This window comes from Diplotaxodon limnothrissa, linkage group LG13 (genome assembly GCF_057381915.1).
Source record: "Diplotaxodon limnothrissa isolate DT_005_m linkage group LG13, D_limnothrissa_male_GT1.1, whole genome shotgun sequence".
Taxonomy (NCBI): domain Eukaryota; kingdom Metazoa; phylum Chordata; class Actinopteri; order Cichliformes; family Cichlidae; genus Diplotaxodon; species Diplotaxodon limnothrissa.
Window position 1 is genome coordinate 19,926,331 of NC_140608.1, and position 121,896 is coordinate 20,048,226.

The 121,896-nt window shown below is 43.2% G+C and overlaps 4 protein-coding genes and 1 non-coding gene across 7 annotated transcripts; 1 reads left to right on the top strand and 4 right to left on the bottom strand.

Moving 5' to 3' along the window:
• Window positions 1-28,846: 28,846 nt before the first annotated feature.
• On the bottom strand, window positions 28,847-31,957 carry irf2bp2a (interferon regulatory factor 2 binding protein 2a). The gene is made up of 2 exons (XM_085369455.1): window positions 30,862-31,957; window positions 28,847-30,552 (listed from the first exon to the last, which is right to left on the bottom strand). The coding sequence occupies exons 1-2, from the start codon at window positions 31,691-31,693 to the stop codon at window positions 29,828-29,830; spliced, it is 1,557 nt and encodes a 518-aa protein (XP_085225581.1). The 5' UTR covers window positions 31,694-31,957; the 3' UTR covers window positions 28,847-29,827.
• Window positions 31,958-33,269: 1,312 nt separating this feature from the next.
• On the top strand, window positions 33,270-120,710 carry ggps1 (geranylgeranyl diphosphate synthase 1). Of its 3 annotated transcripts, XM_085369458.1 has the most exons (5): window positions 33,270-33,522; window positions 46,115-46,270; window positions 106,358-106,453; window positions 110,908-110,978; window positions 119,634-120,710. In XM_085369458.1, the coding sequence occupies exons 3-5, from the start codon at window positions 106,381-106,383 to the stop codon at window positions 120,435-120,437; spliced, it is 948 nt and encodes a 315-aa protein (XP_085225584.1). In that variant the 5' UTR covers window positions 33,270-33,522; window positions 46,115-46,270; window positions 106,358-106,380; the 3' UTR covers window positions 120,438-120,710. The 3 variants fall into 3 exon arrangements, with proteins under 3 accessions (XP_085225584.1, XP_085225583.1, XP_085225585.1); XM_085369457.1 differs by lacking the exons at window positions 33,270-33,522; window positions 46,115-46,270 and adding an exon at window positions 103,497-103,768; XM_085369459.1 differs by lacking the exons at window positions 33,270-33,522; window positions 46,115-46,270; window positions 110,908-110,978 and adding an exon at window positions 103,497-103,768.
• On the bottom strand, window positions 60,397-62,465 carry tomm20a (translocase of outer mitochondrial membrane 20). The gene is made up of 5 exons (XM_085369456.1): window positions 62,281-62,465; window positions 61,930-61,976; window positions 61,759-61,840; window positions 61,431-61,573; window positions 60,397-61,181 (listed from the first exon to the last, which is right to left on the bottom strand). Exons 1-5 carry the CDS (start codon window positions 62,402-62,404, stop codon window positions 61,137-61,139), a joined length of 441 nt encoding a protein of 146 aa, XP_085225582.1. The 5' UTR covers window positions 62,405-62,465; the 3' UTR covers window positions 60,397-61,136.
• LOC146620204 (small nucleolar RNA SNORA14) lies at window positions 61,258-61,394 on the bottom strand. The gene has a single exon (XR_014906730.1). It is a non-coding gene; the product is annotated as a small nucleolar RNA SNORA14 (small nucleolar RNA).
• Window positions 64,093-103,018, bottom strand: arid4b (AT-rich interaction domain 4B). The gene is made up of 24 exons (XM_085368828.1): window positions 102,842-103,018; window positions 100,484-100,532; window positions 88,313-88,423; window positions 84,859-84,924; window positions 84,414-84,504; window positions 80,820-80,899; window positions 80,584-80,675; window positions 78,460-78,601; window positions 77,187-77,266; window positions 74,812-74,888; window positions 74,002-74,150; window positions 73,828-73,900; window positions 73,547-73,641; window positions 73,354-73,451; window positions 72,973-73,171; window positions 72,631-72,836; window positions 70,243-70,425; window positions 69,093-69,177; window positions 68,799-68,994; window positions 67,455-68,672; window positions 67,190-67,300; window positions 66,774-66,998; window positions 66,543-66,689; window positions 64,093-66,390 (listed from the first exon to the last, which is right to left on the bottom strand). The coding sequence occupies exons 2-24, from the start codon at window positions 100,487-100,489 to the stop codon at window positions 66,239-66,241; spliced, it is 3,882 nt and encodes a 1,293-aa protein (XP_085224954.1). The 5' UTR covers window positions 100,490-100,532; window positions 102,842-103,018; the 3' UTR covers window positions 64,093-66,238.
• Window positions 120,711-121,896: the final 1,186 nt, after the last annotated feature.

Genomic DNA, 121,896 nt, shown 5'->3' on the forward strand with positions numbered 1-121,896 from the left:
TCATTACTCTCATTACTCTGCAGCTTGTGGGTTATCTAATGCTCTCCCCATGGCTTACGGTTTGGCTGGGGATTAGACTCATTTTTCCAAGGGCATTTTATAAACAACCCTGTGTGCCTCCCTTTCTCATGGCCTGAGCTGATGTAGCAGCAGAATTTATGACCTCGGAGGCCTTGTGGCCTCACTCCCGTTGCAATACATTATTCAAATTCATTCTCTCTAACACACAGCGCAGAGGGCAATTATTTGAATATCCACAGGAGTGCAGCTGGAGTGCCGCAGCTCATCTTCAGCAGCAAAGATGGTGAAATTGCCTCACTCCGGCAGATCAAGGTTGGAGGCAATGAAACACTATAATTTATGACACAGTTTGATATTTCGGTGAAGTCATTGATTCCCTTGTGTCAGACCTTGGCAAGGGCGGCTCCAGAATTCACAGAGTGTAATTCCAGTTCTGCCTCGATGAGGTTTTCCCCCCCTTCTTTTTAACAGCACTAATTGGACACTTGGCTGGGTGCATATGTTGTAAAACGGATTTTCCCCTGAATCAACAGAAACATCGTGCCACTGCCCCGCAAATTACTCGCGAGGCTTCTTGCACCGAGCTCGCCGAAGAGGAGGTTAGCTCAAAAACAAAATTTGTGTTCGCGGACCGACACCACATATGCATTAAGTTACTGAAACTGTCCCACTTTCAGCAGTGAACAGATGCAGTGTCCTCATTTCTAAGTGTAGCCAGGCTCCTCTCTGTCACACACCTACGTCATGATGCAAGTGTTGTTCACGCCACAACAACACATGCGTTTGTGTCATTCACAGATTCCTTTACAGTGTCTCACCAAGACAGACTAGATGTCACACTGGATTACGCACACCCCTCTCCTGAATGACTGTACTGTACTCTGAATGCAAGAAAAGTGAAAGGAAGTGCTGCAGCACTTTTCTGTGGAAAAACAGGGCTGGCCTTCCCAAACCTAGTTTCCTCCCAGAGGTTCTGTTGAGAGGCCATACTATAACCCTTTGCCCCCCACAATATTTATTCATCCTTATTCAGCATTTTCTCTTTATATCCATGTGTGAAGGGCGCAAAAAAAGAAAGCTGCAACAATACATGCTGTTGCAGAGATATGTCAAAAAGTCTCTAGTTGTGACATTAAAAGCGGCATCCACATTAATTATGGTCCAATCATTTCATGCATATGATCCCAAAAAGGTCTGTTTTGCTCTTACTTAAATAGAATTGTGAGTTTTTACATAAAAACTTGTTTCGCCACATTGCAAAAAAACAAAAACAAACAGTTTAGTGCCAGTCTTGACATAAATTCAGGGTTGCATCAGCATGGAAAGTTGTTATCAGCTGTTTGTTTATGCCTCTAGTATCCATGGAAAGGTCCAATGTATAGTTCTGCTTTAGCATCCAGTATCTTCTAATGGGGAAATTATTTGGCTCTGTATATTTGCTGATACCAACCTACCAGAAGTGAAGTGAAGCCAGGGAGGAGCTGCCATGAACCAGCTTTCTTTTGCAAAAACAGCTGTGGTTGCAAAAACACTTCCAGTGCTGTAGGATTCTATGGAAAAACAGCCTTTGGCCCTGACCTAAGAAAATACTTTCCTGATGAGCTTATGGACACAGTCACTCCTTTTGGGTTGTACTAAATAAAACTTTAAGTTCATTGTGTAAATTCTGGTCAATCCTATTGTCAACACAGAGAATTATTCTCTTTGGTTTCATCACTACAAGCAGCTGCTTTTAGCTGAAGTAAATAACACCTATTATCTCTTCACCTGTGGGGGGGATATATTAGGGAGCAAGTAAACATTTTGTCTGTAAGGATTTTAGCTAGTTTGACAAAGGCCAAATTGTAATGGCCAAGCCTCATAGATGCACGTGTGATTGAATCCAACAGCCCTGTATATCAATTTATCGAAAAATCTAATGCTGGTTCTGATGTCAAAAAGATGTCAGAATACACAGTGCAGTTTTATGCAATACACATTGCATAAAATTAGGCAGGCGGTCTTAATGTTATGCCTGATCCATGTATATATTTGAGCTATTATTTTTGCAAATACACCAGTAAAGCTCAGTAGTTTCCTGAAGTAAAGGAAGGACCTTCTGATCCCATAAAAGTCCAGAAAAGGAATTAATGTTGATAGAAATAAAATTGAGGTGACTCTTGCTTCTTATCTTACCAGTGCAAAGAAATGGTTTCATGAGAAATCTTTTATAACCTCAAGCGCTTACGCAGTATCTAATCTGCATTTGGCCTTTTTCCTTCCTCACCTGTCAGCGGTATCAAAACACATTAGGTTCAAAGGTCAAGTTTAACACAGGAAGTGATATACTGTCTCGCAGTTGAGTCTTTGTTCATTGAGCTCTGACATTCCTTTTCTTTGTTAGCCATGTGTGTGTGTGTGTGTGTGTGTGTGTGCGTCTTTGTATGTGTTAGGGAAGAGGGATAACGTTTCCAGTAGCACATCTGCCTCAGAAAAGCTCCTGTCGCTGTATCCATTTCCTGTCACTGATACCATGAAAGCAATCGCAGAGATAACAAAAACCTCATTCAAACACTAAAAGAGGGACAAGGACAGGTAAGGACCTGTTCGCTGTCTTTCCCACAAGTGCAGGTTTTTATAGCCCTTTGGGTGTGTCTTTGGTGTTAACTGATGAAAAACCACTGTGATGCAACTGGGGCTTTATCCATGACAGTACACACAGTGGGAGGGTTTAGCTGTGAGCGCCTCCGGCTTCGTAAATAAATCATCCAAAGTCACTGAAGAGAAAAAGCTCCAACAATAAAAGATTTTTCTTCCCCGACGGGTGAGTCACCGTTTAAAGGGAAAGAGGCCCAGATTCTCGGCTGTCGAGCATTCAGGCATCAATTTCACTAGTGTGAAAAGCCAGCTGACAATGGAGCTAATTGATGAGGATTATCCAGCAGAAAAGGAGGAAGCCTTGTGACGTGACTCATCGTGGCCATCTGTGCGAGTATACTGTATTTTCACAACCCATGCTTTGAGAGCAGAATAACTTCCTCTTTGGCACAAAGCCCCAGCAAACATCATCCTACCCTGACTGGTTCTGCTACTGCCTGGATAATACTTTCACTTGCACCTGTGTTTTAAACCGCCCTCACTGTCTGACTAGCTGTTGCTGAGGGAAGGCAAGTACACCCACTGAGCGCAATATACTGAGGGAAATGTGAGTCATACTGAGCATCAAAACACTTACCACAAAATGCTGAGACCTGAAATCACACATTCACACACACACAGACGCACACATACACACTCTGTGAAATTCCCAGTGAGTCGACTGGCTAATGACATTTCTCCATTACCAGCTAATCCAGACACAAAGGCATAAAAGAGGGCTCACAGGAAGCTTCCTTTTTTTTTTAATCATTAGAAAGTGTCTCAGCCTCACTATTAAAACTTCACAACTTTATAATCATTTCAGCGCCGGAGAAGCCAGACATCTTAAATATCAGTGACATATCAGTGGAGAGGGCAGAGCCGTGTGCAGCCTTCCACCAGACGCCCTTAATGAAAGCCGGACTGAATAACGAGTGTGCGGTCAAGATCCGCAGCTGAGCTTTAATCACATCTTTTGCCTCAGCGGCTCGATGTCCTCGTTCTTACATCGTCGGCTTTGTTTTCGTGCATTTTCCCTTTCTTTTTTTTTTTTGCCTTCATTCTCTCTCCGGGCTGTACACACGATCCTCATCATGACACGTCACCACAAACTGGTAGTGTCTGTGTCACTGCGGTTAAATCATTTGCCTTGTGAGAGTGATGCATCTCAGTTTCACAAACATAAGGCCACTGGCGCTATTAGATATGCGTCTGAAGGGTGTATGTAGTTGCTGAATGTGCCACAGCTGGCTTTCCTCACAAGGGGAAATTACAGTCTTCAGTAGGTTATTTTCTGAGACAGTCAAAATGAAACTACCCTTTAACATCAAAGTCACCTTACAGGAAGCTCAAATTGAAACACTGGAGGCGGACCTTGTGCGTTTGAGCACATAGACGCGATGGGTATATGAGTGTTTGTGTTTATCTGTGTGAATAAGGGAGAGTGATGAAATAAAATGCAGAAAAAGCTGCCCTGGCCTTCCCCGTGCACACGCATATACACCGCCCTTCCCCCCTCAGCTGCTTCCCTTCTGACTCATGGGGGATTACTCGTCTGATCACTTTGATCTGCTTGTCGTTGCCAAAGTTATTTTCTCCATCCAGCCCACAGACAGGCGAGGCACATTCAGGTTAAATGTGCCTACCGACACCCAGACTGCACCTACTAAAACCCATGCTGCACAGCTAACAGGAGGCAGAGCCAATTTCAGTTAGGACTGGCAAGAACGGTATCTGGTTATTGGAGGATGTTGCACAACGCAGATGAATAACAGTTGCTTCTAACCACAAGACAGTTTGCTCCTGACGCAACAGGATCTTACACATGATACGGGCTCCGATATGAAAGGAGGGTCAAGAAGCTGACACACACGGGGCTTAAACTAAAACTAAAACTACAGGTCATGTCGCTGGCGCCACATGATTGCAGTGCATGAGTCCTGAATGCAAAGCAAAGGAGGGAAGTGTTCAGACTCTTTGACACTTATCTGTTTGAAGAAGTAGATAAAAGAGTGCAGCAGATAGGGGTGCATGAAGCTCTCTCTCACTTTAAAATTTCTCTCAGGCTACTTGTGCAGTCAAGGCACACAAAAAAATTCGATGACACTTTTTTCATGACACATGAATCAACGCGAGAGATGCGAAGCATGCCAGCCAGACCGATGTGGCTGTGAGCCGTTTCTGCTACGCCTCATCTGGTTCACGATGTTCCTGTCACTGCCTGCTTTTGGCGCCAGGTAAACCACTCCAGCCGGGAAAAAAGATGCAGTTACATGATTCAGTTTCTGTGGGAAATGGCTGTCTTTCTCTTTGTCCGTAATATTTTTCTCTGCAACCTCCACCACCACCCGTCCACCCACCCACCCACCCATCCATCCTCCATCTCGGAGACTCGGAGGAGCCGGCGCTATCAGCGGGTGTCATTTCATGAGAGCCATCATCAAAGGCGGCTGCCTGGTTTCCATGGAAACAGCCCACTTCAGGGGAGAAGATCGGAGGAGGCATGTGTTATAATGCTGCGGGTTACCATGGAGACTGGAGCGACAGCTTACATAAGTATTCATTGTGCGTCTGTTGCGCCGAGCCACATTCCTCCATATAATTAATGCTCAGAGTGTTTGCTCGCTGCTGTCAAAAATTACAACAATGTCATTTCAAGTGGCAGGCAGCGGCAGCTCATCGGCCGCCGCCGCCACAGTCAAGGTCAGGCTAATTTCCCCACCAATTAAGCCCAGCTTGTGCATGGAACAGCTGTCAACTGCCATCTCCAAGGTGACACATCAAATTGTATTTTTTCCCTTCCAAAAAGCCTTTCAACGCTTTGCTCACAGTCCCAAATGCTCACTTTAAAGACCAAAAGCCTCACAGAAGACACCCGCGCTCGTGCGGAAATAGGAAGTGTTCCCCGAAATGTAATGGGGTGGTGGAGGCAAGAAAGCATGGTGTAAAGGTGGACGTCAGTGTGTTTTATCAGTCCTCAGCTATTCTGCCAATAACTAATGGAGCTCTTTTGAAGAGAAAAAACACTGCAGTCAAATTGCCTCGAGTGCTCGGACTCCAAATGAAAGCAGACAAATGACGTCCATTTTATCTGAACTATGCATAATGCATTTTCTCTATCTCTGATTTATGCACTCATCACATCATATATTCCGCCATCTCCTCCGAGCTGCAGCCTTTTAAGTCCTGATTGCAATTAGGTGCTGTATATATGCTTCACTTTCATCTCAGCTGTATGGAGCTAACCAATATTCTGCTGCAGCAGTTGTAACACACCCAACAAAAAAAATTTATTTGCACGGTGAGGGATTGCACCATAAATAAAAATAACTCCATGCCTTTACAAGTGAAACGAAGTGAAGCCTACACTGGCCTCATGCAAACTGCAGTGCAGTTCCTTGGTAGTCTGCATGGCATAAAATGAACACTTGTCTATATCGGTTTCATTTTCATTTATCTATTATCATCAGAGCATGCTATATTCAGAAAATAATGATAGTGTGGTAATTGAATCTCACCTTTACCCACTTCCTGTGAGTCACATAACAGCAATCACATGAGCTTGCAAGCATCTGAAGATGCACGAGAACCACATTTGTGTGACCGCATTTTAAAACCCAGCGTAAAAATTTGCAGGATTTTCGTACTTTTCACCCTGTTTGTGCTCGTGATTTGGCCTTGAAGGCACTGTGCAAACAGGCTCGGGGGTGGGGGAACTAGGATACAGCCTGTTGTAACCAAAACCATGTGCTGTGTGCAGCATACCATGTGGTGCCTTCTCGACATCTTCAGACTGTTGGAAGGCAGGAGGGTGGGGGTTGGGGAGGGGAGCTGGTTAGGAAACCACAACATGACAAATGTACTAATAACGCTGTCACACCGACCAGTGCCAGTTTGGGGAAGACTGTTGGGTAGTCGTTTGACACATAAACGACTATATAAGGAGTTCCTCTTTGTGCATTCTAGTACTTTAACTTGGGCAAGGAGGGCTGCAGCTTGTTACTGTCGCCTCAGTGTCAACAAGACCCATTAACCGTTTGAGAGTTGCAGAAGTGAACTCATGTGACCTGTGATGCGTTTTAAATGCGGAAGATTCCAGGTTACTTGCATTTTCCTGCGCAAATATTTAGTGCAGTAATGAAGCATGTTTTGGCCACACGAATTTGCCCTTAATTAGTCCCATACATCCAGCATTCAGACTTCAGCGTGACATAGTTAAGCACATAGCAGCACGTCTTATAAAAGCAAGGCAATCTGAATAACTACTGCATGCTACTATAATACCAGAGACAGATGGCAGGAGAGGAATGCCGTCTGACTACCGCAACCCGGAGTGTGACAGGGACATGCTCTACTAAGTGAGAAGAATGCGTTGTGACACTCCTCCGGGGCACCTTGTGAACAGCGTGACAGTGGCATGAAAGCGTCAACATGCCAGTTTTCACAGCACACCCCTCTCTCTTTGCAGGACTGCCAAGACTAGCGACACTTCAGTTCAACTTCCACACCAAAGGAGAGACTTGCAGCCGACTGATCCCGCTGCTCTACCGTTTTGCCATCAGGAAGTTGATCCGTTTCGCCCAGCTTTGGAACAAAAAAATAAAAAAATATGACTCTGTGCGCAGCAGGATGGTAGATGAGCTCAACCGTTGCCCGAGGCTGCTATTGTCACTGATGGCTGCAAATAGATTTTATATAACTCAATCAACACCACCTTGGCTGCACAGTGAGCTCACTCTCCGCCTTTCATAAACAGCTGTTGCACCGGATCATATTCTGGCGTTACACAAAGACCTCGGCAACGCTGTGACTACCGTACAATGGTATTTTTATGTTGCGCACCAACAAAACAAAGATGACTCTGTTGGGTTTGCCCAAAAGCACAGATACACAGTAACTGGTGTCTTTCCAAGCCCAGCCCTCGGGAGTTTTGTGCTGCTTGTTTTGGCAGACAGAGAGTATTTTGGCAGACAATGACAAACCTCCTCAACTGTAATCAAACCAAAAGAACGCCAACACCCTCTTTCAAGTATCAGTATCTGTGTCCCTTTTTGTCTATCACTGTATGTTTGTCTGTTCTTTACAGTAAGTGCACAAACCAGATCCAGCTTCACCCAGTAATCAGTCCAGCACCGTCTAATTTAAGTAGGGAAACAAAATTACCATTAATGTCTTTACCAAATAGGGAGACTAGTAATTTCCTTGTCTTTACGTCAAGGGAAATGGCTCAAAAAATAGGTTGCATTCTCTCAGGATGAATTATTACCATTCATTCTGATGCCCTGCGGGCAGCTAACGCATCATACGGACCCATATTTCTTGGCAGCAAACATATTAGAGTTTGAACCCCTGTCATGACTACTCTGCAACCTTGCTGATACCCTGTAACCACCTCCAGTCGTAATCAGAATGTCAGACTGGAGGAGGGAGGGTGAATAATTGATGCTGTGTCTTTTGGGTTTGCTCATTTCACCAAGCAAAAAAAAAAGAAGTTTCTTGCCTTCATGGCCTGCAGCAAAACACTTAGCTTGCCTGGCACAGCGTTCAGCTTCTAAAGGGATGATGCATTGCTCAGAGAGCGCTTTTTGTGCCAAACCATCACATAAGATTCGACACAGGAAAAACAAACTTGTAGAGGAATAAAACTCCGGATGAACTCCTATAGCGCTGAAAACGAGAGGGAGACATCAAAGCAATTTTTACGACACGCACAAACGCTCATATCCACGAGGCTAAATCATGTCATTAGTGCATGAGATGACATCTTCCTGTAAGTAGAACACATAGTTTAGTAGGTGGAGGTGGCTGTGAGGCTGAAGGGTGTTGGCAGAGTCTTCCACTTCTGCCGTGACAGCCAGACATCAGACAAACAGAGAGCCGACAGAGACTTAGAGCTGAGAATAGCAGAGGTGCCCTTTTGTTTCCGTGCAGCCAGGAAACATTGAACTGTCCTGCAGTCTATCACATCCCACTTTGGGGGGAAAAAAAGCAGGATTTGCACACAAACTAACTCTAACAACATTAAAACAGGACCTGAGTCAAGACCATGTCGTCCCTGATAATGGCTGTCTTTCAACTGGTCATTTGCTAAATCCTGGATTCTGTTGTTTGGTGTGCTTTCTGTTCACACGTGGTACCAATACAGTTTCAATTACTGCTACCTATTACACAATTACAGCATGATAAAAAAAAAAAACACTGCTGGGTTTGAAAGATAAAACATAACACATTACAGTGAGGTGTAGAAGTCCACCCATAAAAATCAAAGATTTAAACTTCAGGGTAGTCTCCTTGGGCGGCGCTGCATTTCTTTTAGTGCACTTTTTGGAAGTCCTGTTTAGATTCAAGCTGGACTTTCACCGTGGACCCCAAACCTGAACAGAAAGCAAGCATCAGCCTCTGAAGACTTCTGAAACAGTCTAACTAACATTTGGTGATATGAACTGGGTCTCTGGCCATATCCTGGTGACTTACAAGCACTGTAGTAATCTCTAGTATCCAAGGCCAAAGGACACACAAGATGTGAGGATCAGTTTTGCACTGGAGAATTTGGGGTTTGTTTCAGAAGAAACAACCTGCTCTGGAGTGCTTGTGATTTTGCCATTGTGCCGCGCACAGTGAAAACGGAGAAACAGAGTTTCTGGTGATCCCAAGAAAGTCTTTGCTAACAACCCACCCAAAGATTTGGCTCCTAACAACTTCGCCCTCTTCATTAAAATGAATATTATCTGCAGGTAATAAAATTCCATAATGAAACATGTATGTCACTTGCATTGCACGTGTTCTTCAAATAAATGCACAGTTAAAATCGGGTTTTAGAAAGGTATCAACTACCTAACAAAAAATACCATGCATACAACTTCAACAAGTACAGTAATCCAAAGCTCAGCAGACCACCTGACCCTAGTTACTAAGCCAGGATAAGCTATTACAATTGCTGTTTGGGGGAGGACTTGAGCAAATTGCCAAATATAAGTGTTTTTCCAACATTTTACCTCCAGTCTAAAGCTGACATATATCCAGAAAGGATTTGTTTTAGAAATCACTCCCATCTCCACGGCCAATGTGCCAAAGCCACCTGCAATCACAGCTTTTCTCATCTCATGTCAGATGCTAAAGTTAGCTTCTATGGCCTTATCTACAAACAGCACTAAACCCAACTGTCTTTAGCTAGTGTTATCTCCCCGTCTAAGTGATATACAGCACCTGCTGCCTGTCACAGATAGACTTAGCCCACACTAAATCCAGCCAGGATGTCCACATTAACGCAAACACGCCACAAAGTTCACCTGCATTACATGTTTTGGCAGAGAAATCAATGATAAATCTCAGTCTTCATAATGAAAAATGTTCAGGGAAGTACTTATTGCCAAGCAATAATCCCAAGGATGGGTTATTGTATTTTCTCTATTGATCCTTCAGATTTATGCACCCACACTTGGATTTGTTGCCTGTTGCTGTAAAGAAATAAAATGTATCTAGCATAGTGAGAGACACATTTCCACACAAAAAAACCCTCTTTAGTTCATGGCAGGCTCGATATTAGCTCTTAAAATCAACCATTAATCCAGAGACATCTTGTCACTGTCAATCAGACAGGCGGATCCATGTGTTTGTCTGTGTTTGTCTCACAGTCGCTAGTCAACATAAAAACACAACCTTGGCATCAATTTGTCAGCTTGTCGTGATGGGTCTTAAAATCAGGTCATTATCGCAGCAGGCACAAATCCGCTCTTAGATTGCTTGAGGTAGCGATTCTTACATAAGGCCACCCAACAACTTCCAAAACCATAAACTTATGAGAAACATCCAACAGGTTCAGACTGCATATCGTTCAGGGTGAGCTCTTGTTTGTACTGACCAGTAATCTGAACCTTTTCCATGTCGAGGTTAACAAGTTGCTTCTAAATTGGCAGATGAAGCTCATGTGCAGATGCACCCACTGGGTTTCTGATGCAACATGTTAAATAATGAGAATCGGAGTGGTACTGCTTTCTGCAGCCAACAAATAACTGAAGGGAAGTCGGGTTTGAACCCCAGTGGGATTTTTAAAGCTGCAACTTAGCACAGACGGGAAAAAAATTACAAAAGTGATATGTTTTATGGGCTTTCTCTTGATTGGCTGTCACCGAGCTAAGAAAATACTGCTCGGCTGTATCCTCCAGAGTGTCACTGCTCCAGTAGCAACAGGAAATTTATGGCAGTCCAAGCTCTCATAAGGTCTCTGGAAAAAAAAAAGAAATAAGATGGAGTCACTGGAAACAGCACACACTGTACTTTATTCTGTAATTCCTCCTTTTACACAACTAATTACGATTCAGTCAGCTTGGTGTCACAGGACTTGTCATCTGTTTGGAGATGACGCCAGCTGCAAGTTGTTCAAAACACAAACTGAGTCATGAGCCCAAAGCATCCAAAATCAGAGTTTGGTTTTGATCCTCGACAGAGAGTTTCCTTTAAAAAATGTTCTGGCAAAATCAAACATTTTATTTACAGTCAACAAAGGATTTTCACTCTCATTTTCAAAGTGAAAGTTCACCTTTCTGAACCGCTCACCACAACGTATACCATTCATTAAGTATATTTTTGACTCATCCTCACCAGAGCGCGCCTGCTTTTCTGGAGGGCACTGCATGGTTCAAGACCAGGGTAGGGCGTGTACCTTCGAGTTTATGTGTGTGTGGGTGGCTGGTTTAGTGTCTGAATGAAACAGCATGGGAGAAGAGGGAGAGGAAGAGGGGGGGAATGAATAACGTGTCAGGCTTTTTAGTTGAGAAACTTCTTGTGTTGATGAATAATTGAGCTGTAGTCAGGCAGAGAGCTATTTCATGAGCTCCTCTGTCTCCTAGATAAAATTAGACCCTTCTCTCTGTGTAGACAGTCTCTTTGAACTGCTACTGTCTCAGAGCATCACTCGGCTCTCTCTACAGCCCGCTTGTGCCTTTTTGAGCAATAAGTCTCAGTAGATATGAGGAGTGAGACAAACATGCTCGGTGGACGAGGGGAAATCTGTGTTATACAAGCCAGGAAGCAGAAAAATTGTACTTTACCGGGCTCTGTTGTAGGTGAATTTCGTGTGTGTGTGTGTTAAACGTATTAGAATAAAAGCACTAGTATTATTCTTGTGTTGATTTGGGGCCCTAATTTGATATTCAGAGCTCCCCTCTGCAGAAGCTGTAATGAAGTTCTGTCTCTCCTCCGTCTACCTGTCATACCAAGATCCCCCAGGCTTTCCTGTCTTTGCCCGGCCTCTGAATACCCACAGCCCATCTCAATCTGTCACTCCTGTCAGACCCACAACGCCACCAAAGAACCCAGAAAGTAGGACACTGAGAACTCATAGCACACACACACACACACACACACACACACACTGAGAGAAATGTTTCATAAATTGTAGTGAAAAATACACATTTTGCGACAGAGGCCTCAGAGTCCGTCAACGTAATATCTGGTGTTATCTGTGGACAGCCAGCTCTAAATGGGGCATTCAGTGACTCTTCAAAGCCCCCGTTTCTGCGGGGCAACTCGGGCTGCATTGTTACTGTTTTAATTAGAACTGCTTCTCGCCTGCTCCCTGAGATCCACCCAGCCTCAACATCAAAGCGCTGCTCTGAATAATGATGTACCCCTCCATGCCTCAGGTACAGCCTGAATCCCCACCACCCCAACCCACCTCTTCTCCTTATATCCCTACACCCCTCCCTCCACACCTCTTTGTACCTCTCTGCTTCCCAATTTACTGCTATTTCTCTGCGTGCTGACATAACACTATTTTGTCATGTTCAGGGCAGCGAGTTGACGGCGGGCTTTCCGTGCGTTCGTGTTCAATGAGGCTATGGTAGTCTGGCGCTTACAGTCTCGAGAGTCAATTTCTTTCCATCTGTCCTCTACGTACTGGGTTTAAATCTAACTTCGGTTCTTTCTATGTGGAATTTGCATGTTTTCTACAGGTACTCTAACCCCTTCCCAGAATCCTCAGCCTATGCAAGTGATCTTAACAGGAGATTCTAAATTGGCCGAAGCAGTAAATGTGAGTTTGCTTATCTGTCTCCATGTGTAACCCGTAGAGTGACTGATGACCTGATAAAGGTGTAAACCTCCCATCGCTCTAGATCCACCACCCAACCCCTGACCGTGCACTGGATAATCCAAAGAAAATTGATATAGATTTAATTTAGTCACATATCTAATTTTTCTGAACAAAAATCATTACAGTCCTTTATCAAAAGTCCAGAAAGCACAACATACAGTAAATGTATGACCTAATTTTACAGATCACATTTACAGAGAGAGATGAAGTCGATTTCATGGCGGCGGTCCCTTTATATCACAACAGAAGAAGAGAAAAAGGAAGTTTGATGTGTTACTTTCGCTCAGCAAACTAAAAGCCTCACAGTTCAGTCTTTGCAATGGAAATGCCAGCTGAACTCAAGGTCAAGCTTTTTGTTTTTTTCCAGCAGCTTTCGACTGTTCGAAATGATCTTCACCTGCATCAGTTACGAGCTGCCTCATCGAACACAGATTAAATTAATGTTGCGTAGCTCAAGATTAGCATTATAAGGGACAAACTCATTTATGGCTGCGTAATGAAATTCATCAGACTGCTAGTGAGGGCATTAACAGGCTCTTTAAATGCTTATTTGTACAAAAGCAATTATTTGTCACTGATTTACAATACATAAGAAGTAGACACACTTAAATGTTGCAAATAAAGAAAGCTACCCTCTTAACAATCAAACAAAGCTATAATAACAAGAGAAAGTAATCCATTGAGAATCTTTCTGCCCATGCTGGGCTCAAGCTTAGCTCTTTCCTTTAAAAACATCACCTCATATAATCCATCCTCTGTCTCATATTGGCTTTCACTGGCGTTCCTCTGTGCTGACTCAGAGCTGCATTCCTCATACACTCCTGTAAACACACACAAGAATGAGGCAACACCAACAAAGTCTCATGAAATATAAAGGTTATGCAATCTCTTGAATCACTGTGCACTCAGCTGATTATTCACTAGGCATGACACCCATTAAGGCAGATCATATTTTAATGAGTTTAAAACATAGTAGCATCTAGGAACCTAGGAAGCAATGCACAATTATGTAACTCTTAACCTTCTCTTGAATTGCATTGTGTATTGTATTCAAAGCAGGTCACGGATCATCCTCCAGTCAGATGGCGGCTCATTGTGGGGGCATAATTTAATAATCTGATTTACATAAAACTGGAAGGGGTGTTTAAAATTGCAAGGAAATCTTCACCATGTGTGACTTTTCAAAGTCGTACAATGTTTCGGCTGAAGTATCAAAACTTTGCTAAAGTAAAGGTTATTTTAGCTCATCTATTCCCCTTTCCTGTAAACGGAAACAAAACATTTTCATTATAAATATAAAATCACCAGAACTTCTTTCAGGAGTTTGTCATATAATATTTCAATATTTAGCAATAATGTAACACAACAAATATATACACTCTAGTGTTCTCTAGTACAAAGTTCATGTAATATAACCTTGTGAGAATAGTGCAACTAATTATTTCCTAAATTCACAGCTAGTTGGTGTCATTTTTAAACCAAACATATTTCCAGTATTTCCACTAGTGCTACATGCTAGGCTAATTATAGCTAAACATAATTCTTACAAGTAAAACTGCCTTAATATAGCAAATTTGTCTTAAGAGGCATAAATGAAAGAATAGTTTTGACATTTTTAGAAAAGACATTTGAAAAAATAGTTATTCAATAATGAAATAAACAGAACTACTGGTAAACATGGCGCAGTAGCCAGGAGACAGCTAACTCAGCTTAGCATAGCAAATGAAAACAGAAGGTATGGTTAGCTTTCTATGTCCAAAATAGAGATATACTTACAAAAGTCACAAGAAGGTCCCTCAAAAGACATGCAGATAGCCCCCACTACAACTTTTTTCATTCCCTATTTGTGAAATGTTGTCAGTGACTAAGGATTTTTCTGAATAACTGTTGCTATTCTTAGTCTTTAAGCTAATCTAAACACTTCCTGACCTGCCTCTTTCAATGTATTCTTCAATGCATTAGCCAAATGTTTAACTAATCCTTTAAGAGCAGCAGTGCTAGTTTCAGGCTGTACATGTGATGTACAAACCATGTTTCAGCCCAGAAATGATGTAAATTAAGACTCCCTGCTACAGTAATAAGGTCAACTGAAGAAAAACACATGTTCTTGTATAAATCACATTAGCAAGCATTGCAGAAGGGATTGAAAATACATAATTTTTCCAACCTTTATATTCCACCCCTTCTTTTGTTACAGCAAGCTTAGCACAGTAATCCTACTTTGAGCGTGCTGCATTTGAATTTTTAATCTTAGGTAAAGGCGGTGTGCCGCTTTGCTTGTTAGGACGAGAATAGCAGTGCTACAGCAAAATTACCATGTGGCCTCCGACATCTTCATCAGGCAACAAAGTGCCTATTTTTGTTTGTTGTCTGGATAAAGGCCTGTCAGCTGGCTACAAGGCCGGGATTAATTGCCGTGGTTGAGGTGATGTAGTGTTTTCTTTGGTCATGTATTGATGGGGGTTGCTTTGGCCCGTTTAACCTGTGAGGCCTTTAGGGAGTAGAACATTGAGAGCAACCTAAGGCCAAAGTCTGACGCATCTATCATGAGGATTACATCACTTACACCATCAAAGGTCAGTCACATTAGGTGTTCACAGTTTCCTCTGTGAAAGAGTTGCAGCAGTTTAAAGTGTTGCAGTGAGTTAGCTGTAAAATGTCAACATGTTTCTTTGCAATTTAATCATTTTGTGTGGCGTCGGCTTCTCTTCTGCCTCAGTTAATGATGGTACTCAGACAAATAGATGGAGTTTTCTAGAGTAAGTCTTTCTACTGCAGCTTCCCGCTGGGAAAACGACCGTACTGAGAGAACAGTGAACTCACTGTACTCTATTTTTGTGTTATTGGATGAATACATGCATGTTTGTGTTTGTGCGATGGGGCGGGGTGGGAGCAGGGGGGTTGTGTTAGCGTGGGCGAGCCAGTGAAACAAAAATCAATGCTGTAATTGGCGCGCACCTCCTGATGAAGCTATTTGAGAATCGCAGCCCCAGAGGTCACGGAGAGGATGACCCATGACGATGACATCAGAGCCCAGAGCACAACAACAAACGCGGTCTTGTTGCAGCAAAAACAAAGGATGTTTGTTTGCCGGGTCCTTTTTTCTCTTTCAAGATCCATCCTGTGAGTTGAGAATGTGACGACGCAGTACACTGACCTTTGTTTCTCTGGTAACAGACTCTCTCTGTCGGTCTTCAAAGTACTGAAGGGGGCGAGGGGGTGGGGCTCAGAGTAGCCTTTGGTGTTGAGTGCTGATCACATGAGAAGCTGAAATAACAAAGCAGCCTGATCTACACACAGTCATGTGAGTCAGATCTCTAAATACCTGGACTAACACTGATTCCTGATCAAGTAAATAAGCATAAAGGAGAAAATGAGCCTAAGAAATGCATATTAAAATGGATCTATAAATCCTATACAGCCCTACTGTGGAAGTACATTGAAATAGTATCATGACTTTCATTTCCCAGCCTCCTCAATGTCCCAGACACTGAAGATAACAACACCAGTGCAATGAGTCAGCACAGTCATCCATCCTTCTAAGGTTATTGGCAAGCCCCTCTGAGGATAACATGACATGACAGTGGAGCTGCTAAAGTCTTCTGTCTCCTGCCTCTTCACAGAGGTGTACGCAGTTATGAGGGGAACAAGATGCAAATTGCAAATGTTAGACCAAGCATGAAAATGCGAGGGAAAGTGATTTATGGTGCAATCTGTGAGTATCCCTCTTAATTAATATCGTGTCATATTGTCCATGGACGAGGTTTCTCTGATGAAGCACGGGAACGAGAAGACACTGGAAATCCTGGACGGCTTTCAGTAAAGGGGCACCGAGATAAATCAAAGATAGTTTTTGAAGTACGAGCCATAAGGGACGTGTGATTAAGTAAATGACACGGCGTCTTTCTCGCACACGGCAGGCCAAACGTGGCTGTAATATTACTGCCACGTGTGAGATGAATGGAAATGGGAACGTTGTGTCATTTACAGCCAGCAGAGAGTGTTAATGGCAGTGTGATGGCTGACATTAACATTTCAGGCATGTAACAAGCTGCCGGCATGGAGCAGCTACCTGCGATTCGTGCACATTATCACCAACGTGATAAGCCAAAGTCTGTGTTACAGATTGCTGCACAATTGTGTTATGTGTTTATATACCACCTTGCATTTAATCGTGAAATATTATTACGCTTTATTAATCCTCAGGTTTCTTCCTGTTAAAAGGGGGTTTTTCTTTCCCGCTGTCACCAAGTGCTTGCTCAAAGAGGGTCATCTGATTGTTGGGCATTTCTCTCTATTTATGTAGGGTCTTTACTTTATTATATAAAGTGCCTTGAGGTAACTGCTGTTGTGATTTGGCGCTATATAAATAAAACTGACTTGAAATTGGTTCTCACATATTTGTATACCACTGAAAAATGCAAAGCACGGGATAATAATGAGAACTACTGTAAGGATGTTTTTAATTAAATGAAAGGAGTCTGCACAAGTGTAATAAAATAGCAGCTTCAATACTTACCCGATGAAAGAAATACAAATCACTTTTTTTCTTCAATTAAATTGTAGTTAAACTTAGCAGTTGTGGTTATTGAGTGAATGATAAATGATGCGTCTGGTATTTCTATATCATTTATGTTATGCAACAGGAATGCAATGTTTTTATGTGAGATGACAATAAAGCTCTTACAAAACTCTTGAATATGATAATCGTAATGATTGTGAAAGTAAAATCAGATATCATAGTATAAAATTAAGCAAGGTTACATCAGGGTTTCTCTGATTCTGTTGCTCTTTCTATTCTGATGCCATATAGGGAAATATATAACAGATATACTGAATTGTTGGATTTGTCATTACAAATGACATTACTTACGTGGGACAAGTTGAATCATTTCATATAAGTCTCACAGGTAAAAAGTGCTTGATAAAATAATTTAACCTTAATTTCCATTTGGTAGCTGTTTAGAAGCGACCTGGATTTTTGGAGTTCAAACTCCATCTGCTGATGACAATTGTGTTGCTAATGGACAACCAAATGGGCTTTTACATTTGTTGTGGATGTCAGGAGTGAGCTCTGAAACTCTAGATGAAATGTAGTTTGGATCAAACGCTGCATAAAACTTTGATTGTGACAGGCTATCAGCAGCCCCTCCCTTCATGTATGAAAGGCAGCCAGAAATACTGCCAATCATCGGAGATAGAGAGCGCATCCAGTCTTTGTGCTCACGTCTGTGCCCGTCGCTCAGCCTGGTACTGTCAGCAGTTCCGCACCCCCTCAGGATTCCCGCAGCGCCATGTGGCAACGAGGGTCACATTGCATTCTGGGAGAAACTCTCCTATGATCCCCCTCTGGGCACAAACCCCCACCTCTCCGCTAACAATCTTGCCCGGTCTCCTCCAAAAATTCCTCTGCCCCCCAGGGCACTGCACAGCCCAAAATAACAGGACACATCAGCACTTTCATCTGCACCCCTGAGCAAGCTCAGACACTGCAGCAGCAGCTGTTAGACCACTCGCAGGCACGGATAGTTCTGAAAAGTACTAAGGCACTATAGTTGGCACACCCCTTTCCCCCTCTAGTGATACGAGCACAGACTGAGCCAGACTTGGATAAGAGTGCCAAGCTAGGTGGGGCTGACAGAGTTGTCCTTTAGCCGTCCTTCAGAGAAAGACACTGTAAGATGAACACACTGCATAAACACCAGTTTGCCGCTATGGTATCCTATTAAGGCTAAGTCGGGGTATTAGATGGTAAGGTAATCAGTGACATGTAAGGGCTTATTGTCAAAATTTATACCACGTATGGCCACAAGATACATTCTTAAACTCCTCTGGCCTTCCTAAATTTCCCTGGCTATTTGATGAAAGCCACAATACAGACAGAGCAGAGAGAGTACTGAGATAAAGGAGGATTTCTTCCTGGGATACAAACTATACACTTCAAACAAAGCACAATACAGGCTGTTCCACAGATAAATATATTTATCGCTGTAAAATAAAAAAAATAATGGTATCAGCAGAGTAGCAGAAAAAGTTACTTAGATAAAGGTCACAGAGGCCGGTTAGGTTACTGTGTCACTTTGTAGATCAACACAATAAAACACATGACCTCTGTTGAAAGTTGCGACTTTGCAACAGAGAAGCCTGATGTATCTGAAGAGATTGTTTCGCAACACCTGATGGAGGAGTATAGACCTGCCGGTAATAACTCACAGTCAAGCTGTTTGCTGCAGGGTACAAACATCAACCTTATGTGCAAAGGAGGAAACAGAAATATGTACTGTAGTGTAGGAAGGATACAAAAACCTCAGTACTTTGAAGATAAAATGATTTAGATATTAAAATATTTTTTTCAAAAGCATTATATTTTGTTGTAAAGGATTTCTTTACTTTTAAAGGAATGTGACACTCTAATTATCCATGAACATTAAGATTAACGTTGAGCTAACCAAGCTGCAAAACATGAAGACATGAAGCTGGCTCTCATAGACGGTATAAAACATTTTTCCAGGTTGGAAAAATAAAGACAGCATTGATCTGCATTGATCTGCATTCCGGCGGCTACCAGATGGCAATACCTGTGGTTGCTAAAAGACTTCCAATCCCATAGATGTCTGTTGGCTTCTGTCTCTACCTCTGTTAACGCATTCCTGCTGGACTTATAGCCTCATTCACTCATTTTGGGTCATATTAAATTAAAAAAGGTTGTGTTTTGTAAAGCTTGTTCATACCATGTTTCAAAATGAAGAATCTGTGATATCAAACCTCAAAAGACAGTCAGCTGTCAATAACAGGAAATTACCCAGTGAGCATGTAGTCTAATATTAAAACCCGCCCTTCTACTTTTGTGACATCAAGATGACAGAAAGGCTCAGCTCAACACTTCAAAACAAGATTTCACAAACCAACAAATTACGTAAAAGTAGGTCACAGTCATTATAGCTAAGTTGTCTTTTTTAATGTGTTATGGCTCCAAGAGGGACTCAGTCCTTATACACTTTTCATAAAGTTAAATAATAGATAGAAATACTTTTTTATACAACCTGCTAATTTTGCTAATTTAGCACTGACTGGAAAATGTTAATATCTAAACATTTCTTTACCAAGACTATTGCAACTTTGTGTGACTGGCTGCTTTCAATACATGTAGCGTTAGCTGCTAGCTTTTAACTTCACTTTAGCTCTGCTAATTGGCATCAGAGAGCTCGACTCAAATTGACTGTGGTTAACATACAAACCATCGAAGAAGGCTATACTCCAGCGCTGGTGAGTGATGCTCTCTTATTTTATAGGTATGCTACTTAATTAGCAGCTAGCTGTACGTTAGCCAAGCTAGCTAGTCGCTTTTATCATGTAATGCTAAAATCCAGGTGAAGGTAGCTTCACTTCTCATGTTTTATTCCCAGATGCCACATTTTATAAAAAAATATAAAAAAAAACTTTCTTTTTTTGAGTTTTTCTAATTTAAGTTAAATTTAATTACAAATCCCATGAACTGTTTCTTCAAGGCACTTTATAAACGTTTAATGGTGTGTTGCTAAATAAGTCACAAGCCTGCATTTCCAAGTTCCTAGTTGGAATTTGATTCTGGAACTCCCCCTCAACTCACATTTACCACTCGGAAAGTTGAAGCAAAGTCGAACCAACCCAAACGTAACATTGCAAGATGGCAACACATAACGTAAACAGCAGTAAAACTGTAAACTTTTAATCCCTTGCACTGATCAGGCTCTACCCATGAATGTGTTTTTAAGGGCACAAACTAGTATTATGCTGTACTACTAGTGAAACCAACCAAAACGAATCCTGTTTTTCCTCAAATTTTCTGGGACATGCTAACTCAGAAGTGACATCACTCCCAAGTTACAACATCCGAGTTCTGAGGTATCTGGAGCGAAGCAAAAGATTAACCATGAGAAAACCCCAACAGCCATTTGCTGAGACTGGTTGGGGGTAAAGGTTGAATGACCCAAATGAAGTGCTGACACTTTTTAAACCAGACCAGCAAATTTTACTGCAGCAAAGATATTTGGTCCCTGATCACATTTACTTAATAAACACAACTGACCATGTTCGAGGGTGAGAAGCCAGTTAGGGATGATGCCCTTCCAGCAGCTCTTGGTGGTTGGCTAAGTCCATGGGGGTTCATCATAACCCCCCTTTAGTAATGCTCTTCCCTAGCCTGGAGAGTAATACAGCTTCATTGAGCATTTTTGAGCTGGAGTTTAAAAAGAGGAAGAAGAGTGTAAAGTGTAGCAATAAGGTTTTCTATGGACTGTGTGTGCTCTCGCTGTTTCCCTGGCAACGGACATATTGACATGCTGCAGTGCTGCTGCTGGAAGTTGGCGGGCAGCCAGGAAGTACCCTGCCTGCACACAATCTCACATTCAGTTCTTTGCCAGCACTATCACTCCAGCTTCACGCAATTCCCATCTCACTTTTGTTCCCCATGTTGGTGGGTTTCTGAGACCAGCTGAACGCCAGTCTGAAGACTAATGACTTGGGTGGATTGTGCAGCGTGTGTTTGTTGGGTGTTGTTAGGCAGAGAGAGGAAAAAGAAAGACAGCACGATGGGGGGAGGGAGAGCGAGTAAGAGCCAGAGAAAAACATGGAGGTAGGAGGGAGGGGTGAAGTCTGTGCCATGCGGTGCTTGCATGATATAAGATGAATAGAGGGAAAGGAGAGGCTCGTGTTATGTTACAGGAACATAGTAGAGGCTCGGGGGGTTGGGCTCTACATCAACAGATGGATAAACCCGAGAGAAGAATGCGTGCCAAGCGCCAAATGTATCAGCGGCTTGCTGGGGCATGAAAATGTCAGGTGTCAGCGGCGAGCCACGCGGTCGCTGCTATTTATACAATCCACCATGTGCTGAATGTACACATAAGGCCTTGTGAACGAGGATGACGGGGGCTAAGGGTAGGAGTATTGCCATGCAGAGGAGGAGGAGAACTGGATAGATGAGTGGCTGACTCACCTCTTTATCTGCCATGGATACAGACAGCCTGAGAGGAGCCTCTGTGGCCCTATGTGTTCACTTGGGTTGGGCACGGAAATGTCAACACTACAGAGGGTTGCACATATCTAACAACCTCATAGAGGGATAAGGGCTAGCATTATCTCATCACTGCTGGGAAAGCTGTACTTAGATCTGGGGCAAGTGTTGACTGGTCATGTTAGGAACACACAAAACACACACTAGCTACCACATTTCATGCTTTCTTTTTCTGCCGCCGTCTTCGAGGGGCAACAAAATGACACATGCAGCTCGGAAAGGAAATTCGCCACAGCTCCATGCTGACTGAAAGCAATTTAGTGGGTTCTTACTCTCCAATTAGTGACCGGCTGGTGAACGAGTAACCCCATCAAAACACATCAGTTGGCATTTTGTTGCACGGCCTTTTTGCAAAGCCCTCGGGCTCTATGTCAACTGCGTCCTTGTCCAGACAAAGCCTCCTAAACCCGGGATTTCATTTCCACATTGTGCCCCGGTGTCCCCTTCATTGTTGATTTTTCCACTATGTGCAAGGCCAGGGCATTTGTACCAGTCTGTTAGGCCCACGTCAAAAGGAAAAGTATCTGCTGTTGATGGCTGGGCCATTCTTGTTATTCATGTCATGCCTGGTGGTTTAGTAGGGCAGGGTGCAGAATTTTCCAGAAGCAGCTGTGTGCTAGTGAAACTGACAGCGTGCCAGCCCGAAAGGGTTTCTATCTCTCTCCTCCCTCTCTCTCTCCAAAAGCCTCCCGCCCCTCCCTTCCCCTCCATCGGCATGCTTGGCTCGACGCCCGGACTTACTCAAACTCACACTCAACCAGAAATATCCGCTCTCTCCCCCCTCCTCCCTCCCTTGAACATATCCCTCTGGCTGAACAGAGAAGCTTCCATCACTGCGGATGACATTGGATCATTTTTCTCCCCCTGCACATTCCAGCCAAAGAGGAGGACAAGGGAGGGGAGCGGCTGCTGTTCCTGCTCTGTGATTATATCATTACAGAGCAGCAGACATGTATACAGTATATCAAGCGCAACCTGTCATTAGCATACTTTATTTCGTGATGGCTAAATACAAGTGCGCTTTTGTTGGATTCAAATAGATGGATGGATCGCCTTTGTGCCCGCACGGCAGAGTTAAATCTGCAAATGCTTTCCTCCGAGCACTCTGAATTTCACTCCATCAACCTTGAGCTATAAAAACCCTTCTGTTATTTACTGTACCATTATCCGCCACCCCCAACCCCAGACACCTGTTGTGACATAGCTCTGCCCGAGCTATCAGATACTCCAAAACGGCTCTGCTTGCGATCTAAATAAACCTGCCCGAGCGACGCAGGTTGTGTAACGCACTCGAAGTCACCGGCTCTAATAATAGACCACACCTGTCAAGCACAGGCCCTGCTTGTTCTCTGTGCTGACCTGACCTCCTCTCGCTCCTTAACGCCAACTCAAACGTTCCGCTGCTGGGAAGATAACCTAAACAGTTCCCGAGAAAATTAGTTCAAACAAACACAGAAAACAATAGGAGCAGAGGGGGAACGAGAGGTGGAGGTGAAATCAAGAGAATAGAGCACTTGATTGGCAAGGGAGACCAAACAAAGGCGATAAAAGCTTTATTCTGCCTCTGTAGAGATTGTGCTATGGCTGCCACTATAAGCCTTGATTGACAACAACATTAGCACTCGGTGAAGAAATGGCTCCCACTCACTGTTATGTAACATAAAAAAAATACAGCGAATTTGTGGACGGGTGTTCGTACGTGTGTGTGTTTGTGTGTGTGGGCATGTACGCATGACGTATTCCCAGATAAAAACAAAAGTGACAGGATATCTAAGAGTGTTGTTCTTATCTTCTGACAACTGTATGCCTTTAAGGAGATGAAAGGCGATGTACAACACACTGAAGATCTCTCAGGAATCCTGGATTTATGCAGCACATAAAAGTTGTCTCAGACATTTTGTGTGTGTGTGTGTGTGTGTGTGTGGTGCTTTGTTGTTTGGCAACACGACAGTGAAAGTTTAATTGCGTGTTTGCGGCGGAGGCAGCTGATCTCGTTGCACGCAGACACGGAGTGCTGTGTCCCGGCTTGAACTGGCCATAATTGCCCCCCTCCCTCTCTCGTCCCCTGGCCATAACCCTAGAGAGGAGCAGGCAAGGAGCAGAAAGGGACGGCAGGAAATGAGCAACCCGTAATACATCACCACAGATCTGCTGACACACCCCAGGGACCAAGCGATTCATCAGACCACCAGCCCGCCCTCTCATCAGGACATTCAGATACAGACCAGCAGTGCAAAGAAGGCTGCAATCAGAAGGACGGCTAAAACATTTTTTTTGCTGCATCATATCACTGCAGTGTTTCCTTTTTTTTGTCTCAACATGAATCATGATTATTAGAAATGATCTGTTTAACCTCTGTACTGTGACCGGGGCACACTCGACTCTCCGTACATAGGCTTGGCATCATTATTCAAGCTTTAAAGGCAGATGGCCCTCAGAAGCCATCGCATCCATGAAATCCAGGCTCTCAGCTGACTAAACAAGCATCTTGGGGGTGCAGAGAGACAGACAGTCACCTGAACACCCCCCCCCCCACACACCCACACACACACACACACAGACACGCAAACACAAGCTTGCACACTGTAACCACCACAAGCTGACAGCTCAACCAAAGCTTCATTCACCAAACACACAGGGGAAAAGACAGCACTTTTTTGAGCAACACTCCACCAGACAGTCAATCACTATGATTGCATCTGAGTTTCTGAAAAGGTCTGGCTCCCAGTCCTTCTGTATATATAGTGCATTTTCATGAACTCTAGTTCATTTTGGATCTTTCCCAAAAAAACCTCAAAGCACTGAAAATCCACAGCAGGGCGGCAGGCTGAGGATCCTTCTAGATCAAAGTGTTGCTCGCTGCTCCCGTATTTACTTTTAGCATGGCTCTTATTGCCAGCTAAATCTAACTTTAGTTTGGCATGTCAAAGGCAGCAGCAAGCATCTTACTACCCTGACTGGCACGCACCTCCCAAAGGCCCAAAATACTGTGTCCGGAAGGTAAAGAAGTCGTGGCTTCTATTAAACACGACTGCATTTCTGTCATTATTAAAACTCTGCAGGGGTGTGTTTATGTTACAAATGTCTCCAGTGGAGCAAATTTAGACCTCCTTGTGGCCTATTTTCTCCAGCCATGTTGTTATGTACCAAAAATTCTCGATTGCACGCGATAACAGTCCCCTCACACGCCTCCTGTTTTTCATTTGGCATAGTAGCACCACGCCATCTTATCAGCTGATCCTGAGCCAGAAGCTAGGAGTAGTTGCTCAGCAGAAAGAGGAGGGATTGTGCTGGGCTCGGCTATAATATGAGAGAAAGCCCAAATGCTCTTGGATCAGTCCCATGCTTTGTCCTCATCCCTCATGTTGCCTCTCTCCCTCGTTCATTTTTCATCCTCTCTCCTTTCATCTTTTTCTCCTACGCTTCTCTCCTTCCTCTGCATCCTGCTCACTCTCTTCTTCCACCTCTCTCTCTCTGCTCCACTTATAAGATTTGGCAGCACTCCAAGATCTGAGAAAAACATTGGAGGCATAGCCTCGTTCTGATGTCTGGAAAGAGGGGGAGACTGAGAGAGTGAGAGAGCGCCAGAGTCCTCATTTCCATTTCACAGACTCCATTCACTGCAACACCAGAGCAAAAAGGGAGAATACAGGAATACGGAGAGATTGAGTCAGAGAGAAATGGATGGATGGAAAGATAAGGCAGGAAGCGATCGCAAGGAAGAAAAATGAAAAATTAGGTTCCCAAACCGCAGCGATAAAGCTAATAAAGAAATCCAGAGACAAACATGAAGCATGAAGTGAGGGAAAGGTGTCCCCATACTATCTTTTAAACAAAAAAACAAACAAAAAAGCTGTGTGTGCCCTCTTAAAGACACTGTTTTTGTGTATGTTCAGTTCCACTGCCATCCAAAACTACATTTAAACACATGTAATTACAGCAGAGAAAACACTGAACAATTCATGGTGCTCTTGCAGTAAACAAGCCTCATACCAGTTTGAGGGGAAAAACACACATACACACACATTTGGCACTCAGCATTGTAATCATCTTAACTTTGCTGGCCTTCATGGTAAACAGGCCAGTCAGATGTAACACCCCCCCGGCCCCTCTCCCCACTCTGCGGACCAAGCCAAGAATCAGAAGGGAAATTTTACACATCCTGCGGATCCTCCTAATTGCTGGTTGAAGCCCCAGCTTCTCCCCCGGTGCTGAGAAGAGAAACCGTCATTACCAGTCTCGCAGGAGCCCGAGCCCAGCACCAAAGGGAAACTTTGATTGATGAAGAGAAAAAGAAGCAGATCTGAGCGTGTCCTCGATACAACATTTGCTGTGACCTTGTTTTCCCTGACAGGTCTAAAATTAACCAAGCGGCTCAGTTATACTGGGAGTGGAGAAATGTAGACCAGATTCTCCTTTTGGCGCGTCCCCGTCTCTGCTTCGCTTTCAGGGGATTACAGCAGCACGAGCACGCCTTTTGATTTATTGTGCTAAACATGGATTCATTAGTGAAACAGCTGGCTACATTGAGTGCTTTAGTGTCTCCCACACAGGCCTTCGCTCCCTCCACCCACCCACTGGACCATATTCAACATTTTTTGATGTAAAATAAATGCCTAAGGATTAGAATTTGTAGTTGTGTTTTTCAATGAACACGCTGTCAGCATTGGCGTCACGCTTGGCTGATGTTTCGAACAAAACGAACGTCAACAAATACGATTATCTTTTTTAAAAACGGTGTCATTTTTTGAGTATTTTTCCATACGTGAAGGAGAAACGCTTATCTGTGCGGTCAAGTGCTAGAATAAACTCATCTAGTGCTGTAAAGACAACAAATATGAACTCTGAGTTTTACTATCGCGCCGACATCTTTGCGTAATGCCCGAGTTAATCATTACCAGGAGAGGCAGCCAAGCAGCACACACTGGCTGCGTCACCTGTCTGTTATTGCCTTTCACTTAGCTTGATTAACTGGATTGTGTCGAGTCAATATCGATCAAACAGTCAGTGAAGGATTTTATGACCATTGATTGGACCCGCGGCCGCCTGATGAAAGATCGCCGGATTTCAGGGATATTTCAAACACTTGACTGTAGCCCAGCAAAAGCCCCAAGTTGCTATCCGGAAGCAGTGGGAAGAGAAGGAATCGAATTAAACTTTACCCAAGGTTGGACTTGGATTTCACCCGGTCAGGTTTTCTATAAATCATTTGAGGGTAAAAACACATCAAAGTCAGGAGCGTTCGCCTCACAAGCAGGGCTTAGATATTAAAAATCCCTGAAGGTTCGTGTAAGTAAACATAATAAAAACGTGAGTCGTTAACCACAAATGGTTCCTGCGTGATCGTACCGAAAGCAGGAGAGATGATTCACTTTTTTTTTTTTCTAAAAAAGAAAAGATGTATAATCAGAAAAATTAAATCCGAACTTCATGCTATCAGCTCTGTGCGGCCCTGATCCTCACATGCAGGCTGTTTACAGAAAAGCTCCCTCCCTGCATATTAACCAACAGCCTGCACTAGAGCATCTGCCGTGCACCGATTTCACCGGTAACCACGCAACACCAGAGTGCTGTGTTATGACAGAGCCACTTCCAGGGACACAGTATCACTGTATTAGATATGGCGCAAGCTATTTCAGTCACCACTGGACAAACAGGTACTGCGTCTGCTGTCATATATCTTTACGAGCACAGAGGAAAGCGAGAGAAGGAGACGTGTTCATTTACGTCTCATTGCATCAACGAGTCAACTGATTAACAAAAAAAATTTAATAAAATCTCTGAGAACACCACGTAAGGTGGAATAAGGGCGTGTTGTTGATGAGCACAGTAAAGTGCTGTCCTTTATCAATGTGGGCTGCATTTCTCGTTTTAAAGTCCAACTGATAAGATAGCTTTCCAAAGAACGGAAAAAGGGTGTATAAACAAACAGCTGCCTGGAAAACGCGCACTCATGAAAAACACGTTTCAAGCTTTAAATCATACTGTAAAAGCGTACGCGTGCTCTGAAGTTACCTTTAGAGTTTCCTTTATCCTTTGCAGCCCTTCCAGTCTTCTCGGTTAGGGGACAATAATTATACCTGCTATTCTTAGTCGGCTAAATGGGCGAGTGCAAAGGCTGTGTTTTCATTCAACATCATGAATCAATCAGTTAATCGGGGACACCATGCAGCCTGTTAAAGAAGCGGGTAATCACAGTTTTCAGGTGCCTTCCAAAAATACCATCTTAAACATGTCTGCCAGAGCAAGAAGGTCAGTAAATCCCCGGCTGAATAGCAGATTCATGGGCACCACGGTGAACAGTAAAGCAACAATGTCAGAGCAGTTTGTGGGCCTTTAATGAAGAAGAAGAAAAAAAACAATCTGCTTTTGGATTGTGTGCTCTGTTTGAAAAATCAGGGAGCTAGCAAGAAGCAGATTACGTCTGAAAATAATTACGCAACTGCCTGCTAACACCAAGCCCTCCTTTCTGCTAGATATCATCCTCCATGTCTGGGTCTGTGTGGTCAGCTACTCGGGAGCTCTTTGTCTGAGAGAGAGCAAAAATAGTCTCAGGATTGCTTTTCATCTAGACATACAGTAGCTGCAGTTTGTCACTTAATGGCCCACTGTAAGCTCCTCAATGCTTGTAGAGACCAGTAAGGGCTGCCATTAGCGATACAAGAGTTTGTAGGGGGTTTTGTGCACGTTTGTGTGTGACTCCACTGTCAAAGAAATTGCAGCAGCAGTTGCATTTACATTTGAAGGCATACAGAGCGAGGCTGGCATGTAAGGCAGCGTGGATGTTTACTCCGTTCTCAGCGTGGGGAAGGGTGCTGCATTATGAGTGCATGTTCAGTGTGACACAAAAGGCTAAAACCGAAAGCAAACAGTGTGTTGCTGCAGTGCTAATTGTACCTAACGTATGCTTGGAGTTGGTTTGTGAAGCTGATTTTATTCATTATCTGGAGTTTGTCATCTGCAGACTAAACCAAAAGTATGTTTTTTAATAAAAAAATTCTCTCTCCTTACATATATATATATATAGGGAGAGAGAGAGAGATAAGTTATATGTGTAATAAAACAAAAAAGCCAAACACCTTTGTGACGTCAGACACAATCTGCATACAAGCTTGGAAAATACACGTCACCAGAAAAAAACCCCAAGGGTGGTTATTTTCAGGAAAAGTCCAAATTTGCGGTCACACGGCGTGGTTTGTACTATTGTATCATGTTGACATTCATGCACGTTTTCATTACTGACTCGACAGATTCCAGCTGACTGAACATGACTTGGCACCTAGTTCTGCAATCAGTTACAGCGATGCACAAAAGTCGAGGACAGTGTGTCTTGTATTTTTTTTCTTTTTTCTTGTTTTTTTCCCAGCCAAGCTTCTCCATGAATCACATAAGACATGTGTGCATAAAGAGAGACAGAAAAAAAAAGGCTCTTCCGTCCTGCAGCTTGAAACAGTAGCCTGCTCATGTTGTGCTGTGTTGTGTTGTGTGCAGCGTAAATCAAGTCTCCTGAGCCGTCACAACAACAAGCCTGCATGTCAGAGCCGAGAGCGCTATCTCGTCATCTGTCCACAGCCCCTTGTGTCACTTATTCACTCAAAATGAAGCAAGCTCAGACAATATGTTCATACAAGATCAGAAATTGTATTTGGCAATTTTTAAACAAGTGCATACAAGTACAGCTAAAAGCATTTTTAGTTTTGCCAAGTGCTCGTAGAGTAGCATTAGTCACATTCTACGTTAAACAGGAACTGCCACCAGACCTAGAAGTACATCAAGAATTTTTTGTTAAACATCAACAAAGAGGAACGTAGTTCATTATAATGAGTACATACCTTTATCTTCAAAAATATAGAAACACAATGTATTCAAAAATCAAAAATTATACAACCATGTTTTACGAAGTATACTCTTCCCTTGGGTCCAATATGTACAAGTCCGTTAGTTTGTTTGAATGGTATGTATGTGATATTTATATATTTATACTCATATTTTTTTGCTTCCCCTCCCCAAAGAAGTGTTCAGACAAAAAAAAAAGAAAAAAATCAAGGGTCCCTCTCCTTTTTTACTTTGACATCTCCTGCAAGGATGGTGGCGATTTCTCCTTGCATGAAAGCCCATGGTACGTTCGAGCCAACCAGGGGGCATTTCTCTCCACTTGGACAGTACACTTCACCCGTGGCGCCTTGCTGCTTTATGCTTTCCCTTGAGCATGGGAAGCAGAACTTGTGAGAGGGCACAGACGGGCACTGAACAAAGTGTGTGTCCTCCAAACGCTCGTGGCACAGCGTGCAGCACAGAGGTATGCTGCTGGGTACAGAGGAGTCCGGAATGCTTTGTGGGGGGTGCACTTGGTCCATGCCTGGCACATGGGGGGTGCCTGCACTCGGCGCCTCTCTCTGCGCCAGCCTCCTCTGATTAATGGAGGACGGCGACAGGGGACTGCTGCTGTTCCTCCGGGTGGTGGAGTGGACTTGGTTGGCGTCCTTGGGAGAGCTGTTCCCACCTGCGTTGTCTGCAGCCATGATGAGCGCCGCCATGGGGGACTGACCATTCTGAGCTGCCTCCGGTGGGGTGGTGCGGGAGTGAGGGGATATTGTGGAAGGGGGAGAGGCGAAGCTTGGCGGGGGAACTGGAGGCATTTTCAGTCCGTCAGTAGGTGGTGGTAACCACTGCTGTCCCTCTCCGTTGAGCTTGGCAGCTGTCGCCTCTCCCTCCGGTTCAGGTGATGCTTTTCTCTTGTTGCTCCCCCGGGGATGTTTTCCTCTGTCTGGAGGTAGGAAAGGGTTAAACAGAGCAGTTGAGTTGCACAGCTCATACAAGGATCAACAATTAGCCTGAAAGGGAGTTGTGAATTTTGCCAATTCGTGCTGCACCACAGGCTACAAAACAATAACAAACACAGCAAAGGATTCAAAAAATTTATTTATAGCCCTTATAATATTAGGGCATGGCTTTATAAATACCATTTTTACCATCTTGACACATTCCTGGGTGGAAAATTAATAAATCGGTAATAAAAATTACAATTTTAAAAATGCACAGTATAGATAAAATATTCCTGCCTTTTAATGCTCACCTGACTTGGAAAGAGTGGGGCCGGGCTCATAGACCATAGCTCTTTGTGGCATGGGCACATGGTCCTTCTTGTACCTGGTCTCGAACGTGGTGTGCAGAGCCATCAGGTCCCTCACCGTTTTGCCTTTGCCCATCCAGTCCGGGTCTGCCCTGTTTTTGTGGCTCTCCGAGATCTCCGGCGTGAGACTGTCGGGTCTGTGCTTCTCCTTCAGCTCTCTGTCGTGCTCGGTGCTGGAGACCGAGGCGGGTCTCTTGCCCATGTCGGCGGGACTACCGCCCGCCAGAGTGGAGGAAAGCCCGATCGGGTTCCTGCCGTTGACGGCATGCCCCGGGGTCAAGCCCCCGTTAGGCAAAGGCACTAAATTCGGGGGCACCGTGTTATTCCTGCGCGGGTTGGGGCTCTGGCGGTTCAGCTCTGGTGGCTCGTCAGGCTTAGGAAATCCATTAGGGAGCTGGATGCCGTTTGTCTGCCCTCTAGGCTGATACTCTGGACCCAGCCTGGGCGGGCGGTCGGACAGAGGGTAGCGGTCCAGAGGCTGCGGCGGCCGGGAGCCCGGATCTCCCCCCGCAGCGTGGTTGATCGCCTGGATCTCCTTCCCGGAGAGCTGCGACTTCCCCGGCCCGGGAGACCTGCCCTCCTGAAAACCGTGAGCCCTTTTAAGCTGTCGGGCCGTCTCGATGACAAACTCAATGCGGTCTGCTCCTTCGTAGTTGACACATCCCCTGCAGACGGGCTCGGTAAAATCCCAGATCATGGCCCAAGGCATGCGGGGCAAGTCGCATAAATAACACGACTGCCTCCTGGAAGAAGCAGCGACCGCCGCGGACGACATAGCGCTCGTCGTCGACCCCCCGAAAAGAAACCCAAAATGTTGCCTTCTTCCCCCGCTCTCTCTTGTTTTTTTTCCTTCCTCCCGAACTCCCCCGCAAAAAGAAAGCGAATAAAGAGCAATTTCCGTTAGTCGAACAACAACAAAAAAATGTAATCTCGTCCTCTCTCCGACTTCTAGAGCAACAAGGTTGAAGTTTTAGAGGGAGAAGTTCATGACGGTGTGTACTTTACTACGGCGCTCCTCTATCTATCTCCACTGACTCTCCTCTACTACTGGCTCAATGTAGAAAGTGACGTCACAGCACTAAGCGCCTACATCCACTTCAGTTTCTATTGACTTGATTTCTTCGACAGACCCCTCCACCCCCCCTCCACCACCATCACTACCACCACCACCACCTCTCCCCCCACTTTACTGCAGCCTCTTGTCACTCACCACTTTTCTCTCTCTCTCCCTTTTTTAATATTTTAACTTAATCACCTGAGCTTCTGCCAACAAAAAAGGCACCCAGTTCAGCTTCAGACTCCGGAATAACCCACGCTACTGTTATTATTATCATCAAACCTGCAAAAAAAATAGGTCCACCGGTACCAGCCTGCACGCTGCTAAAAGAAATATGGCTGTAGGTTAGCAACAGACCGCCAGGGGATAATAAAAAAAAAGCGACTTTCAAGCTCCTCCGGTTGCTGCTTTGTCCTAAATTCAGAGCATTATCCGGTTCAGGCTGCAGCTTGTTTTTCTCAATGCACCGCGCCTCGACGCAGTGAGCTGCTGCTACTACTACTGTGCACTGAATGAGGTGGGTCGACCCTGAGAAAAACAGCAATTGTAATCCAATGGCAGATCTTATATTTATACAGAGGGTCTCAAAAATGTGTTATTGTAGCACATGGGCACAATTTACAGGCTTATTGGAGGGACTTTACAGCCCGCATTTTCTCTCTTTTATTTGTGCCAGCTCACCAGGGTGAATTCAGGATGTACACTGTTAGCCTTTTAGTTATGATTAGATAATATTTTCCTGGCTTGTTAATGTTTAAAGAAAAGAATGAGAGAGGGAGAGGAGAAGAAGAAGAAAAAAAGGCGCCTCCACCAGCCAGTAACCAGGAAGCTCAGTCATGAGGTGGGGATTTCCAGCCAGTGTGTTGTGAACTTGAATGGATTGGGGTTACAGCATGAATATAGCCTGCTGTAGCTGTGCCCACATATATATATATATATATTTTTTTTTTTAATATTCTTGTGCACGGAGCAGTCCAAATCTGCCACTGCTGAAATGAAATGAAATGGCACTGGAGTGAATTAGCGATTCAGACTCATTTCAAGCGACTTTAGCAGTCAAAGCAGTTCAACAGATATTAGTATGAAAGATTTAACAAGATTAATGACTCCACTCTAGTGTGGCATGTTTTACAGAAAGGCAAAAAGAAAGAAATGTTATTAGAAACAGGTCATGTGGCATAACCTCAGCCAAAATCCCCTGAAGTAAAAGTGGAGAGGCTTTTTGAAGTGGAGGAGTTGTCCCAGTAGTTCATTCCTCCCTCTCATCTGGTCTCATTCCAACTCATTGCAGCTTAGCCTCAGGCTTTGGGTGAGGCAATGCGTCTGAAACCTGCAGACACAAAGCAGGATATGTTTGTGCAAGTCCATGTGACGTTGGAAAAGAGGAAGCAAGATGTTTAGTCACGTACCCTCATCCGCCTCACCCTTCGACAGAACATCAGGCTATTCTGGCTCCCTGCCTGCCACCGTGATCCTGCGCTGTGGCGTTTTCTTCAAAGGATTACCAGAAACAAAACAAGACACGTATGCTCATGTGTTACCGCCAAGTACGTTGCCATATTGTTTTGTTATTCCCGTAAAGCTGCCGCTATGTGAATGGGGACATTTTGCAGTGAAAGAGGATATTTAAAGAAAGTTTAACCCCCCCCCCCCCCCCCCCCCCCCCCCACCCCACCTTCTCTGTTAACACTGCATTGTCCCACTGCTTCCCATCGCCGCTTTCTCTCAAAACTCAGTCCCGTTTTGGATGGACAACACTAGGAAGTGTTGTTCGGCTTTATGACATAGTTAGGAAACGGCTGTTGTGAGGGACAAACTAAACAAATTCTTTCCTTTCTTCAGATTGGTGGGAAAATTGTTGCCTAATGCTTTGATCCTTTGGTTTCCACTCAGTCGATGTTTGTGCAAGCAAATAGCTGCACGGCCAAATAGCTATTATGCAAGACAGAGGCATGCTGTGATTCAATTAAATCCTAAATGACCTGATTCTATAATACGTAGATCTACTGATTTGAAAAATAAAATGCTGCAGTGTGCTATGAAGCAAAGCCAGAGCTGTACTGAACAGAGGCAGCAAAGGTCTGAGAGGAAGCCAGACATGCACAGATTGTTCTGACTGGCCAATATGAATCGTGTACATACAGTGAAAATCACCACAGTGTCACCTGGGCAGTGGCAGGGTGTATAAAGCTGTATAAAGCAGTTTTGAACTTTTTTTTTTTTCACGAGTATGTAAATTGAGACGTGAGGAGGCTAAATAAAGAGTGCGAGGTAGGTGACGGCCAGGGGAATACCCAGCATGTGACAGCATCGCGGGGCTGGTGAGATGATGATATTTGCGTCTCATCGCTCTCCGAGACTGTCAAATTTTATATTGGAGATCTTTTATTTATGCCAGCGAAACATTACAGATTCTCTGTGAAGTCTTCTGCCTAAGCAGAGCGCAAGCACTGGATTTTTTTTTCCTCTTGTGTCGTCCTCACTGCCAACATTTTATGTTATATAACCTTTTTAGAAGAACTGCTGAGGCGAGCATCAAACAAAACTGTAACATGTTGCACCGACACAAAGGGAGGTTACAACAGGATAGTGCGAGTTAAGCAGCTGTGGTCGTGACCCTGTCTTGAAGATTTAACTGGCAAAAGCTGCTAAGGGTAAAGAGTCAATGTAAGGACTTTAACGTGCATGCTCTGCAGAGCTCCTGGAGCTTGGAAGAGGAAGAGGTAACCATAGAGATTATCACAGTAGGCTACCCCCAGCTACCATATATATCCTGTTTACGGTGCTATTTTTAGCCACACTTTTGCACAGCAAGGATTAAAGGGCTGATTATTAAAAAAAAAAGGAAAAAGATCTGCAGAGCTCTGAAAGCTAATGAGCATCCATCTGCCGCCTCACCTCCCTTATTAGCGTTAGTTTGAGTATGTTTTGATTTTTTTTTTTCCGTGCAGATTCGTTCCTCATCGTGTTCGCTTGTGTTTAGAGCGGAGAAGCCGTGTGTGCGGCACATGGCAATTACAAACAAACAAATTATGGGATTTTTAAAGTCAGGTATAAAATGGTGGAATTCAAATAAAATGGAGGGTCGAAAGGGGGAAAAAATGTGCTGGGCGGCTGGAATCTGGGGGCTGGAGGCTGCAGAGGTGATGTCATTGGGCCGGAGCAAGAAGCGAGTGAAAAACAAGTCTCTCTCTTTATTCTGATCCTCTTTGCAGTCCTAGCAAGGGGAGGGGAGGAGAGGGGAGGGGGGGCTGGCAGTCAGCCAAGGCAAGGGCTGCTGGGAAATGGCAGAGGATGCCAAGCAGGCCCCACCGCCAACATTAGAAGCTCACATCTTTGTTCTCAGAAACCTGGTGTGCTGCCAAAGGCCTCATTTCAGCTCCATGGCATGATTACACTGGATGTAGGCCAACTACTGAGAGCTACTCTCCCTCTCTCGCTCTATCTCTAGCTCTCCCTTTATGCTCCCTCTCTCTCTTTTTCCACTGCCTTCAAAAGCTTTCTGCCAAACATGCAGCAGTTGCCATGGCTGCAGAGAATGGGACATAAAAAAAAGTGAGTAATGAGTCAGGCTTGGACCCAGATGTGCCACATGTGTATCCATTTAGAAAAAAAACTCAAGATGGTAACATATCCTCTTAATCTGCCGGGCTTTTTGGGACTCAGACAGCTTGGTTAAAACAAAAAACAAAAAAAAAAACCCCACTGTGCTGAGATGGGAAAGTGGAAGAATTAAAAAAAACAACAAAACAAGAAAAAATCCCCACAGAAAAATGTAAATGAACAGCATTGTTTTCACATCCATTTTTTTCAACAGAAGGTAGTTTCAGTGGCCTGCAGTACAGATTCGGTTTGGGCAACCAGGAACAGAAAGAGCTGAACTTTGCTTCTGTAATGCCGCGCTTAAGCGAGCTTGCATGCATGGCTGGCTGACGACATCATTTCCTGTCCAGTGGAAACCCCCGTGTATTTTCAGTCATAACCAGACGTTAATGTAAACAACCTTTCTCTTATTTTTTGTTTTGTTTTGTTTTGTTTTTGTAGCTAAATCAGCACATGGCGTGACCTCAATGAATCACAATGCAGCTTCAGCCTCTTTTCATTATCTGAGGTTCAATTCAAAAGCCACTATTAGCCGCATTCCTTGCACAAGTCAATGCTGTCTTATTTATTGGCCTTAAAAGGCAGTTTCAAACCTGACTCACGGTTGTTATGTTTAGCATACTGAAGTGATCTGCGGAGTCATTTCAGCTCTCTGTGGCTTACTCAGACAAAATGTTAAAAATGTCAACACAGACACATTTATAATTTCCAGAAGGACAACATCGCCCACGGCCACTCCTACAGCAGCAATGCAGTGGTTTCTGTGCACCTGGTTTGTTCTTGACAGATCACCCTGCAAACTCCAAAGACATCACTCTGTAGAGCTCTGTAGTGTGTCTGAGCACATGTGCCTGTGTTAGATGGAAGTATAAATTTGGACACATAGCTTCTTTTTTTTAAAATAGAGAAGCATGAAGAGTATTTCATGTGTTATGTAACCTCTTTCTCTGAGCATGAGTCAAAATATAACTTTTCCAAAGTAGGCTTATTTATTACTGCAGCTCCTGTCCATTTATTTGCTAGAAATGGACTCTGATGTTCCCGGAGAAAGCAGTTGGCACGGCACAGCTCAGGCTCGCAGATTCTTGCTGTCCTTTCCAGTTATTAGTTCGAAAACACAACTGATTTGTTTCATTCTTTCAACTGAAGTTGTGTGTAAATCCTTGGCAAATAATCCCTAAAAGAACGTATGCACATGCATATTTATAACTCCTTTATTTAGAAGCTGTTTCAGCGTGTCTATTGGAAGAAGATCAAAGCTGCTCCTTTTCTAGTAACGTTTGCATTGAGAGCAAATGGATGTATTATCCCTCTGATGTACAGAATACAAATAACACGACTGTGAGCGTCACCAAGAATAGCAATCTGACCTAATTGGAAAACCTCAAGTCTTCTCATTTTGGAGGAAGTTCTTCATAAATAGCATGTGGCTTGTTCAGCTCAGGAAAGCAAGGAAGATCATGGATAATGCGACTGTGGTTTATCATTTACAGATGCCGTGGTTGCATTGGGAAAGTTGTATTTCTTCTTTGGTTACCTCTAAACACGTTCACTTGGAAACAAACCTTTTCCAGTAGTGCCCATAAATCAGCGGAGGTTCCCGTCACAGATTCCACAGATGCTTATCTGCCCTCGCTTTGATTGTCTGGTTTATGGGGGACGTCCCATCATACGCTGTGAGCACAAGTGTCCTTCCTCCCCTTTCCATAAAAGTGCAAGTTGTCACGATGGTGTGGCATTCATTATCCGCCTGTGGTTTCGCAGGCCTGGCCCCTGCGCAGCTGGGGAGCGCTGGTTGTCAAAATCACTCTTCTGCCGCGGTGAAAGATAGAAGGGCAAGAGCTGAGTGCTGTCCCCCTTGTCTGCGTGATAAAGACCCCTTAACCACAGCGGCTGGGCAGCTGGGCGCACGGTGTCTCACCTCCCTCATCCACTTCAAAGCCTTGTCTCAGGAAACGGCTCACTGTGAAGAGCTGAAATAGAAAATAGAGTCCTGATGACAAGGACAAGCGTGTGAATGTGTACTGAAGGACAGTTTTTATAGTGTGGAACATTGTAGTCACAAATGTAATTGCATGTTATGATAATACCATAGATAGATAGATAGATAAGGTATCTATAGATAGATAGATAGATAGATAGATAGATAGATAGATAGATAGATAGATAGATAGATAGATAGATAGATAGATAGATAGATAGATAGATAGATAGATACCTTATTGATCCCAAAAGATAAATTGTTGTGTTACAGGAGCATGATAAAGACTGAAAAGTAGTACAAATGAAAAACAGACAGTGCCACAGATGCCTGGTAAGGGCCGTATACTATGAGCGGAAATCTGTAAACACAACAGTGATTTAAAAAGAGAAAGAAAGAAGAGTAAAAATGAGGTTAGGTAGAAAAAACCAGTATGTGCATATATATGCTCCCAGGAGGCACCTTTTAAGGCTTCCTGCAATTGTTTCACCAACTGCAAGCCGCTTTGTAACCCACCTCCACCAAAATCCTCCTCTTTTTTCTGTAAGCTAACATAATTAATGTAACAGTTGTTGTCACTGACTTTCCTGCTACACACTGTGGAGTCTTTGCTGCTCCCCCTGCCTTAGATGGAGACAATTTATTATTACACAGGAAAACCCAGATAAATAGATGTTGTCCAGACTTGGCTGTCTGACCTGCTTTGTGCCCTTTTGCCCTAAAAAATAAAGAAGGCTGTTGTTGGCTTTTCTGAGGCAAAATGGGGAAAACTAGTAAGCGTCGCAAAATCTGTAATTCTGAAGACAAACCATCTGAGCAAAAGTGTAATGAATGAGCTTATTTTCAACACCATAGATTTTCTGACTGTTTAAATAAAACTACTTGCACAGCTAATTATATTACTTATATACTCAAAACTAAATTAGTTCTTGCTGTTATTTTTCCCCAGAAAAGTGAAAACTCCAGTGAATAAATTGCTAAAGATACTGGTAGGAATTAAGCCCAACAGTGAAAATGTATTTGAGGCTTTATTGTTATTATTTAAACTGAAACAAAAGTGCTGATGGTCTTGGGAACTTATGATCACATTTCCCAGCATTGTAATTGTCTATGACAAACTAGTTTTGCAACACAGCCACTGGCAGACGCTGGCTTACATACAGTCAGTCCTTACTAAGACATAGTGGATGGTTTAGTCACCACAACGAGCTCAGCTGAAGAGGTACAGTAAGAGTGTGGGAAGCACATGGAATGACTGTTAAACTCTTATAGCAACAGTTGAGGTCCCAGAGGAACGCAGGCGGGACAGAGCAGAGCACTGTGGGAAAGTTTGGTGCCCTTGAAGGAGCCTGATAAGGCAAAGGTGATATTAACCCGCATGTTTGTGTTGTGCAAATTCGTAACGACTACAAGCACGCCGCTGATACTGAGCCGTCTTACGCCATGTGTTTGCAAAAACCTGCCTGCCTGTCCAAAGGGCATGTGGAGCTGGGTGTGGTGCAACCTTTGTAACCTTTGTGACACACACGACTGCACTCCTCGCCACCACAGCAACATCTTTGTGAAATTTGCAGATGACACCACAGTGGTGGGGCTCATTTCCAAGGGAGACGAGTCTACGTACAGAGACGAGGTGGAGCAGCTGACGTCATGGTGTAAGGCCAATAACCTCCTCCTCAACACTTCAAAAACCAAAGAACTCATAATAGACTTCAGAAGGAAAAAGGCAGAGATCCAACCACTATTCATAAATGGGGACTGTGTAGAAAGGGTGGCAAGCTTCCGCTTCCTGGGAGTCAATATAGAGGAGAACCTTTCCTGGAGTGTGAACACCTCCGAGCTGCTGAAAAAGGCCCAACAGAGACTGTACTTCCTGAGAATTCTCAGGAGGAATAACATCACACAGAGACTGCTGGTGTCCTTCTACAGAGCCACCATTGAGAGTGTTCTAACTTACTGCATATGCATCTGGTACACTAGCTGCACAGGGGCTCAGAGGAAAGCACTCCAAGGGATCATTAACACCGCCCAAAAGATCACTGGCTGCCCTCTCCCCACACTGGAAGTTCTACACAACGCCCACTGTTTTAAAAAGGCCCAAAACATCATAAAAGACACCTCACATCCTGGCCACTCCCTGTTCGAACTGTTGCCCTCAGGCAGACGGTACAGGGCAATCAGAGCAAGGACTAATAGACTCAAACACAGCTGTTATCCAACTGCAATAACACATCTGAATACTACAAAAAAATGTCCATCACGCCACTCTTGTGTTAATCTATGCACGGTCTGAAGCATGTGTGTGGGAATGTATGTGAATGTTTTACTGTTATATCTTATTAGTATTTTAAGTATTCTATCTATTTTATTTATTGAATTTTATTGTTTTATTTATATTTTGATATTGCTAGGGATGATGCAATGATCGGGGACCATTCTTAATTTCGTTGTTCTCATGACAATGACAATAAAGTTTCTGATTCTGATTCTGATATCAGTGTGTGTGATGTAGGCTAACCCTTGTTTTGAGTGTGTGCGTGGAGGGCGGGCTTGGAGTCGTCCTACAGGTTTGGGCAGAGGCTGTTTTCCGTATAAAAGGTTGTGATTACATCTCCCTGTTTTTCTGTTAAGTGCTGGGATTCTCATTGTGCAGTAGGTGCACAGTGTGCAACCTGATCCTGCTCCATGCAAATGACTTGAAAGCTGTGTCTCTCACCAAACAGGGATAAAGTTCACCCACCCTGCATTGCCACACAATAGGGAGGGGGGAGGAGGAGCCAGACAGCCTTGAAGAGGAAACGCTCTCACACCGACTGTCAAGTCTAGCTGCACCCAGGGTTGCCCTGAAGGACAACGCACCAACCACCTCCTCCCCCTCCCTCCTTTCTCCACTTTTATTTTCACATGCGCGTATCTGCTTTGTTCATCGAGAAAACATCTTTGCAGACAGCTCAATTCTGTCTTCCTTCCTGAGGCAGTGTGACGTGCTCCGCTCTCTCGCTTTCTCCTCACGATAAAATCGCTCTGATCAGAAATGTCATTGCCTAACAGCAAGGCGAGTAAAGTTCAACCCCCCACCCCTCCCCCATGCAATAAAAAAAAAAAAGCTTACTAGCGCTCACATGATTCTTGCCAAGTTAACCATTTACAGCCAGGAGGAAGTGAGAGAAAGAGGCTTTTGCTGGGTAAACAGAGTGCTGTTTGCTGTCTTGAACTAGTTAACCCAGCTATTCACAGCCTCACCTCTGCGCTCATTAACGCCCAACGTGCAGGAACACGAAACTCGTCATGCCACACGAGTCACTCTGCACCGGCACACAAAGCTTCTTCCAAAAGCCGCAAAACAATGAATGCGGGCGATCAGAGCACAGCTCCTGTTATGAAACCGCTCTGTCACAAGACAAGCGCCTCACAGGAATGCTGTTGTGACACATGTGTGGTGTTGACACAAGGGTTAAATATTTACCCGCTTGCTCACTCACTCACACACTCACACACACGCACACTTTGACTGCCAAAAAAGGGCGGGAGGTTTAACCGCTGCACCACCAGTTTGTATTTATCTTTCCCCTTTGGCTGGCTGCGTCCTCCGCCACCTCCCAACAGACGTCAAGTTTATCAAAATCCTCTCTGCTCTCTAAATGCAGCCAGGTGCAGCACAGCGTAATGATTCACCCAGCAGACGCAGCACTCCACAGCAGACTGCCTCGTATGTTTGGAGCTCTGCAGAGGTCACAGGGTGCGCATGTGTGTGTTGGATGTCATGTGGTGCAGCTCTCTGGCTTGGTGCTGGTGCAGAGAGTTCAGCAGGAGTTCAGCACTGATTCATAATTCGTGTGTTTCTGTGCACCAAACGATGGCACGGCGAAGAGGTTTCTCTCTGACAACGCTCAAATGCTGTTCCCCCTGTTTTCACTCAGTTAGTTGTTGTTTTTTTCTTTTTTTCCCTTTTGTGTCAGCTTTCTCGTGTTTAGACGTGACCACGTGCCAAGCGCGGGGAGCCAGTCGATGCCCTCGGTTTAATGTGTATTGGCTTTTCTTTGAAAAATCCCTGCTTAACAATTCGAGGAAAGCCGAGCCACCTGGAAATCTCATGACTTCCTGAATCTAATTCCAGGCTGAGCGATCAGACTGTCTGACTAGCAGCTTTCATTGAGGGGTGTAAACACTGAATGTCAGGCATGTTTCCCAGAGCCAGAGTTGAATCAGGCATTAGTGCTCATGTACTGCCTGTAGTGAACTCAAATGCCCCAGCAAAGCCCTGATTATATTTTCTCCCTGCCTAACAGATTTATTGTACACTGTGAACTCCCAAGAGAAAGCTGCGACTGGCTGGACTCGTGAACAGGTCCTTGCACACTCTTGCAAAAGTCTATTCTTGCTGTCTTCAAATGCAGTCTGCACTTTACTCCAACCATATAATAACAGAGGAGGCTGGCAGTTTTGATAACCAGCAATTGCAGTCTGAAACTGCAGCACTGAGGAAAAACAAGGCAGTAGAAGAAGACAAAGGGCAAAGGTATGACACCACCGAGGGAGAATCCAGGATAAAATCCCCTCTCATATCACGCCGTCCTGTGTTGGCGGACTGTGACCTCATGCGCAGTTAGCATGCAGCCGCCTCGGGCTGCTTTGTTATCTACAAACCAGCACATTCCAGCCCTCAACGGCAACAAAGAAAAAAAAATGTCATCACGTCGCTGTTCCTGCTGCTCTGTGACAAACTCAAGCAAATGTAGTGGAGCACATTTGATAAGGTAAAACTGTGCCGGCCCACGCATGCACAGTTTAAAGCAGAGGGGTTTACATGTATGTAGGTCAGCTGTGGAGTGATTTGAAGCTTTGCATGTGTGCTTACTCAGCAGCCTGCACCCAAGCTCAGCTCGCTTTCAGTCTTTCTCTTTTTTTTTTTACGCAGACCACAGGGTAGTAAATAGCTACGAGGAGGATCAGAGCCTTCACAGCTGATTGGCTTGATGCTCGCCTGACATAAACAGGAACCCGGTCGTGCAACTCAGAGAGAGGAACGAGCAAAGATGGAAGGACAAGAGACAAGCAGAATGTGGTGGCAAAACAAAGAGGGAATGTGTGGAAGCCTGAGGGATTTAGTTTTGAGTGAGAGCGAGAGAGTGGAAAAAAAAGTAACACGCTATGTGACTCATGGAGGAATTCAAGCCTGAGATTCTCTGCATTGTCAGCAGGCGGTTTGCAGCAATAATGATGATGTGTAAAGTATGGTTTGATTGTGTTGGCAACAGCAGAGCAGGAAACCAAAAAAAAGATGATACTGTCGCTCTATAAGTGCACCATGTGATTCATGAGGTCATTCTGGGCCTGCAGTATATTTAAATATAGAAGTGTGAATGAGATATGCGAGCAGTGCTGCAAATATGAGACTGCGTGCATTTACACCTTTTTTTTTTCTTTCGAAAGGAATTACACCTCCAGCACTGCACTTTGCATTTTGGAGCACATGTGTGAGTCTTCACCAAAAGTGATTTCAATTAATACCAGCTTGTATTTTTGTCAGGTTGCACAACTTGTGGGTTACGTAAGCGAGCCACACAGTGACTAAAATGATTTCACTTCCTTGTTATTAACCCTTCTGAGCAAGTTCCCTTTCGACATCAGCTCACAATCAAGGAAACTGACATTTGAGGGAATCATCATCAGCTGTTAGTTTCTTGTACTGATAAGAAACAGGAGGTAATAGTAGCTAATGTTGGTGACAGATCACGTTAAGATAGGTTATCTCTGTTGTTCAGCTATTGTGTTCCAGCCTCTGCTGGCTCTGCGTGCAAGGCGCCGGTTTGTTCCACGTCCCTCCGAGGGCTATGACGGAGCAAAAGCACTGAGTGGAAATAATGAGTGACATATCAGCCCTGCTACCCAGAGAGCTTTTAGAAAAACAGCCCTCCTCCCTTCCCTGTCAACCTACTGTCCTCGTGCATGGCTTTTGAAGGTCAGATGAGAAACAGGAGAAAGGACTGCCACCGCCACCTCCAACTGATTGGTTCAAACAGGCCCCGAGAGCAGAAGGAGGAGGAGGAGGAGGGTGTGTGGTGGTGTTGCGTGAGACGTGAGGCGTGGCCCCTCTGAGCATGCCCAGTGGAGGAGGAATGCTGTGTGATGGCAACACAGCGGGCTCTCCCATCTGCTGATGCACTGTGCACTTCTCGCCCCGGGCCCTTTTCCATCCAGTCTACTGAGCAGCCAGATCAATTTACTGTGGAATGAACACAAAGTCAGCGGCTGATGCACGCACACACATATTCACACATTCTTAATGTGCGACGCAGAGATCTGCACTGCGCCGCGCTGCACTGCAGCAGGCCATGAACAGATAAGCACGCACAGGAATTTACTCATGCATACAAAAAGAAGAAAAAAATGGTAGGGATCGAGCCGAACGGCTGATATATTATTCAAGAAAAGTCCTCCTGCTTCATTTTCTAACCTTGCTGCACACAACCCCCGGATAACAAGATGTTCTACTACTTTCCTCCTCTCCGAACTCAGGCAGATAGTGCTGACTCATCATCATGGCTGTCATGAGCGTTTTTAAGGATTCGGTGGCACTGACTGACATTGCCATCACCCTGTTTGGCTAAAAATACCAGAACAAGAAGAAGAATTTCTGCAAAGTGCTATCATTGTTCTCCAGACACACACAAACACATGCAAAGTGAGCCCATATGTGTGTGCGCGTTCTTTTCTGTGAATAATTGAGGAGCCCTGCCTAGCGCAGCTGAGCAGCTGCTGACTAAGGCATCCAGGGTGATACGCTTAACTACTGTGACAAAAATGACGTGGCTTGAAAAGTGACGTTTAAGGCGGACTGATGCTGAGGCGTATTGTCAGCCTACTTTACCTGCCCGTGTGCTGCAGAGCAGGCAAACACCAGCGACTCAAGTGCTTCCAAAGTGGAAGCCCGGACGAGAGCTCGATAAATGTTAATTACCTTGGCTGAATGCAAATAGGGCTGTGACTCGGTTCTCTCCACTCACCCTCGTATTGTATGAATAATTGAAACATATTGCGGGGGGGATCTAATGTGTTCTTTTATTTGCAGAGTCACGCCTGTGCTTTCAGATATGCTAATGAGTGTATCCTTAAGTAATTGAGCTGTGCTTTAGAAAATCAGCCCGGGCCTAATGGGGTATTGTCTGGAGGATGATCAAAGGAGCAGCAGAGATGGGGAAGAGATGTTCTGCAATGATCCACAGATGACACTGGTAATGAGCCACTTGTGGAGGTGTGACGGACACTGCGGCCATTTGAGTCACGAGCACGCCAAAAAAGGCAATCGAAATTCATTTTCAGAGTCGCCTCAAAAGGCGAGACGTCCTTCGGAGCTTCATCCTTCGTCTCCCTCCCCCTCCCCCGTCTCTTTGACCCTCAACCCCAAACCATTAAAGCCCACTCCAGACTGAGCACCGCAGCCTCTTTTCGCCACCCCACCTCTCTCCTCATCTCTGCTTCTTGCTTGAGGGTTTCTAAATTGGGAACATCTGACATGGCCGCCACCTACTCATGTGTCTCTCTGCAGCTCTATCTGACCTTGATCCACCCTCTCCACATGCGAATACTGTACGCACTAATCTTCCTATGATGTTTTATATCTGCCTCACATTCAAAACACAACCAGCGACCACATTTCCACACAAATAATGCCAAGAGCAGACAGACAGCTGCAGTTCAAAGCTTAGCAGCAGCTGTGTTCCATTGTCTAACCGGGAATTCGGTGACATTTGAAGCCAGCGATGGCTGCCTTTAAATGCATCTATTCTTTCCCTCTCCTCTCTGATTGGCTCCCTCCATCCGTCTCTGCCAGAAACAATTCTCATTCCTGTGATGTTTTGGGGATCGCTGTGGTCTGCCTAGATACCGCAGCAACTCGGATTGTCACATAGTAACCGGGGGAAGAACAGAATATGCTTCTCATTTGCTTCCTGCAGAAGGCAGACAGTCAATCCAACCTCTTCACTGTCAAAAAGGCGACGCAGATATACTTGGCGAGCGGTGTTCTGCACCCCTCCCTCGGTTTTTGCTTTCCCAGTTTGTGTGTAAATGTATGTATGTATCTTTTGAGCCCTTCATTTCCCAGAAAGGAGCCCGGGATTTGTGAGTGCATGAGCTGCCGCGAGCGACATCTCCAGAGAAGGGATGAGTGTTTCCTGCAAACAGTTGGGAGGGGAGGCGAGGGAGGTACTGCTGTGTGTGTGTGTGTGTGTGGGGGGGGGTGGACAGCTCCCATAGAAACACTATCCAGTAACACTTGAAGAAAGTCATTAAGAGGAGGTGTGTGCGTGTGTGTTTGTAGGCAAGTAGGCGTCTTTCTGAGAAAAAGCCCATGAGGTTGGGGGATCTGTGATTGACAGTTAACTCTGCTGATTACTGCCCCTTGAGGACAGACTCCTGACAACAGCTGCTGCCGCTGCTTCGAACCTGAACCCTGAACTATTGCTTCAGGTTCAACTTCAAGTTCACCAAATATGTCCAAACCTGAGGTGTCAGCTTAAACGTAGTATCTAAATCCATCTCTTTGTTTCCAGGAACGCTCTGCAGAAACCCGAGACGAGAGGATTGCACATTGCCCAACAATCCCGCTGAAGTGGCATGTATTTGCAAAGTAACCGAGCCCGTCATCATCACTCTCTCTTTATCCTCCGCCATTGGGTGCGGACGTGAGGAGTAACAGTGACTTCATGGTGAGTTGTGTAAGAGCGTGGGGCGAGGCTTGAAAGCCGAGCCATGTGAGACAAATGAAAGTGCTGATGTGCTGAAAAGAGAGCCAGTGTTTCTGGAGGCATGCAGATACAGAAACCCCCGGCAGAAGTCAGATGTCAGAGAGGACAGATCGAGGGGGGAGGGTCATCTATTCCAATGGAAAGAGAAAGGTCGCAGTGTAAACTGATAAAGGTAGGAGGCAGAGCTTGGGGCTGCTTCCAGGCCAGCTAGTCAGCTGACGCTTGCAGCTGTGTTTGGAACATCAATATGAGCCTTGTTCAGCCTCCCCCCTCCGCAACACCTCCCCTCCTTTCCTCTAAAACTCTTTTCCCTCCCTCCCCTCGCTAGCTCACTCGGCATCCCCTCTCACCACTCGCCCCTCCTCCTCCTCCACTCCCCATCACGCTGTTTCCTTTTTTTCCAGCTCTGATTTATGAAAGTAGGGCATGTGCCCATAACTGCTGCATCAAGGCACATGGCTGAGCCTCCAGAGGCACTGAGGCTCTGTTTACATCAGCCCAGACAACTGCACCGCATTGCACAATCGCCACAGGCGAGCTCTGTTATATAAAGTGCTGGACCATGTTGGCTCCATTGTTTTTGTTGTTCTGGCTTACCCTTTTTTCCACCTGCAATTTCTCCACCGCACAAATCTGCCTTCTGATCTCTAAGCGGCGAACTTAATGAACCCCTCAGCCAAGGACTAAATGTGTCAGTCAACCACACTTCAGCGTCAAATGTGGAAAATTAGTCAAGCATATTTGGATCAGTTGGCCAGGGAGCAGCTCCGGGAACCTGAATAGCTGCTTTGCTTTGCAGAGTTTGTTGTTTTTAGCTGTTTAACTCGCTCTTCCACAGGATTTTGCAGGGCTTGTTTCAGAGGTTTATTGTTGAGAAGTACTGGAGCACAAGGATATTACAACAAAGAGAGCGAGAAATGCTGTGATTTCAGTTGCTAATGTGAGTCTGAGAGCGTGCATGTTTGTTTGGGGAGGACAATTAGTCTCAAATGAAGCACAGAGGCATTTCAGGATCAGTTTCCATGACAACAAATCAGACTGCTCAGCCAGTTTCTTCTTAATGACCATGAAGGGAAGCATTTGAGCCAGAAGCCTGCAACAAATACTGATATGACAGGGGAACTGCATAATCATGCCCTGAGCATGAGGACAGACTCTGAGTCTTTGAGGTCGGATGATTCATGTGTGTGAACGAGCAGGTCAGAGGAGTGGATGGAGAGTAAAAACATACCGTCATCCTTTGCTATTAATCATCTGACACACAGATGGAGTTTAATGGGTGTAACCCGTCTTTGAAACAATTTAATGGAAGCTGAAAAACTCGACCGGCTGTTGCTATCACAAACCATTACACATTCATGTAATTTGCTGAAGTGCAGACCACATTTTTGTTGTTGTTGGTGTTCACTAAACCAGTGCTGACCACACTGTATATTGAAAATGGACTTAGCCACAATGATGTCAGCCATTGGTTTGTGAAGTCCCATTTTTAAGCTTTAGTTTGAGTAATCAGCTAAAGCAAACTACTGAATCCATAGATAGTGTTGAGGCTTTGCAGTTATGTGACAGCTAACCACGTGAGGTTAACCTGTCTGTCATTTTGGAAGTGTGACAATGTAAAGACTGGTTCGCAAACATCTGGCAACAACCAGTCGCTAATGAAAAATGTGTTTTCCCCCAACCAGTTGGTGAAAACCTCCACGCAACTGCTTTGGATGCTAGGAGATGCCATGATTTGCCCGTAATTTTTTGGAACGTGCTGAAGTGTCTGCAGACACTTGCTAACTACTAGCCAAGCGGTACTGAAAGTGATAAAATTGCAACACAAACCAGAAACAGAGACCAAATGTCTTCAAGGTTGTGCCTTTTGAAACTTGATGATTTCAGCGGTGAGGCACAACTCTTACTTTGAAGAAGATGGATCTTTGTTTCCATTTTTAGCCAAGTTTTAGTACTACTTGGCTACTAGTTAGCGAGTGTTTACAGAAAGGTCGGCATCTTCTATTCAAACTGCAATCTGCTAGCAACAAAAGCAATCATGGCGAGGTTTTTGCTGCACCTAGCAACAACCAGCAACCACTTGTGAACTAGTCAGGGAATAGACATTTTTTCCTAGCAACAGCTGTCAAGGGGTGTAGATGCTAATAAGTGCTACATAATAGACACATAAAATGCTAAGATTTACTAGCCTAAATTGAGCACAGCCCTTCTGGACAGTTAGTTAGAGCAGCTAAATACACAGGAAGCTATGTTGTTTGTTAGGTAATTATATAAAAAAAGGTCTGGACAGCACCAACACTACAAACACAATGAAATAGTCCAGTTTAGTGACTAAAACTAGCAGCAACGTTCCTAATAATAAAAATCTTTAAGACTTCATTTTAAGTTGTAAGATGCTAAAAAAGTTTTTTAAAAAGGTTGTGTATAGCAGCGGTCCCCAACCTTTTTTTGCGCCACGGACCAGTTTATGTCCGACACTATTTTCATGGACCAGCCTTTAAGGTTTTGCGGATAAATACAAGAAAATAAAACCAGTACCGGTACCAAAATAAGAAGATTTATTCATAACACAGGAAAAGACCCAAGGAAGCAGAGTTAACGATAAAAAAAATAATGCTAAAAACCAATAAAAACCCTGAATACCATAAATTTCACACCCAAGCCTCAACTCTCGTGACCAGTGTTGGTCAAGTTACTTGAAAAAAGTAACTTGACCAACACTTTAAAAACACGATTTACAACTTGAATAGGTAATAAAGTGATAGATCTTTCAGCCCAATTCTACTTTTTCTGCATAATCCATCATACAAAATGTAATCAAATGGAAAAGTCTCTTTTTTTTTAACTTGTTTTATCAGTTTTAATCTTTTAACTTTATGCATCAAGTAAAAATTTAATTATATGCACCATTCTCTGACTTGAAGAAATTAGTTTAATATTTAAACCTATTTTCTGCACATTCCAGCACATAAAATATTTTTTGTGTTTACACTCAGTCTTTCAAATAGATGCATGTAAAACACAGCAAAAAATAAATAACATCAAAGACTAGCGGTCCTGTTGCTCTATTTTCACCTGTAAAGCAGGACTGGGGGTAGGCGGATGTTTACCCTGGTGCAGGTGTGCCGCGGTCAGTTGAAGAATCCGCGAGTGTCTCTGTGAATTTCCCATTACGTCGTTGCGCACTCGGTGCTTGATTAGGGGGTTTTTTTTTCGCTGTAAAAAGAAGTTTTCTTCCCACGCACAACGGACACTAATGTTTTTGTCACTTTTTATGGAATCAAACTCAAAGTAAGGTCAGTACTTCCACGCTTTAAACGCTGCACGCTCATACTCTCTCCTGCACTCGATATATGATCCATTGTTGATCTGCACACAGCTGTTGTCACGAACGTCGCACTCGCTTACATTACTGTCATGAGACATTCTCGCAAAAAAATCACGGTTTTAGTAACGCAGTAACGCAGCGTTCCTACAGGAAAGTAACGGTAATCTAATTACCGTTTTTGCGATAGTAATCCCTTACTTTACTCGTTACTTTAAAAAGTAATCAGATTACAGTAACGCGTTACAAGTAATGCGTTACTGCCCATCTCTGCTCGTGACCCAGTACCAAACGACTCACAGACCGGTACCATTAGTTAGCCAGCTTTGAATGGCCACTGGAGAAACTGCAGTTTTGGCTCTTGAGTGGGTTCATTTTCCTAAAAGCTGCCATTCAGTGCTGACTCAACAACAGGCCTTGTACTGCAGCTCCGCACCTGAGCCTCCTGGACTACAAGGATGCACAGTCATCACCATTTGTAGCTAAAGGCTTGTGTCGGCCTACCTGGAAGTCATTGGAGGCTGGAGGCCATTTGTATTGTCATATTAGAGGCAGGGTCGCACACAGGATTATACTAATTACTTCAACTTTACATACATCAAAGAAATTCTAAAAGTTGCTTTGCTGCTATTTAGCATGGGGCACAACACTTTATGTTGCCAGCGATGAGATGTGTCAAGTATTAATATTCTCTGGCAGAAAGCCGCAGCGAGAGAGAGCGAGCGAGAGATGAAAACCATGTTATTTTTCAATCCATAGCACTACACTAAATAAATGCAAAAAGTTTTTTTTAACCCTCAGAGATATTTTTTCCCTTCATGCTTCCAGTCTTTGTTACTCGCTGCTGTCTTTACAGAAGTCCTCGTATCCTCTGCTCTACCTCCACCCTCTTCCCCCACCACCCCTCCCAACGCCCACGCTCCTCTCCTCTGCTCTCATAACTCAGCTGTTACTTGGCAACGTGGTCCCAGCTGGACCCGGCATCAGCCGCGTTGCCACAGCAACACAACGCACACACGCAGACACGGTAAACATGTTGGTTTTTCAAGAAGCCAGAGCTACACGCACAATAAAACCCACATGTGTATTCAGCTCTGGGTGCTACAGCATCCATCAAAGAGGAACGACGCCTCGATTAATCAAAGCGGAGGTGACCGCCAGTGTAATCCCTTATGCACCTGCAACATCTTTACATCTGTTTTTCACGGTAGAAATCGAGGAAAAAAAGGAAAGATCTGGAGTGATGTGATGGATTGCTGATTCTGTGCGGTAATTCCTCTTCAGAGAATCTGGCCGCATTAATTTACTGCTTAATATTTTCTGCTTTCGTCTTCTTTATGAATCGCATCCAGCGTCACCATACATTTAAAGCCACACACTCGCAGCCTGGAGTTTATGGTTCTGGGAAACCAGCTTCTCTCCTCCACGCTCTGGGTAACACTGCATCTGTCGTCATAGCAACCTGATCCATCATCTGCAGGAGGATCAATTGATTCATTATTGAGTGAGGCGCAGCCCCCTTCTCTGCTTCCAGTTCACGTCTACTCACTCTGCCTCCGAGCATCCATTATTGACGTGTAAGCCTGCCCACTCGCTGGGCTGAAGAACAGAGAGCTGTCAAGTCTCCCTCGTAGAAATATAATTCAGAGTCCACATTTTCAACAGCGTGACTGTTGACCGATGTGAAACGGCGCAGGGTCGCGACGTGAGGCAGGTAGCAAAATGCGGTCTGTACAAAATGTTCTCCTGGTTCTGTCACGCAAAACAAAACCAGGTCAGATCACACTTTCCAAAACAGGATAAACTCGGGTAGCTAACCTAAAATCATGCAGAGGTCATTTCCACAGGAGGGCGGGAATTAACAAGTAGTAAAAAAAAAGAGGTGGAGGTGAGAGAATTGTAGGGCGTGTGGTGTCTTTGTTGTGCAGACAAGATGAATTAGCATCTGCTGAAGCTTGGAAAAAGAAAAAAAAAGAAGAAGAGCTAAATGTAACGTGACACACATACCCTGTTCAAAAATACTGCTTTCTGGAGCAGGGCATTTATAGCTGCAGGGGAATACATGCTTTGATTCCAGCCTGTCCTCCACTGTGTGGCTGCACACCTAAGTGGAGCCTGGAGGTACTGGGATGGGTGGAGAGCTCTGTTCCTAGGAAGAAAAAGCTGAGGGATGGGAGGGTGGAAATGGAAGACAAATGTATGCTATAGGAAAATCTGTGCTAAATGGATGATGTCAGCTGCAGCACTTTGACATTTTAATGTCATCTCTCAGGGAATTACATCATTAGCTCTCTTTCCTGGCCTGGCTCGGTGCTGGGAAACCTCCTAATGGATGTCAACAAGCCATCCCTCTGGAAGAATGGAGCGGCAGGGGTCGGGAGGGGAGATGGGGGTATGGATGGTGAGGTGGCGGTGCCGGTGGGAGGGGGCTTTCACTAAGCTTTTCACTAGAGCTACATCCACACTAACATGTTTTCAGGACAGAGGCCTCTCACTGAGCGTCATCTGGACTAAAAGCCTTCCGTGCATTTCTCGCTACAAGATTAACTCAATCCGCGTTACCATCCTTATCAGACAAAGTGCAATCATCGGCGAGCTCCACTTTCCACCAACCCTTCCAGCTGACCCCGAATGACCCGGCGTGTAAGTGGAGTTGTTTGTTAATTATTTCATGCATTTATAATTATAGGAGCGCATTGAGCTGGCAGCTGGGAAGACTCCACAACGACTTTGCTCCTTTCAATTTGAAAAGCTGTCAGCTTTGCCTCTGCAGCCACCCAGAGATCAGATGATGTATCCGGTAATTGATTCATTAATCATCTACAAGTCCATTAAATTCAAATCAAGTCCAGGAATGTGGGCTTTCTGCGTGAAACAAAATAGTAAAGAGCTTATCTGGCTGATGGGCAGCCTCGTTTGTGGAATAATTTATGGGGAGAAGCACCTCAAATGAGATAAGGATATTTCCCCCCCAAAAACAAGCCTTTTATATGTTAATGAAACCAGGTTTGGAAACTAACAAGTTGCTAGGCAGCAATATCAAATCCTCACAGTAGCTGCCAAACAAACAAGAGGGGAAAACGAGGTTTTAGCTAAAATGGGTCAAATGGGGATATTCATGTGCTCTACGTGACATCATGCAAAAATAAATGAACCTTGTTTGCTGGAGAGGAACTAAATCTGAGAATCAGTCAAAAGGTCAAAAGTGAACCGTCCAGTCATTTACGTGCCATGTGATGATTTGCAGGGTTGAAAGATGGGAAACAGCGGTGTGGCTCTGCGGCTCGGGTTCACCGAATAATTCTGAGGCTGACCGGGAAATAAGTCTTATTTCCAGATGGGTGAGAGAGCGAGCTTCGGTGGCACCGTGGGAATGAAATGTTACGTGTCTGTATTCTCCACAGCATCCTCTTGAGGACTTTCATTTGAGAGTCAAAGCCGTCATTATCTCACCGACTATGAGCCCGTAATCTCCCTCCCCAGTCCATTGAGAAAAGAAGATTCGATGTGACAAATCCGAGGCCCCAGATGACAAATAAGTCAGGAATTTGCTGTGATAAGTACCACTCACTTTACGGTGCGGCTCCGTTGACTGGAATTGGGCGGAAATCTGTTTTACTTTGCTTCCCTTTCCCTTGGGTTTAAATGTGAGTTGACTTCAAAGTGTGCCCTAAAAGTACCCACGACTGCGTCCTCTGTGACAGATTTCACGCTAAACTAAGTGACATCCTTTTGGGCTAAAATCAAACTGCAGTTCCCCAAATGGCCACTGGAGCCTTCTTAAAAAAGTGAGTCAATGCCCATAAACTCCCATGTAAACAGCCAACCTGATAACATAACATGGTTTTTCATAATTCATATGTTAATTATTCCTTTCCTAGCTTGGTAGCATTAGCTGATAACGCCAACCTCTCATCTGAAGGTGGTTATTTCTGGTGCTGGAAAACAATATGACCGCCGCTAAGATGCTAACACCGAGACCTCAAAACAAGGCTTTACAAACCAACGTGTCAGCTTGTGTCGACTCTTTTGCATAAACTCTGTGAGCAAAACATTAGGAATTACACCTTTAATGTATGAAGTGCTCCTTTGTTTGATGCATTCAACAAAATGAAACCAGTTGTTTCCCTCATGCAAAGTTAATAAGTTGCCGTACCGCCACGTCTAAGCATTGGCCCTTCCACACACACGATGCTTACATAAATGTCGAAAAAATGTAAATTAGTTCTGCATGCACAGCATGTCATAAATATAGTGCGCATGAATGAATAATATTAAATGAGTGGGGCAGATAAGCTACCCCCTTATGCGCTTGCCTCAGATTCAGATTTAGCTTTGCGTAGGGAATTGATAAGACACAGAGCTCAAAGCCAAAGTCTTCAAAGACCGCGGTTACACAAGATGCAAGGCGTCAAACCCACTTTGTAGTTCTCGGGTGAACGAGTGGGTTGTATCTGCCGAGCTGCACAGGGTGATACAGCAACAGAGCTGTGTGAGCCCAAGAAAAGATAATAAAATACAAAAGTTACACCAAGGTTACATCGTGTGTAAAGGAGAGCAGAAGTGACTTGTAGTTTTTTTCTTCTTCTTTTGTTATTGTACTCGGAGTTGCTCTATCATCTTTCAAGGTTGAGGTGCCTTTTATTGTTGCCACCGAACATGGCAGGTGTGAGAGAGATACAGGGGAGAGGGAACGCCGAGGGAGAGTGAGGGAAGAATGAGAAGGAGAGAAATAAAGAGGCGCTGGTAGTGGAACAGAGGGGTTTTTTGTAAAATACATTCAATTGTGTTCATGCAAAGACCAACACTGCTCTCATAGCCTCCGGCTATTTAAGCTGCTATAGCCTCCGGCTTATGCCAAAGTCCAACTAGGGTAAACAGTGGTTTGAGACTGCGGCACGACCAAAAGTAATGCCACTGTGTGCAATGAACTTGCAATCTCTTTGTCTTTGAAATGATAGCTTTGAAGAGAGTTTGCGGCTGCGCAGTCGGCTGTCATCTTCAAAGTAACGCTGCCGCATCAAGATGGCGACAAAATGGCAATGAATGGCATCAGTCTGCAATCCATTTGTGACTGAATGGGGTCAAGTTGGCAATTACATGCAACGATTTAGTTATGGTTGCCTGCTAACACGGAAAGATAGAGATAGATCTGAAAAAAAAAAGCTGAAATTTCTCCACAAATAGGAATGCGGGCAATTGAAGTGCGAAATAACACAGGCCCTCAGCAGCGTTTTTATATATAAATATAACCGGAAAACTGGAAAGACACACATCGCAATGCAGTCACCGTGCAACCTGTGATTTTTCGTAATCACAGGTAGCTTAGCTTAGCTTAGCTTAGCACACGTTAGACCAAGGTGGAAAACACACAATACTAGAGACAGTCCAGCACACATCCCCCATAATAATGGTTATTCGTCATTTTTACACTTCTTTAAATAAGGTATGATGAGGCTAGCTAGCATGCAGGCTTTAAAAAATAAAAATGTATGTATGTAAACAATCACTCAGTGCCTGCATGAGTAGTTTAAAGCTAATGCCTGTGAAGTTGGTGTTATTTGGACGTAAACATGAATGATAAAAGGTTAGGGGAAAAAAAACAGCAACTGCCTTTAAGTCACTTTGCAGGTTTAGCTTATTTTTGGCTGTTGACGTGTTTGTGTATCTATTTTTGAAAAATGACACCACAGCTCAGTGCTCTGCAAAAATGTGTCAGACGTGGCTTGTGCCATTTAATGCAGTTTCTTGGAAGTGTAAAAGAAAACCTGCAAACTTGTCTGTTTTAACAGTTTAGAGATACTTGTGCATGCTTTGTACAGTTAGGCTGCATGATTCTGTGTTTTCTGTCTTTGTGGCGAGCTTGTAAGCATGAAATGCAAAATGTGTCCCTTGCCTCACCTTTCAAATCTTTTTTTAAATTTGAATTTTAGCATGCGTGCTTTGTAGAAGGTCGGCCGGTGTCATTTTGCAATCGTTGCTCTTAGTGAGAAAGTCCTACCAGCTGTAAGATTACGCCTACATTATTCTTAACTTTGCATCATTAGCGGCAGTCTGCAGCAGCAAACTGTTTGTCTTGCTAAAAGTGAGAAAGCAGAGCGGAAGTAGAGGATTGCCACATTCTTGCGGAGGCCCCATATTCCCCAGAGCACCACCACAGCAACATTGTTGTTGTAGCTCGTACAGTTCCTCCTCTGCTCCCCCCTCCACCTCCACCTCCCCTTCTTCCAACCCCCTTGCTTCCTGTGCAGCAGAATGGCCGCTCAATAGTGATGGGTCGTTCGCGAACGAAAAGGCTCTTAGAGCCGGCTCTTTGACGTGAACGACGCGAGCCGGCTCCTTATCGCGAGCCGTCACGTGGGTTTTTTTTTTTTCTTTTTCTCAGCCTCTCTCTCGCACTTTTTTTCCGCTTCACTCTGCACGCGAGCCTTGTGCTTTACGCTGGGCAGAGGGGGGGAGGGGCGGTAGTTACACTCAGTAGCACAGGAACAGAGCCAGAGAGAGAGAAAGAGAGGCAGGGACAACAACATAAGAAAGGTATAGTAATCATCCACAACTATTTTCGGTTGCAGATGATAAAGGATTGAGAAAGTTTATTCATGCAGGTCCATATGACAGAGAATGTGCATCTTCTGTTTGTTTTCATATTATAATTTATATTTAATTGTGTTGTGGTTTGCAGTGTTTTGTGTTCTTTTCACTTTAAATTTGTAAAAGGAAAAAGCTGAAAATTTAAATAGTTAAAACTTGAAATGTGAATAGTTGATTTTTGTATTATATGATTTATTTATTACATTTTATGTGGAGTGAATAAATAAAAGTATATTTACGGTGGCCCCTAGAGACAAAGCACATACAAACTTCAAATCACGTACGAACTCTGAAGCATGTACAAACTCCAAAACACGTAAAAACACGTACAAACTCCAAAACACGTACAAACTCCGAAGCACGTAAAAACTCAGAAGCATATAAAAACTCAAAACACGTACAAAAGACAACAGAAGTGCTCCAGGATGCTGGGCACAGTGTTGAGCCTTTGTTATCTTGTGGCTACACAAGCCAGCAAGTACCAACGACCGGATTTGGTGTGTGGTAATAACAGGTAAATGAACTTTTTTTTAAATTATTTGAATATATATGAGTGCCTGTGTATAAATACACAAACAATACACACATGCTTTCAATTGTGTAATTTAAGTGATCTAGTAGCTCTGCTTTGGAAGTTCAGTTCATGCTAGAAATGTGTTTTGGAGTTTGTACGTGTTTTGTCTCTAGGGGCCACCGCATATATTTATATATAAACATATATAAATAAAACCACTTTTTTTACGTTAGTAATTCCTTTTGTGCATAATTTTATATTATTGTTAATAATAAATTAATTAAAGCAACAAAACAACCTGAAGAGCCGGTTCGGAGCCGAAAGAGCCGGCTCTTTCTAGTGAGCCGAACCGAAAGAGCCGGATCTCTAAAAAGAGCCGGAAATCCCATCACTACCGCTCAACCCTTCCTTCCCTCCCCCTCCACCCGCTCTAAGCTCGGTCAAGCTCCATCTCCCTCTACCCCGCCGCTCCAAATACATTATTTACACTGTCCTCCCCTCCCTACAGCTCAGCTCCAAAAATCAGGGCAGAGGGAAATAACACCACTGTATAACCCCCTCCCCCCTCCTTCTCACACACACAAGCTGCACACACCCCACCACCACCACCTCCCCACCTGCTCACTCTTTTCTCACTCTGCGGGATGAAAATACAGTGCGGGCACAGCCACGACAATGGGAAACTCTGTGAGGCCCCGGCCCTCCCATTAATCCCCTCTGACGTGCCTCCCAAGGGCAAGGATTTGCTACAAGTCAATGCAGGAGACTTACAGTATGCAAAACAAGCCTGTCTGACTCTCATGATGTTCAAAGCCTCTGCATTGCACTGCTTGTGAGACAGGAAGGCAGATCACAGGGAGGAGGGGGAGGAGAGAAAAAACTGTGCACACAGTCTGCTTAGTTAACCCTTTCTTCACCCTCCAGTTCAGCTTGTGTGTGTGTATGTGCGTCTTTCCCCCCCTTGCAGCTTAACTGCATGCCTAGATTGTGCAGATAACGCCAATGACAGGGTGAGAACTGATGCTGAGTGACACGTTCTTTTGATATTCTCCCCTTTTGTTCCACTTCATCACAAAATTTCAGCCCTCGCGTTATCAGACCAGAAATATGAAAACCGCTCAGTGTAAACAGGAATTCACAGGTCATGTGACGCACTCACTTCTCTCAGGCAACAGCCGCGCTATTGAATTTCAGCCTTATCAGAGATTTAGTGATCGGGAGATAGGTTGGAGGCTGGAGGCAGGGTGGGGGCTGACATTAGCAAAGAGAGAGAGAGGGAGAGAGGCAGTCAGTATGGTTGAGTGGTTGGTAGTGGGGGAGAGAAAAGGGGGGCACCCACACCCTTTGGCTCCCACTCACGGGGAATGTAAACAACAGAGCTCAATAGGCAGGCCTACACATGGAGGACAAAACCTGCCTGGCAGCAGCTAGCAGCAACAGCAGCAGCACAAGTTCAGTTACTAGCAGCAGAGTAATGGAAAAACAGATGACAGCAAGGCATTACCCCACAGAGAAAGAGAAATCTGCCAGGATTTGTAGCCTCCTTTAGATTCACGTGATTGGCTCCACTCTTGCCTCCCCATCCCACCCTCCTTTTTTTCCTTTCCAACCATCCTCAGACCCTTTGAGATGGAAAAATGGGTCATCTGTGTGGAAGTTAATACTCTGAGCACAGACAGTGCTGCTTTATTTTTAGGACGTGCCTTGGAAATTTTTTTCTCCGTCTTCTTTTCCCCTCGCTGGTGACTGACAAAGAGAAGAAAAAAAGGTGGCGGGTATTTAATATACCGTGTTGGTGCTGCGCGCACAAAGTGAGGGCACTGGGCTTTGTAATAGCTGGGACATTTCTTATCCCCCCAGCACCACAGCCATGGCTTCAGCAGCAGCAGGACACAGACACCGATCAGCAAGCTACAGGCAGCAAATACCCCCCTCGCTGCTCAGAAGCCAACACTCAGAGGGTCTCAAATGCAGACCGGTTCAACCGAGAGTCTACGTGAAGCTGCCATAGCAACCACACACAACCGAGTTATTTCTGGCTGCCTTAAAATCCCAAACACAGCTGCTCCTACATAACCAGACATCTCCACCGGTCAGATAGCACTTGGTACACAGAAGCAGTAATCAGGCTTTGACATTCAAACTCACACACTCCAATAACACACAGCAAAGGTCATTAGCGATGCGGATAATTTGTTGACAGGATTTCCACTAATGAGTTGCAGAGTTCAGATTATTGTACTGATTATAATATTCCCAGTTCAACACTTCCAGCAAATTACAATGGCAGTCAGGCTGCTTTGAGCATTCCCTGTGCCATGATCGTGGGGTTATTTTCTCTACCTGTGGTGGAGCGATGTTTATGTGTCACCGTGCACACATTAGTAAAGCAAAACAACAACAACAACAAAAGGATTTTTAAAAATCACAGGGTATCTGTGCTGCAGGCACAGACATTGTTATTGCTGTCAACTGGAACTGTTGTGCTCTCAGCTTCTGTCCATTCAGTCGTCCTCAAACTGTGAATCTGTCTGCGGCTCAGTGTAACGCCACAGAGGTGTCCAAATACAGCCTGGAGCAACAGTGCCCCCTACTGCAAAACAACAGGGAGTTTCTTCATTTTTCTTCTTCCCGCTGCCAGCTTCATCAGATACAAAGAGCTGACTCATAACCCATTCATACAGACTGAAAATAGAGCAGCAAGGCAATTAAAAGAATGATGTTATATTAAAAGTATTACAGTGAGCACTCCATTCATTAGATTATTATCCCACTCTTCACTCGGGTGTGGTTTCTGCCCTGAAACTGGATTTGCTGTGTCATCCTTAAATCAAACAGCGTCTGTCCTCGTGTCAGGGCCTGTTTCAATGGGTTTATTTTGTGCTGGCACGCTTTCAGAGAAGGAGGGGCCTATCTGGCATCCTTCAGTGACCCCTGAGCTCCTTCCAGTCTGCAGGGGACAGAGCACGAGGCCAGCAGCAGTGTTTATTTACAGGAGAGGCAGGCCAGTGTTACGCTCCGTGGAGAAGTCTGAACCTGCTTCTAGCCTCGATCTGCCAGCAGCAGACCACAGATTTCAGCTTGACCTCCAACACAGTCTGTTATTTTTCTTCTCCGCCTCCCCGAAGGATAGATTAACAACGAGTCACTTCTTCTGCACGCACACACCTAGCGCCAGTGGACTCTGCAGGCCCCTGACAGGCTTCTCCATTTCCACCAAGTGGCTAAACACCAGGAGTGGTGGAGAAAAGACTGAAGAGTGATCACATGAGTTCATGGAAAATGGAACACTGTCTACCATTTAGTCTGCACTCGACATTTCTGGGCCGCTGTTCATTTTTTCATTCCTAATGTTGAAAAACTATTTTCCCCCCTACTCTTGTTTCCTGGCAAAACTTGAGGCCTGGGCTGCTCTGGCCAGAGCCCTTAAAAAAGAAAGAAAAAAACAGCTGCAGAGAGGGATAAAAATAATTACAGCTCTATTTGTCTTCCAAGAGACACACATCCAAGCAGACCCACTCCCTTCCCCTACAAGCTGCTCCAGTTTTATATTCCTGCACACACAATAAAGACATTGTGGTTCATTGGACTCGTACAAGATGAGGTTTCAGCATTCTGGCTGGAAACAAATACTCTCACGATAGCAATTTAACCCCATTTCAGCAGCATGTTTTATTACTAATGTCAGCAATTCACAGATCTTTTGTTTTGCACCTACATGGATGGGATAAGTACAATAGGTTGGCTCACTCCCCTCCATGTTCATTAATATTTATTGATACAAACATACTTGTCCCCAATTCCTGCACACCCTTTATTTGAGGGGAAAGTGAAAGTGCCCTTGCTCCATATTTCAGAACTAAATGCTTCAGGTTTTCCTGTGCATTGCTACTGCCATCTACTGGCAAGTGGACAATCAAAAAAGTCAACACATGTTATCATGTTTTATTGTAGTATTACACAGACACAAAAAACAAAAACCCAGGTGAAAGACTGGAATGCCTTTGTTTTTTGTTTTTTAAAAAGTACATATTAATTAACCTGCAAAATCATTTATATAAACATTACACCACAAGCAAGTGTTCTGTAGACAGACTCACTTCAGTCCAAGTCACAAACAGAACAAACCGTCTACATTCCTGTTTACATACTTAGGTAGCACTTTAAATACAAACAAATGGCTATATAATAACCGATAGGTTGGAAAGGAGGAATGCATTTCGATAAATGTAACCTGGCAGACGTTCATCCACCTCAAAGTGCTGTGATGGAGGGAAATTCATCTCAACCGATGGCCAGTGAAGCTCAGAATTCGCAAGCAACTGAACCGTGCAGCAGTGATAGTGTCTAAAACCCCCCTTCCCTCATAGATTTCCATCTCATTCACACACATACGTTCATTCGACGTCATCTTCTGCTAAAGACTGAGTGCCGATGAGTCGCTGAAAGAGAGGAAGAAAATATCTTTCAGAGATTACCCATTACAGAAAGGCAAATCAGTTACACGGGCCGTTAAGTATTTTTGTCTTAGAGGTGAAATAACCGAGAGCTACTGACACACAGCTCTCAGCTTTGGATGATTCTAAGGTTTATTCTTGCACCCTTTCTTGTCCCAGAAATCACAAATAGCAACTGGGGGGTTTTCAAGGATGCTAAACAAAAAAAAACAAGGAGATGCAGGTAACTCTCACCTGGCTGATGCTGGGTAGTCTGGTGAGCAACATTTGGAAGACTGGAGCAGGCAGCGTCTGCTGAAGCACCTGAAGTAGCTGCTGAGGTTGACCACATACTGCAATGGCATTGGTCAGGTGGTCTACACCTTTGTCAAATTCACCTGGGTTAGGGAAGAAACAGGTTTACAGACCACATAAAAAACAAGCATTAAAAATGTATCAGGGCTTAAAACTTTGTAGAGAGTCACTACACCAGTGTAGCCACAGTTACAGTGATATGAGTGGTGTGCGTCTTGCGCATGCTGCAAGCTTCCATGTGTTTTCTGTGAATGAACATGTGGCTGACCTTGTGCTAGGAGCTCCTCTGCCAGCTGGATTTCCTCCAAGAAGAATTTCTGGACAGCTTCTTCGTCCTTCAAGTTCGGCAGCTTCAAAGTCAAGTTAATAAACAAAAAACAAATTTAAGCTCCAACTAAACAAAATGAGAGAAGAATCGATTATTTTCTACATGTCCTACCTTTGTAAGCCCAGTCTTCTCACTGGAAACCTTTTGCTTTCGTCGACCTGTGAGAGAGAAGTGGGTTTTTAAGACCATGCTGCATGTTTAGTTTGCTGTTGTACAACACGGAAAACACGAGGGAATAAGTTTGCTAGCTGTTGCTTGTAGCATGCTTTTTCTTCTTCTGCAGCTGAGGGACATAATATTAGAGCAAATGTTACCATAGTCGGAGCTTACAAGGCTACAGAAAATACGCAGTCTTGATTAGTTTCCAGAAGCTTTAAGTGTTTTTTTTTTTAACGTCCTCGCGGTCACATGGAGGCTAACGTGCTACGATGCTAAGTTTACGCCGTTGACATGCACACTTACGCTCACGTAACTTTTCCTTGAAACGGGGGTCACTCCGCCGCTTCCTGTCAAAGTAAACACAGTATGCGATGAAAAGAGCACCACACACCCCGGCGACCAGCGCGCTCGTCCTGCCGCTTAACATTTCTCAAACTACTTATGAACAGCCACGCTCGCCGCTGACTAGCAGCTAGCACGCTGCTGAGGAAGTGTGCCAGGAAGTACGTAAGTGATGACGTAGACGAAGGCGGGAAATGTGACCCAAATTACCCCAAAACATCTGAGTTAGCAACAAACAAGCTCAAACTAAGGAAATAAAACATCCACTAATAACCATAGACTGTATAGTATTTTATATACTGCCTGTGCTAATTAGCAAAGGCAAATATAAATAACGCACAAAGATTAGTTGCTTTTAACCATCATTAATCTGGTTAATAATCTGTACTTTACCAAAATTAATGTATAATGTAGTTAAATTACCAATAATAATCTGTCGAATAATTTGTTTGGCCACATTTCGCCCCTTAGCACTTTTACCCAGCCATGCTTTAAATTAAAATCAAAATGATGAAGAATAATATTTAAGATATAAATATTATAAATACATAATATAATAATAATATTAATATAAATTGATAAAAAGTTAAAATGCTGCATTTAAAAAAAATAATTATGTACAAACTAACAAAAACAAGTATTTAAATTTATGGTTTAAAATGTAGTCTTTCAGTTCTAAGGTTTTACGTCTTAGATAATAAAAAAAAAGTTTTTATTTCTTATTTATTTAACAAAAATTAGACCAAGAGGAAAAACTAAGCACACCCCTATAACAGAACCACCTCGCTGTGACCTTATCAGTTTCTCACATCTTTGTGGAGGAATTTCCACTTACTCTTTTTTATAAAGTTGCTTCAGATGGTTGAGGTTTGCCGGCATTGATTTATGCACAAATCTCTTATCTCACCGCAGCATTCCACTGCAGCACCTTCATCATTTTGTTTTTGTTTTTTTAAGCTATTCTGTTGTAGATTTGCTTCTGTGTTTGGGATCATTGTCCTGTTGCATGAACAAATTTTGGCCAAGCTTTAGCTGTCGGACAGATGGCCTCACATTTGGCTCTAGAATACTTTGGTATACAGAGGTCTTTGTGGTCGACTAACTGCAACATGCCCACGTCCTGTAGCTGCAAAACAAGCCCTAATCATCACCCCTCCACCAGCCACCATGCTTGACAATTAGTATGAGGGGGTTTGTGCTGATGTGTAGTTTGGTTTATAACAAACATGGTGCTGGGTATTATGGTCTGATGTATCTACTTTGGTCTTGTCTGCTCTGAGGGTATTGTTCCAGAAGTCTTGTGGTTTGTTCAGATGCACATTTTTAAACCAACACTGCTGCCATGTTCTTTTTGGGGAGGAAAGACTTTCTCTGGAGACAAAACACATGATACTTGTCCAGTCTTTTTCTAATTGTGCTGTCATAAACCTGGGGTGAATTTCCTGGGATGCCCACTCTAGTAGTTTTTATCTTTCTCGCTGTAGAGCGATTGGCTTCATATTGTTTGGACGCTGCATTAAAAGCCTTTCCAAATTGACGGGCAGGTTCCCCAAGATGATTGCTGGTGTCTTTCCTCGTTGCCGTTATGCTAACACACCGCTGAATGCTGCAGACTGGCAAACTGCCAAAACCTCTGCTTTGATAGAAGTGATTACAGTTGCTGGTCATCACTGAATTATATAATAACAGAGACGTGTCTGAGTAAAGTGCTTCAAAGACTTGACTAAAGTTACTTTCCACCACTGATGCAAGAGACACACCGAGTACTTCACAAACTATGGCATTTATTTCAAACAGAGGCTTCTGCTTTGCTTACATTTTTACAATAAATTACACAATGACCATCCTCAGATGAGCCTAATAAATACTATTGAGCATTTTTCAATAAGCTCCGTTACTTTCTGTTGATCTATGACACAGACTTTTTCCTGTATACAAGTTCATACAGCTTTAGCTTTAGGCCATGTACAGGTTGGAAAATAGTTCAGCCACATCCAAAAACCACCATTCTTCTCTCACAAGCACAAGCTATAGAAAAACAAAAGACACAAAGAAAAACTGGATAAAAACTAAAGCAAACATGAAATTAGATAAAGACTCAAAACTGATGAGAAAGGGAGAACAGAACAACATTAAATGAGCTCAAATAAACAGAACAAGAAAGAGGACAAAAAAACAAAAACGGAACATGCTGCAACCCTCAGTTATTTACACTCAAACTACAGTTAAAACCATAAAACTGTCTGTACAGAAAAGTACATGTTATTAACAGTGCAAGATATTAAATAGCTCGACTCAAAACACTTCTCAATATACAAATTTATAACAAAAGCATACAGTTACATACAAGTGCCGAACAAAATGTAACTTCCGGATATCATACAGTAGGGGGGTCTATACAAAGGAAACACTGGAGATGTCTTCAGAAATGTATACATGTACGTCACCTTATCATATAAATGCACATTTACAATATCTCTACCTTTATTCTGGTCATAGTACAAGAAACAGAGTCAAACTTTTTTTTTTTCTTTTCTTTTGGTAGGGATGAGTGTGAGAAGCAGGCATGTCATGCCAATAAAGTGTGCATCATTTCGATGAAGTGAAAATGTACTTAATTAAATAAATTCATGTAGGTGGAAACACTGAAAACGTGGAGTTCGGCTTTGATTGTGTGTGTTCTGACTTTTGACTCGATCCGGTTGCAGATATGCAACATTAACATCAGTGAAGCTGATGCAACTGAAGTGGGGGGATTGAAAAAAAATGGAGGATGGAAACATAATGAAAAAAAGCAGATGGGCTTTTAAAAAGGCTGATGAACTGATTTAATGCATCCATTGCATTCGCCAACCTCCATCATTGCACATTTTAGACTGTTATCTCAACAGTAATCTGTGGATGAGTATTCAGTAGTAGATTTGCAGGTGATCCAACACAGGAGCTCTGCTTTTACAATTACCGTAATAATCCTAATACACTGATAACATCCCGTCGTTACCTGCCAAGACTTAGCCCTTCACTGCCCGCTCACTCGCTCACTCACAGCGTTCTGCAGTCTTTTATATGGGACACGTTGTTCCAGCTAACGCTCTGATCTGAGAGGAGGATCAGGAAAAGAAAGTACTGTCCTTTTCTCAAAGTGCCCCCGCGGAGAACAACAACAACAACAAGAAAAAAGAAAAAAAAGGCACTACAGTATCATTCCTTATGATCCACTGAGGCCATCAGCGGACATACGATGGTGCTGAAACCTTATCCATCACCACCTACTTGATTCAGACCATGTACAGGAGCGATTGCCTGTACATGGGGAGGGCAACCCCATCCACATGAAGGTCCTTTTTATTTTTCTTTGTGTTTTTTTTAATGAAACAGAGAGAAACATAGCAAAGTTACCTTTCCTATGCCCTTAATGCCAATGTGGCAACGTCTCTCCTCCAGATTTCCAGAAATAACATGGCGAGCGCCATGTTGGGCTACGAGGACAGATGACAGATGGTCTTCACTGGAAATCATCCCTTTGCAATACAACTTTATCAAATGGAAACAATTATTGCTTGCAAAAACAATTCTTTTAAATGTTCAATTAAGTAAAGCACAAAAGTCAAATCTGTATATATGTTGGGTTTGGTTTTTTTGGACAAATTTCACCCGCCCCACCCCTACACAATCGTCATAAAAGTGCACTTAAGTGCCATTAGCTTGCCGAGAAAACAGTTGTCAGTAAAAAATAGTGCTTGTTTCTTCTCTTTTGTTTTGTTTTTTCGTGGTTTTTTTGTCTCTGGTCTGGTTTTTGTGCCCCGTAGTTACAGTATGTGGGTCGACTTTTTCATCCTGTTGAAAGGGAATCGGGGCGCTGACCCCAGGGTGCTGGTTAAGTGCTTCGTGCGGTGTGGCTCCTTGCTGGGTCGTCCTGTCACCTGCACTCCACTGAAACCCCGGAGTTCTGAGATGAGGACGATGAGGATGATACCGGAGGGTCTGCCAGCGTCAGCATGACTGCCGCTGTGAGCGAGCTGGAGGACGGTGAGGAGGAGGAGGATGATGAGGAGGAAGCGGCCACTGTGCCTGCAGAGCAGAAGCAGTGATTGGTTAAGCTGATTAAAAAAAGAAGAAGATTCGACAGTGACTTCCTGTTTTACTCCTCTTGCTTTAATGGTGAACCAAATTTAGTAAATAACATGCTAGTTATTATTCCAGGCAATAAAGAGCTGACTCACTTTCTCGTTCCTTCTTCTTCATGCGTTTTCGTCGTCTGTCGATAGAGGCGACCTCAGACTTGAGGGAGAGGTAGTGATTCCTGATGTCCTGAAGTTTCTCCTGAAGAAACGAGATCCTCTCCAGGCTGGTCATCTTCTCCAGATCAGCTGAGAGGACCCAAAATGAAAGGATAGGTTCACAAGAAGCACTAAAGAGCTGACAAGCATAAACCAAATGGGTTGGATACGCACACATCTGGAAACTCCACTTGTACACCCGCGGCGATCTTCCGTGGTTATCCCGGTGCTGTGCGTGGTCTGCATCACCCTGCTTGTGGTATTTATGGCTCGAAGGGGGAGATCGCCCGTGACATTTGGGCGAAGTGGCAGCCTTCAGTTCCGATGGGTTGTTTTTAGAGGCAGTTGATTTGGCAGTGCCCTCAACAACAGACTGGTCCTCGCTGTCACTGCTGTTGGCTGAAGAAAAAGAGGAAAAAGAAAGAAAATGCAGTGAACAGGAAACGCCTCAAATCCTCTCCTACCTGGCATCTGTTACATGATGCCTGCAAACGGGTTAATAAATGAAACGGAGACACATGAAAGCAGTGCTGGCGCTGAAAATGAGAACGTTAGCGGGTGTCATCATTTCTACCCACAGCTCTTCTTACCTGTTTTCCTATTCTTTTTGGGAGGCACACCGAGGCTCTTGCGGTTTGGCTTGTGTTTCTTTGTTGCGCCGCCAGTCTGTGATTCTTTCTGCCGCTTCTGACTCGCAGACGCTACAAAAGAAAAGAGTGAGAAGACGGTGAGGGAATAGGCGGACTGTGAAATGAGTAGTCAGCCTCTGTTTCTTTAGTATTCCATCCTGAAGAAAAATGAGTTGTGTCACTGAAAAATAAACCTGTTAAAATAGATTTTTGCTGCCACTCGTACCTTTGGACTTCTGTTCGCTCTCCTGCTGGCTGCTGTTGCTCAGCTCGAGGCTGCAGCTGCTGCTGCTGTTGCACGAGAGGCTGACGTCGAACACCTTCGAGGGGGAACTCGCCCCTTCGTCCTGCAGCTCTCCTCCTAGACTCTCCACCTCCACTGTGCTGCTATCTGTCTCGCTGCGCCCGCCCGTCACCTCCTCCTGTACTGGCCCTGTGGGAAGAGCGTCCGAAACCGGCTCTGAGGGCAAGGCAGCGGGTATGGATGGGGCCGGGGAGGAAGGCTGCGCTTGACCAGACTCTTCCACGGCGCTGCCTCCTCCTCCCGATGGGGACTCCGGCGTCGTCGGTGGCGTGTTGAGTACAGAGTTGCTCCCGCTGCTCGGGAACTCCCGGAGCTTCTCGGTCTCCATCTGCTCCTGCGAGGTGTCGTCCTCGCCTCTCGCGTCCTGCTCGACGCTCGGCTCTTCCATACACGAGGACACCGGTGGGGGAGGAGAGTTTGCGGCCTCCGTGTCCGAGTCAGAGAATAACTCCTTGAGAGTCTTCTTTGGCCACTGGGCCTGGATGCTGGACCACACGTCTTTTTGTCCTTTTGGGCGAACGGCGGGCCTTTCCTCTACATTCCCAGAAACTTTGGCTCTCTTTTCGGGAATCTCCCAGAAACCTCCTTGTCGGCTGGTTTTGCTTTTCTCCTTCATTCCGTTGTACTTCTTGGTCGGTGACCCCTTGGTTTTGGGGCGGGTTCGCTCACTTTCCTCAGGCTGAGCCTCGGCCACAGCTGCACCCTCATCATCTGAACTGCTGCTAGATGAGGCCCCCCTCTCCTCTCCAGGAGCGGCTGCTCTCTCCTCCCCTCTCATCGGAGAACCCGCAGGTAGCCAGTCAGCACTCCTGGTGTTCCTGGTCTTAGCTTTGGATTGACCTTTTGGAGTCCTCTCTGCTGCGCTGTCAGCTTTCCTCTTCCTCGTACTTGCCTCTCCCTCCGACTCTGGTTGGCTTCTGCGCTTTCCGGCATCTGGGCTCTCCACACTGACGGTGTCCTGGGCCTTTCCCGTGACAGGACAGGGTTTGGACCCTTCGGACGGGGCTCCGCCCTCCCAGCGCTCTGGAATTTGCGGTGGCTCTGGTTGGCCTTTTCTGAGACGGCTCCCTGGCTGATCCTCTTCGTTATGCTCTCCCTCCTCAGCTTCATGCTCGCTTTCATCCGTGGACACCTCGGAGGCTGAAGCAAACAGAACAAAGCTTTATTAGGTTGTTAAAAAAACAAAACAACAACACACATCAGAGTGACGCGGTCCTAATCTGCTGCAAGTGTGCATGACCACTACAGGCTAATGAGTGTTGCTACCTTGCAGGCCATTGAGGATAGAAGTAATTTCTATAGCCTTGACTGGAGACTGCTGAGGCCCTTTGTCCTCACCCTCGTCCATCTTGGAAAAGACGTCCTGGCTCAGGCCACACTTGGAGCGCGGGACACGGTTAGCGTTGGACGAAGGGCCGAGGACCTCCCTGTCATCGAGCCTCTCCAAATTGTCTTGCATTTTCTGCCAGAAGTCAACATAAGTCAGTCAGCCTTTCACTTCACGACACCAAACCGGGATTTTAAGACTTAATAAAAGTCACCGGCTCTCCAAAGTCATACCTTAATTTTTTTACGGTGCTTTATTTTTGGTACATTCTTATTGGCGGGTCGCACAATCTTGTCTGCTTTGATCCACTCATCATATCTATATAAAAAAAAAAGAAAAGAAAAAGAAAGAAAGAAAGAAGAAAAAAAAAGGAAAAAAAATCAAGTACAAAGACGAGAAAGAGTTTCATCATTTAGGACTTTGAAGAAGGAGCTGTGAAATATTCTCTCACACCACCCACCACCACACAGACGCTTCTACTGTCTGACCCCGACATATTGCTGTGACACAGTAAGCCTCAACAGCAAGAGAAGAAATCCCATGGTGTTATGTGGAAAAAAAGACACAACCTTTTTACGATGAAGAAAGAAACAAGATAGAACACCGACCACCACACAAATCATATTCAGTAGAATTCACACAATACCGAGGAAGTGGGTCGTATGAGGAGGAGGGGAGGGGGGGATGGAAGAAAAAAGTTTCACAACATCACACACAACAGACACAATGCAGAGAACATCCCACTGTCTTTTATAGAGTGCTAGAGGACCACACAACAACATTGAGACGATGAAATGCCGATTGCACTAGTTAACCTCTGTGTCATGGTACCCTAACACTCTACTCAACACTGCGTTTAACCCTGACCCGCTGGGGAGGGGGGAGAGGGTTGAGAGGTAGAGGTGAGTGTAGCAGCACTTAGGTTGGCCATTCAGTGTTAGCTCACATTCAAATATCACATTGTAGGATTGGAAGTTTTGTTTGATTGTTAAAAGACTTCAAATTGGTTAAAAAAAAGAAATAAATAAAAAAATCAGGCTGTCTGTAGATTGAGAGACAGACAGCTGGGGGACAGACAGACAGGGGATTTTGGTCAAAACTGAGAGAGAGGAAGCTGAGGAGTGAATCCGCATCAACCCGATACTCAGTTGTGTTTCTGCCACTAGATGGCCCAGTGCTCTCCATAATCAGAGTGCTGACCATGGCACTGGTTCACACGAAGCAGAATTGCGAGGAAGGGTTACTGCTGCGGGGACACCCACGTAGGCGGTGATCCCATGAGTTAAGAGATGGATTTTTAAAAATTTGTTTTTTTGGTCTGTTTTCTTTTGAATTAGGGTGAAAATAGACGTTTAGGTGATTTCTCCCCAGGTCCTGTCTTACCTGACGTTCCAGCCACAGTAGTGCACCAGGTAGAGCACCTCTCCCCCCTCCACGTCTGCCTCTTTCACAGTGGCCTCGTACGTCTTCAGATTGCGGCCTCGCCCATACCTCACCTGCACCTTCATCCCCGGGGGGTAACACTCAAACTCCTCCCCTTCCTCCCCCTCCTGACTGCTGTCATCCCTGCAAGAAAAACAGTTCAGCACTTCCTGGCCCTAGGCTATAACACCACAAAAACCACCACCCTCACCCATCCACCCCCAACTCGCTGCCTGCTGCTATAACAAGCCTGTTTTCTAGTCTATTTGCTCCACCCTTGCCTTTCCCTGTCTCATTACAACACTACACCTTCACCTGCACAGAAACATAAGCTGCCTTAGCTCTAGTCCAGCTGCATCATTAATAGAAAAGCCAGTCAAAGAACAGTACATGAAGTGTTTCAGCAAAAAAACAAACAAAACACATCATTCTTTATTCTTTCATAGTAAAAATTAATGATAAGAAATCACACTACTGTTATGCTGTCTAACCCCACACACACACACACAGGGGATTCTCATTCACCCTCGTACGCACGCTGTAAAGAAACAAAGCAGCCACAAGAAGGAGCTAGAGGGAAACAATCAGGAGATATAGGGGTGGTGCAGGGGTGTCAGTAAGTGTTTTAGGCGCCAGGGGGCCTCGTGGGGTGGGTTAAGCATGGCAAAGCGCAACGGGACAGGCAACGCAGCAACTTAAAGCGAGGCTACAGCACTGAGAGGAAGCACGGCTGCGAGGTCCTAGTCGGCCCGCTGCGACGAACAACATCTACAGCACAACACGCCTCACAGTCCCTCCCAAACTTAGCTCCTCAGAACGTGCAGACGGGCTTATTTCCAGGAGCCGACTGATTTTTAAAAACATTTCCACCCCTGATTGAAAAATAAATAAAACACACAAATATCACGTAGATTAAGACTCAGCTTGCTCAAAATGAGCACAATTCAACTGCAGTGCTCATCATTATGAGTAAAAGCCAAAAGGTCAACAGTCCAAGTGAACTTTCCAGCAAAGCCGTTGAGAAGGCTTCATCGTAAAAATAAGCACCTGTCCAGCAAGAACTCAACAATAACTCATCGATGTCTCCTACTAATGCATCGCCTTCTCGTTTAAGCTCACAGTAAGCTAGTTTCAGTGGCTACACGCCGTCTGTGCTGATGCTGGAATGAAAACATGACCCTGACACAACACCCGTCTGTTCCAGTTTACAGCCTGTAAACATCAAACAGGTTTGATATGATCAGAAAAGCTCAGATCAGATCAGCCTGCGGCTTGTCCACTGAATGCATCCGTAAACTCGTAATCTGCAAGGACGTTGATCCCGACAAAGCCGAAGGATCAAGGAGACTTCTGACTGTCATAGAGGTCACAAGTGGTCTTCTATCAGCAGGTATCTGTGGCCACGGTTGGTGTAAACTACAGATAACCTCCTCATAACGTGCAGGAATTTTGCAGTCCTTCAGTCAGACACAGAGACTCAGTAAACCAAGAACCTGTTTTCTAGCTTTCAGCAGTCCAAACAACACAACTGTACACCTGTCACTGTGGACGTTGAACAAACAGGTCTGAGCTGGACAGACGGCGCTAATCACAGGAGGCAACAGGGAAAATGCAACTGCGGAGGCCAAACTGTACAACAATCCATTTACCAACACTCAGAGTTTTCCTCTAAAAGCATCTCAAGCACTGTATATATAAATATATATACATATCTCACAACTGGAGGGTTAATGCATCTATGACAACATTCACACACATGGAACATTTAAATAAAGCTGAACACTGAAAGCCAAAAAGATGAGAGAAAAGACAGGAAGAGGGTGGCAGAGAGAGAGATCAGGAAAGGGCAGGAATCAAGAAGAGCACAGCCATGTTGTGCACTGAGTGAGAGAGGCTCGGCATGGTCAAACAATCCCAGCGAGCGAGAGACAGCGAGAAAGCACAGCATGACATGCCAGGTGAAAGGTAGCAGTCAGGCTTTGGTGCTCTAAGATGTCTCTGCCAGCCGATGTCGACTAAGCAACAAGGAATAATAATAGCACAAAGGGCAGTGGATAAGAGCTTAGTTAGAGGAGAGAGAGGAGAGCGTGCCTCTCTCTGGTTAGCAGGTAAGAGTATACGGCGTATTAGTACTTTTAAGGTCAGAAGGATCACTGCTCCTCATCTGCTAATGGTGTTCTAGCATCGTGCTGCCACCAAGGAAAGCAAATACCTCGAGTCCTTTTGCATTCTTATTTTGCTTTCACATGGAATAGTTTTACCATGCAGGAGCTCATGTTTGTGCCCTGACCATACGTTTTGTTTTTTAAGCAACTGTGGAGGAGGGAGCATCCCCTTCAGTGAACCTACCCAGAGTTGTCCTTGCTCTCCTGCTCCTCATCGTGCTCCTCCTTCATGTCGTCGGCTCCGAGGCGAGCCGTCGACGAGCCCTCGTCGGCGTCGGCTTTGTGCGGACCGTCCTCTTCTTCGTCATCGCCATCGTTTCCGCCCTCTTTCCCCTCGCTTTTCGATGTTTCGGATTCCGTTTTACTCGGGGTCGAATCAGGTTTCTCGTCCTGTGAGAGAAGGACGCTTTATTATTGTGAAGGTTATAGACTGAGAACCTTCACAGACATGACGCTTTATTATGAGAAACATGGGAGGTGTGCAGAAATTCATCTAAAATAACAGACAGCACTCGGGATAATGCACCTTGCAGATAACGGGCTGTGTGCTACAAGGTTCTCCGTCCACTTGGGCTTTCGGCTCTTCGGCAACTGATGACGTAGGAGCCGTTTTCCCTGCCTCCCCCTCAGGTTTCCCCTCCCCCTTGGTCCCCTGCTTCAAAGGGAGGTCCATTTTGAATGTGATGGCAGTGGAGGTGCAGTATTCCTCAAATCCGTATAAGTACCTGCGTGATGAGACATTCAACACATCCAATAAGATTTTCCAAAGTTTAATCTTACTACTCCAAAGCGTGCGCACGCCGACACACCTGCGTCGCTCAGAGTTAATCACACAAAGATGAAAAGCAAGTCGACTGGAGGATTTTGCATTTTGAAAGCTTTCGAGCTGTGGAGTGTCTGTACGTACTTGCGGTAAGCACATTTGACGTTGTAGCCAGCAGCTGAGTTGAGCACGGGGATTCCCAAATCCTGATAGACTTGCTTCCAAACAGAACCGCTCTCAATCTGCTCAACGAGGGAGACAAAATTCAGAGAGAGTCGACACCAAACGAAACGAGAGCGACATCAAACTGCTCTCAGGGGCGGGCAGTAGCACTCACATTGTCAAAACCTCCCAGTTTGTGCACCAGCCTGTAGAGCTTGAACAGGTTGAGGTTCCTGTAGCCCAGAACCGGCCGCTTGTTAATGGGAGTCCCTGAAGAGGAGAAGCAGAAGGCATAGGTGGATGTGGTAAGAAAAGCAGCACAACATGTTTGTCTGCTGGAGAAAATTATGATTTTTCTTTTTAATAGGAAAAAAAAAAAAGAAGACAAAATTCACAACCTGTCTCACAAATGAAAATAAACCTCAAACATCACACTGGTCCCTGCCCTGCTCTCACCTCTGTCTTCCATGAACTTGTAGAGTTGCTGCAGAAAGTTCTCCCTCTCCTCGGGGAACGGCTCCACCTCCTCCTGCAGACAGGAAACAAGACAGTTTGGCATCTCTCTTTTTTTCTTTTTTTAAATCTGGGAGGTTGTAGGATAAGAGGATAAGTGCGCTCTGCTGTCTCTACCTCCTCCTCTTCACCACTCGCATCCTCCTCCTGCTCCTCCTCTTCGTCGTCATCATCCTCTTCGCTGCTGGAACTTTCCTCCTTCACTTCTGTCTTCCAGATGCTGGGCACGACCAGCTGCCTCTGGAACTCCAGGGCTGCGTCCAGCGCTGAAAGAGCGGATTAATCGAACCTCGTAAACACTTCTTGGAGCTGTGCGTGCATCACTGCATGCTCAAATGACACACTTATACCTTTAAAAATGTGTTCTACACTATATACAACAATAACAATAATACGCCCACATAAAAGCTACAGTATAAAAAAGACCAGGAACTCTGGAAGCATGAAAACCTGCCAGTGTTTGCACAGTGACGCACAGCAGCTGAAGCATCCAGCCACAGTGTCACAGGTGGGTTTTAGCAGTATCTAACCACCTCGGCAGATGCTTGTTTTACGCTTTTGTAACGCGGAAAATATCACAGTTGTGAGTCAACCACCTGTGAATATCAAGACGGGGACAATACAAAGCTGTTTGCTAAGTGCAATTACGAGAGTACGAGCTCAGCGGTGGAAAAAAATTTGAATAAAATGAAAAATAATGTAGCACTTTTATAAAAAAAAGTTTAGTGAGGACTTTAAAAATAGACTGCAGAGTGACAGGAGCTCTCCACCGCTGCATTCTCTCCAGAACATAAACAAAACTTCTCTGGTCTTCCACTCTGCGAGTGTTTTCTGCCAAGTGTGTCAGCGTACAGAGCTGCCCGCAGACGGCTGATAAAAGGTATGCTCTGCTGCGCACCACTTCTGTAGCACCGACTTCAAACTCACCGGGTTTGAGGCTCGCGTCAGCTTTTGGAGGGCAGCTGCTGTCGAACTCACGGACGTCCTTCTGTAGCACCATGTAACTGCAAAAAATAAATAAAAATATAGCAACTCTGATTAGAAAGTGTGGAGTAGAAAAAAAAAAGTTTTCTTAAAACAACAAAGTCTAAACAGCTCAGAGCTCTACCGTATAGTCTTATTCATTAAAACAACCTTACAGCTGTGCGCCAATCAAAGCCTCCAAAAACCTGAGCGGTCACAGACTACTTTCTTACAGCACCCCTAAAGCGGCTGGGCACAGTCAGCTGCTGGCGATTTGGCAGACACACGGATCAGTGAAGCTTGTAAGCTGAAAGCAGTCAGAGGTTTGGCTGGTGAGCAATGTGAGGCGATTTGCTGTGGTATCTGTAGGCAGCTGAGCAGATCCAATGACTAGATTTGTCATGGAGTGAAATTTTAAAGAAACAAGTGTATAAAAGCTAAACGACCTCACACTGAGAGAACGGCTCGGTTTCCTGGCATTTCCTTAGATAATCACTACAAACACGGCACTGACAAGGACACCTGTCTGTAACTCGGAGAAACCACGTGCAGGTTTGTTTAGCTGAGGTTTAAAACACACTCACGCTCATTACACTGTCTTTTTCCGTTGCAGGTTAAAAAACACAGACAAGTTTGCAAGCTGGCTAAATGGGGGAAAAAAAGTGGAAACAGGAAAGACTTGTCAGATCTGGTTACTGTAGTAACAGTGGAAACAGTAAGACCACTTCCTGACAACTCCTGCCTCACCCCTGGATCTGACCTTCCTTTCCCTCAAAATGTTTTCCAAGCCATTGTTTTTTTTTTTGAAAGACATATTCAATGGTTATTAGTAACAATATACAACTCTCCTGAGGAAAGCGAACACACTGACCCCGGGTGCTGTGCGGGAGAGGTCACGTGGCCTATGGATGTAAACCCCTTGTTCAAAAAACAAACCACACCAGCCTGATAATAGCTGAGAAGAGGTTGTCAGAAAAGATAAAAAGTGGAATAATAAACAGTGACAAGTGTGTGCAGAAGAATGGAAAGGCACTTGAAAGCAGTAAAAGGGCTAAAGGAAATCACACAGCACTGCAGCGACAGAGAGGATGCACACTCAGCAATCAAATGTGCTTAAAATGTGTTTTCTTATGTCTCGCTACTACACTCTAAAAATGCTATGCGTAACAATAATGATACACATGTTGGAAATTTTGCTTAATGCATATGAGAGCAAACCGATTGGAGACGGAAACAAACTGAAAACAATCATATAGATTTTCCTCCTCCTTTCATTTGCTGTTTTTTGCAATCTCACCTGGATGCACAGTAGCGCTTTCAGCGACTTAAATCAAATAGCTGCAGAGCAGAAAGAAAAAGTACTCCAATGCGATTCCACTTGCAAACAAGACAAAAAAAAACACCACACAGGTTTTTCACAGGGTGCCCTCGGTCAGAGAGGAAATACTTCACAGCCGTACAACTTCCAGCTGGTCTCCGATTTATCATTCTTTATCTTATCCCTTTCATCAGCTCTACCTTTAACCGAGTGATAAGACTTCCTGTGCTGCATATTTGTCTTCAGCCGCAGATTAAGGAGGTCACGCCGGCGACTCGCTCAAGATTCCTTTTAAAGCAAGTGTATTTAGTCATTGCGGGAATTCAAACAGACAGGAAAGTAGTCTTTGGAGCGGGCGAACAAGCGCCAGATTAATTTATGCCGAGTGTGGGCTATGTTTCTACCCACATGAAGAAAGGCTGCAGTAACACAACCGCCAGCTGAGCTCTTGACAGGACTTATTTCTTTCTTTACCACAGACAAAACAATCTGGCTGTGTGGTTCTATGCCGAGGACAGGCTGCAGGGAAGCTACACTACCTCTCCACACCAGTAACTCACAGCCTCAGGACAAATAAAATAACAATAGGCGATGCTGCAGAGGAAGGCTGTGTGCTTGAGGCCTATATGAGCCTATATTCCTCTAATCAATGGAGATTTGAATTCATTCACCAAACACACGCACAATTACTTAGTCAAGAAATACAAATGTTATCTGACAGAGCCACAATGGCCGTACTTTACATTAGTATTAAATGGTTAGTGTGCAAATTGACTTACAAACAAAAATGAATCAAGAACAACTTATATAAATGATCAAGGGCCAGCGCAAAGCATCTGCACGCCACAGCTTTACTACCTCTTAGTTTTGTGGCCGACAAGCGGCCCAAGTTCCCTCTGTCTCACTTTTCATTGATTGCATCATAAATTATGCTGGATAAGCTACTAATAATGATTAGTGCAGAAGCAGCTTAACACAACAGAATGTAAATGTCGCTTTGGGCGAATTATTAATGACTCACAATTTTCCATCCTTGAACGAGCGCACAAAGACGTTGTCCTTCTTCACGGTCATGTCTTCGTGGCAGTCGGGGGAGATGACCTTGTTGCACAGAAACAAGAGAAAGTCAGAAAAAGGTCACGTGAGGTGGTGCTGAGGCAATAAAAAGAAGAAGAATAGGGGAGGGGTGGGGGTGTATCAGAGAATGACTTAATGACTAAAGCGGTTTCAGCAAAAGGGCACACTGATTGATTACAAAATGTGCTGCCTATGATACAAAATCAAACTAGCAGGAGAGATGAAGAGCGAGAGATGACGAGGGGTGGGCACCCGCCAGCATCATTAGCAGCTGGAGCTGAGGAGGAGAACTAACGTGAGGGCTGCTACTCCTGCCGGGGTCTAACCCAAAGGAAGCAGCGCATTTCCAGCAGACCTGCGTACACTCGGGCTCACGGGATTGGATGCTTTCACTTCAGGTCCATGACTCACGCCTGCTGTGTGATTTCGAGCTCTGTCACATACGCTCACACGTGCACGCTCGTGTCTTAGAACTTTTACATAACAAGGCCACCCAAAAGAGCCCCTGTCTATCACAGCCGCGCATCATCTGTTGCACGAGACAGCTGCCAGTGTACCTACTCCACCCCTCTGCCATATGGTTGCAGTGTAAACAATGACAGGCTACTGTGCAGTGCACTTCTCTCAACTGTCACAAGGAGGCAGCATGGAGCTCAGTCAGTAGCAAGCCAAGAACAACAAATCCTGGAGGCGGGGCCCCTGCTGACTACACAGTAAAAGGGACAGCTTTCCCCACCCTCTCCTATTCTCCCAGTTCTACTTGTAACACTTACACAAACAAACAAGGCCTGTCACTATTTCATTGTGCGCTAACGGTGACTGAGAGTTACAGCTGGGTGGATGGAAATGGATAGGCAAAGACTGAAGACATCAAACTGATGTCTGTCTGACATTTCGCACACATCATGGAAAACAAGACGGGGGTTTTTTCTTCTGCAAAATAAGACTCGAGCTCTTTTTCGTCCTTCAAGTCGGAACATGAAGTCTGTCTGGATATGAAATGTTATTACATGCATATTACAGCATTTGATGGAAGGCAAATTCTAGCACAATAACATAATCCTGCTGGGTGCTAAGGTTACATAAGCAGGCATTTTGATGAAACTGCATAATGCCGTGACTTCACTGGAAGCCCGGCAGCGGCAGCAGCAGCAGCCCCCGTTCCTCCACAGCGATGCTGCAGAGAGCAGCAAAGGAAGGAAAGCTTATCAGCTCACCAGAGCAGGATACCACGTAGTCTTCTTTTTGTCCCCGGTGGGAACCCCTTCCACGCAGACCACCTTGCCGAACAGGTCTTCATTCTGCCGCTGATCGCTCTCCTCCTCTTCACTGGAGGATGAGGACAACTCCTCCTCTTGACTGTGGGAGGAAGGGAGACTTTGCTCAATGGACAGAACGGCACAGCGAGCATTCATATATTACACCATTTTCACCATTTTACCTTCATTACACGAATTCAAGTATACCACGTGAGAGCTGCTGTTGATTTTAAAAGCCACTTAGCAAAAATGCCAAACATTCCTAAGTAATGAATCTGATTCTGAGTATTTGCTGCTTTTCTCTGTGTTATGCAATATAATATAATAAAGAGGCGCCGTGAATGGTCGTATTCCATTTATATTTCAGTTACAGAAAACTGCGTGTCTCAATTTAAAAAAGGGAAAAAAGGGGGAGGCAGATGATTTCTGATAACCAAGTCATCATTTAACTGCTCCTCAGATTAAAAACAACACCTCCACCAGTCTCCACCTAACAATCCATCATTGTCTTATCATGTAGCACAGTGAGACATAAGGTTGCCTCTACTGATGAGCTCACTCATTAGGATCGGTGGGTAAAAAGGAGCCGGCTCGCTGTGTGCCGTCTGACAGTCTTCCTGATGCTCGGGCAGAGCCCTGACAGATAGCCTCGTCTCTGAGTGATCATGCAGGAAGCACCGAGAGGCAAACAGACCCTGCTTTTCTCTTTTTATGGCTCACGGGGCTCTGAGCACAGCTCTATGTACATATAAACACACGCAGCATTTGGCACCACTCAAGAGCTGTAAATCAGCCAGGCTGCTACTATTACAACAACAACAACAACTAAGCTGTGAATCAAAGTCACAAAGAAAACACTAACTCTTCAATGAGGCACAGACTATTATTCATTTAGGGGAAAAAAAAGAAACGTTTTCTCCACTTGTAAAGACTGATGTTGCAGGGATTGCTTTACAGTTGTCGTTGCTTTTAAAGGCAGCAATTTAAATAAACACATTCTGAGATACACTCGCTTTTTCTTGTTGGAGGAGACGATTGATGGCACTCTTACCACCAAACAACACGGGTAACAGCTCTCCTTATGCTCCTTAAAAAACAAAGTAAAATAAGCCTTAAAGCAACCTAAAAATATCATTAATTAACAGCTCGTCTATTTCTTGGCATGGTCAGTGACTCCTTCTCTGTCGTCTGGCAAACTCACAGCTACATAAACTTATTTCCTCTGTTTCCTGTGTTTATGTTAATGCATATTTCTCCTCTCATTTAACTCAGGAGGGCAAATTAGCATGTTTTCCAACAAGTCAAACTATACACCCCCCACCCCCCTTTTTTTAAACAACAACTTAAAAGCAGGCCTTGTGGCTGCTATCTTTACAGAGCAGCCAATCCCTGCAGTTCAAAAGCTGAAACACTATTAGTGCACGCTAAAGAAACAAAAGGTCCGAGGTGCTAATGTGCAGCTGGGACCGCTCCGAGTCAATATTGCATCAATGCTTAGAGTAATATTGACTTCTCTGGGCCCCATTAGCAAGAGAATAAGATTATCTAGCCAAGTGTCCTCTTTATACCAGAGAGGAGCTACGAATATACCCAGCACCAAAAAAAAAAAAAGAAGAAGACCCTCAGCAGTTCTTATTCCCTCGATGAAAACTGTGCCGTCTCCCAGGAGCAGGGACATCAGAGCATAAAACACTCACTGCAACATTAGACTCAAAGCAGGGAAAATTAAATAAATAATTAAAAAAAGAGAGATAACGTTCAGCAGGACTGTGCCACGCTCATTCTGCCTCTCCAGCATGCATGCGCACACACTCAGGGAGCCCGCTATGATTAAGGAGCTGGAGGAGGCGAGCAGGCTCTCTCTCCTTCCAGGCCTCGGGGGCTCTTTATGAGGGGATGGAGATGAGAGTAAATCTTTCATTTCAACTGCTGTCAGCACACTTAGAGCAGGGCGAGTCTGTTTCTGATGGCGGAGGATCGGAGCAGAAAATACCTTCCCACTGGCATCACAGGCCTCTGATAAAATGAAGCTAAATATGAGCGCTGCGGGATTGAGCACAGAGACCAGTGGATGATACTCACATCGGGTTTGATCGCCGACCGCGGTTCCCCTTCTTGCCGATGACGGGTGTGCCGAAGTGCTCGGGGTTGGTGAGAGGGAGTCGGTCAAGTGTCTGCGGTGGAGAGAACACAACCGGACAAAAAGGTTTACCCTCTATTCGCACACTTATAAATGGATTTATACACAAAATGAGCTTCATTTCCCCAGAAAGCAGAGATGAGGCTGTTATGGGACTGAGGGGCAGTGAGATACTTGCCTCGCTCTCCGCAAAGTGACGCGCTCCTTTCAGGCAGAGGGAGGAACGCCTCAGGGTCTTCTCATCGCCGTCATCAAACACTGCGGAGATAAAAGACCAACTATCAGACTGCGAGCCCACCGGTACCCCCGCGCCCACACAAAAACAAACTCAAGCACAGACAGACTCCTGCCTCAGTTGCAAAATGCCATCGCGCCTCAGATATACTGCAAACAAATGATGCTCGTCTTTTAAGGCTCATACGTTCTCCAGCAGGCAGCCACGGTTACTTTCAGCTCACAGATTTACTCGAGCTTCAAGGACCCTCTGCTACACAGAGCTGAGTAAACAGCAAAATAAAGACGTGAGGAGAAGCGTCTCAATTTAATTCATATCTCTCTGATATTTTATCCATAAATGAGCAGCCATTTGTAAAATGCGCTCACATGTGAAAGAGCACTAAATCTAACATTAAATTTAATAATAATGACCTCAAGGACTCTTAAAACAGTCTCTTGGATCGCAAAGACAAACCCTGGGTTGTTCATTGTTCAAACGTACTTGTAGACAACAATGAGGGGAACACTTGAGGTAACTTCAACAGTGAGTTATGTTTTTGTTTTCCCCACCAGCGAATGAAAAGAATGAAAATGTGCCGAGATGAGTGTTTTCAAGGCGCAGAAAACCCCCACGGGTGCTCTTAAGTGACGAGCAGCTGCCGAGAGACTGGAAAGCTTTGCAGCAAGTCTATATGCTGTGTACTCTGGATTATCCAACAATGTAACTGCGTGCTCTTGACAGACTCGCAATTACAAACTGTGGGCACAAAAAAAACCCAAAAACAAACCCCAACACCAAATCTGTTCAGTTAGAAGCTAAAACTTGGGGTTTTTGAGGTTCTCACCACCCTGTCATATTTATTTTGAACTTTTTATAGAGCAAATGATTGATATCACACTTCATCCCCCTACATGTAGCATCACCAGCATTTCTCACTTGCTATCTTGTGTTATATTACAGTGATTCCCGTCTTTTTGGCCCACAGTGTTCTTCTGGTTGTTCTTTCTGGTGTTAAGATTAGTTTAAACTTCATGTATTCATACATAGATACTCTAAATTATTCATTGTTTTAGCTAACTATATACTAATTGCTAATAAGACACTTTTGGTTTCCGCTATTTAGCCAAATACACCTACTGGCCACTTCATCATCTGTTAAAGTGCTCATTAATGCTAGTACGTAATCAGGCAATAACATGACAGCAGGTGATTTAAGTGACTGGTATTTTCCCATATAACCATCTCTCAGGCTTACAGAGAACGATCTGAAAAAGAGAAAAGATCCCAGGAGGCACAGTTCTCTGGGGGAAAGTGTCTTGTTGATGTCAGAGGTCAGAGGAGAATGGTCAGACTGCTTCAAGCTGATAGCAAGGCAACCAAGGGACATCAAACCCTGAAGCAGATTTGCTACAGCAGCAGAAGACCACACCGGGTGTCACTCCTGCCAACTAAGAACAGGAAACTAAGCCTACAGTTCACACAGGGTCACCAACCAGTGTAAACAACATGAAACCATGGGGAAATGGAGAATCATGGATGTGCAGCTGACGCCATCATTTAAATATGGACCAAAATCTCTAAGCGATGTTTCCAAAAACTTGTTGAATTAAGGCAGTTCAGAAAGCAAAAGTAGGTCCAGCCTAGTATTTGTCCTGTGGTTTCTTAGGCTGCGTTCACACTGCAGGCGAAAGCGCATCAAATCCGATTTTTTTGACCCTATGCGACCCATATCCGATCATGGTATGACAGTGTGAACGGCACAAATCCGATATTTTCAAATCCGATCTGGGTCACTTTCGTATGTGGTACTGAATCCGATACATATCCGATGTTTTAGAAAGCGACTGTTGTTTGAACAGTCATGTCGCATTAAATCCGTCTTTTACGTCACTGACACAAGACAGACACCAATTATCAGCGCCCGAGAAGACATCGCAAACGCTTCCTGGCCAATAAGTGTAGATGTTAGTGAAACTGTTGGGAAGACAACGTTGGGGAAACATGAACATTTTATTTTCACGTATATTTTATTTGTACTGTATAATCTGCAGATTCTGACAGAAATCTGCAACTATCCTTTGAAGCACCGCTCCTCTAAAACAGCAATAAGGATAATTATTAGGTTATCTACATTGTTATGTAAATAACAAAACTTAAAGCAAAAATTGGGAAACGTAAAGTCCGAAGTCTTTATATTAAGGCCCATCAGTCAAACAATATCGTTTGCTCTGGGTGTACAGAGCGCGTTGTGTGTGACGTCTTCTTTTGCGCATGCGGGCCGCTTTGAGCATTCACACTAGAGCGCGTTTGCTGTCGCATTTTATTTGTAGTGTGAACAAGCAGACAAAAAAAATCGGATTTGACCATTGAGACCTGCAGTGTGAACGTAGCCTTAGAGTAGTGGTTTACACACTGGCCTAATGGTCCCAGCAGGAGACTCAAATCCCACTGGGGATGAGTCAGGGAGGGCATAAGGTGTAAAATAAATAAATAGTTTTCAACTGAAATATGTGGAGCTACCTGCTGAGGTGAATAAGAGAGCAGCCAAAAGTATCAGCACAGTTAATCTTTCCATGCACTAGGGCTGCCACGATTAGTCGACTAGTCACGATTACGTCGACTATCAAAATCGTCGACGACTGATCTAATAGTCGACGCGTTGTTTGAAGCTTTGTAAGCTCACAAAAGCTGCAGGAATAACTAGCAGGATTTAAGAGTGTAATAACGGACTGAAACAGAAGATGGCAGCACTGCATGTACAAGGATGCCAGCTGCCGTTAAACCCCGAAGAAGAAGAAGTAGCTGTGTCCCAGAATTCATAGCGCAAGCCAGCTCAGTTTCCAACAATGGCGGCAGCTAGTTAGTTTTAATATTACTCTTATTATTCTTTCTGGGTCACAAAATAAACATTCAACATATTTTCAGGCGAGAATGTAGCTGCGTAAACCTCAAATATCTGCTCAGGTTATCAAGACACCACATATTTTCAAAAGCACTCCGACGTTTTCGGAGACGTCTGTTACCCACTAGCTCGATAGCTAGCCGGGGGCAAGGCTCACTAGAGCCCGTGAGAACACCGGACTCCCAGCAAATCGTTTTCAAACCCACCACTGTCTTTCGCTACTCAGGTTAAACATATATATAAGTCACTTAGATAACTTAAAAATGTTATTGTTTGGCTTTTTTTTGTAGTATTTTATTTGTTCCTGAGTAAATCGGTTTGGCTGAGATTAAAGTTATAGTTTTTACACAGCTGAATAAACGTCAAGCAGACAGCTGATTATCAGAAGTGTGAGATGCTCGAGAATTTACTCTGGTGTCCCGTTATGTTTTAGATAGCAAGGAGTTTATTCAACTTCAACGAAATTTAACAAACTATCATCTTGTCTTTATTTTTAGTTAGCACATACCTTAAACACTTAAAGCTGTAAGCTAATGATAGTTATATAAGAGCAGATTTTCTGTCAGTGCAAACATGTTTTTTATGAGGTAGTGGTAGAGTAAAGAAGAGTGTGAGAGGAAGGAGGCAAGGCAGACAGCTTGTTATTGACTTACCAACTGTATATATACTAGCATCGGTCAGCTTATTGATTGTGGCTTCTTGGTAAACTCCATCCTGATTCTTCACCTCCACAACAGCACCCACCTGTGGGACGGATACACTGCTGTTATTCTGCCAGTCAGTGCACTAATTATTATTATATTGTGGTGATAAATCTAAATGATGTATTTTCAAGTAATGAGAAGATGATACTGCTGCTACATAAACCCTTAATGTAGTGAAATTAAATTGCAAAGCTAATGCTTTGCTGCCCCGTGCGCTTTTATGCAAAGGGAGGGTGAAGTGTAGCTTAGATACAAACAGGAGTGAAGCTAAAAATAAATAAATAAAATAAAATAAGGAGTCTTAAATTCAGACAGGAGGGATTCATGACTAATACTGAATAATAATAATAATAATAATAATAATAATAATAGGTCTCCATCTTTCCTGCCTTACCTTTAGAGGTCCTTTGATGTTTTCATCGTGAACCTCAGCTGTGGTCAGATCTGTTTTAAAGGTCACCTGGGGAAGGTGGGAGGCAACAGTAGAGTAGAATCAGTAACAGCATAAACAAAACAATTACCTAAAGATCTGACCGGATCACACCAATCATCCTGCTTACACAGGCAGCAAGTCTCTCCTAATACTGCAGGACTTTTACACAATGACTGAACCCTCAGTTGATGCCGAACATCTGACCATCCCCCGCTCTCTACATCTGCAACGTCCACCCCCTAAGTGAGCCACGGCAGATCATAATCTGATCACGCTGTGGTAATCTTGTATCTGCATGGCAACCTGGCATTACTGTGAGACAGAAAAGGCCACAAGGCAGGCACACACGCACTTAAGAGCCATCTACTGCCACGTCTTTTCCAGAGAGCATGTGCAAAAGTTTGAAAGCAGCCAGAAGTGCAGGATCTTTTTAGTAGATGTGGGCAGATGGATCCAAATATCAACAGTATCGATACCAACACTAGTATTGGTATCAGATCGATATTAATGTGATAGCATCAATACTTGAAAGTGATCTATTTAACAATGAATAGTTTTAAATGGATCACTTTTGGACAACTGGCATCACTTTTATTGAGAGCATATGCACACAAAAAAAATTGTAACATAATTATAATGGAAAACTGGCATCACTTTTATTGACTGTGATTCAGTTTAGAATAAGGTGCTGTACAGAGGAGAGAACGGGGGCTAAAAAAAAAAAGTTAAGCACCTCATCCCAGAAAACAAGCCTGCGGGTAACAAATTCAGACAATGCTCGAGTCAGTTTCAAATATAACAACAGCAGAAGCAGCAATCAAGGTCTCGCTGTGAATGCACAATCAAGACAATGAATGAAAGAAATGCATACTGTAAGATTGTCAGGTAATAAAATAGGGGGGGAAATAAAAAGCTTCCTCGGGTAGCATTTCATCAGTTATGGAGATAATAACATTCCCGACTGGGGGAATAAAGGAATCCCTTTCTTCTCTGGGGATGGCAAGAAGCTCGACTCCCCCCAGACTTTAGGTAGGGTGACTCCCGCTGTCCGAGGCCTTGGCTTCAATAACGGCAGAGCGCTCTGACGACTTCCTAACTGCGAGCCGTACACACGGCACAGCCACTTAGGCTTGATAACAAATATTGGAATAAGATATGAAACCATATTTCTGATACAACAGAGCCTCGGCGCAGCAATTTTATGCTGTGAACAGATTTATGAGGAGCCAGTAGTCCTTCATGCTCCGTTTTCTCTCAGCAGGAAACGAGAGCTGTGAGAAGTGACTGCTTTATTCAAGCAAAGGTGGATTCTGTGGCCATAAACAGCTAAAAGGATTTGACACAGTAATAAAGCCCTCCACTGTTCTGATTTTTATATGTTGTTTTTTTCAACATTTATTATTTATGCTGAAAAAGATATGTTTCGGGAGTACACACCTTCACCATTTGTGCCTTTATAAATCTGCTTTTCTTCACCTCACATGTTCGCATCTATTTAATCGACTTTCCCTCCATTACAACTGCCTCGAAGTATCGCTTCGTGCCACACAGCAGGAGCACAGATTAACAGGACAATGACATCAATATTTACCTCCAAAAGTCAAACACCTGGCTGTTTAAATAAGGAAAACCCACATAAATATTTAATCTACAGTAACCTAATCTGAAGCCTAGAAATAGTGTCATTTAAAATGGGGGGGGGGGGGGGGGGGGGGGATAAATAGATAAAAGAGCAATGGTGAAGCTTTCTGGTGCCTTTTTTGCTAAAGCGACATAACCACAAGGATAAAACTGCAGACTTTGTGAGGCACCTCAAATGCACAGAAGTGGAATTTTAATCAGTTTTAGGAAGGTTAGGTTACATCATGAGTGGCATTCACACGACTGAGTTAGTCAGCACTTGTTTGAGCGTGACATTTCTGAAACAGCACCATCCTAAAGAGGAGTGGGCTTTCTCTCAGTGTGGTCTGCAAGTGCTCAAAGAACCGGGAAATGTGTTTAAGAGAAGGAGCTGGTGTTCATCTGTTCTCCACGAGTACTTCAAAGCTGTTAGTACGTGCAGCTTCATCCATTTACTCTTTAAATGAGTCAGAAGAACCTCACAACGAGATTTCACAATTGCTTCATCTGAGACACTCTTTTGTTTGCATGCATATAAAAATACTACAAAGACTTATATATAAATACTCAGCATTAGTCCTAACTGCAGTGATTGATACTAACATGGTGTTAATCGGTGTCTTACGTGTTCTCTAGCGCAGCTCAATCTTAACCACGTGTTTGTTTTTTTCCTCCACTAAGCCTTAAAAATCACTCAAAAGACACCGGCGCTGTACGCTGCAAACATCGACTTTGATAAACAAGCAGACAGAGATTAATGAACCAAAGAGCTACGAAGAAATTCATTACAGCGGAATATTCAGACTCACAACGACCACGGAATAATTGCCATGTTTCAACATTTGTGTAACCGAGCTCCACATTCACATCGCAGCTACCCGGGAAAAAACAACAAACCCTACTCTCATCTAATTAGTATGGTAATTAATTCATGAGCTGAGACTGTCCTATTAGATTCATTTCAGCCGGCATCATTTAAACTAAGAACATTGCGTGGTCTACTTTGTCATGGTGTTTGTCCCCCGTCTATGAGACAAAAAGAGGACGTTATTTGATGAGTTCAGCTGGTGTGCTGGAATAGCAGAGCATCTCTGCTCTTTTGTCTCTACAGGGGGAACTACAGTGCACTGACACAGTGAAAAAGCCAGCATCCAGTCTTTGTTCCTCCCACACACTCCAGCAGAATGAGAGACAAGCGATCTGTCTCTATTGTATTATCCAGATGCTCCAGCCCCACTGGGAAATGAGATACCGTATTACGTGTATCATGCAAAACCTTCATCAGGAGGGCTGAAAACCAATGGGGAGGCGGCAATCGCTCTCGAGGCCGTGACAAAGCAGAGAAGCTCCGGGTGAGAGGTGCGCTCGAGGATGCAACGGGTACCGGGTGATCTCGCATCTGCCGCAGCTGGGCTCCTGATCGGCCTCTGACTGACGGCGTAAACCAGGTGACGGGCCTCCAGCGTGTGAGCAGCACAGCTGGATTTCTGGCAACACTGGAAATAAGAAACTAATCCTGGTTTGACTGTGGCAGACTCTATTATCTAATAGAAGGATCTTTATCCAATTATCCCAGGCTAACCCGGGCTCTGAAGGAACGTTTTGGATAATGTGTCTGTGTCCAAACCAACAGCTCTGGATGCACAATAAAGCAGTGCTGTGTGATGTTGATTGTAGCCGCTTCACACAAAGACAAGAGCACCCCCCCGGCCCGGCTGCTATCCACTTCATACACAACACAGACAGATAATTAAATATTAATGTTGGATCATAAGCACTTTGAAATATGACTTACCTTGGCCTTGACTAGCCTCTTGGCAGTCTTAATCTTGGCTTCACAGAAAGCCCCTCGGTACTTGGCGCTCACATCCGTCCCTACTGTCAGGTAGGGGGGCTCCTCCAGAGTCTGAAGAAATAAAAAAATGACACAGAGTTCAAACCCTTTTTAATACAATACAACTTAATGACACAGGTGTATTCACAAAGCTAAAGCAGGAGGACGCACACATACAGGCATAACAGAGTCCAGGGCAACGACGCAAAAAACCCACCCGGCTCAGTGATTCATCCATGGAATACACATACCATCTGCTCTGGGTTTTGGAAAACAAGCCTCTGAGGGAGCAAACAAAAAGGCCACTTCACTACAGCTTTGATGCCTACAAAGAAGAAGCTATCCGAAACACACAGCACCATCTTGTGTCATCAATGGTTCAACACCCCCCTCCCCAGCTTCCTCCAAGAACAGATTTGCAGAGGGTAGAGTACACAGAGAAAGCAGACCTTCTGTCTATAGATGGGGGCACATGATGTTTGTGCTTCATACAGTGTGAAGATGAATTTACTGAGGTTGTTTCAGTTAGACTGGAGGAAAAAAGCCCAGCCTAACAGCGGTATATTTAGACATCTTTCTAGAATAAGAACCAAAGTGGGCCACACTTCCTGCTACTCCTGAAAGCAAGGAAAGCAGCTCAAACACATGTAGCACTTCTGCAGTACACTGAAAAAGAAGAAGACCTCTCATCTTGTCTGAATGAAATCAGTGAATGAGCGCCAGATGGAATGGAGATGCTCAAAAAGTAACAAGAACAATCAATTTCAAATGAAGTTATTCACAGCAGGAAGTTGGTTCTGCTCATTACTCATTACCATATAAAACCATTTTCCCTTGCAAATTGTACCTGTTCAATTTCACACGACAAGATGATAACTTGTAAGACTTGGTGAGATGCACACCTCTCCTTTTTTTTTTCCCTTTTATTGCGACATTTTCATTTTCTACGCTTTAAGAGATTCAAACCACATAATTTGTGGGGGCTGTTCATAACAGTTGTTCATTGTTCCCACGAGGAGAGCAAAGAGTGCACAGGTTGTCATTCCAGCTAAAAACTACACCAGCGGTTAGCTGTACTTGAAGCAGTGAAGAGGAACTAATTGCTAACGCCAGCTGCATGCAGTCCACCATGGCACATACTTGTGTCATGACCGAACCACTTTTTCAGGCCTGATATGCTCCAAAGTCCTAATCCTGTCAGGATGCTTGGTAATTTGTGAGCTTTACAAATCTCAATCCTAATTAGAACCTTAGCTTATTGTAACCTATCGAGCTCAGAAATGCCTAAAATGACCTGCTTCCATGGAGTGACATGGAAATGGGGGAAAAAACTAAACTCAGAGGACTTCCGCATTGATGGAGTGCACAGAAGAAGCGAGCACAGCGGCTCTGGGAGAAGCAGCTGCTACTTCAACGTTCTGCAGGTGCACGGCGCCTTGTGCTGTTGGCTGCATCTCGCCTTTGAAACGTGTGTGATTTGTTTAAGCAAAAACAAGTGACAGACTGACAACTTCCTGCTACCATATCACACAAACTAGGCAGAACAGTGAAGACATTATAAACACAGAAAACACTCATACTGCTCTAACTATCAGTAATTAGTGGTCAAACATGTAACTGCCTGCACTTTAATGGGTTTTTATTGCTATTAGATGTAGGCCTGCATTAGAATTGCCTGTAGAGCTGTCTTCAGGACATGGTGTTAATTAGTTTGTCCCGTAGAGTTAAAATCCTCCTTCTTCTTCTTTCGGCTGCAGCCTTTAGGGGTCGTCACAGCGGATCATCTGCCCCCATCCCACACTAACCCTCTGCATGTCCTCATTCACTACATCTACTACGTATTTTTCTTGTGCCTGGGAGCTCCATCTTCCACATCTTTTGTCCAAAATATCCACTATCCTCCTCTGCACATTTCCAAAGCATCTCAACCATGCCTGCCTAACTTTGTCTTCAAACCACTCAAACTGAGTTAAACACTGAAAAGATTATTTTCACAATGGTTGATTATTTACAAATGGTTGGATATATGGCCCCCAAAATCCCTCCAGAATTCTCTAACCCAAATTACCATGAGGGGGTAGAAACAGTATATGTGAGCGGTGTCAAACATGCAGCCCGCAGGCCAGTGTGGGCCTGCCACAGGGTCTAATCTGGCCCACTTGTAGTGTAAAATTTACAGTCATAGCTTTAATATCTTAACTTTACTACACAGGCTCGCATTACAAATTATTTCTTGATTTCAGCCTGACAGATATGATTTTTTTTTAAAAATCCAATACCGATATTTGGAGATTTAAAAATCTGATATTCCAAGTGGATTATATTTATTTATTTTTCCTTTCAGAAACACAAAACATTAAACAGATTTCCCCGTTTATACTCTTGATTGTTGTGTCTGTGGCGTTCAAACCCCATGTGCTGCCTACAGGAAATCTGCAGGCTGCCCTCTAGTGGACAAGCTATGCAACATCAGTACTTGTAACATCGTAGAGTGTTTCTTCAGTCTCTTTAAAAAAAAAAGATTTACCAACCGCTATAAATGCAGAACGATCAACAAATAGCTAAATAATAAAGCTGATAATATCGGTCTGCCGATAAATCGGTCCTAATAAGACGTGTTGTTGAAACCGCACTTATTCTAATTATTCTAATTCTGAATGTTTATATCTTTACTTGAAAAGAAAGACAGGTTATTATACAATCATTTCACTCTTGCAGCTCATTTTAGCCATATGTGGCCTATTAGCTAAAGCGAGTCTGCCATCCCTTGTATACCGTATATAAATATTATGCTAATATGTAACAACAGAAGGTGATATTTCAAATAATCATCAGAAATAATCACTCTCCTGGAAACTTTACAAAAATAACTGAAGCTTGCAGCTTAGCAAATTTGCATCTTTTATGTGAAATGCTGGTAAGCTTTTCTAGTCAAACCAGAACAGGCGGCCTCGTCTCCACACTCTCTGGGATTCTGACAGATGGGATTCGGGGGCAGAGTCCAGCGCCCTCCAGCCTCTCTACCTCTCCGATAAACACCTCATAAGTCTGTAGCAGTCTGGCCTGAGCACCAGCGGCCCTAGCCAACTATGGGTTTACATGACGCAGCAGCCATTTCCACTGTCTCACCAACTCTCTTGTCAGTCACGGCTGTGCCACAAAGCTGTACCACTACAGTCTTCAGACCAGTGTTCAGCCTCCTCTTTCATACTATTACAGGTCTCCTTTTGTCCTCTACGCACTAACCCATTTCCTTTCTTTTTTCTTTTTTTTAAAAGGAGAAGTCATACTAGGGGACTCAGAAAGGGCAGTTTGGGTTATCTCAACAGCTGCGCTAGCCAAATATGCACAACCTAACCAGACAGGGCTAACAACACACTACTGAGGCCTGAATTACATTTGTCATGCTCACATTCCAACACAAACAGAGGAGAGTTTGTTGTTTCCACCGATAATGCCCTGCCGCCCTGCACTGAACCACAACTATGAAAAGAAAACTCCATTCCTCGGATTAGATTGCTATTTGGCCTACAGCTGTCTGGAGAAAAAACACTGACTACTTTTATTTATTTTATTTTCATTGCTTCTGCCAGTGCTGAATGATCTTGTGTTGTTTGCCCCGCTCAGAAGATCAACCAGTCAAGATGACTAAACTCAAAGAAGTGGAATTCCTATGCCTTTGGGATGTGAAACATCCTCTCGTCAACTCATAACAACATCATGCACCTAATGAGAACGGCTCTTTCCCAAGATTCTGTCATAAAAAAAAAAAGACAAAAAAAAGGACTGAACAGTATTTATGATAAGCCTTAAGCGCCACTTCAGCCACTACATGCAGAAAGTCAGCATGATGATAGCAGCAGCACTACAATCAAGACCAGCTCTCTGGCTATTCACCTAGCGCTACTGATGTGGAAAATACTCTCCAGGCACATGTGCTTGATTAAACACATACAAATGTGAGTTGGCATGGGGTGACAAAACGCACCTGCGGCTACCTTTCATAGAAATACGCACCAACTCCTCCAAAAGCTGCACTCTGGCTTCGAGAGGGAAAATAATGATGTCCAAGTTGTAATTATTAGTATGCTCTACTTGGCTATCAGTCAAACATGCACACCCAGGATAATAGCCTTATGTGTAATCATGCCTTAAAAGCTTTTTTTCCCTCCACAATGAGCCATCTAAAAGAAATACCAGAGGTGAAGGTGCACCACTGTTATTGGTCATAAAGTACTTCTGTCTCGGATAGAGTACGAGTGCTTCACTGATTACTGATCATCCAAAAACCTATTCGACGTTTAAGCTGTTCTGGTCGGAAAACAAAAGATATCGGTACATTAAGACAGAGCTTTGAAATCATCGCCGCTTTAACCAAAAATAAAGCAGTCTGGAGTGACACTGACAGCGGCAGAATGAGATCAGTTTCTACTCAATAAAGACTCGGGTCATGAAAAATTTAACAGCCGGCTCCATGGTTGAAAATAAGCTGCTGCTTATGGCGCATTTCTTAGACAGCCTTAGTGACTATAGCATTTTCGTTCTACAACTCAGTAAAAATAAAATAAAATAAAAATCCTGGCAGCTATCAAAAGGTTAAAGCTCCAGTGCTGATGGTATGGTGGGAGGTAATGCATACATAGGGCCTCACTTTATAGGGACACTGGTAAGTCTCCATGGATTTCTTAAAAGCCCACAGACTCTGGACACACGCAGTCTTCTGTATATCACTCTCTACTAGGGCTGCACGATTAATCGTTAGAAAATCGCAATCTCGATTCACACTTATGTGCGATCTCATTTCCAAATGACAATGATTTAAAAAAAGAAAAAGAAAAAGAAAAAAAAAGACAACGACGACTGTACCGCATTTTGATCCGGGACGTAATCTGCATGAAAACAAGCCTCACTCTTCCTGCTCAACAAATGACAAGGGCGGAGCCTTATACCACGTGATACAGAAGCTGTGCCGCGTGATGCTAAAATTAGCAGGGGAAAAAACGGAGAGCACGTCAGGGATGACGAGAAAGTGACAGGAGAAAATCCGTCCCGGTCAACCACCCAAACATCAACAACGGGAACCTTATACAGCGCTTCCCTATACACGTCGAACTCCCGCAGGCACAAAGAAATTACGGAGGCTATCACTTATCACCTGACCAAAGATATGGCTCCCATCAACACTGTGCAAAACGAGGGATTTAGGAAAATGATCAACACCCTAGACAAACGCTACACAGTGCCGTCCCACAACTATTTTTCTATTGTTGCACTACCTGCTCTATACATGCAGTGTCGAGCAACGGTGGAGACGGAATTTCAAGCAGTACAACATTTTGCGGCAACAACAAAACGTGAGACATTTGTTGTTTTTATGTTTATTTATTGTTTTTATGTTCAGTCTCAACTGTTACGAAGTTGATGTGCAGTTAATAAGTGCAATAAATATTTATACTGGAAAAGAAAATCGTGAGAGAATCGTGATCTCAATTCTAAGCCAAAAAATCGTGATTCTCATTTTATGCAAAATCGTGCTCTCTACCATTGATTCTTCTCATGGAAAAGCAACCCAGAGATACGGAAAGGTGGGTCAGTGTAGCACTATACCAACCACACTGCATACTGTGCAGCACAGACTGAACAGCAGACCTGTGTAGGTACATTTAGTTCATCAGTGCAGACACTGCAGCAGATGAAAAAGAGGAAGAGGACCCAGGAAGTTTCCTTTCCACTTCCAACATGGAGAGCGTAAGGTAGCCTATAACAGCAGAAGCATGGTTAATCTTGCTCTCACAAAGCCATGAATGATTTATTTGTTTAAAAAAAATAATGCCCAAATACTGCCAGACAATAAAAGGTTATCTAGTATTTAGTTTAATAAGATATTATTCATCTACCAAGGGTGCACCAATGACTCCGTGTCATTTATTCTTCTTGACCACAAATTCAAAATACAACAAGACACATCGCATGACAGATTATTTCTGCACCAAAAAAAGACTTTTTCAAAAAAAATAAAATAAATAAAAAATCACCAACTGTGAAATTCTGGGCTGATATTAATGTTTAAAAAACAATTTGGCCAAAAGATGATACCAGTGTTTTTGTTATGTAATTCCCTTTTGTGCCAAGACAACAGAGAAATTAAAAAATAAAATAAAATAAATTGACAAATAACAATGCTTTTTAAAGTCTTTCAGCTCTTTGTCTCACTGTCTTTGAACATTTAACTAGCCACAAATTGCAACAAAAGAAATAAAGACGGTGACAAAAAAAAGTTGCAAATGAAACACTACTACACACAGATATTTGCAATTATTTGAGCTGATTCAACTTGCAGTCGAATATATATATGTGATTAACTTATAATTGACGATGCAATATATTGCATTATCTTATTATGTGTAATCTAATTAAAAAAGATATACGAGTTAAAGTAGCATTAAAAATGTAAATTTAACTAAAGGAGCATTCTCCTGAACAATCATTGACATACAGGACACTTTCCTGACATGACTTCATGGTAAATGGTAAATAAAATGGTAAATGGCCTGTATTTATATAGCGCTTTTCTAGTCCCTAAGGACCCCAAAGCGCTTTACATATCCAGTCATCCACCCATTCACACACACATTCACACACTGGTGATGGCAAGCTACATTGTAGCCACAGCCACCCTGGGGCGCACTGACAGAGGCGAGGCTGCCGGACACTGGCGCCACCGGGCCCTCTGACCACCACCAGTAGGCAACGGGTGAAGTGTCTTGCCCAAGGACACAACGACCGAGACTGTCCAAGCCGGGGCTCGAACCGGCAACCTTCCGATTACAAGGCGAACGCCCAACTCTTGAGCCACGATCGCCCCTTCATTTCCAAGAGTCACATGATTTGTCTCTTGTCTTTCCTGTAGCTAACAAGGCCTTCTCCTCATCATCGCCACCTTTAGGTCAACGCATTGGGGCTTTTGTCATTTGAATACGTTTTTATTCCCTTTTAGGGTTGACCTGCAACTGTTAACTTAGCTAACGTAACAGCCTACTGTTACCAGTAACCATTCTAAACACATATAAAAATAACAGGTTGTTTTTTAAGGCATGGCCTGAACAATGCAGCTACACTGTGTGGTTGAGCGAACAGAAGAGCAGATACTGTCTGATGAAAATCTCACAGTGATGCGACTAAAAATCATTTAGGTCCCATCCAAAAAGAATTTAAGACAATTCATACCATTTGAAAAATATAATAGAGCGTATTGTCAATCAAACAGTTTATAGATGCTCACACTGTCCTCTAAGAAGAAGAGCTCTAATTAGGCACTTTAAGTGAAAACACCTGTGCCGGCTGTGCGTGCGTGTGGGCGACACTTTAAGACTTCAAATCCACAACAAATTCAAACTATGAAACAGTAATACTGATTAACCTGGCAAAGATATTGTGAATACTTTCTAATTTACTTACATACTTTTATATATTTAAAACATGACTTATGTAGAGCTGTTCTCATTGAAATACAGTATCAGAATATTAAAAACCACTGTTAATTAGCCGAACTCTGATGATGTGAACCCAGATCAGATTTAAAATTGAAACGACAGGAAGCTGCTTGCTGTTCAGATCTCAGAGTCTCTTTCTTTTTTCCACTTCACACCATCACAGAAACTCACACACTTTGTATTTGTGAGACATAAAAAATTAATAAATAAAGAAACTGTTGCCATTTCCCAGAGTACTGTGAATCAATACTGCGGATGTGTGAAATGTAAAATGACACACATGCTAGTTTGAATGTGGTTTGATTTAGTTTAGGTTTATTTTATTTTAGGCTGTATAGGATGACATAAAACACAAATGTCTCAGTCTATTAAGATTACTGGCACATCTAAATCTAAAATCTATTATATTTATCCAAGAGAATTACAATGCTTTAATGACTGTAGCATCTCTGAAATATTATAAACAATAGTTTTACACCCATTATACTGTACTGTGGTGCTCACAGGCCAAACAAAGGAACATGCAAGAGGCACGCAGGAAAGAATTAAGCACCCTCCCAGCCTAGCTCACACGTACAATAATCCTGCTGTGAATCACCTCTTTGTCCAAACCAGAGTCGCCACAATTCCAGTGACTGGTGCTTCAGCAGGAGTTGCCCTGGCAATGCCATGGCAGCTCTGAACTAAAAAAAAAAAATTGCAATCTTAATACTTTTTGTTTACGCACTCACTCCCCCACATTTAGGGCATTCACCATATTCACGCTTCCTGTGCGATCAGCAGCAGTTTAATCTACTTCAAGAATTTCAGTGCTTCTGAATTTAGTTTTTTTTTTTTTTTTTATATTTAAAAAAAATTAAACAAGTCTTTATCAGACACCCTTTTTCTAATAAAGCATATGGACAGACCCTTGATGATAAAACACTGATCAACAGGTACAATTCAACATCAGATTAACAGACTGGAAAACTTTTCTTCTCGACTAAAACTGTACAGTTTACAGCTCTATGGGTAAACTTATCTACATACTAGGGCTGCACGATTTTGCATAAAATGAGAATCACAATTTTTTGGCTTAGAATTGAGATCACGATTCTCTCACGATTTTCTTTTCCAGTATAAATATTTATTGCACTTATTAACTGCACATCAACTTCGTGACAGTTGAGACTGAACATAAAAACAACAAATGTCTCACGTTTTGTTGTTGCCGCAAAATGTTGTACTGCTTGAAATTCCGTCTCCACCGTTGCTCGACACTGCGTGTATAGAGCAGGTAGTGCAACAATAGAAAAATAGTTGCGGGACGGCACTGTGTAGCGTTTGTCTAGGGTGTTGATCATTTTCCTAAATCCCTCGTTTTGCACAGTGTTGATGGGAGCCATATCTTTGGTCAGGTGATAAGTGATAGCCTCCGTAATTTCTTTGTGCCTGCGGGAGTTCGACGGGTATAGGGAAGCGCTGTATAAGGTTCCCGTTATTGATGTTTGGGTGGTTGTCCGGGACAGATTTTCTCCTGTCACTTTCTCGTCATCCCTGACGTGCTCTCCGTTGTTTTTTTCCTGCTAATTTTAGCATCACACCACAGCTTCTGTATCACGTGGTATAAGGCTCCGCCCTTGTCATTTGTTGAGCAGGAAGAGTGAGGCTTGTTTTCATGCAGATTACGTCCCGGATCAAAATGCGGTACAATCGTCGTTGTCTTTTTTTTTTCTTTTTTTTTTTTTTTTAAATCGTTGTCATTTGGAAATGAGATCGCACATAAGTATGAATCGAGATCGCGATTTTCTAACGATTAATCGTGCAGCCCTACTACATACTAGCAAGTATTCCTAACAAAGTATTAACTGAAAATCTCTCAGCAATGTTGAATGAAAGGTACACTGAAACTGAGTTACAAATCAAGCTAAGTGAGTGTAAATGTAAAAAAGTATAATCAGTATAATTGGTTACATTCACAGCTACTTGCGCTATTATTTTTTAAGTGTCGCTACTGAGACCAGGACCCAAGTGAAGTAATATAAACAGTTGAGTGAATGTCACTTAAAGATACAACGTTGAAATTTAAGTACAGCTAAAAATCATGAATGAACAGGCTGACTTTACTTTTACTTTATGCATTTTTTAAACATATAAAAATGTAAGTACTGTATTTTTACAAAGAATGACTATATTGTTTGTATCCAGATCTACGTAATACTAACCAAAAGTGAACCATAGCTTTTAAATGTGATCATGAGGTGTACTTTTCAAAGCACATTAGACAGCCTACTGTACCTGACCTCCTGAGTCCATCTTCTCAAATGCAAAAATAGGAACCAAATGACTGCACTGCATACAGTTTACGGCCACAGAAATAACTAATTTCACTGTAACAGCAAAATCTGCATACTCACTGCTTTGACACAACAGAGCAACTCTGGACTAGAACTGCAGTTCAAGTTTATAAAGGACAGATTTAAAAGGGGATGGTCAAACTTAAAAGCCGAGCTCTCCTGATATTCCTAAAATGTAACTCAAAAACATCTTTCATCAGACCTCCCCTGCCTCATTCTTACACACCCAGCACCTCCAGTTTGCAAGCCATGCTTTTTTTTATTATTGATTTTCCAGTTTTATGACCATGTAATAAAAACACTGACAAAGTTGTTTGGAAAAATATGGAAAACTTCCTCTTTATAAGATCAAACTGTGATGAAAATAAAGTCGGAAAAGTACTTTTCCTGTAGTGTTGTTTTGTCGTATAGAATATATAGAAAATCAACGTTTTCACTGTTGTGTGAGTTTAAGCTTTACACAATTACACTCACACACAATCAAACCCTTTTGTTGTTATTAACAAAAGCGACGAATGTCCTTAATATTACTGACTGTGGTTGAATTTAGAGTGGTCCGCTGCTATTGATACTACTACATAAAAGGAGAAGCTTAATGTATTCCACTTCTTTTATAACAAATTTATTAAGGATTTAAACAAACATCCAACACTTCTAACTTCTTATAATGGGTCTAATCTGTACAGCATTTCATCTTACACACTGTATTACAGCAGTGTGTGTGTGTGCGCGCGCAGCTGGTGAAGAAAGCCTGCAGACCATGAGCCTAAGTGACATATAACGCTAAGTGAACATAATGAAAAGTTGTCCTATTTACAGAGCAATTTACAGTTTAGGCATTGAGCAGATGCTCATACACACAGCGGTAAAATGAGTGAGCACTCCTCTAGCATCAATAGAGCCACACAAACTCAGAGCGCTGTGAAAACAACAAATGCTACAACATTAAACAGAAAATGTCAGTGTGGGAACATCACTGCTTTCAGCTGACGCGTGGATGTGAACATTTAAGCATAATAATCATCTACTAGAGGCCTACTGCAACCCATGTGGAAACAACAATAACTGCAAAATGGTCACAGTTACTAATAGCACCATGTTTCATGAGTTTTTATATGTTTAGCTTTATTCAAAGAGACGTCGGGGAAATTAAGCAGCAAAAGGCCAACATAACATGCGAGTCAGGCGGTATCTGCTAAAGTCACGTTTTTCCTCAGTGTGCATCTCGGCTTATTGAAGTGCATTTCCAGTATTGGCAATCAAAACTCCTCTCGCCACACAAATAGGTCATTATATAATCGCAGACCACCAAAAAATAAAATAAATAATCGCAGACCACCCAGTAGCTTAAGTTAGCGTTACCACTAGGACAACCAACAGAAAGAGTTTGGATGTAGACAAACATATCAAAGTGGCATCTATCTTTGTATCCCCCTGCTCTTTCTGCTTGCACTTTAATAACTGGATAATTTGGCTGAAGGTGACATGTTTATTAGTGGGTGGCGGTTTAGTCCGATTAACCACAACAAGCATAACAAAGTAGCTAATCATTACCAGAGCTGCTTGTAATGTGGCCACTATCAACTCTCCGATCACAAAGCCTGGCAACTTCTTGTTCTACTTGGTTTATGTTCCTCACACATCACTATTACCTTACATGAGTCAGGAAACAAAAACAAACAAACACAAAAAACTCATGTGCGTTATACTAATTGCTCTGCAGGTTACGAGGCAGCATAATGACTCATGTGGCAACAAATGATAAGTTAGGACACTGCCTGCAGTCATAACTGCAGCTATAACACGAGAATAAATAGCTCAAATCACTGAGAGAGACAGCTGTGTTTTTTCAGGCTAAATAAGGCTGAAGAAAACAATGTCATGACCAAGTTTTTCTTAAATCTCATCATGAAGTTCACAAGCCACACCTTTGGTATAAATTTAGAGCCACATACACATACATCACTTCACATCCACGCCCTCTCGTCTTATAATTCAATGCCAACACATAACAAAGCACAACATTAATATTACAATTTTCAATTTGCATTTGCAAAGCAAGCTGAAGACACTAGAAACTCAACATCGGGGACATCAAACAATTGTATTAGTCTGGCCTTTATCCAGGACGCTGTGTTTACATTTACATTTAATAGGAAGATCCAACCGTTTAATTCCTCTGGTTAAGTCGTGTTTACATAAGAGCTGAATGAAACTGAGCTGCAGAAGTAGTAGAGCTAATGGGAGCTTCCCCGTGCTACTGAGCACATGCAAGATAAAAAAAAAAAAATGAATGAACATACCTTCATCTCTCTATGAGTCCTCTAGGTGACCAGTTTAACGGATCCCAAGCTGGAAAAACAAAAAGGTAGGAGAAGCTGTTAGAAATTTCAGAGAGTGCCAACTTATGTCTGCCACAACAAGACACGATTATGTTATGATGACATCACTTCTTCTGCTACACTGCTGGATGCAATGAAGAAAAAGCTGGGCGGTAGATGCTCACTTTAAACGGCTTGGGGAAAAAACATCGACGACTGCACACGAAACATCTTTCTTTTCTTTACATCCTGCAACACATCTGCTCGAGAAAGAGACAGACAAGGGTGTGTGTATGTGTGTGTACGGGAGCTTTCCAGTCCAATAATATGTGTTGCAAAGTACACCGTGGCAGGCTGATCGCTCATTCGCAGAGCCTTTAAAGCCGTTTATGTAATGCCCAGCGCACACTGTTGTAAGTCAGTCAGTCAGCGCTAGTCAGCCAGACTTGGCTTGTGACTAAGAACGGCGAGCACAAACAAAGTAACTAGTCGCTACTCGAAGCAAAGGCTTCCTCTGTGTGTGTGTCTGTTTGTGTGCACAGATGGATAATATTGTAGCTGTTTAATGGAGTGATGGACAGTGTTAACAGCCGCACGGCGCTCGTTTCTCCGAGTACACGGCAGCGTGGTGTGCCTGCTGTCTGCACTGCACTGACTATACCAACGCTACAGCAGAGGATGACGCCATTTCTGTAGCTGACAGTAAGCTAGAAAAGGAGAACAGTTGAGCAGGCAAACACTGGGAAAATCCAGGGAACCGCGGTCGCAAGTCACCTGCCCGTGTCACGGCCATTTCTCTCATCGGAGACTGGGATAACGCTGTGTTTTTTGTTACAGGAAAACTGCACCGAGACCATCCATTTTCGTTTTCGCTTCTCTCTCTCCCTCGGTGTCGGTGCACTGCTCTCTGCGGAGAGTGCGCTCGACGGCAATAAATAAATAAATAAATAAAATATATATAAATGTAGAGCGAGGGAGCGAGATAATAACACAGTAGCTAGACCCCAAAAACCTTTACAGATATGTCATATCACCGCCCTGGTAGTACAAAACACGTCAAGTTGAGCCCCCCCGAAAAAAGAAAAAAAGTGAAGCTCGGCCGTGCAGACCGATTGGAAGTCACTTTCTGAACGGAATGCTCTACTGTGGCATTTCGCTGAACGTTCACGGAGCAGCGATGAGTGGAGATTTGCTCCCGACAAAGAAACAAGTCGACGAAACGGTTCGCAACAAGGTCAAGCTCGAAGACTTGCAACGCAGCAACATCGCGTTAATCCCCCCCCCCCAAATCACCACCACCACACAATTTTATTGTTGTAACACAAGCCAAGGTCGCAGTCCTCCTTTGGTTTAGTTCACGGAGGATACAATGTCATCCGCCCCAGACAATTTGCTAGACCGAGCCGATGCGAGTGAGTGGACTGACCACCACTGCTAGCACCATTCCCAACAACGTTAACACACTCGTACAAGCTTCGAGACTCGGTAGTCTTTTCTCCTGTTCTAAAAGCTGCTACAGTGATTAACTAGAGCGTCGAGCTCATTTAAACCTCTCCACTAGTGATTCACGTCCAAGCAGTTTGTTACTTAACATACGTAACATAATAATAACCACAAAAAAAAATACTGGTCAAGCACCCACAACACCGAGAATAACAAGTCATCACTAGCAGTAGGTGGGGAAATATGGATAACCTTTGAGCTGATTTTTATCCCCACAACTGATCAAATGGGCGAGTTCCTTGATACACGGTAGCTCCAACCTACATTGGACAAGTCAGTCGTGAGGAGCCAGACGTTACTGGTGGCACAAAAGGAAAGCCTGACAATGCATTTTACCTCCGTTTAACTATATCGTCCGCCCGCTGCTCGACAGATCTCGTCACGCTAATAAGAACTCACCGATTGTTTCGGGTAATATCACTTTTTTTGTTTAAATGGCTATTCGCGAGCACCGTGGCAGGCGCTACTCGACGACAGCGTCCCCGAGGATTCCTCCGCTCAACAACACAACACTCCGGAGCCTGTCCAGCACACTTGAAACTATTCAGCCACGGAGTAGCATAACCTTTCACTGCGCTCATCCGCCTAATTTGGCTGGCTACGGCTTAACTTTGTTATCGAACTGAACAAGTTTTTTTTTCCTTTTCTTTTTTTAATCTGCAGGTTTCTACTGCCCTGTCGCCAAATTCATTCATTCCTCTAAACCACCCTCCCTAAACACAACACAGCATTAGTTAACAAGTTAGCTAACGTCAAGGTTGGCTTGATAGCAGCAGGGAAGCAAGCTAGTAAAATGTTCTAAATAGCAACGGCTCTGCCGAACAAAAGCAGGCTCACCTATGCTGTCAAGTTGAAAAACACCTCTGGTTTTCGACGAAAGTGGATTAGTAATCCATAGGAACATTTATGAGAAAAATGCGACAGATTTAAACGTCGTCCACCGATTGATGTTGGATGCGGATGGGTAAAAGTCGTTTTCGCAGAGCTGCTGTTTGCCTTGTTGAGTAGCTCCTCTAGCCTAGCTCTTTCTGTGATCCTTCCCCCTCCTCCTGAGAATGATTGACGGGTATACTAATCCCGCCTTTTCAAAAATAAACCCCTCCAATTGGATGGCAGCGACAAAGAAAACGCCTTAGTAACACATGATTGGTCAACCGTGGAGAAAAAATAACCATGGTAAAGTGTCCGATGTACCCTACTGGGTGGTTGTTGACACAATACCGGAGACAAAAATGTTGAAAAACTACAACACCCAGTCTTAGAGTACTGGTGTGTTAGGTATGTATGACAGAGTAGCCCGACAGTCGAAGTAAGGTTTTTCTTGGTAACTTACATGTAAGGGATATTGTACCGGGCAATGTAGAGATATAAATGCAACGGAGATTAATGCGCTGCACCTATCTGACGTTGCCTAGCTACTTCGCGCCTGCTCTGTAACGTAGACGAAACATATATATGTAGCTCATCAACACTAGCTGGAGAAGTACAAGGCTTGTAGCGTGCTCTATTGTAACGGCGCTAGCTTAGCATAGCACCAGATGAAGTAGCCGACAGCACACCGGTTTAAAATGATATGAAGGTCTGGATATAACAGTTATATTTTGTGCCTTACTCGACCAGCGTGGAAGTGGATGATTTTATCTTGAGAAAGAAAGACATACTGAATGGTGATACACCATTGTGTTAGCCTGCTAACGCTAGCCCAGTAGCAGTGTGGCTAACCGGAATTCAGCACCGGCTAGTTAGCGGACTGAGTCTGCTAAGGTGGGTGGAGTTAAAGTTTCGGTATGTGTTAAGATTCCACGGTAGCATTGTATTTTAAAAGTGGTGTTTTCTGCTCTGCCGGGCATGTTTCATTTCAAATTAATCACTACTGTATGTTCTTAATTTAAAGGGAGCCAGCAAGACGCGAAAACATGGTGCAGAAATGTTTCGTAGTTTTTCAGTGTGAGCGTGAAGAAAAATGCAGCTGTACACTGGTTACAATGTGGCTGAAAGTGGCGTAAACGAGGCAAACTTCCTAAATTGCGATGAATTCAGTTAACCTTTCGGTGCATAAAAGTTCAAAACGACAAAAAAATACTGCAAAACTAGTGATACATGCAGTTACAATGTACACACATCAAACATCTGATCAAATATAGTTCCATAGTTTTATTTTTGGTGTCTTTATCACAGACTTTTCTGATCTAGTAGTCACAAATCCAAAACAGCCGCACTTTTTTTTTTTTTTTAAATTAAGCCGATCTTTGGGAGTTTTAAGTGCCTCACAGGTGAAGTAGTTGTTTTAAGTTATCCAGTGGCTCATGTGACAGTTTTGTCACCACTACAAGGGGAGTTTATAGTTCTGTTGCCCAGTTCTGCGTAAACAGGTCAAAGTGTAACCCATGGTTACACTTTGTTCGTATGAGTAAAATGTGCTATGTGTCTGATTTCAGCTACACTTAAATGGCCTTGAGTCTCACATTCTTCTTGTCATGTCAGCACTCTATTTCCTGTAAAAAGATTCTGTCTTCAGAAAACTTGTTGCCCAATCTGTTATTTAAGAGCTTGGTCGAAGTTTGACGGTGACAAATGACAGATACAAGTAACCTCACTAATAGTATACTTCTTTTTACTCCAGTGTTAGGTGTGTCAAATCTTCGTTTTCTAGAGCTCAGTAGTGTCAACATTAATTCCACCATATTACTTTAGGGTCATTCATCGATTAAATTTAACTGTTTTCTGTTGTGATGTGAGTTAATGTGCTTTTAGTTAATGTCTGCATTTAAAATGTTCCTTTTTAGCATTTGTTAGATTTAAAACTAAATCTGAAGAGCAACTTTTGGTATTTTCTTCTGGTGAGTAAAATTTTAAAGCAAGAGCAAGTGTTACCAGATCACCCCGGGAGTGAGTTGCTGCCCCAAGTGGAGTAGTTAAAGTATGTAGTACAGGGGTGGGGACCTCCAGGCCTCAAGGGCCAGTGTCCTGCAGGTTTTAGATATCACCCTGGGTCAACACATCTGAATCAAGCGATTAGTTCATTACCAGGCCTCTGGAGAATGTTGAGACATGTTGAGGAGGTAAATTAGCCATTTGAATCAGCTGTGTTGGATCAAGGACACATCTGAAACCTGGAGGACACCTGCCCTTGAGTCCTGGAGATCCCCCACCCCTGATATAGTAGTGAGGGATGACGGGAGCAGAAGATCATATTTGAGCATCATCTGCAGTGTGGTGCTTGTGGTACGAGTTGGTCGTAGTGACAAGAGTCCTGAGCATTAAAGTTAAACTGTCAGTTTAACAGTCTCTGTTCCTGTCCCCAGCTATGGTCATGCAAACAGCTTAAATGAGCTTTTCAGGCAATTCCAGTGTTTTGGGCACTTGACTAGGATTCTTCCTTGACACACCTTAGGTGTAGTGTTTCAGGCAGGTTTCACCAGGAGGACACCCGGAGTAGACCAGGATACACTGGAGAGATCTCTCTACTAGTTTGATAATGTCTTGGTGTACCCCTGGAAAGGGCTGATGCGGATGGTTAGTTATTCCACATTCCAGATATTTCGTAACTTGGATGTCAGAACTTGGGAGTGACGTTACTCTTATAATATTTTTTTCCCCTTAAAAACCTGCTGCAAATCATTCATGGATGGAGCCATGAATGTCTTAGACTTTACTAGTGTTTATGCTCAGTGCAGACATCTTGGATTGTTAGCTCTGGGATTGTGGGGCTGCGCTGATGTTCCAAGTAGAAAATCCAAGTTGAGGGGGCATTCCAGATTCAAATTTCAACCGGGAACTTGGAAATTCTGACTTATTTAGGAATACACTTTGTGTCTCTACTAGAATGCTGCCCCTGTAACCTGGACCAGGAGAAGCAGCAGAAAATCAGTCGACATTTAGAGTATATAAGTCTGTCATTGTACATTAGATGTATTTAACTATTCTGTTTAATGCAAAACGGTTCTAGCACTTAAAAATAAATAAATAAGGCTTTGAAAAATAATGAACCCTGAAAGAAGATGCAGACATTCACACTTTTAGGACATGACTGGGCTTGAAGGCATAATGTTCATTAATGAATTCAAAATTCACATTCCACACGTCAAGCAATAAAAATAACAAATCCAAACAGGAATTTATTTTGTATATAATAGTTAAAATGGCGTTTTGAATTCATCAGAACTTCAGTGTTCAAAACAAAGTTGCACCCATAGTGGGGTATTTTTATTTTTATTATTATTATTTTTTATGGTTTGTTCTTTGTTCTAGTGACGTTGTTATGAGGCCAAATGACACAGTGCATGCATTCGCTCAAAAACCAAATTTTTCTTTTAATAAATTGCTTTTTGTGTTCTTTATTTTCCATTATAGATATATTGTATAAAGTTGAAGCAATGGACCATGGCACAGAGGCTGCTGCTGACCGAATCTTGCTGGAACCATATAAATACTTGTTACAACTGCCAGGTGAGTCTCTTTGTCTCTCAGTGACCACAGGGGCAGGAAGGAGATGTAGATAAACAAGCAGCTTTAATGTCTTAAGTTTTTAAGTCAGTGCCTACTCAAATCGACCTGGCATGGTTCTCCATGGTTTTCAGGGTTTTCCACTAGGCCATAGTACCTGGTACCAGGTACTTTTTTTTAGTACCTGCTCGCCCCGGGTTCAAAGCGATCTGAGTAAAATACTAAAATGCCATCGATTGGCTGGTCAGTAGTGTCACTCGATGAGTCATAAGAGCGTCTCATTCGGGAAAATTAAACCGCCATTTTTGAAACCCAGCAACGAGGGAGATGATTACAAAAATCAACGCTGTGATCCCCGAGTCTGACAAAAAGCCACAGACTCAGTAGCAGGTATATTCATGCGGCAACATCCACCTTTTTTGTAGCATTCGCGTCATATGTTAATTACGTCGCAGGATGCTTGGATGCGTTGCTATGACGACAACCATGCACATTATGTAGTACTGGATTGTAATTGAAAACCAGTCGAGTTGTGGTGATCCGTGGCGAGTCGATCCAAGTAGGTACTAATGGAAAAGGGGCTTTACATATAGCTGATGAGTACTTTAGCTACACTGACCTGAGCTGCTTGCTTCCTTTTTAGTATTTGTGGAACAGAGCATGAGGACAATATCTTGGATACTGAACACGATAAAAGGCTCCAGTTCAGACACAGTCGGCACAATAAAGATTGGCAGATGTTGGTCTTTTTATAAACACCGTATGATGCTGCAGTACTGGCTTATTAGGTGTTAAACTAAAGAATGTCACACAAGCAGTATTTGTTTCTAGTAATCAGGTTTGAAAACGTGGGGGTTGTCTAATTTATGATAACTGGAATAGTCTCATGATGTCCTCACTGCAGGAGTAAACATCTGTCAGACAGTCAAGAACTGTGGGTTTCACAGACGATGAGCTCAGAAACACTCAAATGCTAACTGTGAGAGCAAATGATTCTGACTTCTTCGGGAGTCTGATAAGGGAGTGTGTGCGCAAGTCTGTGACTAATAGACAAGATACACAGATATGGGTTTGGATGTTAGCATATTTCATATTTTATGAGGGGAAAAGGTTAATTGAGGATTCCAGTCTTCTTAAATTATTGGTGTCTGAGGGGAAACTTTGCCAAAAGGATGAGTGTAAAAGAATTATGGTTATACATTGGAAAAGGGATTGTCTTATAATCAGTTGAGCATAATCATAAGTTATAGCTTACAGATTTCAGCTTTTAACAAAGTATTTCAAGTAATTTTGGTGTTTGGCGCATTCGCTCTAATGTCTTTGAAATAAAACCACACTAACTGACTGATATTTGCTATTACATTATAATATGTAGTTTTACAGCAGTATATTGCTTTCTTTTTGTTGAGGGTATTATTTTTTTTTTTTCTAAGCTTTAAAGTTACATGCTTTTTATTTCAATGTTCACCACAGACTGGCTTGACAATAATTTGAGCATAAACCAATTTGCTGTATTTGTAATCTCTTTGATTCGAGTATGAGGCTGTAATTCACAGAATAATGACTTCTAATATTAATAAAATGGAACAGCTGTAGAAATGAGACAATGAAACCCTGAAATGAGCAAGCTGTGCACATCTCTGTGCATGTTTAAGTGTTTTCTTTAGTGTGGATTCTCATTCCTAGCAGCTGTTTTTGAGATTTAATTATTGCTTCAGTTTTGATTGGTCACTTCTCGTCAGTAGAGAAAAGCCTGACCTAACACCAGACGTTAATTTGGATAAATGAGACATGTGCCTGGTATTTGTTAGTAGGGTTGTTTCTCTGCTAGAAGTTGCACCCTTTTTCCTTCCTGGCTCTGTGTTTCACAAATTACATTTTAAATAGGGCTGAACGATATATCGCATTTGCGATAATATCGCGACATGATCAAGTGCAATTTTCTAACCGCAAAGGCTGCGATTATACTGCGATTATATTATACAATTCATGGGCTGCATCCTCCTGAGGCCGCATTTGTAGACCGATTACGTCACAGCGACGCGCCGAAGGCTGTCCAAATTACTACCATATCCCAGAATTCATAGCGCGGCCCAGCCAAACTCCAGTTTCCAGCAATGGCGGCCGCTACTAAGTTTTAAAATTACTCATACTAATCTTTCTGGGTCACAAAATAAACTTTTAACATATTTTCAGGCGAGAAAGTAGTTGTGTAAACATCAAATATCTGCTCGGTTTATCAAGATATCCCATATTTGCAAAAGTGCTTCGACGTTTTCAGAGGCGTCTGCTACCCACCAGCTCGACAGCTAGCCGGGAGCTCGAGGGTTACTGATGCGGCCGAGAACGGCACAACTCCCGGCACATCATTTTCAGATCACCGCGGAGTTTCGCTGCTCGGGTTAAACGTGATATATAAGTCACTTAGACAACCTAAAAATGTTATTGTTGGGCTTTTTTCAGTGTTTTGTTTGTTCGTGAGTAAATCGGTTTGGCTGAGATTAAAGTTATTAGATTAGATAAAATAAAACTTTATTAATCCACCGGGTGGGTTCCTCCTTGGTTTTCACACAGCTGACTAAACGTCAAACAGAAAACTTATTAAACAGAAGTATGAGACAGTCGAGAATTTACACCAGTGTCTGGTTATATTTTAGATAGCAAGAAGCAGACGGCCGAGTTTAATAAACTCCACCGAGACAGCGGTGACGCTAATCAGAACTAGCCTTCTGATTAGCTAATCAGAAGGCTAGACCATCCAATTTCACGCCTTTAAATTTTAAAGGCGTGTTTGTGTGTGTGTTTATACAATTGCTATTATGTTTGCACTTTATGTGTAATGTTACTGACTGCAGAGATCAGTAAGATGTGTGTATTTTTTATTTATTAGTTTTATTTATTTAATATTATTTTTTAATTGAATGACTGTCTAGTAGTTCACAGATGTCGAAAAACTGAGTGTGGTAAAGCCACTGATTTTTTTTTATGTATATTTCTGCAATCTGCACATTGTACTGACTTTCATTTTAATGTTTACACCAGGGTTCCTTGTCAGCACTTTATGCTCAGATGTTTGTAAGCTAAAAATAAACTATTGTGTATGTTCAAATATACTGTTGTGATTGAAGAAGTTAAATAAAAATGTCAGTCATCAATTCATGCATCACCTCATGTCATCATAACAGAGGTCTGTCTTCCAGGAAAGAACAGTTTAAAATTAATGTAATATAGTATTGGCCATACTATATGATGTATTGCTTGTCTTTGTTTAATAATACAGAAGACAAAGACCTTAAAAAAATAATCGCATATCGCATCGCAATCGCAATATTGGGGCAAAAAATCGCAATTAGATTATTTTCCATAATCGTTCAGCCCTAATTTTAAATGGAACAAAGGATGGCGCCAGGTCTCTATTTTAAGTTGAGGCGATGTTGGTTAATATTGAAAGAACTGCATTTGGAATATACTCGAGACCTTTTAAGGCATAGTGTCTCAATTGTAAGATAGACATATCATTATACTCCTAATGGTTTAGACTATGGCTTTGAGCACTCGGTGAAAACTGCTTTACAGCACAGTTCAATAGGATGAAGGAGGAAAAGATGCCTTAAATGTTGTCTTTGAAGATAAAAATATCTGTTAATCCTGCCTGTGTTTCCAGCTTTTTAGTGTTTTAGTCAGGTAGGAGCTCAGCGGGAGCTGATCAACTAATGGTTTAAATGTTCACCCTCACTTAATCTTCAACTGTGTTTTGTATAAGTGGAGTTAAAATGTGTTTTATCTGTGTGAGACTGGTGTTTATTTAGCCTCATTGCACACTAAATGCAAAAGCCATTTCTTTGAGAACACTCTGTACCTGCAACTCTATAATTAAAGCTTTGGTCCATACGTTTTCGTAAAGTGACAAAATTTTTGTGATTTTTACCCCTGTGCAGCACAACAGTGGATTTTTCACTCCAACAATTAAGATGTGAACAGACTTCATGCTTAAATTCAAAGGGTTTAACAAAAGTATTGCATTAACTGTTTAGGAATTATAGCCATTTTTATACACAGTCCCCGATTTACAGAGGCTCAAAAGTAAATGGCCAAGTCAGTTACAAGCAGTCAGATCTGTTTTCCTTCATTATTTCATGACATATCAGAACTCTTAGTTGGTGGAGTAGTCATTTACTACGACTACTGGGGCCTCCACCAGAGCCCAGCATGTGATAAATGAAGATTATTTTAGATTGGAAATCAAGGAAATTGACTGTAATAGAGTGAAGGAATGAAAAAAGGAAGGTTTAAATGACCATAATGGGTCCATTTGGGGGTGGGACAACCCCGAAATTGTCCACATGAAGTCTTTGTGTGAAGTAATACCACTGTAGATGCCACGTCCTTTTAGGATAAAACAATTGATCTTTTACTTTTTTTTTTCTTCTTTTTTTTTTGTTCTGCTCTTTCGGTAGGAAAACAAGTGAGAACAAAACTCGCCCAAGCATTTAACCACTGGCTCAATGTTCCCGAGGACAAACTGCAGGTGAGAAAAATCATCCGTTTTGCTGCCAGAGCTGTCTGGTGTTAATTGTTGCTGACAGATTTAGGAAGGTGAAATGAAACTGTGCTCGTTCAGAACAGGTAGTTTATTTTTGCAATGCGACCATTTTGCATTTTATCAGCAGAGTTGTTCCTAAGTGTAAAGCTTGTGAGAAGAGCTTAGAGCGCACATGATTTATTAAAGGAGATTGTTAATGCAGCTGAGGATTAAGTGGAACGAGATGGTGGGGAAAAAAACGATGCAAAGCTTTTAAAAACTGTTCAGTTTCTCTGCATTTTAAACCCTTGTTTCTCCAGTTTTAATGAATTTCTAAGATTGAATGCATTGTGTTTACCTTTGGTGTGTTATATTTGTTCATGTTGCTGGAGCATTAGAGATGCACACTTGGGTAACACAGTGACTTGCATATACTTTGTATGTCGCCATTGTGATTCAAACACTGGTTTTCAACTCCGCGGTGCAAGTTTTGTCCATGGCTGTGCTAGTTTGTGGTGCCAGAAGTTGCCTTATTTGGACTAGAGTGTAGTGCCAAGTTATCAGCTAAAGCTAGATATTTTGGTTAACAAAATTAATTCATGGTTCAACAGCGACAGATCTGCTAATTATTACAAAGTAACATACTAATAAACTACAGTTACACTCGCCAAGACTGAAGCACAAACATCTGTGATGAACTGTACCACACATGTACAGTCAATCGGCTTAAAACATGCACGCAGAATGAAGAGGTCCAGTTTAATAAGGTAAAGCCTAGTAGACTATGAAGTTGGGCATCTTTAACGAGTGTCTATGGGGATTGGTTCTGTTTTTGACGCTGGTCTCAAGTGGCCACCACAGGAATTTCCAGTTTTATCACTCCCTTGTTGGCTTCCTTTTTCAGCCTGCTGCTGGTTAAAGGTACACTGTGTAAAATGTCACTGCTAGATGTCGGTGGATTGCAGATTTCATTCAGCTGAACTTTGTTTTCTTACCCCTCCCAATTCAAGTGATGGTGGCTGCTGTAAGACAAACAACTCTGGCCAGCTGTAGTGAGTCAGTTTAGCTCAGCTGTCAATGCCTCCACATCGGTTTATTCTCGAGAAGGCTTTATAACTTTGTAAAAGGAGTTCAATATGAATTGATGAGTCAGTGAAGCTCATTTCTGTCTGATGACAGTGATACTGAAATTAGTTGTTGAGGACTTTTCTTTCTGTAAGTGCTGCTGTTAGCGGTTTTAGTGTGACTGATCTAACATTGTTGAACCTGGTTTTTTGGGGGTTTTTTTTTTTTTTTTTTAAAGGACAGCCAAGCTTAACATTAACTGGCATAATGTTAGCTTTTAATCAGCTGTGGTTGATTAGCTGGCTCGTTGTCAGCAGTTTGGAGGCTAATTTCCTGATGATATGTAATTGTAACAATATTGGGAATAAATAAGTTTGTTTATGCATGTTTTTGTGTGTTAGAGCCCTGACTTCAGCTTAGGAGATGGAATTGGGTCGGCAACTGTATTCAAGATGGGAGGGCAACATGGTAGCTTCCAAAAACCAGTGCCCGTCTGTCTTTGTAATGGATTAATTCTAACTTGATAGGAATGCATCTCTGTGTGTTGGCGATGCCGTAATTGTTGCATTACGTAATTGCATACCAATCGCTGTGCGCTTAGAAGTAAATTCTCTTTTTTATAAAATAACCTCAAAATGACTGACTGTACCTTTTTAATGAATTGTCATTTTATAACTGCTAGTGACCTTGTTTACATTACATGTAGCCAGCTGACTGCTTTAAGAGAGGAGTGTGAGGTGTGACAGCTACAAGGCATGATTCCTTATCCCATCTGTACATCTCTAAATTGACGGCCACATTATTACACGTTTAGAGGGCCGATTCAAAAAGACCTCATGTTGCTCTGATGACTGGTCATTGAGCTAGTTAGAGGCACAAGGTTCATTCATCATCCAGCTTTGTGGCTTGAAGCTAAATTTGATGCAACTAACAACACCAAGCTGTGTCAGATCAGGGCATGTTGTGTAGACATTTTTATTTATTTATTTATTTATTTTTTAAATCTATTTTTATGACACTGATTTCCATCCCCTGAATGCCACAGAAGCTCCCAGTAAACTCCACTAAGGAATGGTCTACATAGAAATGCAGAGAAGAACAAATGAAATATGTCAAACAATCCCTTTTATTGGCTACACTATATAAAGACATTAAATGCAATACATCAGAAAAACAAGATAACTCCATGCCTAGAGGTATGCTAAACACTGTAAAAATGTATGTGGTGATACATGTTTTACTTCCAATAGTACGTGTTTGTGGCTTTACTCACTGAATTCAGTTCAGTGTATATTTGTTCATACAAGTTTCACTGCTTACACTCTTTTTTTATGAGTTTGTGTGCATGCTGGGCATCACATCACCCTTTCACTAGAAGACTGGGATGGAAATTTCATAATGATTGCAGAACTTCTCAATTGTCTTCTTTTGTTTCATTTTCTCTGAAGCTGGATGGACAAATGAAAGCAAATGTGGATTAACAGCAGTTTCAGTATGATGTGGCAGCTGCTGTTTATATTGGGATGTTTCAAGATGAAAAGCATTTAAAACTTGGATGATCTTTTAAAGAAAGTTATGCTTAGTTGTAGGTTTTTTTTGTTTAGTTTTTTATAAAAGTGGGTAGGCCATAGTCGCTATAGATTATTTTATACAATATATTCCAGATGTTAGTAAATCGTAAAGTAGGGCTGGGCCATATCATACCATTCACGGTAATACCGGTATAATGTTGGGCAACGATATGAGTAAAACGCGCATGCGCAGTGCCGTCGGTATTACCGTGGTTTTTTTTTTTTTTTTTTTTTTTTTTTTTTTGGGGTGGGGGGGAGGATACGGCAAAATCGACAGTGCCCTGTATAATCCCGTGGGCCTTATGTATGAATTCTGGTTGTGTTTACTGACCTTTATGTCGTACACGGCGCTCGAAAATCTGTCAAATGTTTTAGTACGACTTTGCAAAGCTACGAAGCCGCACTGCTTGATGGATTGTCGGAGCATTACGGCTATCATAGGCAGGAGCCTCGCGGAGTGATACGTACTGTGCTTCAACATAATATTACCGTATTGTGTGTGTGTGTGTGTGTGTGTGTGTGTGTGTATAACCTCTTTTAAGTTTTGTGGATATTATACATGGTTATGCTGAGGATATGTCGGCCAATTTCCACTGGAAATGTCTTTTGGTTAAACTGTCAGCAAGGAATTTGCATTTGCACTATTACATTTTTATATAACATTAATGCACATAAAAAAACAAACAAAAAAAAACAGCTGCTCGTTTAAGTGAAAATACATTGATGTTTTATTTTTGTTGTTTTGTTTTTGGTTTTGCACTAATAAAGTTGTGGAGTTGTAAAGTATTTGGTCTAGTTTCAATTATATTGTCAGTTTTATCGTTATCGCAAATTTTCAAATGTCTATTGTGATAAATATTTTTGGTCATATCGCCTCCCGCTCTAGTGCAAAGCATGTATTAGACAGCATCTGGTGAATGTTTATGTATTTAAGATGTACTGTACTTGCGTTAATCTCCAGTGAAAGGCTACTTCTTTTTCAGCTTCTTGTGCTCTGATCACCTTTGTGAGACGGGGATTAGTGGATTCAAGTCACAGACTGCTTCCAGAGTAAAAACCTACAGTTCCACTCATCCATTAGATTGTTGTAGCATGTTCTTGGCTGCCTGATTAGAGTGCTACAGACACATTGAAATACAGACCGCAGGCAGATTGAAATTTCTTGAATTCCTCCCTTTTTCTCTGTCAAATGAATTTCAGATTAGCCATTCTGGATTTATTGGTTTTATTGAGCAGGGCCCTTGCCTTTGTCTCCTTAGGGCGATCAGGCTATTGATCCTATTATACTGATAGCATTAGCATTGTACTGACTCAATACTGTTCTTGTTTGCATTGACAAAGCTACCTAATCTGTGTTTTCTGAATCTGCATGCCTTTTTATGGTGGAAAATGCAGAAGTGCTGAGCCTGTCGGGTCTCATTACAGTTGCTGTTCAACAGGTCTGTTTGTCCTGAATGTTTTATAAACCCCTCACAAATAGAGGAATCTTAGCTCTGCAGTAAAGTGAGGTCTCTCACAGTTGTCTCCTGTATAGTCTCCCGTAGTTTCCAAAGAGGAGTCCAGTCTTATTTTTGATGACCATTTTCAGGCATCTATTTAACAAAAACTAAGTACACGGATACAGTTTGTGGGGGAAAGTAATAAAGTTGTCATCAGTGCGGTCATGTCAGCGGTTCCCATGAGACCCTGTTTACCTCAGTCTTTAATCTCATTCTGCAGCTTTTACAGCAGATTGAAATAAACTCAGATTGCAAAAAGAATAACCTAAACAGTTTAGCCTGCAGTGTCATGTTTGATTATTTTCACACTGTATGTAGGTCAAATTTATTAAAGCTGAGAAAACACTTTATGAATCCTTAGTTTTGAGTTTGGTTGAGTCTGCGATGTTGTTGACAGGGTGTATGACGTGCATTCATAAGCAAGCTGTGTGAACATCTACTCGCGTTCTCCTGATAATTCCACTTTAGTGGATACTTCCCTGTTACGGTGCAGCAGTTGGCTTAAATCTACTTCAGATACAACAGCCCTGTCTCTTCCACGCATCTCCCTCCGTCTCTGTAGAAGCCCCATAAACTCCTGCTGAACCCACAATGCAGATTGAGAGCGCGCTCCTCGTCATCATCAGTGTACTGCCAAGAAGTCATCGTTGCCGCCGCCATGGAAACAACCATGGCTTCAGATAGATGGAGGCAGTGACAGCGGTACTCTCTCTCGTTCACTTGGCAGTGCATTTTTTATCAAGCCCCATATGTGCTTCTGTACTGCGTATGACAGCACAGGTGGTGGAGGCTTGGGGAAATTCCCCGTGTTCATCATTTTCCTTGTGACCTTTAGCTGATGGCTTTCCTTTTGTTTTCTCTGACACTGATGCTATATTTTTTTTATATACAGTCTTTTACTTTAGATGATGTTCATGAGTGCTCGCAACCTCAGGCCAAGAGCTTCTCATGTTTTTGTGACAGAGTGGGACAACAGGGGAGGAAAAAAAAGACTTGGAATCAATGTCAGGTTCTCATGAAATATAATGTGGATAAAAATGTAACTACTGGAATAATGAAGGCATGCTTAAAGTATTTCCGATGCACGGGCTGGCATTTGAACTTGTAATATCTGACGAGGTTATTATTACATGCAGCGGATGACCTGCAGACAATCACATCACAGTAAAAGCTGGACCAGGTTAGATAGTCAGCAGCATCAGTATCATACGTTATAACAGGAAATTTTCAAAACCATGCATTTTGGTAAAATAAGGTTAAAATACCGATACTTCTCTGTTTTGAAAACTGATATGAAGATGTCAAGCTCAGTAAGTTGTGCAGAATAGTGAAGAAAAGTCTTTGCCGTGTATGGGAGTATTTTAGCTTTAATCAAGGTGAATTAGTTTGTACGACTTGGTCTCAAAATGGCTTAAAATGGTAATTCTTTGAACCACCTCTCTGTTCAGTCCATTAATGTGACGTTATCAGCCAAGACAACAAATGTCAACTGGTTCTTCAGCAATAATCTATGGAAGACGTTAGGTGAGTGTCTATTAACTAATTTGCTATGCATTTAAATGGAAATTTGGACAAACTAGTCTGAGATTTGGAAAGTTTTACTCTTAAAACATGGGCAGCACTGTGGCGCTGTGGTTCGCATTGCTACTGGGTTTGTTTGTGTGGGTTCTTGCCGGGTACTCTGGCTTCTTCCCACAATCCACAGGTCCCTGCAACCCTGAATTGGATACGTGGAAGAGAATGGGTTGATATTCCCAAACGTTTCTAACTTTTTTTTTTTTTTTTTTACAAAGAATCATTTAGATGCGAAACACATCTGAGCCCATAGTGACCATTACTAATGAGTATAAAATAATATAAATTATTTTATGCCACATGTCTGCTCTGCAGTAGGTTATTACTGATTTATTTATTTAACTAACAGAACAGTTGTGAAACACGGGGGGGATTTTAGCATGTTGAGGCCTGCTTTGAAACAGTAGCTATAAAGCCTATGCAGGTCGCTTTGACTCAATCCTCAGATCCAGAATACCAGCAAGCCAGCAGCATTGACAGTGAAAGCAAACAAATCTGTTCACACACTGTTAAACCCTGTTTACCTCTGACTTTTTGTTTTGACTTGGATTCCATAGCTGAGGACTAGTCATTCATGTGTATGTGTTCATGCAAGCACCACTATTGATGTTCAGCAAAAGGGGGATGCGGTGCCAGGGGACAGATGTAGGACATGACCCACATAATAGCTAAAAATACAACATTAAAACGTAATTTTTTTTCTGTGTATAGGGTTCACATTTTCTAACGTCATAACTCTGATCTAGTTATTACCAGAGACACTGGTTGTAGTACAAACCATTTCTACCATCTTCACCTTCACTTCACGTATTGACCCCAACCAGTTAACCAGCATTGGTTTAAGCAGCTATTTATGGGCTCACTATTTGTTACCTAGTCCTCACATTTATTGCTACGGTGACTAACATCACTATCGCTGTGTGCCCAGAAGAGGTGTCAGGTTAGAAATGTGGATAACTATTTGTAATAAACCTGTATTACAGGATTTCTCTCACAGTAGTCAGTTATTTAATTAGTTCAGAGCTCACTTATCCACATAGTTGAAATTTCTCTGGCTTCACTGCACTGCTTAAAAATGATACGCTTCTGTTTGCTCTTATTAAAACAAGAGCATGTGAAGGCAAAATATGGGAACTCGGCATAAATACTAACATGATTATTTATTTTTAAATGAATCCCAGATAACAGCTGTGGATTTTTCAACATTGGCAGAATATCTATAAATCCATAAATCATTTGGACACTAAAACACTAAAATGGATGAATGAAGCTATTTTTTTGTGAATGACACAATCCAGTAGGCATGGTGTGAGTGACCAGTGCTGCAGCCTGCTTCAGGTATAAATGTGATCACCTGCTGTAATCTCGCCAAGTGTGACGGTTTTATGGCAGAACATAACTGGCTTGTTGTTTTCATTTACCTCCTGTCATCATGTCAGACTCGGTATGCTTGTTTTTTGTGAATGTGTCTCTGCATTTTTAATAGATTACTGATTATAGCTTTAGCAAACTGAGTTTCTGCGTCACTAACCTCTTGTGATAATCAATATAGACTTGCGGAGTAGTGGCACTCGGGGCTCAAACAGCATTATGCAGTGACAGCCTGACTCATTAAATTCCTTGGAGAATGGAGACACTTAAAAGTCCAAAACCTGAAAATTGTTTGTGCTTGTGTTCGGGTTTGATTGCTGCTGCTGTTATCTGAAGCGCTCTAGCTGAATTTCAAGTTGATTGAGCCATTGTTTCTTTTTTGTTTTTTCCCTGATGGTGCATTGTAATTTGCAGTGAACCTTTTTAAATACTTCAGGTTGTTGTTGTTGTGTTTGTTTTTTCCATCTAAATAATACATTTTCATGTTCATGCATGCATTTATTGTAGCTTTATCCACGTCCCCTGCTTTGTAAGTGGCTCACTGAGGTTTCAGGGTGAGCAAGTGTTTGGGACCCTGCCGAAGGAAAGGTTGTGTTTGGCTGATAAACTGCTCAACTGGCCTAGCCTTGGCCATCTGCCTGACCCACTGAGTCACTCTTTGTGCTCTCAGGCCTCATACAAACAGCTTTCATTACCAGGCCACCCCACTTGTCTTTTAAATCAGCAGGGCACTCGAGCAGGCTGTAAGGCCAGCTCAGGACAGCAGACACCTGATGGCCACTGTGACTGTTGTGAGTCGACGTGGGCCGTTTTTGGGTTAACGGGGTGTGTGTGTATGTGTGGGGCTCTGTTTTCCACTGATAAATGAATACTATTATTTGGCATTGGTTCGTGAAGCACAGCATAAACAGTATGTGGTACATGTGTGCTGCCACATAGTGGTGAAGATCAGGATAGAATATATCTACAGTGCCCTTGACTCACCACAGCAGTGCTCTGTATGTTGAGGCTGGTAGGTCATATTGTATTAAAAAGCTTGTCAGTACACTCATCGTAATGACTAAGGTTAAGCATTCAGCCTTCCTCATCGTCTCTGTGGAGGAGGTTAAAGTGCACCAAGCCCAGCAATGACGCCTCTAATTGCTCAACCATGCATTTCCTATAACCTCGTCAAAGCTCTGTGTCTCTCCTGACAGCTGCTCCGTCACAGTGTGAGTCTGCTCCGGGCCAGAGTGCATCTTTGCTGAGCTCTTCATGCTCAGACTGACTGCTTAGCTTGTTTCAGCACCAACTGTTTTGTTTACTGATGAAGACTTTGACTTGTGGAGCAGTGCAGACAAGAGTGTAGACATGGCACCCTCTGCTGTATACAAGTTGTAATGCATAATTTACACAGAGCCTCTGACAACCTGTTGGAGTCGGTTTGAGCTGGAGGAGAGACTGTTTGTTTCTTTAAAAATATTTCCTCTGCACTGGAAGCTCTCGTAAAGATAAAACATTAACAACTGTACAAGAAGGTATTTTACTTCCGGATACATTTTTATATGAATTAACACAAACACACTTGTTCTTATGTCCAGGTGATCATTGAGGTGACTGAGATGCTACACAATGCCAGCCTGCTGATAGATGACATTGAGGATAGCTCCAAGCTGCGTCGAGGCTTCCCTGTGGCACACAGCATCTATGGCGTTCCTTCTGTTATCAACTCGGCCAACTACGTGTACTTCCTGGGGTTGGAGAAGGTGCTGATCCTGGAGCACCCTGAGGCGGTGCGAGTGTTTACCCGTCAGCTTCTTGAGTTGCATCGCGGTCAGGGCCTCGACATCCACTGGAGAGACACCTACACCTGTCCCACCGAGCAGGAGTACCGCAAAATGGTGCTGCAGAAGACAGGAGGGCTGTTCGGCCTCGCTGTAGGCCTGATGCAGCTCTTCTCAGACTGGAAGCAGGACCTGAAACCCCTCTTGGACACATTGGGCCTTTTTTTCCAGATCCGTGACGATTACGCCAACTTGAGTTCCCGCGAGTACAGCGAGAACAAGAGTTTCTGCGAGGACCTGACCGAGGGCAAGTTCTCCTTCCCCACCATTCATGCCATATGGTCACGTCCGGAGAGCACTCAGGTGCAGAACATCCTGAGGCAGCGCACGGAGAACATGGACATCAAACGATACTGCGTGGACTACCTGGAAAAGGTGGGCTCATTTGCTTACACCCGCCAGACTCTGCGGGAACTGGAGATTGAGGCCTACCGGCTCATTAGGGAGTTTGGGGGAAACCCTCAGCTGGAAAGCCTGGTCAAACATCTTAGCCAGATGCATCACGAGGCCGAGGCCACAGCAGAGTCTAGCTGTGAGCCGCCCTCCAGCCAAAACCACTGACCGGATATTTACCTTAAATGCTGCGTGACTCCCATGCACTCCAGCACACAGATCCTTAGCTGATGCACTGATACAGACACGCACATTCCTGAAAACCTCAGTACATACCAGAACATCTCCTTCACACACTATGCTGAGTCTTCATCACTGAATTCAGAAAGCAGACCAGTCCCAAATGTTGCCTTTTGGTTTTGTGTTCATGAAGGCATCCTGCAAGAGTTGCTTTATTGTACACATAACTAACTTTTGTATCAAAGTGTAACAGTTCAATCAGCGGAAGACATGAATTGAAATTAACTTTGTTTGGTTTTTTTCCATTTTTTCTGAAAATGAAAACTACCAAGATGGCAAAAAAGCTTTTACGCCTTTTGATGTGCACAACAGTGCATAAATGTATTTCTCCCCTCCTTGTAAGCAAATGTAAATTGTTTATCTAAGAGCAAGTCTCTTCCCCCCCCCCTCTCATGTTTAAAAATAGGATGTGGATGTCTTGGGCTTATATGTGGTTTGGAGCTCCTTAATCATCAAACCACCAGAGTGCCAAGCTTATAGGAAAGACCTCCACCACTGTACTGTCTCCTTGTTACGTAACACACTGGTTTTACATGCAAAGTAGTGTTCCTGTTGCTCATGCTCTCAGTATTTGAATACTATGTTTTTGTTTCAACAGAGGTCTTTACACCTCGAACACTTCATTAGTGTCATACTGGTATTTATTAGGAAACAACTCTGTGCAGTAACACCTTGTTTGTACTTATTTAATAAAAAAGGTTCTTTAAAGATCACCTGTGGAAAGCAGTTCCTGGCATTAGTGCCAGTTTGATCTTTTGAATCTATTACAGTAACTAATCTGAGGACAGATGTGCAAATGACAGAAGCTGTTCATGGAGATTCTTCAGCACTGGAGTAGTGCTAGTAATAAAAATTACAATTGCAAAAATATATTATATAATGAATTGAGTCACTATAAAAGCAGGGGTTGTTATAATCTGGATGTATAAATTTAATTGACTAATTTTAATGAATTGCACTGGTAATTGATAACATTGATGTTACTGAAATTTCTTTTTTTTTAAATAAGCTTAATAAATGGAAAGCTGAAGTGAAACTGGAAAGTCTAAGTTATAAAAATGTGGGGGTTTTTTTTTTTTTTAGATTAAATAAAATCCATGAATGTTATGTCAATTTAAAAGATGAAATACTGATAACATTTTAAAATTTATGAAAGTCGCACTTCACAAAGAATCTGTTCTTTTTTGAAACTGAAATAGCTTTTTGCCACAAAACACACCTTTAAAAAATATATATATTTACAACATATCTTAAAGTTTTAAATATTTCAGATATTCTGATTCTTTTCATACAATGACATTTCTGCCCTTTAGTGTCACCTAATGTCCTCTGTGTGTGGTTAACCCCCCGAAACAGCTGTGTATTATGTCAGGAGATGCAGTTAATA

Excerpts from the sequence above, each read along its gene's own strand:
- irf2bp2a (XM_085369455.1), bottom strand. The coding sequence starts at position 31,693 with ATGTCGTCCGCGGCGGTCGCTGCTTCTTCCAGGAGGCAGTCGTGTTAT. Across the intron at positions 30,553-30,861 it reads CCCCACTCTTTCCAAGTCAG|ACAGAGGAAAACATCCCCGG; the intron begins GTGAGCATTAAA and ends TCCTACCTCCAG.
- tomm20a (XM_085369456.1), bottom strand. The coding sequence starts at position 62,404 with ATGTTAAGCGGCAGGACGAGCGCGCTGGTCGCCGGGGTGTGTGGTGCT. Across the intron at positions 61,977-62,280 it reads CAAGGAAAAGTTACGTGAGC|GTCGACGAAAGCAAAAGGTT; the intron begins GTAAGTGTGCAT and ends TCTCTCTCACAG. Across the intron at positions 61,182-61,430 it reads GACTACCCAGCATCAGCCAG|CGACTCATCGGCACTCAGTC; the intron begins GTGAGAGTTACC and ends CCTCTCTTTCAG.
- arid4b (XM_085368828.1), bottom strand. Across the intron at positions 74,889-77,186 it reads TCGTTCAAGGATGGAAAATT|TTACATGGTGCTACAGAAGG; the intron begins GTGAGTCATTAA and ends TATTTTTTGCAG. Across the intron at positions 68,673-68,798 it reads TATCCTCAATGGCCTGCAAG|CCTCCGAGGTGTCCACGGAT; the intron begins GTAGCAACACTC and ends TGTTTGCTTCAG.
- ggps1 (XM_085369458.1), top strand. The coding sequence starts at position 106,381 with ATGGACCATGGCACAGAGGCTGCTGCTGACCGAATCTTGCTGGAACCA. Across the intron at positions 106,454-110,907 it reads ATACTTGTTACAACTGCCAG|GAAAACAAGTGAGAACAAAA; the intron begins GTGAGTCTCTTT and ends CTCTTTCGGTAG. Across the intron at positions 110,979-119,633 it reads TTCCCGAGGACAAACTGCAG|GTGATCATTGAGGTGACTGA; the intron begins GTGAGAAAAATC and ends TCTTATGTCCAG.